Source organism: Copadichromis virginalis, linkage group LG1 (genome assembly GCF_057382275.1).
Source record: "Copadichromis virginalis isolate Kocher_CV1m ecotype Utaka linkage group LG1, C_Virginalis_male_GT1.1, whole genome shotgun sequence".
In the NCBI taxonomy this organism is placed as follows: domain Eukaryota; kingdom Metazoa; phylum Chordata; class Actinopteri; order Cichliformes; family Cichlidae; genus Copadichromis; species Copadichromis virginalis.
The window spans coordinates 28,658,740-28,782,265 of record NC_140618.1 but is presented as its reverse complement, the minus strand read 5'-3'; the positions used below and the strand labels follow the sequence as shown (position 1 = coordinate 28,782,265).

The 123,526-nt window shown below is 41.4% G+C and overlaps 7 protein-coding genes and 1 pseudogene across 9 annotated transcripts; 6 read left to right on the top strand and 2 right to left on the bottom strand.

Moving 5' to 3' along the window:
* Positions 1-9,819: 9,819 nt before the first annotated feature.
* Positions 9,820-29,914, top strand: tnfaip8l3 (tumor necrosis factor, alpha-induced protein 8-like 3). The gene is made up of 2 exons (XM_085458124.1): positions 9,820-10,162; positions 28,810-29,914. Exons 1-2 carry the CDS (start codon positions 10,117-10,119, stop codon positions 29,370-29,372), a joined length of 609 nt encoding a protein of 202 aa, XP_085314250.1. The 5' UTR covers positions 9,820-10,116; the 3' UTR covers positions 29,373-29,914.
* An 8,645-nt stretch (positions 29,915-38,559) lies between these two features.
* Positions 38,560-52,019, top strand: scg3 (secretogranin III). 2 transcript variants are annotated; one of them, XM_085458122.1, is made up of 12 exons: positions 38,560-38,996; positions 39,968-40,020; positions 40,157-40,199; positions 40,398-40,583; positions 41,726-41,868; positions 42,238-42,387; positions 42,469-42,682; positions 43,052-43,168; positions 46,193-46,276; positions 46,842-46,952; positions 48,902-48,991; positions 51,123-52,019. In XM_085458122.1, exons 1-12 carry the CDS (start codon positions 38,891-38,893, stop codon positions 51,239-51,241), a joined length of 1,416 nt encoding a protein of 471 aa, XP_085314248.1. In that variant the 5' UTR covers positions 38,560-38,890; the 3' UTR covers positions 51,242-52,019. The 2 variants fall into 2 exon arrangements, with proteins under 2 accessions (XP_085314248.1, XP_085314247.1); XM_085458121.1 differs by having other exon boundaries at positions 40,398-40,595.
* Positions 52,020-52,060: 41 nt separating this feature from the next.
* Positions 52,061-63,099, bottom strand: lysmd2 (LysM, putative peptidoglycan-binding, domain containing 2). The gene is made up of 3 exons (XM_085458123.1): positions 62,616-63,099; positions 59,791-60,140; positions 52,061-53,551 (listed from the first exon to the last, which is right to left on the bottom strand). The coding sequence occupies exons 1-3, from the start codon at positions 62,859-62,861 to the stop codon at positions 53,500-53,502; spliced, it is 648 nt and encodes a 215-aa protein (XP_085314249.1). The 5' UTR covers positions 62,862-63,099; the 3' UTR covers positions 52,061-53,499.
* A 12,186-nt stretch (positions 63,100-75,285) lies between these two features.
* Positions 75,286-94,155, bottom strand: tmod2 (tropomodulin 2). 2 transcript variants are annotated; one of them, XM_085458119.1, is made up of 10 exons: positions 94,135-94,155; positions 86,528-86,747; positions 85,291-85,447; positions 79,670-79,792; positions 79,245-79,319; positions 79,028-79,158; positions 78,844-78,951; positions 78,620-78,763; positions 78,337-78,481; positions 75,286-77,756 (listed from the first exon to the last, which is right to left on the bottom strand). In XM_085458119.1, exons 2-10 carry the CDS (start codon positions 86,651-86,653, stop codon positions 77,725-77,727), a joined length of 1,041 nt encoding a protein of 346 aa, XP_085314245.1. In that variant the 5' UTR covers positions 86,654-86,747; positions 94,135-94,155; the 3' UTR covers positions 75,286-77,724. The 2 variants fall into 2 exon arrangements, with proteins under 2 accessions (XP_085314245.1, XP_085314244.1); XM_085458118.1 differs by lacking the exon at positions 94,135-94,155 and adding an exon at positions 92,132-92,244.
* Positions 82,641-83,469, top strand: LOC146718963 (uncharacterized; annotated as a pseudogene).
* Positions 94,156-94,762: 607 nt separating the features above from the next.
* On the top strand, positions 94,763-104,390 carry leo1 (LEO1 homolog, Paf1/RNA polymerase II complex component). The gene is made up of 14 exons (XM_085458117.1): positions 94,763-94,858; positions 96,014-96,165; positions 96,473-96,753; positions 96,960-97,168; positions 97,436-97,537; positions 97,647-97,741; positions 97,905-98,053; positions 98,162-98,246; positions 98,338-98,432; positions 98,532-98,666; positions 101,197-101,332; positions 103,477-103,669; positions 103,803-103,900; positions 104,091-104,390. Exons 1-14 carry the CDS (start codon positions 94,801-94,803, stop codon positions 104,202-104,204), a joined length of 1,902 nt encoding a protein of 633 aa, XP_085314243.1. The 5' UTR covers positions 94,763-94,800; the 3' UTR covers positions 104,205-104,390.
* A 2,452-nt stretch (positions 104,391-106,842) lies between these two features.
* On the top strand, positions 106,843-116,787 carry LOC146718959 (uncharacterized). Its single transcript, XM_085458120.1, has 3 exons — positions 106,843-107,946; positions 109,897-110,841; positions 115,675-116,787. Exons 1-3 carry the CDS (start codon positions 106,987-106,989, stop codon positions 116,638-116,640), a joined length of 2,871 nt encoding a protein of 956 aa, XP_085314246.1. The 5' UTR covers positions 106,843-106,986; the 3' UTR covers positions 116,641-116,787.
* LOC146718960 (uncharacterized) lies at positions 112,666-113,902 on the top strand. Its single transcript, XM_085458116.1, has one exon. It carries the CDS (start codon positions 112,790-112,792, stop codon positions 113,753-113,755), a length of 966 nt encoding a protein of 321 aa, XP_085314242.1. The 5' UTR covers positions 112,666-112,789; the 3' UTR covers positions 113,756-113,902.
* Positions 116,788-123,526: the final 6,739 nt, after the last annotated feature.

The window sequence follows — 123,526 nt, the reverse complement described above, 5'->3', positions numbered from 1 at the left end:
TACTCTGTGTGTCGAAGGAAATGCAACGTGACTCTAAGTCATCAAAGTAAAATATCAAAAAACTGCAATAGCATGACCTTTGACATCTGCACCCATCATAGCAGTGGAGCAGCTCACGTAGGGTTACAGGAAAGTAAAAGTCAACAACCAAAGCAGATCTATGTTGCTATGGTTTTCTGGCTACTGTACTGGTCATGCTACAGTCACAGTAGGAAAAACAGTGGTTGGAGACGACGACACGCCCAAAACTAACAGCGTGCTCTGAACATGGGTTCTCGCTGCCTTTGAAATGTTACTTCAAAGGCGGGGACCCGGCCTGTCACCACTCACTGTAAGTTGCTGTCCTCAAAGCAACTGCAAAGAAACAGAGTCAGTCTGCTATAACTTTGCATTTGGATGGGGTCAGGCTGGCAACTATGTGCAATCTGTAATAAAATGGTGATTCACTGTGATAAATCAGGGAAAATCATAAATCTGTTTCCTTTGATCGCAAATCTATTGCTGCGTACATACAAAAACACTGATATTAAACAGAAATTTGCTTACATATAGAGTCCAGCTAGAACCTCGTAGATCTGAAAAAGATCAGAAATAGTGACGGTGTTGCTGCAGGACAGCAATTTTATACAGGAATATAAGCAGAATATGAGCAACCAACAGCTGAGTCAAGTTCTCTATTGCAGAGAGACACACTGTAGACATGTTACACTCATCAGCACACAGATTAACTATGATGTGTTGGCAATCTGTCTGCATTTATAAATTAGATGGCAATTATTTGCAAACCTTCGCCAAACTGTCTGAGAGTAACTGCAGTCAGAGCAGGATTGTTCCACCAGGCAGCTTGTGCAATCCCCTTGTAATAGAAAGTGGTCGTCCAGAGGCCGAACAACTACCACAACTACTTGCTATTGGTCACTGAATGTGAAAAAATTCAGTGCAAACACCAGGGAACCTCTGCTTTTTCCTAGTCACAAAGAGGTTACTCAAGTGTGCTGAGCCATAATGATTCATTCATAAGTTTTTGGTGGCTTTTATTAGCACTAGACACTGTAGTCTATCAAACCTTAGCAGCTCCTAAGGTACTTACTGTAGTATACCAATGGCATAGTCTAAAATCTCCTTTTAAATTCAATGAACCTGAAATCATGATGTCCCCCATCTTGTTGGCTTGCTTATAGTTGTTGCTATTCCAGCTACAGATGGGCTATGTCATGTTACTGACTGTGGAAGTATAATCTGAAAAAAGCACTAAGGGTGGAGCCAGTGAGTCCCCAAAACACTTTGGTTTGACAGGCCAGATGGGACAGAGATACAGAGATATATACTTCATGAATCTGTCTGTGAAGGTTCTCAGTCATCCAGGTCATTGTAGTCAAAGGAGCTTGCAAAGAAAAGCGTCTGGACTTCTTTAAGTAACTTGAAGACGTTTCACCTCTCATCCGAGAAGCTTCTTCAATTCTAAGGTCAAATGGTGGAGAGTCCCAGATATAAACCTAGTGAGAGTATCCCCCCACAGAGGGACAAAAGGACCCCCTGATGATCCTCTAATCGCCTGAGCCAAGGTGTGAAACTGGGTGTGGGTCCCAATCAGCCAGAGTTTCGGGTGAGTTCATTGTGAAACCTGGCCCCACCTTATCATGCGAATTCCGGAATTCTGGTGGTGAGCAAACTCTTAGCCGATGGTGCTCCTAGAGAGGAATTCAACTGAATAGATTACAGTTCCAAATGAATCATGCATCACTGAAGAGTCATCATCTCCAGACGTTGTCTATTCCAACACCAGACTTCTTAGCAATAACCAGAAATCTACAGCTAATAGCCAGAGATACTTGACTGTGAACCAAAGTGGCAGGCTGATCAAACAAACAAACCAACTCTGCCATCTCTTAAGCAACAGTAAGCCCTGGAAAAAAAAACCTAATGTGTACCATGAGTGTGGTTGCACGGTAACTATTAAGGCAATAATAGGAGAAAGTAATAAGAGAAATGTGGCCCCAAAGCAGATGCCTGTTATACCACGCATCTGCTATATCAGTTTGTGATGGCTGTGTGTGTGTGTGTGTGTGTGTGTGTGTGTGTGTCCGTATGAGAAATATTTTTCAAGAAGAATTGAAAAATACTTGTGGTTTCAGATTGTGTCAGCATTGTCTGCTTGAAGCACAAAGATGATCCACAGTAATGTGTTTTGAGATTTTACACTTTGTAACTTTTTTGTGATTTCATTTAGGATGAAATCAGAGCACTTAAATGAAAACATGCATATCGCAAATCCACCACACTGGACTGTATTACACTTGAGCTAGCTGTAATCTTATGTTCTTTCTCTTTAGGAAGTCCATGTTTCTTCATTTGTGGTTTTCATTTGTCACATGAGGTACATTTTCCATACCCATCCATTTATTTTAATTCTTCCATGACAGGTTTACAGAGGCAGACAGCCAGACAGCTTTAAAATAACTCTGACGCAACAGCCTAGCACCAACTTGAGACTGTCCTGCCTCGAGCTCTGATTGACCATCTGATTGATTACATATTATTTACTGCCAAGAAACGCACACACACACACACACACACACACACACACACATTATTTCTTGCTAAAATTTTCAAATGCCAGTGGCCATATTGTCTCTCCGTTTCAGTCCCCTGCTGGATTCGTGTTTCATTAAAAGAGAGCCATGGTTGCCATGGAAACATCTACCAGAAAGGGTAAACTGGCAATGTACTCGTGTCTCTACATTGTCAGAATTCTGTCAATATGAACGGTACCTCCTACAGTCAGTTATGACACTGTTTAACATGATGCTCGGAGTAATTTGCCCTCGTGAGTGTTTCTCAGCCTCGCTGGCACTGTGCTCATATGAGCAGTGTATTTCGGGCCTTTTGATAGTCACAGGAAAATTTGTGCAAAAGAGGATATGCAGCGCGACTCTCTTTGAAACAGGAGAGACTCTCTCTCGTCAGACTGGTCTGTCTGAAGAAGCCCAGACTGGGAGGCTTTCTGCCAGTAGAGGCACTGGATCAAAGGCAGACTCTCACTTCATGGCCTTTTCATGGAAGCCCATTTTGCAAAGTCAGCCCATTTGTTTCCCATTGAACATCAGAAGAGAGTGGTGGCACTCATCATTGAGGGAAGCTTTTCACCCTCTTCTTCTTCCTATTATTATTTTTGTATTCACCCCTCCCTTTCCTGCTTACTTTCTAAATAAGCCTGGAGATTTCAGAGTTAGCTCACTCGACAAAACCTAAAGCCCCAGTCAGAGGTAAAGGATATCACGACGCTGGTTATCATCTCTCTTTGTTAAATCTGGCTTCAGGCTCAGAAAAAGCTAATAGAAAAAGGGGAGTTTCACAGGTCATATGACTCTTCTCCTACACAAAATGATCCCCATGAGTGACGCTTACTTCAGAGATCTTATCAGATGATGATGATGATTAAAATTCAATATCTATATATAAGAACATAAGAAGTGCAACGCTGCAGAAAATCATTAATCTTGGTATTTATCACGCAGAGCAGTAAAACGATCATATTAATTCAAGTTAATGATTTAAAGCTGAATGCGTTCTCTGTTCTGCTGTTTATATGTCTCATTAAAAGTTACTGTCCCACAGCGTAAAGGAGACTTGGAAATATCTTCAGTTTGTTTGCAGAAAAAAGATCACAGTACACGTTCTGTGTTCTGGTGTAAAATATTTGAATCACCATTTATACATTTTTCTCATGACCACAGTGCATTTATGTGGCAATGCAAAACAGTTTGTGCTTCAGGCAGTGGTTTTTAGTAAGGTATGGCTAAACATTTACACATATGAATTTCCCCGGCAGACAATCTATAATGCACTTAAAGGAATTAATCAAAATGCGGTGATCCAGGCAATTTTGAGCGGAAACTCAAAACACAGCCTGCTCCAGAGTAGGTTATGTGTTCAGCAAGTTACCATGGTGATTTATCCAGGTAAAAAGAGAGACGGTTTTGTGATACAGGAAACTGACTTTAAAGGCTTTCACACACAAAGCACGATGCAAAAAAATGACATGAAATTCACATTTTTCCGGATGCAGACACTTAACGTATGTAAATACTTGACGTATTGCATTTTTGTGCAACATTCATCCCCAAAAAGAAAATTGTAAACAAAATTGTCGACACCAAGCCACGATAAGCTGGTGTTTCCAAACAAGAAGAAAGGGAGGAAACTGAGATTTCACGGTTTGATCCCACAGTTGAAGCTGTATCGCAACTGCTTTCATTCATATTTCAGGATGTCAGTGGGGCAGTTTGAGAGTTGCTAGCAGAGTTGGAAATGCATCTGAGGAGTCAGGAAAATAATTTCAGACCCAGAGCAGTGTCTAGCTCTGTGTCTGGGGTAAAGCAGTGTTATTTTACTATTTACTTTTTGAGCTACAGTGCACTTGTTGCCAAATACATTGGTCTGGTTGGTCAGATCTGTTTGGAACTGAAAAATTGAGCTTAGATTGAAAAAATATTTGTCTGGCAAATTATGCAGTCAGAGTGAATAGCTGAATTAAGAACAGGTGAGTCTGAAAAACATTTTAAAAGCATGAAATATTCACTAAGCCATTCATCTGGCTTTGTAGTACACCTCTGGTACCACTCATCTTTTATGAATCTCTGACCATGCACATAATAGAATTTGTGGTACACTGAAGAAGACAAGTTAAAATGCATAATCAACAACTAATGTCATAACATGTAACAATGCCTGATCAAAATTCACTACTGTAAGCTAGCTTGCTAACATTGGTATTGACCAGTGTTGGCACTGGTGCAAGAAAACTGGAAGGTTGATGATATGAGGGGGCATTTAGCTCATGTCACACTTGTGTTTTATAAAAAGAAATACTGTGATTGTCTTTAGACGACTGTTTTATTTCCCGTTTTCAGCTGTGGAAAAAAAGAGTAAGATTAAGTAGTGGGAGGAAGTCATATCAAAACAAGCCCTGATGCTTTAAGAGAGAGAAAGTGCTGTAGTTTCCACTGCATCATTACCAAAAAAAGAATAAGAAAATAAAATAGAAAAAAAGACTTCTTTTACAGTTAGGTACAGTAGGACATATGATTTTGTGTTTCCACCAAAATGCTCTAGATTCAGGGTACTAACACCACTTTCATGTTCAAGAGGGCCAGTTCAGTGACTTGGATTACCCGAGGCAGTACCTAGCATCTAGTTAGCAGCCTAGCTAGCACCCACAGGTCCCTAAACGTGGCCACAAACTTAACACAGCATAACTTTAAACTTTTAACCTATTTGAATTCTTCCTACCGGGCTGTGAACATGTTAGCTTGGTTGGGTTTAGCTGCACAACGGCAGAATACAGAAATTTCAAAAACATTTTCATTGCCAAGCTTAGCATTTTAGCATTTGTTGAATCTCTGACCATGCACCTAATAGAATTTGTGGTACACTGAAGAAGACAAGTTAAAATGCATAATCAACAACTAATGTTATAACATGTAACAATGCCTGATCAAAATTCACTACTGTAAGCTAGCTTGCTAACATTGGTGTTGACCAGTGTTGGCACTGGTGCAAGAAAACTGGAAGGTTGATGGTATGAGGGGGCATTTAGCTCATGTCACACTTGTGTTTTATAAAAAGAAATACTGTGACAGAGAGGTGTACATCCTTAGCATCACTGTGTCCATAAAACAAAGGTTGGCATAGCATGCAAAAAGCTAGCCAAAAAAAAGACTGAGCTAACCGGACACCAAGCAATGCACAGTCAAAAACATCCTATAATTCCGGTGTTTGTTATCTTAATCTGAATGTCTGCACATATCAGTTTCATACGGAGCCCCGCAGGGGACATGGGAGAAAAAAAATTAGGGAGGAAAAAAAAAAATTAAGATGGACTTTTGCGAGATCTCAGAAAACAAACTCGGGATCTCGCAAAACTTTTGCGAGATCTCGCAAAACAAACTCGGGATCTCGCAAAACTAACTCGGGATCTCGCAAAACTTTCTCGCGAAAGTTGAATTCCAACAATGGCGGCAGCTACTTAGTTGTAATATTACTCTTTCTGGGTCACAAAATACACTTTTAAGATATTTTGAGGCGTGAATGTAGTTGTGTAAACGTCAGATACCTGCTCGGTTTACAAGACATCACATATTTGCAAAAGTGCTCCGACGTTTTTGGAGATCTGACACCCACTAGCTCGAAGCTAACGGGAGGTCGAGACCTACTACAGCCGGGAGGAACACCGCTTTCCCGGCACATCGTGCCTCGACCTCCCGGTCGGCTTCGAGCTGGCGGCCTCCGAAGAATGCGGCTAAAACTTTTGCGAGATCTCGCAATACTTTTGCGAGATCCCGAGTTTGTTTTGCGAGATCTCGCAAAAGTCCGTCTTAATTTTTTTTTTCTCCCTAATTTTTTTTTTCTCCCATGTCCCCTGCGGGGCTCCGTAGTTTCGGATTTATAAAATGATTCAAATTTACATTTAACATTTACATTTAAAGCATATTTGAAATAGTTTAAAAGCAGCAAAATGGAATAAAAACTGCAGGCTAGAAAACATATTCTCTGATATTCATATTCTATCATCACAAAATTTTTAAAAAGTAGAATAAGCTTGAACTGCTTATTACAGCAGTGTGTTTTTATCAAAACCAAACTGTGTGATTTCATTTTAATTATAGTTGTAAGAGTATGTCAGCTGCCTGTTTGGACAGGAATGGATCCCCAAGGCCGACACATAGCACCAACGCTGCCGTTGCCATCAGCCCTCATTACACTAATAGTGTAAATACAGAAGAATTAAGTTGTATCGCCAAGATTTCAACAATAAAATCTGTATAACTGTAGGGTCTTTACCTTACAATATAAAGCGCCTTTTGCCATTATTGTTGTGATTTGGTGCTATATAAGTAAAACTGAATTAACAAAACCTTGCTTTAAATCTCAGAGCTTTACAGTACAGCTATTCTATTTGTTAAAACTTACCAAAATTACCTCTACTACTTTAAAAATTAGACACTTTTGCACAGTTATTACTAGAAATTTTGGATTAAGGTCTGCTTTTTTCCACACTCACAAGTCACAGGCTGGATAAACTTGCACTGTTTTGTTTCCTACAGGCAACTATAATTTTAGATATATGGATTACTTTGTTAGCTCTGTAAACAAAGTATCTTATTAGAAGGTCCAAAAGCCCATTTAGTTTGTTTTTCCTGAAAATAAATTTGAATACTAACTTAGTAATGACGTGCATTTAAAATCGTTGCTAGAGTGCATTATCTCATATCAGTGGTTCGTTTGTCCTGTCCAAAGAAACTCAGATGAATTTATAGTAGTGTATAGTTATAATACTAAAATACCTAATAACTAGATGGCCCCACATTACCAAGATCAAATGTGTGCCAAAGCTGATGAGGTATTCAACATTCCTGAAGCTTAACCAGTGCACACATGCAAAGTCCAGAGAGACAGACCTGTGCTCCAGACTGATCTTTAATTTTTATGTTTTGGTTTCTTGTAAAAGCCAGTTCACTCCTGTAAGCAAGCAATGATAGTGCAGACTCTCTGCTATGCTTTTCAGTCTCAGGGCATGAGAATTGTATGTTTCTATTCACGCTCACACAGCCTACACAGACACTCTCCATTTCACATCGGGTCAAAGGAGTACATAGCTTCAAAGTAGTTCAGCTTGTTGTTGTTACCGGCATTATGTTTTTTCACTGGAATATTGCACAAGAGAGTTGCAATTGCTCTCACACACACACACACAAATGCAAATGCACACAGGGTCAGAGATAATTGAGCCCTTGGCTTTGGAAAGACAGGCTTAATGCCATCTGGTGCCCAGAGTTCATGCTGAGAAACCGTGAGCTCCACACCTGGGAAACGCTAATGCCTGCAACTGTTGTCGGACCACCAACTGCACACCCACCTGCCTCCACACCAACCGCTTTAACTCATTTCACAAAAATTCATTCAAACACGAGGCCCACATTTTACACATTTAACATCAGTGGTCTGTCGGGTTTAGACACACTTTGTTATCACGTGTATCTCAGATGAGGATTGTCTTTAGACGACTGTTTTATTTCCCGTTTTCAGCTGTGGAAAAAAAGAGTAAGATTAAGTAGTGGGAGGAAGTCATATCAAAACAAGCCCTGATGCTTTAAGAGAGAGAAAGTGCTGTAGTTTCCACTGCATCATTACCAAAAAAAGAATAAGAAAATAAAATAGAAAAAAAGACTTCTTTTACAGTTAGGTACAGTAGGACATATGATTTTGTGTTTCCACCAAAATGCTCTAGATTCAGGGTACTAACACCACTTTCATGTTCAAGAGGGCCAGTTCAGTGACTTGGATTACCCGAGGCAGTACCTAGCATCTAGTTAGCAGCCTAGCTAGCACCCACAGGTCCCTAAACGTGGCCACAAACTTAACACAGCATAACTTTAAACGTTTAACCTATTTGAATGTTTCCTACCAGCCTGTGAACATGTTATCTCTGTGGTTAAGGTGGACATTGAAATATGGAAATCTACAGGGACTGACGTTTGGTGCCAACCTCCATTGGAAAAACGTCAATTTTCTGTACTTTGTGTTGGCATCCTATTTCAGCTCCACATGTTACAGAGCGGTGTACATCCTGGACAGGTTGCAGTCCATCACAGCAGTGACATTATATCACATGAGGACGGTGAGAGTGAACCAGTACAGAAACAAATCCACTGTCTTAAACACATTTCCAGAGATGATTTGTGGGACACCATGAAACCACAACAGTAGGCCTATGCCAAATTCCACTTTGTGGGTTGAAACTGCACAGAGTGCTGACATTTTACTTTTCTTTCAGTTTACTACAGGTTTGAAGCATCCACCAGCTTTGCAAGCGTACAGCGAATGCTACTTTATAAAGATGGTATAACTATAAACTATTTTCAAGAAAGTTTACTTAAGTTTCTCGATCGAGTTCTTGCCTTTCAGCCTTCCACCGTCTATCTGAAGACAATTATGTGATCTGCTCTTCAAGTGTTATATTGCTGGAATGTTCATGCATTTCAAAGCAGGGAGCACTCTTTAGTGTGTTGCTCAAGGACACACCACATTCAGAACTTCAGAATTAGAGATCAGGAAGTTAAGATGAAAAAAATAAAAAGACAAACAAGGGCAATATGAAAAGAAAGCTGTGAATCCAATTTCTGTCAGAGTGCTTTCAAAAATAACAAGAGCATTGGGGAAAAAAAAGCTCTCTGCAGCAAATTGAAAACCAAATAAATTACAGTAAGGAAAGGCGGCAAATAATATTATTCTTTTGATAATGATGGTGAAGTGATTGACACTGAAGTGTGAATCATTGTGGGATCCACAGAAAAATCAGCTTTCCTATTGCACAGAAATGATCCACAACTTTTCACGACTAATCAGTCATTACCTGGTCTGTGACAGTCACAAACCAAAGCCAGTTTAGTTTTGTTGTTGTTTTTTACAACAGCCAGTAACAAGAGGTCATGGGATTTTTACTGCTGGAGATGAATTTCAAGTCGCCGTGAATGAGTCTCTCCCATTGCTCTGCTAAAACACAGGCAGCACTCTTACCCAGAGACAGAGAGAGGGAGGGAGAGAGGAAGAGCGAAAGAGGAAGAGACGGCACTTACAGCATACAGAAAGAGGTAGAGAAAGAGTTTGAGTGGAGAGAGCGTGAAGAGGCTGAGTGTGACAGCACCGAATGAGAGAAGGAAGAGAAGGAGGAGGGACCGAGCGGCAGGGAAAGGGTGGGAGACGCTGAGAGGGGGACGGACTCAGCGAGTGAGGGGAGGGAGCACCAGAGGAGGGGAAAGTAGATGAGAGGGAGAAGTAAAGAGGGAAACTGAGGGAGTCAGGAGAAGAGAGGAGACTAAAAGGAAAGGAGCGCAAAAAAAGGAGGACAGATCAGCAAATAAGCCTAGTAGCATTCCTCTCACAGCTGCAGTGATCCAGGCTGGGAGGGGAACTTTAGCTCACTGGGAGAAATAATAAAAACCAACCAAGAATTTGTGTATATTTTCTCTGAGCTAAGAAACCAGAAGCTACTGTAAAAAAGGAAAGGGAGCAAGAAGAGAGCTTCTGCAGACTCCGAGTGTCCTGCAGGGAAAGATGGATTCAGATTCTGGAGAGCAGAGTGACGGAGACCTCTCTCCAGGTAAGGCCTCAAGACTCTTACAGGTCACCACAGCACTGGTTTCTGGCATGCCCTGCTAACTAGACTTTAAGCAGACCAATCCAGGAGGTCTACAAGCTCTTTCTTCCTTTGTGTTCCAGTAAATTTTCAGCATTTTCCAGCCTTTCTTTACTCTCAACTAAACACATTTAGTGCGTCTCAATCCTCTCTGAACCATTTCTCTCACGCGCTCAGTCTGTTTCTAGCGATCAACAGCTTGCCTGTAAATCTGAACCCTTCTTTAGTGCACCCAAATGTAAGAATCGAGTACAGTATTTAAAGCTTTCAAAGATGTGTGACAGGCAAGCAGCCGTGAGCTCGAATGCATGTACAGTGATGCTGGTGGCTGGCAGAGGCTCCCTGAGTGCGTGGAGGAAAGCCGGCTCAGTCACCACCAGGAACAGGCAAGCTCCGACACGTGCAGCCAGTTTGTTCATCAACACGTCCAGCTACAGAGCGAGCCGGAGAGACCACAGACTCCCCGGACGCTGAAATCAGCTCCTTTTCCTCATGAAGCTCGCTGCTGTTTGCTGGAAGTTAGAAGAAAAAAAAAAAGATTTATGGTGTCAAAGTACAGGGCAAAGATTTATTGCGCAGATGAGAGTTATACATTAAACACACAGGTAGAGGCACAAATGCTCCTTAAAGTGAACTCGCTTATTGGAGATTTCACAGCATCGCATGCACGTGGGCGACTGATTCTGTGGGAGAAAGGAGGGAGATGAAGCATCCTTGTGGAGATATGTTTGAGTTTAGACAGATTGAAATGTGTCTCCAGGAGGGGTTTCTTTGTTTCACAGCAGTGTCAGAATACAGGAACAGTCAAATAGCAGCGAATAAAAGTAAAACTCACGCTGATGCTTGAACTGACTTTATTGCTCTCCTATCGTGGTTTCCTAAAACTAATACTACTAGTAGATCTGCTTTAGGCGTTGGAGGGTTTTATCATTTAATGTTAGATAACGTTGATGGCGTGGGTGTTTGCAGTTTTATTTGAAGTCACAGAGCTCCGTGTGCCTTAATGATGCTCTGCTGAACTCTGGCCATCTGCCTGTCCATCTGGACCATTGTCTGTCTGTCCTCTCATCCATTTGCAAGTGGAGAGGAACCTCAGTGTGAGGGTTAGAGGACTTTATGCATATAATGAGAAAGTGATGACATATTCATATCATCTGCTGACTTCCATAAAAGTCTTTCATATGAAGCGATGCTTTGTGCGTCACAGTTAAGCCAAACCGTAAAGGAAGAGGCTTTATTTCTGTCACTTTGATGTGAAGTGGTCTACAGTGTTTTCCAGAGACTCCAGGTAAAGCATCCTTCAGCATAACATAACCAGGTCTTTGTTACGTCAGAGTAATAAAATCATATAGATTTATCGACCGGACACCAAAAAAACAAAACGTTGTTGCACATGTTGAATCTCCAGGGTGATGCGAGAGCTATATTTTTCCAAAGTCAAGAGAAAAGAAGAGCCTGACTCACACTCATAATGCATCGTGCTTTGTTGCTGTGCTGCAGTGCCTACTCTACCGTGGAAAAATCTGGTTTGGCTCACTTGATAAGGTCAGTGAAAGCTGAGATAACGTATTTGGGAAAACAGGAGTCTTTTGTAACTCTGTTGTACACAAACAAAACCCTTTTCCTTGGATATGTCGGTGAGGGATGTGTGATAAATCTACGCTTTACACATACACATGCATATTTTCAGCAGTGTAAATAGCGAGGTATTATGTTTCAGCTGGCCTTGACCTTTCAACCATCTCCTGTGCCCTTGGGCAGTTAATGGTTGAACTTTTTTTTTTCCAAGAGAGTGATGTTCTAAATTTCTGTGCTGCATTAATTTTACCTCAACGTGCCCTTTCCATGAGCAATTAGTGATAGTTTATTTTCTTCAGTGCCTCTCTGGGCTAACCCAAGAGAACTAGCCTGACATGACCTTGGCACAGGTCATGTCAGGATTGTGCATTCAAGTAATATCTGTGTGTGTTTCTAACATGCAAACTCATAAATAAAACCACATAAAGATAATATCATGACTGAACTATGAGTAGCTTTCTAGTAGTTTGAGCCATGGAAACACTGTTGGAAGGTGGCTGCTAGTAAACAGATAGACAGATAAGTTTGTTACTACCCCCAGGAGAGAGCTGTTTGGTCACCTATCTATAAATCAAACTCAAAATAGTGGCCTTGTGATCCCATGTGTTTTGTGTTTTATATTTATGCCAGGAACAAGAAAATAGTGTACAGGAAGGAGAAAGGTGAGGAAAGCCTGCTAGTTAATTTAGGCAGCAGGACTCACCGCAAACAGCACATGGTGAAGGTGTAGCTACCAGGGCTGTGTGTGCCTTTGCACACTGCTTACCCGAAAACGACGCTGCTGCTCCTGCTGCTTGGTGCCACCACAGTCACCGCTGCTGTCAGCATTTTAAAGAAACACCTCCACCTAGGCACCCACCTGTAGGTCCTTAGCTTTCCAAAGGCAGTAAAGCAGAAAACTACTCCAGCTGGAGGGGGGTGTAGCACACGCTACAATATGTAATTGACTGTGGCTGACTTAGATTTGGCTACGTCATTATATATCATCACTCTATGGAAGGTTAGCTGTGAAAAGGTGCTGTTTCTCTTTGTATTAGCTTCTTACACACAATATAATAGCATTCCTCAGCTTTCTTAATGATTCACTTTCCAATGTTGCACATTATCAGATGGGTTAGCCTAAGTTAGCAAAATTTAGAAAGCCTTAAATGATATTTGATATTTTACTTTTAAGTGAAAACATGCTTTATGCTTAATGCTTTTACCATTCTTCCCAGTGATGGCGCCTCACGTCTTGAGCCTGAATCCCATTTTGTCTCCTTAAAGACTCAGTTTTTCCACCCTGATAAACTTGTATGTTTTTTAACCCGTACGTAGGGCATCCCACCTCAGCTTTTAGGCTCTTTTTTGCCAACTACATCTATAAATCTATGATTTCTGTGGGCTTAAATAATAATCTGTCTCCATGCTTTCTTATGGGAAGCAAGAAGATTTATGCAGCACATTTTTTGCGTTTACTCATAACACACTCCATGTGATAATTTATGGAAATATTTTAAATAAATAGGCTTAAACTTTTTTTTTCATTAAAAAAGTAAAAGTTTCACACTATTTAAAGTGTCGCAAAAACATTCTCGAAGATTTTCAGGACGCTTACATGAAGCAAATTTAAATAAGTTCTGCTGAGGAAGATATTTTCTAACATGGGAGAGTTAGGACAGAGCTTCATTACAAAAACTAATATTGTGCTTCATTGTGTTTTTCTGGCTTTGCTACAGCGTTCTGCACACAGAGCACACAGAGCTGTGCTGCAACGACTCTGAAAAAAGGCCATAAAAAACCCAGCTCAAACAGAAAGGATCATATTTTCTTACCCATAATCATCCAGTCATGCACTGAGCATGCCTCTGACCATACCAATATCCACAAACTGATTCACCCAGTCATCCTGTCCCTCCTTTCTGTGGTGGAGCGGGGATGACCACACCTAATTATGAGTCAAAGCAAAGCTGACTGTCAGTACACCTGTTCTCCTGTGTATGTTGCACAATAGGTGCAAAATAGAGGCTAGAAATTTCACTAAACTGTAATGCTTCAGGGCTTTCAGACACTCCTGTTTTCCACTTTGAATTATTTTTTTATATATCACTATATTATATTAAATTACATTACTGTGGCATTATGTTTAGCTATTAACCACGTTCTGTTTTTGGATGATTTATCCTGGTGATGTGATTCTCTCTAACACCATAACTCCATCAGCCCTGTATAGATCTATTTCCAGACATTTGTGTTTACCTTCAAATTCACAGGAAAAGCAGACTTGTTGAAAAGGGGAGCTTTTTGGCTGTTGTAACAACAGCTGTGATATCCATAGGGGCGTGAGGGCCGTTTCTGTGCTTCTATTAAAAACACAAAACTGCAGATGTTGTCTGATGACACAACTGAAATGCGATATTGGGCCAGTAGATTATCCCCGCCATTCATTCACATGTTTGCGCATCAACAAACCTGCTTTATTTTTCCTGTTAACCGCCACTATTCCAAGCTTCTACAAACACTTGAGCTATCTCCGACACATCAGAGCAGACCAGATGCACTCGGCAATGAGAGAAAGGCTTCTGCCTCATGATTGCCATGTTGGCAGACTGGCCACATGCTTTGCACATGTGAGCCAGCCCTGGATACACTGCAACACTCCCAAAGATACGCACAGACATACTGAAAAAAAAGCCTGCGCTCTTCTCATATCCTTGGTCTCCCAGCACGTGCATCCCTAAACTCTGCATTTAATCTGGCCCACAGATGGAGAGTGCTCACTGCACTACACCCAGCCCTCTGTACACACGCGCATACACACAAACACCCACACTCAAGACACCAGGAGCTGGTTCTGGAAAATTGTAACACGAACTGAGAGAAAAAAAAACACAGGAGCGAAGCCGTAAGTGGAAAAGACGACTCAGGAGAAAATAGTTTTTCCTACAACTGAAGCAAAAGACAAAAAAAAAACCCTTTGGTCACTATCTGTGTGTGAGTGCACTTCCTCTGTATGCACATGCATGCATGCATGCACTGACACAATAATACCGTGGCATTTCACGGTGTTTGTAGGACATTTGGAAAGAGGATCGTCTCCCCACGGCTGAGCCATTACTGAAACACGGAGTCAGACCGCAGAGGCACTCTGACAGACATTCTGGTCAAAGGCCTCATAGACACACATTCATAAGGAGGAGATGGCTGCGGTTTCACAGGAGGGCCATTCGAAGCAAAGCAAACAGTCAGTAGTGGCGCCTGAAGTGAGAGACGATCTCTTTGGGGAGAGCAGTATGCATTAAATGAAGGCTGGACTGGTGTTTGAGAACCACTGAGCCTGTGCAGATGCCGCCTCTGTGAAGGAGCGTGTGTTGGTTTATTTTCTCACTCGCGTTGACCTAAAATCACAATCTCTGATAGAAAGTGTTCTTTACCTTTACTTTGTGGTTACAAGAGTTTTCTACATTAGTGCCAATAGAACATGATGTCTGGGATTTTCTGACAAAAAAACTAACAAAAAAACCCAAAACTTAACATGCAGATGGTAAAAAGCTAAATACACTTTTCCTCTCTCTCCCACTCCAAAAAAAAAAAAAAAAAAGATAGAAAACAATGTGGAGTGGGAGGCAATTACACACACAGCTTTTCACACTTAACTCTAGGAGAACTGAACAAACTGTGCTGATTATAGCATTATAGAGTTGTGGTAGGGAAAAGCACCCGCGTTCATCATATTTCATAACAGTTTAACAGTGTGTCATGTTGATCCTGCTTTCAGAAAACCTTTAAAAACTATTTCTAGTGAGATAGGAGACAGCCGCGCAGACAGAAGTAGCCCTGGCAGCTATGTTGTGGGCGTAGACATTTCACGAGCCTTAATGGTAGCTAAAACTTTACTCTGTGTTATCCCTGGAGGCTGGGATTCGAATTAACTCATGGAATGATTCGGTTTAGGCTCGTAATAAGGAGTCGAAAGAAAAATGCAGTCAATAAAAGTCAGTTAGAAACATACGAATGTGAGAAAGAGAGGGAGCGTTGTGAGTCTGCGTGAACCACAGTTATTTCCTGGTCATTAGTTAGTGGTGTGTTGGCAGCCAGGACGGCAGAGGCCCTTTGGCTTCACACTAATGCGCGTCGTGCGCAGAGAGGGAGGGCCCGCAAGGTCAAAGCTCAAAGCATATGCAGTTTCATCACTTCAATCAAAGCAGGAGCAATCTGAAAACTTGAAATCCTGATCTTAATATTCTTTTCTTGACTATTTATGACTCTGTAATAGTTTATTATTATTGATGCTTTATTTCATCTGTCCTCTGGCTGTCCTGTCAGTAGAATGTGTGTGAATATTAGATAGAAAGAGCATTAAAAAAAATCCCCCCTGCGAAGGGGTGTTAATGGGTCAATGAGACAAGTTGTGTAAAGTGCTTTGAGTGCTCAGATAGAGTAGAAAAGCGCTACATAAGAACCAGTCCATTTACAAATTGTCAGAGTCAGTGTTCACAGCATGTCGAGCTGGTCATGTTTGAATCTTGGGCTTGCATTCGTTAAAGGCCGCTAATTGAAGTGGACAGCATACGTCACAATTTTCCAAATTACAAACATCCCTGCGAGGTGACAAAATCAGTGAGGTCATCACATTTTACCAGCAAGTACAGGAAAAGCCTGTGAATAGAAGGATACTGGAGGCCTAGCAGAATTATGTAGTGTTTTTGTAATGAAGAGAGAATAACTGGGAAGGGGGGGGCCACTGTATAACGGCAGTGACAGACTGAGCTCCTCTGTGAGTGAATCGAAGCTTCTCAGTGCCTCATTTTTATTTTATTTTTTTTACGTGAACTTGAAGTGAGTGAACTAGTAAACAAACCAGGAGGCCAAAGTTCTGGGAAGGGGGGAATTTGGGTGGGCTGTCATGGTCTTGATGATTTTGCATGCGAGTATCTGTGTGTGCGCGCATCTTCTCGAGCACCCGTGTGTCCCTTTGTGAACGATGCCACGGCATGCTGAGACTTGGCCGAGGTCTATGAGAGGAGCGACTCACCCAGGGCCGGAAAACGCTTACTTCCTCGACACTGTAGATGCGCTGAGAAATGGAGAGAGGAGCAGATGAGAAAGACACAAGAGCTTCGTGTGTGTGTGTGTGTGTGTGTGTGTGTGTGTGTGTGTGTGTGTGTGTGTGTGTGTGTGTGTATGAGACAAAGACACTGCAGCCAGTTCTTAACACAGCTGTACATGGTAGAAGGTGGAAAAGAGAATGAGAGGGGGAGAGGTGTTGTTTCTTTTTTTTGTTTAGCTTTTTTTGGTGTTGTGCGCGGCTATGTCTGACGTTAAGGGATTTTGACAGGAGTTAGGCAGTCAAACTGTGGACATATGATCTCACCTCTTTTTCTTCAACACCCCCGCCTCCTCCATCCTTGCTTCCATCACTCCTCCACACTCCTTTATTTAAGTGACCTGACACATCTGCAGACGGTATAGATTGCTGCGACAGTCTATTTGTTTTGATTTTCTTCTTTCATCCGCAATAATTCAGAGCATTTCTCAAGCAAAGATAGTCAATTTTTCTCTCTTTTTTCGACCATCTTTACCTTAGACTGAAAGGCCTGAAAGGTGCATTCCTCTTTTTCTTGCCCTTTGATTCTGTAAAAGGCATAACTTCTTTATTTTAGACGGAAAATGGGAAACTGGGTAACAGAGAGGCTGAATACATCATACTCCCCTGTATTTTATTAGGCCTCAGCCCCACAGTCTATCATTATAGTTAACGCACAAGCCCGCACACACACATTTGTAGCCAGCTGTCGCTGTCAGATTATTCGGTGCACAGAAGCAAATTTGTCATTTCGTTGCGTAGAAATGTGGAGTCTTTTTCTCCATTCAGTCAACATCATCATAATGAGATTTGTCAGCTGGTGATGGTGGCTGAGTACTTTTCCACAGAGGTTACCAGAAAAGGGAAGTGGAGAGGGGAGACAGCCTGCAGTTCCCATACCCAGCTAGCCAGATACCCAGTTCACTGTCTGGTGCTTTACTGTAGTTAAACAATGGCACAAACATGGAAACCATAGCTGGTGGAGAAATTTGCTTTGCAGCAGAGGAAAGGTCAAATGGTTGCAATCTCACAGGACCCCGCAGTCCACGCTGGGTCCTAACAGGATGTCTTGGATGCCACTTCTGATCCTCAGCGGACCAGGAGCTCCTTTGGTCTTCATAACAAGGAGTGACTGTGATGAAAGCCAAGGGCAGAGTAGAAGGTGGGGGTCAAATAGCTGCTATCTCTCACCCTCCCTCTTTTGGGCCACCCATTTTTTTGGGGGGTTTTTTGTGACAGGACATCAAGCGGCGCATTAATCATCTTCTGCAAATGCTTCATTTCGCCCAATCTCTTTGGTTCAGCTCTACAGGGACGTGGCCATTAAAACTAAGAGACAGAGAGAGACAAAGAAAGAGATGAAGAATGGAGCATTAAATAAGGCTGCACGGCTGCCAAGGGCAATCTGTTCTTGTGTCCCTCGTGAATCAGAGAGCCCTCCTAAGTGCTTTTCCCTGGACCCTTCATCACAGTGGACATTTAAACCAGTCCCAGGATAAACACACTTATAGTCTCAAACTCTGTTGCAAGCCTCTTCATTACAGCTACATTAACATCAGTCCACCCCCCCCCCCCCTTCCACCCCCTTTTATTTAGAAATGGCCTTTAAAGCTTTTCCTGGTTGATATTCATCCATTATGCTGTGAGTAACGCTGAGTGAAACCATTTCTGAATAACGCACAGAGGACTCCTAACTTCAGAGGCCAATTAGCTTCTATTTTCCAGCTTCATTAAGAGCGTTTTTATGCCTCGTTTCTTTTTTTTTCATTCCACAATTTCCTTTGACTTAAAACTATTTGATTGCAAAGCCACCAAAGAAAAAGTCTGAGAATGGTTTATTTTTAAGCTCCTCAGAGCACAAAATAATTTGATAATGACCTCACCGATCTTATAGTTTCTGTATGCTCTGAAACAAACTATTGATCCAACCTGCTGTTCAGCCACACTGAAGGAAAAACGTGGTTTTTTTTCTTTTTCTGTAGCTGTACAACTGAATATACAAAATGCTTTGGAGCACACACACTAAAAATATAATAATCATGCACATATGCAGCGTGACGTCAGCTGATTTTTCTTTTCTAACATAAATATATCACAAAGCAGCTGTGATTCAGCGGTTTCTGATTATTGATTATTTTCCTGCAGCACTTGAAATGCGATAAAATGAGATTCCTATTTCATCTCCCCACCCTTCCACACATATATTATATATATATGTTAAGCCTGAGGCAGCAAGATCCCTTCCAATACAGAAGCCAACACAGATCAGTGATACCAGACATGATATTTATTAGGTCAGAATTAGCATGACAAACATTAGCTTGCATGGAGGTGGGTCGGCAAAGAGGCTTGCAGGGGCAGAAGCAACTGTGTGAGCAGGCTAAAGCCAGTTTTTATAAAGTGCACCCCACGTGTTATCTGTTGAGCCATCAGATGAGCTGTTATGAGTCGCTGTACGGGCATACCAGGCTGAGCTTGATTCCATGACCTGCCTCGGCTAATGCTAAATGCTCAGATACTGGCTCACACTCATACGCTGTTATCTGCACTGAGAATATATGCTGATCATCAAGTTGAGTCAAAATCAATCCATCAAAGGAAAGCACATAATAAGTGTGCTGTGGCATCAGACCATATATTTTTACTTTTGTTAATACAGGCTGACTGAATATGTACTTTTTCTTTACACTTAACTGAAAATGCTTATCAGAAATCACACACTGCAGGCTATATTTATTAATATTGCAGGCTCGGTGAAAACAGTCACAGGATCAGTTTGTTTGCTTTCTTAGTCAGTTCTCCAATTTGTGATGTTTCCATCACATGCACTGACCTTTATCTCACTAGTACTCGTGTGTAACCTTTGTGGTGATGCAGTCACTTTTGTGCCTCGTATTATCCATAGCATCCATAAAAAGCGGAGACAGGTAACATCTGCACAAAGCATTAACAAAGAGCAGCTTTTCATTTGTCTTGTTTGTCATATTTTTGCACAATGTTAGCAGTATTAAAAGCCTAAATCCGGACGTATTTTTTGCCATTACGCTCATTAAAGCGTGAGCTGTAACCTACAGCATACCCTTCGGTTTCAGCCACACACACTACATTTATACTTTAAGCTCCATAACCCTACTTTGCACAAATGAAAGTCATTAAAGTATTAAAGCTGAGTTATTTATTAACCATAAACTTCTGAATGCCACTCTACATCCTGAGCAGCTGTTAAAGGCACAGTGACTGACCTCTTTCAGCACCAGACTGCCCTTTGGAAACTGGCTCAGAGTCAGATTTTACATGTCATGAATAATGCACATCATTGTGCTTCACTCCACTGAATCGCACTGTTTTTCTCTCTGTGCAGAAATCATAGCTTTCTCAAGTTTTATCAGATGAGAAACAAACACATACATTGCAACAGACAGAGTGTGCAGGGGCGCTATGTTTGAGTCATCTTCTGAGGAGCGTTGTGGGAGTCCAAAAAACGCCTATGCAGAGACTTTTGCAGGTCCAGGGCGAGTGGAGGAGGAACATGAAATGACAAAAATTGGTTCCCATTCGACAACTCCTTCCTTATGTACAAAGGCATCGTGATGTGTCTTTATGCAGCCGTTATCTACACGGCAGTATATTAGTGCAACAGCGAGTCTGACAAACAGCAGCTCAACAAGTCAGAAGCCTCGAGACTGACAGTGGAAAATAAATATGTCCCTCCTCCAGCTCCTCTGTCGAGGTACCAGCTGGCACAGTCCACCGGCCTCTTGGGCTCGCTTAACATCAACCCTGTAGGCTATTAAAACCCCCTTTAAGATCACTGAATGACCCACTCCTTTGTTTTCCTAAAGCCTTGTAAATGCAGCCAGAGAGAGTCTCACTGCAAATCCTTATTGGGAACCAAAAGCAAACGAAAAGGCCAAGGCAAAAGAAGTGGAAGTCAAGCTGCCACCCTTGTTTACTTCTGCTGCGTGAGGAGCGTTCTCCCTGACATTTTCCTGGTATTGATACATCGTTGGTACCTTTTTTGTGCTCCGAAATGGCATCGCTGATGGATGGCAGACTTTATTACCGAAGGCTTTCCCCAGATATTTTACAGCAGAAAGAAATGATGTAACTTTTTCCAGTGAAATTCATTTTATTTATGTGCATTTGTCACATAAATAGAAAATAGAAACCATATACAGCTACTATATGTCATATATGTGAATCATCATATATAGCACAGTAATGTGCAATTGGTCTTATAATGTGTCCAGGGAGCATATGAGTCGTTTAGATGTGGTAGCTAGGAATGTGTGTGTCAGTCTCTTTCCATCTAGCTGTAAAGCTATCATCACCCCAGTTAATTAGTGGTCAAAGTTGGTCTGCACATATACATCTTTTAGTTGTTACATTCCATTCCATTTTTATTTGTTGGCATTCAGAGTGCAGTCTATCAAATTTGGGCTTTTTTCCCCTTCTCAGTATTTTATATATGCTACGTAAACCCATTCTGTAGACAGTTTTTGTGATATTGGTCATAAAAAAATGCATCCACATTTTCATTCATCACATGTATCTTACTCCTGAAATCCAGACACCTTCCTATATCCTTTCTCAGATATTGGTTGATCCGATTGCGTTTGGCACCATATGCCACTGATATTGCTTTGCTATTTGATTAACTTTGAATCTCACTGAACAGGCTTGGTCTTTCCTGCAGGCACATATTTGAAGAGGAAAGTTTGAACACTTAGATTCTGCACAGTAACTCAGTTTCTCTGTGATTCTCATCATCCTTAAAAGGAGGCATCTAAATCCATAAAATACATCATCGTGTCATCCGTGCAAGGGCTAATTCTATGATCCCTGTTCCTTACAGCTACTCCCCTCAGCTCCCCGTCCTGGCAGATAGCTTGGGCCAGTGGTTTGATATAAATAGGACTAACAAAACATTCCCATCTCCTTCCTGTTTGTAACACATATCTCTGATAAGGAGCCACTTACCTTTACCTTTGCAATATGATCCTGATACATTGCTTTGATGCAACATTATATATTCAGTAAAACCAGATGTTTTATATAAAAAGAATCTCAATTAATTCTGACACTGGTCAGTAGCTGTCTTATAAAAAAAAAGTCATATAAAGTAAAATTTGACTTTGTGCAACTCCTGCAGAAGTCCATTTTTATATAACACATGAGGCAAAAGGGTATTTACACTGTACTTCTGTTCTCCTATAAAGAAAATACCTGAAAAGGAAAAATGTCTGGAAAATTATTGCACTTGCAGAGTGCCAAGAATGTCCTGGAAACCACTCATTTCAAAGAGGCATACAATACATAGCTGCTGGTGAATAGAAAATTGGTTGCAGATGGAAAGTCACCGTATACCAGGAGGTTTTTGGTGATGCTGTAAACAGGCAACAAGGAAGCTTTGCAGAGCTAAACTGTGTTTTTGTTTGCTTTGGACCTTTTTTGCATCTCAGAGCTAGGTTGTGTGTCAGTAGTATTTACTGTTTGCAACAGGTGCTATACACACATTTATATAGTGCTTTTCCAGTGTTATTTACATATATATATACACACACACACACACACACACACACACACACACACACACACACACACACACACACATACAGGACTTTATTCTATGTTATCTAATTGAAATTCATCTATTTCTCTGAATGTTTTTCATTCCTATTCTTTTGCTTTTTTGTTGTCACATGTTCATCATATGCTGATATCCATCTTCACTGGAAATAATTTGTATGCTCACCTGTGTCTGTTGCATAAACACTAAGTCATGTGCTGTTAGTGTATCAGTGGCTAGCTGGCTTTAAAAAAAAAAAAAAAAAAAACCTGCACCTGTGCTGAGAATGTGACCTGGTTTGTTGTCGTTAGTAACCCCGCACGGGGATGCGCTTATCAAGTATTATGTTTCCTTGTGTGAGCGGGTCTGTGCGCCTGTATCACTCACGTTGTGGGTACATTAATGTCACGTTATAGAGCCCTGCCTGCCTTTTAAGCACAAAAAGCAAGTACTCCGTGCATCAGTTATCGCAGTTTAGACCAAAGACGAAGTTAATGTTGGGGTTAGAAAAATAGTTTAGTAAGGCTAAGACCCCAAGGAAATGATTTTAGGTCATTATAATGTTTTTGGAAGAGGAAATAGAATTATTGTGTGTGTGTGAGTGTGCATGTAGTCACCTGACAGGATCAAGATCCTGAGTATTCAGAAACGCTGAATGTTTCAGACTAATAACACTCTAATGGCTGCACCAAATGACTCATAGCTCTCTGAAAACAGTCCAGACAATATAAAAAAAAGCAAAACTACTAAGACAGCTCCACTTAGGAAGCCTTTATTTGGAACAACCTCTTTCCCTTTAGGTCAGTTACATCTTCGATTATGTCTGTAAACAGGAAGTATTTCTTCAGATTGTCATGAAGCTTTTTTTCCTGGTCAAAGGACAGACACAAAATATACACGTACTGTATCCAGACTCACACAGAGCCGCCTCATATTTGTGTGTTCCACACTTCCGGATGTAAAGTGCCTCCAGTGTTGACTCGGTAAAGGCCAGCCAGCTATTGTCAGTCTTAGTTGCTGGCTCTGCTAATGGCTCATTCTTCTGATTAGTCTGGAACAAGACCAACACAAGCCTTTTCCATCCCCACCGCCTCACAGCTGGGTGTGCTACAGAAAATGTCCAGAGTAGCAAATCTTGCATCCAGTGTTGAGCTTTAGCACGTTACACAAATAGAAGCAGCTCACTTTTCATCCAAAGAAAACATATATTTTCTTGGATTGTCAGCATTCAATGAGCAGTGATTCCCTTTAAAGTGGGACAGTTTAAAGAATGCAACAGCTGAAACAAAGTTGACTGCACATTTTTATAAGAATGCACTGTTTGGTATTAACCATCCTTTCACTATTGCTGACTCATTCCTAGTCTGTATAATGTCTGCTTATTATATCCTCACGCTGGAGCAGCATCTCAATCCATCACTCCAGCCTCCTTCATTTAAAAAGCTTCAGGGTCAGTATGGAGAGAAGGACTAACTCATGCTCATTATATATGGACATATCTGTTCACTAGAGCCAGTGGCTCCATAGTGTGGTGGTTTAAACATGTGCTTAACAAGCAAAAGATTGCCCACTTGGTCCTGAGAGGATACACAGATCCCTTAGGGGTTGCACCAGGAAGGCGATCTGTCATAAAAATCTGCAGAATTAAATATTACAGCGCTACCTGCTGCAGTCACCTCTTCCTCGGACTGCCCGAAAGCAGCTAGCTGTTTGCAAGAGCCATGACATTTGCCCTTTTCAGGTTGTGAAACATAAGGCTACAGCTTCACTTCACACAGGGACCGTTAAACTGACAAATAAATATTTTTCCATCTCGGTTGCTTGATGTAAGTGTCTCTGGCTGCAATCAAAATAATTTCGTCCAGATGGATCTTTTTTTTTTTTTTCACTCCAACACCTTGAGCAGGGCAGGTTTGGCCGGTCTCCATGATCCACAGTGGATGTATATTCTGATGCAGTGCAGCTGAAACTGTTGACTCAGGCCTCGGAAAACACCAGGCGGAACAAAGAGAGACTGTCTAGTCAACAGCCGTGGCCAGAGAGCAGCAAGCACCTTACTAATCCTGATGTTAAAAGTAAACTTCACCAGCTCCCAAAACATGCTTATGTAACCTCTCTGATGGGCTTCTGCGACTGGCCCCGCGTTAGCGGTTTAGCTCCGCTCCCTGTTTGTGTTCAGCAGCAAATTCAGAGCAACCGCTTTGCTTAGTAAAAACTTTTACAGCAGAGAGTGATGCAAAGGAAATAATGAGCAGGTAGGAGAAGAAGTGCCAGTGCTGGAGAAAGTTAGCATGCAGTTTTTTTTCTGGCCATGTCTCCTCTGACAGCTTGCACTATTCCTTAACTTATTCTGACACTGTGGTTCATGCATGTCACTCAGCACAGCCTCTGGGTGACAGGCTGTACGTGTGTGTGTGTGTGTGTGTGTGTGTGTGTGTGTGTGTGTGAGAAAGAGAGAGAGAGAGAAGGAAAGCTTGGACTTCTCACTGTCTTCTTGTTCACTCCCATAATGATCCACCCTCACTTACTCTCTATGTGCTAAAATCTCCAGTCAGTATCTGAACCACCCACCTCCTTTACCAGCACTCTGACTCACACCTCAAGCGGCCTCATGTCCAGTCTTCTCAGTAATTTCCCCCCGCCCCTTCCACCACACTCCTTCATTTTTGCTTACATTCTTCATCACTGCGGGATGCGCAACCAGACTTGAGACAGGAGTCAAGGCGAGTGAGTCGATAGCCACCTGCTGTTGCTCAAAAAAGAGGCTCCAGCCTGCGTGTTGAGGAGTGGCAGGAGAATAATTAGTCTGCTTTTAGCTCTGCAGAGAAAAAAAAGAAAAGAAAAAAGAAAGTGAGAAAGTGTCCAGTCAATTCCAGCTCAATAAATCTTTTGGCATAATCACAGCAGATGTTTTTTTTTATTTTTGTTTGCATCTTTTTTTTAATTTAATTTAGAAATGGAGTCACTCGCACATACTGGTGGGATCCAAATCCAAGTCGCCCGCACCGCCATCGGTCTGACAAGGCTGGCTTTATGGAGCAAGCTGTCACCTTTATCAGTGTGCCAGGGTTTCAGAAATCTATCCAGTTGGGTTTCTGAATATCAGAGGCTCGCTGGAACAAAGAGCTGCTTCAGAGGAACAGGAAATGACTGTGACTAAGAGAGTCTGTTGATGAGAGGCACAGACACAGATCTGCCTAATCACAACCAGTCATATGTATATTATGGTGTGACTATTCAAATATCATGGAAACTATCGTGCAGCTGCTCAAATGTTTGTGTCCATGATACTCAGTTATTTCCTAGGTGGTTTCTTGGAAGTCTTTTAAGTGGGTTGTTTATGAAGTTGTTGGAGTTCTATTGTCGCTTGTCTGTGGCCTCTATGGTAAAGAGAGGGTAGATGGCCATCTTTAATAAATGGAAAATGTAGCAGCCCTTTTTTTTTGACAAGCAAATGTTTAGGAATTTTGCTCTGTACACACAGTGTGGTCCCACCACAAGCAAGGAAAACGACATACAGTACATTTATCAGTAGGAAAAGCTGTGAAACTTGTGAAAGCACAGTGAAAAGTCAAAAAATTAATGTCCTGCTTTACAGGCCCATCCAACTGGTCTGATTGGAGTCCTCGCCTCTTCTGGCCCCCAGGCCTTATGTTTGACACCCCTGCTTTAACACCCATAAAGCAAAGCAGCTGTGATTTTTATGATAAGTGATTTTTTTAGGCTTTACTCTCACCACACTCCTCTTTAGTTATTGTTTCAATATTGTAGTCCATCTTAGGTTAAAAGCTTAGGTAAACCTGCTGTTAGCTGTGCAGCACCAAACAGCAGGCAAACATACTGGAAAGCAACGTGGAGCATTTAGCTGCTAACAAGCCATGTGTTTCCCCGAGCAAATGGTAGGAAGCAAACGGCAATATTAAATTTGCTAAATTGCCAGAAACCAATCTTGACGTTGTCCCACAAACAACTGTTAGTTTACCAGCACCTCCATACTGTCAGGTTTATGTGGGGATAATTCATCAAAGCTATGTTCACAGCTTATTTATGCCACGCCAAACTGGACAAAAAAAGAAAAGAAAATCGGGACATATCAATCCATCATGAAATATTGCACGCTTCCAAAATCTGAAAGAGTAGGATATATGCCATGCGACTCACTTCCTCGGAGACCACAAGTGAAACGAGTGTTTTCATAGTAATTACAGTCAGGATGACACACTTATCCCTGTTCCCAGTAAAAATCTGCCTTCGTGCTGAACTGAACTCATAGAAATACCAGAAATATTGACACCTCGTGATTTAAATAGCACTGGGAACTTCTGTGTCCTCATGCTCACCCACCACACGTTTGTCAAATGCACAATAGGTCTCGCCCCCGCTCTTCTGAGGCTCTACAAAGAAGAGGTGAAAAGAGACATCAGATTTTTTTTTTTTAATGCGATGGGGGAAAGGACTGTAGACAAAGACATCTGCTGTTAAATGTCATGGTGGGCTAATTATATATACATGAAATGTCATTTAGCTGCAGACCAACACAGGAAATGTCACTTCTGTACATTCACATGAAATGCCACTGATTAGGTTTTCCCAATTGTTGCCCACCCCACCCCCACTTCCCCCAAATTCAAACACCTCCTTTGTATTGAAATAACAAACAACCGGATGATGTGACAATGCTGTGAATTCTAAACAGTCACATACAGGAGCTGTGTGCTTAAATAAAATTATAATGACAACTAAGCAGGTGTTCCTCTTCGAATATGGGCTCATCTGTTGCTCTGCGCTAAGCCCACTGGGCAATGGCACACTCATCCTCACTTTTTTTACCCTCTCTCTCCCACTCTGGACGTAGATGTGGAGGAGGGAGCGGTTGACAACGTGCCCAGGGAACAGGGGGTGGGGTGGGGGGTAGTGAAGCCTCTTTGCTTGGCTTTAATCATAATAGGAGTTATCTGGTGTGTAATTTGAAGCTGGGTGGCACCTAAATAAAACCCCTTTCCATCCTCCCACTCCTCACATTCACACACAGACACGTGTTTGGCTGCTCGCATTGCTTCATGAGGACACAAGGAGCCTTTGATGTTCGCTCTGAGATAAACTGTGGCTGCAACAGGACGCAGACTAACAAATGTGATCAATCTGGACTTGTAAAAGGAAAGTGTGTGAAAAGGAATCTTATCTATCTTCAGCTGTTTGAAGTTTTCCAGGGAAGACAGTCATTCCTCCCATAGCCAGCTCGCTAAACCACTGCCAGCTCCAGGAAAGCCACCGCCCTGCTGCAGAATGTAGATGCATCTCAATTTATCCCTCGTTCACTTCTTCAGACTGTCGTCTGTACCTTTTTTTTTGCCCATGACACAAAATACAATCTTGTTTATAAAAAAAAAACAGAGTCGTATATCTGAATAGACTGATTTATTCGACTTGACCTTTCATCCCAAGAGGAACTTTCAGCATTGCCATGTCATCATATCTACTCACATAAAACTGTTACCAGTTTTCTTGTAACAAAAAAAGGAAAAATAAAACCTACGAAATTTCTGCAGTGTCATGTCATGAAACGAGCAACTTGCAAAAGCCCGCTCGTCCAGATGGATTTCAGCTGTTATGTACATGTAAACATGTAAGAGTGTGTAAACAATGACTAATGTGTGCATCATTTATTTATTTTATTTCTCTTTCATCTCCCACCTTCCCACCTGGTCATGGCAGATGACCGCCCCTCCCTTAGCCTAGTTCTCCTGGAGGTTTCTTCCTGTCAAAAGGGAGTTTTTCCTTCCCACTGTCGCACACTGCATCTTCATAAGAGGTCTTTTGATTTTCAGAATATTGATGTTGATGTGTTAAGGAATAAACATATATTCTTAGTGCTTATTTGCTGATTATATTGTTTTATGTATTTTAATAAGAGAGGGCCAACTTTGAGTGTAAACTAGGCTGACAGGAAACTGCATTTGCAGAGCATATGAGGTACAGACAGAAAGTGAAACTAAGCAGAGTGTTCGAAACTTAGAGTGTGTGACGTGCTACAGAAGTATATAAACAACCATGCGGCTATTGCTGCTTTCAGACCTGAGCTTGTGTGTTCGTGTAAAATAAAGATAATTTTTTGAGTTAGACCACTTTGAGCCTTGAGTTTTTCTTGGCCGCCAAAAGAATACAAAGAACTGAATTTAATAGCTGTTATCCTATATTCTAAAGAGCTTTGAGTCGACTCTTGTTGTGATTTTGCGCAACAAATATTTCTCACCTCTGAAAGGTGCAGCACACATTAAAGTTTTTAACTCATTTGTAAACCTTCTTATTTTGGATTGGTCATCACGAAGTGCAATATATGCTGCAGATTAAACTCACATGTCTTTTCTTTTCTTCTCCTTTTCGTTTCTCTTCCTTCAGGGCAGGAGAGCTTCAACTCCCGTTCCCTGGCTCTGCAGGCCCAGAAGAAGATCCTGAGTAAGATGGCCACCATGGTGGTGGCTAACATGCTGACGGATGATACCAGCAGTGAGATCTTGGACGAGCTCTACAAGGCGAGTCGGGAGTTCACCAAGAGCAAGAAGGAGGCCCACAAGATCATCAAGGACGTCATCAAGATTGCTCTGAAGATTGGCATCTTATACCGTAACCACCAGTTCAGCCCAGATGAGCTGGACACAGTGGAGCGCTTCAAGAAGAAGATGAACCAGGCAGCCATGACGGCGGTGTCGTTCTACGAGGTGGAGTACACCTTTGACCGGAATATTCTGTCAGAGCTTCTGCTAGAGTGCAGGGACCTGCTTCACGCCTTGGTCGAGCAGCACCTGACCGCACGTTCACATGCCCGCATCGATCACGTTTTCAACCATTTTGCCCACGGGGAGTTCCTGGCCGAGCTGTACGGAGACGGAGAGGAGTACAGACTCTCTCTGAGGAAGATCTGCAATGGCATCAACAAACTGCTGGACGAAGGAACGCTTTAACCTCTTGCACTTGACCCCTTTCACCTCAAGCTCTTTCTCCCTTTGCTCCTTTGTATGTCCTTTTCACTTGACTGCCACATCCTCTTATTGCTCTCGTCTTCCTGTTTCTTCCGCATCGATTTCCACGGAGGTTGTTGTAACATCCTGCTGTTATGATTCAATGAGGGATTTTTTTTTTGGACTGTCTTTACACTCAGTGGAATCCTTTCTGCACGCTAAGACAGCCTGTTTCACATTGTATGCATTTTACATCCTCTTTGTGTGCAAAAGTGTACTGTACCAATGGCCAAAAAAAAACTTGCAGTAGGTATATTTGGATATGGAAGATAATCAGTTGTAGTAATCAGTCTTTCTATGTGTGGTTGCATGTGTGCGTGTATGAGAGGATGGCTGCGTGTGCTTGTATGGGATCCGCTTGAATAACGTTGTGTAGTGTTTGTACATAAGACCAATAATGACCTGGTATGTATTATGTATCTGTGTCAATCTTCTCAACAAGGGTGTAACACGTGTTCTTTATTAAAGATTTCTTTAAATCATTATTTTGCATTTTTTCCTGACAACAAAAGCTCCACATGGGCTGGGAAAGCTTTTAGGAAACAAGAGTTTGTTCCTTCGTGTTGGCAGTCATAACGCTAATTTTCTCCCGTGACTCATGTTGTAGTCAACTGAAAAAGGAAAACAATGATTTGCTTAATTGCTAACCAGTTACTCTCTTTTAAACTAGAATAGGTCTTTTAAGGGGAAGTATATGGGGGGACTTTCTTGTCCATTTGACCCAGATGCATGCCAGACATAAATCTGCACATGTTTTGAAATGTCCAGAGAATTCAGTGATTTGTTATTTCTGGTTCATTAGATGCCCTCTGCCTCTGTTCTGCTCCCCAGGCCAGGAAAACATATTACTGGTGGTTTGGTGTGACTCCAGCAGCGTAACTCTGGCAGCCAGTAGAGAAGAAGTCCAGTTTTATGTCTGTGTTCTCTTACAGAAAACACAGAACAAGAAGACCACCCACCCAATGTTCACCCGTTTGCACTCACTCTCAGTCAGATCCAGACGTCGAAATACTCATGCAGCTATTGTTACTGGATACTTAATTTCATGTCATTCACCATAAACTTCCATTACATCTATAAATCTTTGTTCTTCTAATTCCCGACCATTGCACAAAACCTCCAGCTGTTTCCAGATTCTTAAATCAAACAGTCTGGATATGAGACCGGGAAAAAAAAGTGGACGCATAATTTATAATGTTGACTAGTTTGAATTAAAGAACTGCTACAGGAAAAAAAAGACCGCACACACGTACGCGCACGTGCGCCTCTCCTCTACTTTTTTGTGGATTTCCTTCCATTGGCCATAGAGGCCGATTTATAATAATCAGTCATCTCATGTAACTCTCTGTTACTGATTTTCGTTTTAATTCTCAAAATATCTAACTTGTCCTTTAACCTAATTCAAACTTTATCTTAAACTTTATGTAGATCCTGTGGTCAAGACGGACCCGGCTGTAACTGGGTCAGTCTTGACTTTCGACTGACTTTCGGCCTCTTGTGTGGGTCAAGCTTTAAAACATTGAATCTGACATTTCCCAGAATGCCACCAAAATGGTCTTTTCTTTGAACCCGAACCGCCTCCAATGAATTCATATAAACATCTAGGAAAAATGAAGTTTGTAATGCAGTCCCCAAACCCAGGGCAAAAAAAAAAAACCCTTGTAAAGTCATTTCTCAGACTTTGATAAAAACCTTCCAGAACCACAGACATACTACTAACTGCCTCAGAAGAGCACTTGTGTTAAATTATCTAATATGCAGAAGAACAGTAAATGTAAGCAAAACCTCAAAACTAATGAGATATTCTCTCGTTAGAAGGTTAGAAGTTCAAGAAGGACACACATACACAAAACAGAGGAGAAAACACAGAAAGCTCGGTGATGTAAAACGCCCTGCGGCTTAATGAACTTCCTGAGCGCCGTCTTCAAAGGATCAGAGGGTGAAGAAGTCAGCAGCATTATATCTTGTCAGCTGGTTATAAAGAGACCCCACAGCTGATAATTCCACTGGAAATTCACATTTTCGATCTCCACTGAAAAACATATGACCCTTCAAAATGTTTATGAGGAACACATACAGCACATGCAGTGACATTTCACCCACAATTACCTTCCATTAGCAGAGATTGCTTCAGGTTTTCGGTGCCTTTTTCTGTCCGCTCTTGTCGGTCCTCCCCAGCACTCCTGTGGATGGAAGGAAAGCGTAGACCTCTAGTGGTGAAATAACTTCTTACACATGTTAGTACTTTTGCTAAATGCGAGGGCTGCCAGTTACAAAAAGCAGTGCAGCTAATCATCTGTCAAAGCTTTTACTCAAATGGGACAAAGAAATCCCTATTTACACATGTCACAGATGGGAAAGGGAATTAAAAAATTATATTTGAGACATGCAACCAGTTGTTTGTCCCACATAACCACAGGGGGGGGTTCTCTTAAAAATAAAAAAAAGAAAGAAAGAAAGGAAGAAAGAAAGAAAAGATAAATGAAGTGTTTCCCTGACAGTCTGTCTGAAGGAGGCTGTAAATAGATGACATATCAAAAGCAGTGCCTCCGTGGATTGGATTGAGCTGAACTGACTTTGAAGTCTCAACAGTTTCCCCCTGAGTCTTACATGAGCAGAGACTTCATGTCTTTCCATCTATTTTGTTCTCCAGAGAATGCCTCTGTTCAGGCCCTCACAAAAGAGAGTCAGATGGCATTTGCAAACAGAGGAAAAAGACAAATAAATACCAGGTCAGCTTGCTCCTCAGAACCTCTTCTCCCCAAACACAGGCTCAAACAACGATGTCAGATCCGGCCTCTAGGCACAAACGTGCAACGCCAACTACTGGCTTTCTTAGAAATGCATTAATAAACAGCGCGTTGAACGTACTCAAGAGGAATCTTTGATTCAAACCACAGACGGTTTAAAGGATGAATATTGCATGGGCTAAGGCCTTTTGAGGCCCTGATAAACTGCGTCACGTGATTTTACTTCTGTCAGAGTAGTTGGCTCAAGGATGCATTAGCAGCTAAACATTTGTGCCTGTAGTCCCAAGGCGAGGAGACGAAATTCTCAGAAAACTCTTTGAATTACGATGTTTTCTGAGAATTTCCCCACAGTGTTGAGAAATATAACAGTTATTTAAAACACATAGCTCATAACAACAAAAGGTGGGAAAACTATCAGGAGCAGAGAAGAGAACTAATAAGACCTTCACTCTTATAATGGTTTTGATGAATTTCTGCAGAGAGGCTCTCACATCTCCCTCACCCAGTGCAATAACACTGCAACGCTAAAAATGGAAGCGATCGCAGCAGTAAGATATTTGGCAATCGGAAAAATATCCTGTGGACTTTCTCATGAGCGGAGTGATTACACAACCAAATACATACCCTTTAACAGTCTCACATTGTCACGCACTTCACTCTACTTCCGCTGGAAGTGCACGCCTTGCACGCTTATAAAAAGAGGTATGTCATGCACCCAGGTCAGAGATGTGATATTTGTTTTTGTTTTGGGTCATTTTTACTTTGAACCTGTGTCTATTATTTCATGTTCTGTTTGGTTTTCAGTGTGTTTATTGTTTTCCATTTGATTTTCATGTTCCTTACTATCTTGAGACGTCAGTTCTTTATTTCAGTTCCTGTTTGTTTCCGTTAGTTTTCTGGTTGGTGTTTGTTTTTTCCTGACCTTCTGTCCATGTCTTTCTGTGTCAAGGTTATGTATGTTAGGGTCTTGCCTCTAGTAGGAGCTTTGCTAGTTTTGCTAGTTTTAACTTTCTCTGCCTTGCTGTCCTTGTGATTAGTTTAAGCTGTTTCTTGTTAATCAGGGGTTTCCAGTTTTCTTACCTTTGTCACTATGTGTGTTAACCTCCCCCTAGTGTGTTCTCTGTTTCTCTTGAAGTGTTTGAATTTATTGTTTGTGTTGTTGTTTTGGACTTTGGAATATTAACTAATAAAAAGTCAGCCTATCAGTGAGTCTTGCACTTGACTCCTGCAACTTGCTACACCCTGTGACGGTGAATTCAGCAAACTTCCTCAGCGTAGCTGGTGTGACTTGAATGCAGAACTATTTTCCACATTGATATCAAAGTACTACGTTTTTGAAGTATAGGACAAGACAGTAGGAGTGCCATGTGCTTTGAAGGACCACCGCACAAGATTAATGCTCCATCAGCCAGTCACAAATGTTAGGGAGAAATCCTCAGTTGTGTTCTTCAGCATAATTGGATGTTTCAGCCTTTTGGCCCATTACATGCTGATCAGACCTTGGTTTGTATCCCTGAAATCTCAGGATCCTGCTGGGGTCTTTACTCCTCATCCACATCAGTGATCTACAGCACCCACCAGACACCAGAGATTTCCCCAGTTAGTTGTGCCTCCAGGTAAACCTGCCATGAGGGAGGCTCATGTTGGAGGCAGTGAGGATGTCTCTAAGTGTAGCTGGGGTTGAACACAAGGGGCATGCGAAGCTACCAACATTACAACTGCACAGTAAAAAAAATGTAATCATAATCAATAGCATGTAAATAGATAACTGTGTTGGTAACCCCGAGCTTTCCTTTTTTAACCAAACAGCTGAAAGAATGAATGTGTCACAGGAGTTTCAGAGCCTTTCTAGTTCAACGTTTCTCTGAGAATCACTTGTAAGTGAGGACTTCTTACTAGATTTATATTTAGGCTGTTTAAAAAACTCCCCGTGATTTTCCTCAGAATGTTTGTGAGCCGTGGTGGACTCGATCCACAGGACCCAAGAAGAAAGACACCCCAACTCTGTCACATTAGCGTTCATACATTTTAACCATTGTTTGTGGGTCCAAGATGTTGAGTGCAGTCCTGAATTGGGGGTAGCCCACATTGGAACTCACCTTAAACTTCTTTGCTATTTTAAATATTTATTAGACAGCAATATTTGGATCATAAAGTTATACTCCAAATTTAAAAACAAGGAAAATATTTCATTTTTAAACACTGACTTAAAAAATTGCATGATTTTAGGACTTTGCTACAGGTAATTCAGCAGAGGTTAGTTACTGGTTAGTTGAGATTAGTCACTGATCACAGTTTATAAGACCTGTAAGGCTTTCAGTGAATGACAAAACCATACTTTATATTGTGAAAAGCTCATTTCAGGTTCATATGTTTCATAGCTCTGTTTAGCATGAATGGCAAAAAATAACATGAGTTGTGTTTTATTCAACAAACACACAATGGCAGCATATTCACTATACATCACTGAAGTAATGCAGTAAAAAGCTTTTGTATATACTTTTTATAATCATATGCGTTGTTCAAAACCTGAATCAGAATAAATGGTAAATGTCCTGTATTTAAGTCCATAGGGACTTTTTACTTAGTCCCTATGGACCCCAAAGCGCTTTACACTACATTCAGTCATCCACCCATTCACACACACATTCACACACTGGTGATGGCAGCTACATTGTAGCCACAGCTGCCCTGGGGCGCACTGAAAGAGGATGCTTACAGCTGCTCCAAGAACATAAGATAGCAGAGAGTAATAAAATGTTCAACTATACTTGCATTGAGTCATCTTTACCAGTTGTACTGCAATTGTACATTTGGAGCTGAGTCAAGTACAGTTTCATTTTTTCCTTCTCTTCTTGGAATAATACGTCAGAAATATGGACGTAGATATTTTTCCTACTAAATATTTTCCATAAATGGTTGAAAATATTTTGCATCACAAAATAAAATTTCTAATAAAAGTATTCAATCACTTTCTGTTTTGTCACAAAATCCCAATCAGTTTTTTTCCCACATACAATTCACTTGTGCTTGTTGTATTTAAGCTTCTCCAACACAATTTGCATATTTTCACAGGTTTCTTTTAATTGGACAGAATGACCAGCTGGCACAGACTGACACTGTAATTTAAGGCTGGCTTTTGACCTGTCAGCCTCCACTCATCTGCATCATGCTCACAACTCACCGACCACAAAAGAACCTCAGCTATAGACAGAGACATCGTCCATTTCAAATAATGGAATTAGATCTTTCTAACGATGCCTCTAAAAACAAACTTCAAAGTCTTCATTACTAGATCGATGGAGACAAAAGATCTTCAGATCTTCGGGTCTCAGAGCTGATGGCAAGTTAGTAGAATTGGCAGTCATCAATGTGATTCTGGTGTCTCACTACCAAAATAAGCAGAGTATACCTTCTTTTTTTTTTTTTTAATAAAATCTGTCACTGTCCCTGTTTTTTGTGAAGCATCCACAAATACAGCAGAAAACATCTGGATCATGTGTACAATTGTCTTTTGTTCAAAAACGTGCAAAATGAATAGTATTTCTGAATCAGTAACGAGTGCTGGGTTTCAGAATAGTTATGGGTTATGGGATTAAGGACGGTGGGTGTAATTAGAGCTACCACACACAAGGTGTCACTAGTGTACTACTTTTTTTGTCCATGCCAATTAACAGATAAAAAGAGAAAAGGTTTGTTGGGGTAAATCAAATATGGGGGATTGTAGAAAAAATTCACAAAGAAATAGCTGTTGTTACTTTCTTTTGCAGTTATGAGCAACATAAAGTGATTGTTGTACATCCTCAATCTCTTCTTTTCATTGCTTAGATGATTAAATCATATCATATTGACTGGGGGGGGGGGGGGGGGGGTCTGTTAGAGTGTAGCATACTGTATAATCTGGTGTTGGCAGCGCTCCTGTTCAGAGACTGCTGAGGCAGCCAGAGGACAGGAAGTGCAGTCGTCCCACAGCAGGTGGCAAACATCCTATTTTGTACCGCAATGAGCACCGTGATGTAGCAGGGTCAGTGCTACAGCTTTAAAGCATCTGCGCTGTGATGAATAAAAGTGATAAGGAAAACTAATAAGATGCCCTCAAATAGAAGACAGAGAACTAGAACTCACATTAAACTGCGATACAGTATAACAGCTGTGCTGCACAGGTTAACGGAGCACATCTTTGTTAGTCTCTGTAACTCTGTTTTTTCACCCAGCCCATACAATTCTATTCAGAAGTCTTGAGACACTCCTCAGTTTTTCATTATTTGCTTTTGTCAAGTGGTTAATATAGCAATAGTTCTGTGGGCTTTCTAAAGGTCGTTCAAAGTTCTTCTTTTCTACATTGGTTGCTTTGTTACTCATTTTCAGTCTGGTCCTTGTACCTGATCATTTTTAGTTTGGTTCCTTGGACTATTGGCTGAAAACTTGGCATTTCTCAATATAGTGTGCAGTGTGTCCTTGAACATTTTCAGTAAATTGGACAAGTGGAGGACAGAAGAGGAAGCAGCACACCGACATTTACAGTAAACAGTACCTGAAAGTCATGTCTTTAAGAGGAAAAGAAAGACCTGAAAAATACCTTCATTTGATTCATCTACTATTTGCTGAAGCCTTGTCACAAATGATCTCTGTGGAAGGACAACAGGGAACAGATTCTTTTTTAACAATGATCCCAAACAAAGTGTCAATGCAGTAAAAGCATATCTTGATAAAAACACACAGTCACGAATTGGCCTCCCCAGAGCTCAGACCTCAACATACAGTGTGGGATCATCCTGACAGATAACAGAACAAAAGGTACACACATCCAAAGAAGAGCTTTGAATGTCCTTCAAGTAGCCTGGAGAACAATTCCTGAAGACTGCTTGAAGACATGGCAAATAAACTTGTCTAAGAGAGTTCACAGTGTGTTGAAGAAAAAAGGTGGTCAAATGCTGACTTTTAAGCTTTTTTGAAGACTTGTACAAACTCTCAAATGCTGTAGTTCAATGTATGATTACATGTTTTAATAAACTATGACACATATTACCTATTTTCCAAGAAAATTATAAAAACATATGTCTTTGCACAGTACAGTGCATACTGTTTACTGTTAAAAATTATTCCTCTCAGTTTAAGCCTAAGAAAATTAAATATTTTGTGAACACAAACTAGATATTATGTTTACCTTTTGATAATGTTGGCAATAAATGAACACCTGCTTTTCCCAACAAACCAGTATGTGAGAGGGAAAAAAAAGAATATTGACCTATACCACATCATGTTGTATTTTTTTATATATATAATTCAACGAAAAGCAAACAATTTTAACAAGAGACAAACACATAAACCAGTAGCACCAAGTATTAACAAGGAAGAGATCTCATAGGTTCCCTCCTAATTTCCTGTGAGGGGAGAAAGGCAGCTGTTTGCCAACCTAAAGAATAATATTGAAGCTTGTCAAACCAACAAACATGAATGATGTGACATGAAGAAGAATTGTCCAATTATTGACCGGGATGCACTTTAAGCTAAAGCCGGAGGATTAGCAGTGACAGGCCACATCATCCAGCTCATATGCTCCTAATGACTGTCTGGTTGCATCCACAGCCCGCTGCTTTCACACTGTGACATGTGAAATATGAGTGCGCTGCAGACCGACAGCTTTCAGGATGGCATCTGATTTTTGGATGAACCATTTGAACTATTAAGTGCAAAACGAATGAAGTTTATCTCCTGCACTCATTTTTTTTCGCAAGAACTTTAGAATCCAAGTATTTCATTTTGTTATACCACTTCAAACCACCTGCTGGTTCCTTCATGAAACAAGCCTAAATCTAATTAGCGGCCAAAGGACAGCGGTCATAAAACGAGCCTGATGTGCGTGTGCACCCTTTGTTTATGTGCTCAAATGCTGTTTTAATAGCGGTTGCTATTGACAAGAAGATCTACAACCATGACGCAGGTTGTGGATGACGCACGGAGTGGGCGGGGTCACCCCCCACTGCTCATGTGCTGCAAAAAAATCATACTCAGCTTTACGGCTTTGCTTCGTCTTCTCTTCAGTTTTATGTGTTATCAATTAATTATCTGATCCTACATAAATATTCTTTACTTTCAGCGCAGTCTCGCGTGTTTTAGATGATTTTTTCCCCACTAAAAGTGGTTGATGATCATAAACGCATCAAATATCCACACAGCAGAATCTTAACATGTTCTCACGTTTTGCAGCAGTGTGTGTGAAACTATCGCCCTTGCTTCCACGCATTATTAATGGAGAACTTATAAGATATGTAGGTGGACTTCACGTGCACATCAACACTTTTTACAGTGTTTAACTCCTCTTCCTCCCTCCCTCTCTCTCTCCCCCTCCTCCTCCTAAGTAAAGGCAGAAGGGGGCAGGTCTTGTTGTAGTGGGCTCTTTTACTGCCGTAGCAGGTGATGCTGTAGCTCACACGGGGCTTGGAGAGCCTCCCTGCTTATCTGGTTATAATTACAGAGACCGTGACCTGTTTTCAGCACCGCGGCTCGTCAACAGCTCCAGTGGAGAGACTTGACCAGCCCCAACCCCGCCCGGTACGTCAGGCAGAAGCGGGTTCCTCAGGGCGGCAGTTTCAGCACCATCGGCCGGCCGAAGCGCAGCGGAGCTGTCCACACATTCAGCACTTTTGTTGGGGAGGAGGAAACCGGACAGCAGGGACACCGAGGAGAAATAGACAAGTTATTATCACCATGGCGTCAAAACACGTTGGCCTTTTCGTCCTTTTCCAGCTTCTTGCCCTGAATGTAGTGAGCCAGACATCTGCCTTCCCCACACCTACACCAGCCTCAGCGGACGGTGAGTTGAAACCAATCGTGGAATTCTCTTCTCAGTCTGCGGGCTGGTGGAGCAGTGATTGCTTAGGGGATTTTATAAAATGCCACAAAGTAGTCCACAATGGAAGTCTTTATTTAAGCACATGGTTGTTGAAATGTTAAAAAAAAAATCCAAAAAAAATCCTACTAAGTTGATATTTCTGTGGGTTTTATACGTTTTAGAGCTCCAGGTTAAATTTAGTTTTAAATCTGTTGATTCATAAATCATAACAGCACAATAATGAGTATATAAATAAATAAAAAGCGGACTCCCTAAAGTTAAGGTCCAGCTCGGCAGTGCCTGACCGGTGGTGTTTCTAAAGGCGCCTGGCTCGAGGCCGCTTGTGGTCTATTTTCGCTGCATTTTAATCTTTTGTTTGATAATCCGATTAAGCTGTGCTTGTGCGGTGGCGAGTTAGGAGAGCAGGGACGCATGAAGGCTACGCATTTATTCAATAAAGTTAGTTTTTTTTAAATGAGACATGTTTAACTATCTTACTGGTTGTACAGTTGTTAGTTATCTATTGGTTTGTATTTTATTTTTTTTCGTGTTGACCCCTGCACTGGGTGACTTTTCACTGTTCTGGGGAGACCTTTAAAAGGTCAAGAAGCCTTTTGTAACACAGTGACCTGTCCTTTGTTTTTCACCTTTTTTTTCTCTTGTTACAGTTTTTTGGCTCTGAGATTAGCCTCATCGACAGCCAGGCTGCTTATTTGTAATATAGGACAAAGGGAGTATAACAAAATCTATGTGGGATTATAATTTAAGAATAGGATGAGCATCACTATAATATTAAATATATCTATTTTCTATACTGTTCATTTGAGCCTCCTGTACAAGTATTTCACAGCATTGATTTTATATTTACATTTCAAATCTGGCTCTGTTTGTCAGTAATAAAGTCTGGACAATCCAGCTGTTTAGTAACTGCATGCATTTTTTTCCTGGCACAGATAAAACTGTGTACAATAGACAGCTGACAGAAGAAAGACCTCTGCAAGAGCAGGTAAGCTCCTTTCTCCTCCAATATCCGGACAAATGAGCTTTATGGCCACTTGGCAAATAACCGGGGTATTAACCCGGCAAACATTATTAATCAGAGCTTATATCCTGAGTGGAAATTATTTTTTGAATTTCCTCAGATCGCAGAGGCGGACAGCGTGAAGGCTGCAGTACAGTCAGCTGGTAAGGGGAAACCTTATTGCCAATCAATTAATGCCTTTATTTCCGCCTGCCGAGTGGAATCATGTTGCAGCACTTCCAGTAAAACAGAATTCATCCGTACTGAGAAGAAAAACTGCTGCAGCCACAGTAATGTAAGATGAGTTCATCTTTAGCGCTCACTTTTCTTTACCCCCCTTTTTTGTTTCCTCTGCCCGACAGAGTCAGAGCAGAACCACGATGACTTCACCATGCTCAAGTCGCTGGCTGAAGGCCCGAAATCAAAGGAGACCACCGAGGTGCCTGCCAAGAAGAAGGACGATCAGTACATTCCTGACGAGTCAGATTCCACCAAGAGCCGACGTCTCGCTGAGGACTATGACTCCACCAAGAACGGGATGGACTACGGCAAGTACCAGGGTACACGCTGTCATGATTTCATGCACTGTAACTTTGGCCCCTTTGCTACAGGCAGGCTTCACGCTGCGTGCTTCTGTCCTTTCGCTGGCAGGACACCGGGCAGGCGTTTTAAGGAAGAGCAGGCAGGATAAACACATGAGTGTGTGATGGGGATGAGCAGAGACAAGAGTCAGAGAGAGAACATGTGAATGCATGATTATCCTCTCCCTGACTGCGTTTGTGAACGCTGATGTTCAGCTACAGTGCTGGCTTCTTCTTTAATCTCTTCACAGGAAGCTGTGTGAACACATAGCCTGGCATGGTTGAATATTAGTGCAGTATCTCATCTCTGTCCCATGTAAATAATGCCTGTCACTGCTCTGGCTTTGACTTAAGACGTGAAATGCATTCATCCCCAGTTGCTGTCATTGCTCTTTTAATATTTGTAAATTTAGCCAAAACACATTTCTCAACATTTATATTTGGGGTTTTTTTTGTTTTTTGTTTTTTTGTCTCACTGGACTTTATCAGATGTGCACACGTTTGGCTGCATGTAATTTTATCATCAGCATATGAGCTGTCTCTGAGGTGAGGTGACTCTGACACAAACCACTGAGCGCCGTCCTTTATTGATTTGTGCATAAAGTCCAACAATGACAAGTGGCTATATTTGGCAAGTGTGGTCTAGATTTCATTTCTCATTTTGCAGCGTGAAGCAAAAATAGGTTCCTGGTGTTTGAAGGCTAAATGCATCAGCGATGATTCAGTCAGGCCAGTGCAGGCACAAGCATCCTGTCGATGCTTATTTTTATTGTCTTTGGACTTTGAGAAGCAGCAGAGGATGTTATGTAAGAGAACAAGCTGTAAAAATTGCACATTTCGTGCTCAGTAATAGAGGCAGAGATATGGTGAATGTGAGGAGAGGGAAAACAACTTTTTACTAGCAAATCTAATAAAAGAGAGACTTGTTTCCGGGTCCAGGTTTGACATTTTATTGTGAAAATGAAAAAAGAAAAACAGAAAAGTTGAATCAAAGTAAAGAAGTGAAGAAAGAAAAGGATCTTTAGTCGATGTAGTGCACACATTAAAGCAGCTAAAAAAGTGTCTCGAGAAAGCTACCAAACGATAACACGAGTGTCCTCTCCTTTCAGACGACCCAGAAAGCTTCCGCCAAATCGACGGCACCCCGCTGACGGCTGATGCCATTGTTCAGAAGATTGCGAATAAGATCTACGAGGAAGACGACAGGGGAGTGTTCGACAGGATCGTCTCCAAACTGCTCAAACTGGGGCTGGTAAGTTGTAAGCTTCCATCATTCAGTTCAGCACAGCACGCCGCATGGCATTTTCTCAGCGGGAGCCCTCTCTCTCTCTCCCTCTCTGTGCGCTCGCTGCTTCCTCATGGGTTAAGATTTAGAGACGTGTGAATTGTTCTGTGTTTGCACCATTTTGGCTGTGAATTGCTTTTTTTTTTGTTTGTTTGTTTGCTTTTTGCCAGTCAATAAAAACTTTTTCAGTCCTCCCTGAGACGGAGAGCTCAGTGATAGTGATCAATACGTGATATATGGAGTTTTATCACCAGTCCACCAGTATCCATCTTACAGTCCATTTCTTACCGCACACAATCATTCTCAGCCTGCCTCTTTCACTTTGCTGTCTTATAGATCACTGAAAATCAGGCAGATACTCTGGAGTACAAGGTGGCAGAGGCTCTCCAGGATCTCATCACCAAAAACGCCAAAAACAACGAGATTGAGGACGTTGACCAAGAAGCTAGAGGTGCTCAGGATGATGAGGATTCTGACACAAATGCGGTAAAACCTCCAAAAAAATGGTGAATGTAATGATAATAAGAATAAGGATGACAACAATAACAAAAAACAACACCCTTTCAGGACACATGGGAGCCACCCAGGAGGCGCTACGAGGAGGATGAGGATGAGGAGGATGATGAGATTGAAGACGAGGTGGACAGAGATGCGGAAGAAGATGGGGACAACGTCTGGGACAGGGATGCTGATGACGGCAATGAGGTGAGCCCTGAAGATGGGCTCCAGGACCTGCAGTACTTCCCAAACTTCTACCGTCTGCTTAAAAGTCTCAACTCAGGTACAAAAACAAATATGTCCACAAAGTCTCTGTGATGCGTTAGACCACACCCAAAAATATCTTTGTTACACTCAATTCCACCCCAAGATAGCAGTTCTTCAGATCGAGAACAGGGTTAGATTGTTAATCTTGGTGATGTTGTTTTAAGAGATCGAGGTGCAGCTTGTTTTGTTCACCATTTTTCCCTTTACAGATCTAGGAAGTGCAGATCAAATACACACACACACACACACACACAAAACTAATTATTTATAATCCAATCATTATAACCCCTAGAGTCAAACACCATGTGGTCACATAAAGGCCACGGTAGGCAGTTACCATTATTAGACACCGGTTTGCGATTTGTCTTCTGCTCTGCTGTTGCAGAACAAGACACCCAGGAAAGAGAGACGCTGATCACGATCATGAAGACTCTGATTGACTTTGTCAAAATGATGGTGAAGTACGGCACCATCACGCCAGAGGAGGGAGTGTCCTATCTGGGTAAGACATAACGTAATGCTAATGTTGTGTAACGGTTGGAGATTCTCAGCGATTTAATGGGAGGCAAAGGATTGTATAATAGATGGCAGAAGTCCTTGAAGATCCTGCTCTATTTGTGGTAAATAATATTATGTACATGCAGGACATCGTCATAATTCAGTAATGTTGATCTTGACAGATCATTTTTCATCTTGGTAATGGTAATGACAAAGTAGCACAAAGTCAATTTATTGGCTTTTTCCAGCTGCAATTCAAGGTCTTAATGTGGTTGGCATGTTGAGTGCTATAAAAAGTCCCATGGGGCTTCTAATGTGAGCTTGGACAACATCATTATTTGATCAGATCAGCAGCGCAGCACAGACACAGTGATGTTTTACTTTTTCTTCTTTCTTCTCTGTTTTCCTTCTGTTGGATTCAATCAGAGCTCTAATGCAGTTTTAACATTTGTCACGCTGATTGCAAGCTCATGTTTGCATCTCTGCAGTGGCACCTCTGGATCACAGCTATCAGGTCGACTTTTAAAAACAATTCATTGACTTAAGCTTTGTTTAAAGAGCCCTATGGTTTCCATTTCTATTCCTTTTTTTAATCATTTTTCCCAGTTTTTACTGGAAAGAGTTTCACTAAAGAGTTACTGCGTTATTTTATCAGCACACAAACAAACAGCAGAAACAAACTGTGCATTTGGCATTAACAGGTCATGGAAACTAACATGTTTTACCTAATAACTGTTGATCTGTTTGCCTTAAAATCATAATACAATTTTTTGTGTCTGTTAAAACTGTTGGATAAGAGTTGATTTCTAATTTTGACCATAATTTTGATGAAGATCTTCAAAAGCTATTGAGTGGATTTTAGTTTTTTGAAGCCTTTTTTTGTTGCAGTCACTTGAAATCATCGATAAAGCTGCCAAATCTAGATTACTGACCACCAATGTTTGAACTTGTTTTGCTTACATGTGTAGCTAACATGCGGATAAAAGCTGTAGGTTTCCACCCATCCGTTGCATTAACCAGCTGGATGTACATGCGCACATTTCTCTGTCTCCGAGTTACCTGAGCTTTCCCCCTGTGCTCTGTTTGCGTTCAGTCAAGCTAATGTTCGCTATCAGCTGACGCAGTGGAGCGTAAAGCCTGCAGAGACAGATTAGTGTCAAGGGCACCCTGTAAAATCAGACTGCTTGCTTTCTTTTTTTTAATGGACGTCCATCACATCACTGGCCAGTGGAAAAGTCAGGCACGTTTAAGGGACAGCTGTCATCTCTGTTTGACATTCAGTCATAGAAAGAGACAACGGAAATAAAATCTTCTTTCATGCATACTTAGGACCGAGTTCGACTTTAACATCAGGTTCTATTCTTCAAGCTTCTAGAATTCTAACATATGTCTTTTTGTTGCTTGTTCTCTCAAAGCTTAAAGATATTTAAAACACAGTCCTTAGATCCTTAGGTCTGGGAGGGCTAACCTGCCGTATGTCGGTTATAAAAAGATGAATCAATTCTCCTTTGAGTGACCCCTGACAGCAGCTGGCCAGTGTTGTTTCTTACACAGAGGAAATGACCACTGCTGATGTCACTTACAAAAGCAAACAGCCATATACCACGAGAGCGGATGTGAGTTTCCTAGGCAACCCCTCTGGCTTTATAGCATAGGTTGCAATAAGATAATGGAAAAACAATACGTAAATGCCCCCCTCCCCCCCATGCCCATCTGCCTGTGGCGCTCCAGTGAGTCACACAGGTACACGAGTGAATACACACAGCTGTCAATCTGCCAGCGGATGATGCAGGACTTGAGCTAGAAAGTAAGACGTGGGGGAGAGAGTGGGCGAGTAAGAAATGTTGTGTGCGTGTGCGTGCGAGCACAGAGGAGAGAGTAAAATAATGGGCTTCCACTGTGGCACAGGTGGGAGGAGGTGGAGTGAATACACAGAAAGTGCAGAGCAGAGTGAGATGGTTGAATAATAAAAAAGAAAAATGGAGGAAGGAGGCCGGAGCGAGCAAAGATGAAAGAGGAAATTGCAAAGCTCTACGATGTTCGGTGACAGCAAACAAACTGAACCTTTCTGTTTGTCTTACATCTTTATCGTCCTTCTGTCCTAATATCCACCATCAAAAACTCTTTTGCTCCTCCGCTCTCATATGTGGTCATATTTTATTCACCAAACTCTACCAATCCATAATTTTATTTTATTTTATTCCAGTATATATGACCTCTTTCAGACAGTGAGGTGCACTTTGGGAGTTTGAGTAAACATTTATTAACCAAAATAATACAACTCTGTGGGGAACTTAATTACGCTATGAGGGAACCATATCTGCAGACTTGTAATTATATCAGCTGTGTCTTCATAGAAAATAATCTTCACAGAATACATAAAAAAACACTTAAGAGTCCTTCTACCTGCTCATAAATGCACTGTAGGGATTAAATGCGTAAATAAATCTTTTAAATGCTAAATGAGGGGACTGTGAGGTACATCTGAGAACATCTGCTTCCTTTATTTTTGAACATGAGGTTCACCCCTTTGTTAATCCAGATAGGACTGGATGTCTCATTAAGCTGCATTACCTGGTTGTCTCATTCCATGTTTTCTAACACCTAAGTGAGACCATCATGACCATATATGCATACCTGGTCTATCCCCCCCAAATAAATGCAGCCATTTTTTTTTAGTCTTTGTGAGTGATTAAAAGAGAGAATAAATAGATTTAGCTCACTGTTACCTGCTTTGTACATAAATGATTTCTGTGAGGGCTCTTCTCATACTGCATGCATAAATAAATCTGTGGAAATAATAGTGGAAAACACAAGATTATGTTTATCCCTTTGTTGTACTCCTGAGACTTCTTTTCAGTAATTAGATGACACTCGATTTAAATGATAATCAGGCTCTGAGTCACACAGGAACAGTGCGGGTCACTCAAGTACTTAAGAGGCTTTCATTCACTGTGGAGCAGCAGCGTGACGCTGATGAAATCTAATATGAAATCTAAATTGTTTGTTGTGTTTCATACACCTGCAGAGAACCTGGACGCTATGATAGCCATGCAGACCAAGAACAAGCGGGGCAAACCTCTCCTGCCACCTGAGTTTACTGGACCAAACGGTAAACAGCTGCACAGACTATCCTCCAGACATGCCAGACATTAATGAAACTATCATTAACATATATTATTAACACATTAATAGTTTCAGTTCAGTTATTTTACTTTTTTTCCATCAGGAATGCCCTTCTGCTTAAGCTAACCGGCTAAAGGCAGGAATGCACTTCTGGCCATTAGCCAGTTAGCTTAGCTTAACACTAAAAACTGTCTACACTAGAAGATTAAATCCACCTAGCAACACCCCAAAGCTCACCAGTGAGAACACTGCATCATGCTTAACATTTTCTAAATGTGGACCTGAAAACAGTAATTTAGATGGTTACATGCTACTTCTTGTGTGCTATTGAGCAACGTCACTCATCTAGACATACAGCCTGCAGGACAATCCACCATTAAAATGTATTAATGTTTTACAATATCAAATCAGATTTTTTTAAAGACTAAACAAAGTATACAATGTAAGTAATTTAACTAAACAATGAAGTTGTTCACCTGTAGCTTTAAGCATCGCTGTCAGCAACAGACCAGGATTTTTTTAAGGATTCCTGTCCTGTTTCTTTGCTGTAGGGAAAAACCTGGATGAGGATGACAACACCAAAGCTGAAGCTGCCAAGATGCAGAAGGAATATGAGAACCTGAAAGATTCGACCAAGGAAGAGCAGCCATCAGCTGAGACCAGTCAGTCCACTACCTAATCATCTTTTTTTCTGTGATTTAAAAAGAAAAATCTAAAATAATTTGATGCTATCTAACAGTTTTGCCCTCGCAAAGCAATAAGCTACGCTCCTGTAATTCTTTTCTTGCATTATTTTTTTAGGGTTTGTTTAGTGCCAAACATCTCAAATAAATACATGAGTCACAAATATTGCAAATCCCACAAGATTAGCTCTTTGAAGCAAATCATCCTTTCCTACCTGACTATTAGGCTGACTACAATTTCAGACATTTTGTTTTTCAGCAGAGCTGCCACTGAAATATACAGCGCTGTGTATTCGAGTCCCTGAACTAGGCCAGTCCAATAGCACTCAAAGGAAAGCTTGTCACAGCTGCCATTATTCTGTGTCCCTGTCTGCTGTGCTGTACCCACTCATCAATCTAATCCACGCATGTACGCACACACAAACAGGAGTGCATAAAGAGGAAAAACAAATGAATCACAGAGCAGGATTACCACCATGACATTTCAGCAGGAAATGAAGGAAATATGAAGTGCTGCCTACTAAACTCTGGTTTATCTGCATGTTAAAAGGCTGAGTTGCATAATATGATATTTACGGAACAAATTGGGTTAAAATCCAAATTTGATGTGTGATTCATCAAATCATTGCAAGTTTGCTGAAATATATAACTGTAACTGAGCTTTCTGTGTCAGAAAGTGAAACTATACATGTCTTTGATTGCAAGCGGTGAATGTTACAGGGAATAAAACATGATCATTATCTCGATTCAAACCAACACTTGAGGCCTGCTTTCAACACTCGCTAAGGTCTGGGTTTTGACTCCAAGGGGAAAGATTACAACTGTCATTCAGTCCCGGGTTACGTGACTCTGGAATAGCCATTTATCAGGCCCAGCTCTGATAAGCTCTGAAAGAACACATCACACTTGGGTGGACATGCTAATTTCAGAACCCTTTTCCAGTGCAGTGCAGTAATGGATGTTGAAGTTTCTGCAGCTGTTTGTCACATTGACCCAAAGATCAACCAGTTGAGTTTAGAAAAGAAGGAAAAGTAACCACTGCATCATTGTCACTAGTGCGGCTTTATACTATTTCCAAAACTTGTTTTCCTGCTGGTTTGTTCATGATGAATGAGGAAAACAATGGTTGTGTCACACACACCTTTGATTTGTTTGCTTATCCTTCCTGTCTTTAGAATAGTAAAAACCATCACTTCAAAACAAATTAGCAATACTGGGGTTAGTAATCTAACCAAGCCCACACCTAAACCTGTGTGAAAAGGGGCTGACTTGTCTTATGATGACAGAGTATAGCAAATGATACTTAAAGGTCCAACAACCAGGTTGTTCAGCTTTTTCATTCTGAGATTTCCTCTGGTCTTCCTGTCCTGATTTGTTTTCCTAACTTCTTTAGCGACTTTCTCCGATAACTAGATGAAAACACACTCACTGGTGTGGGACACGGTGCTGTAGATTTTGCGGGGAAGTGCATCTGAATAACCCAAGTTATACAGCGCAAGAGGAGGCGTTCAGGGTGTGTGTGGGCATGAAAGAGAAGAAGCTTTATTTAGTAAGAACCAGTAAACTGTCAAAAGGATTTTGATTTTGGGGGGGAAACAGGCACCATTTCTACCATTTTTTTAAAGTGGGCATCTGATTTCAACAGCAGTGCTTTATTGTGCTGCCAAGTTATTAAAGGAAAAATCTTGTGTTGTCAAAATCTGTGTTTCCATGGCTTCTGAAAGAAAAAAGTAAAAATAAACAAAGTGCGCTTTTTGCTTTTGAAGAGTTTTGAGCTATAAATAATTGACATGCCAAAGACAGCACAGACTGATTCTTTGGTGAAAACAAAGCTTACCTGAGCTGAAATTTTTTGCATTTTATAATATCTCAACGAGCCGGTTCGTCGCCTGCCTTTCTCTTCATTTTCCCCTTTCCTCTAACTCCAGATCGGCCTGGCAAATCCGAGACTTATCTGGAGGCCATCAGGAAGAACATCGAGTGGCTGAAGAAACACAACAAAGAAGAGGGCAAAGATGGTGAGACGTGTCCTCACGTTCGACGATAGATGAGAAAAACTGGATACAGACCTCGTTCTCGTGTGTCTGCTTTTTGTGCAAAAGACACAAACATTTCCACGCTGAGTCCTGAACGGCTTTGCTGAGCACTACGAGCCAGAACTAGAAGCTGTCCTCTCCTTACTGAACAGCTGTAGATCACAGGTCTGAGGCGACGCGGCAAAGAAGAGGAAAAATTGAAGCCTCTTTTGTTCGCCTTGATTTGCATTTTCAAAGAGAGTGGGATACTAACATAGACGCTCCACTCCAGACCTCATGAATATGGATAACTGTAAATGAGTTGTCCTAATTGCTGTGATACAGCTGGCTTGTTCAGAGACAAAGGTCAGTTCATTTATTCCCTCCTACCTGTTCCTCATCATTGATGGCATCTTTGAAGAAGAAATATATTTAATGATACTTACCCTGCTCCACAACACTAAAATATCAGGCATCAGCATCTGTCTCGGGATTTTTGTGTAATGTTTGTATATTTTCAAATGTATTTCTTTCCCGGAACAATCGGTTTCCATAAAGAAAGTCTGCAGATCTGTGGAAACTGTGGAAGTTTCACACACTACGGTGCACTCGTCTAACAATAGGAACCTGCTGTTGGGCTCTCCACAGAGTAAAATCGATGCCCAGTGGTGCTTAATTAAGCAGAGCAGAATGAAATGTTAATGAGTTCTCACTATTGAGGCCATCCACCCAATGGCGATCATCTCAGTAGGAAATCCCAGACAAAAACAGCGAAAAAAGAAAAAAAGTAAACAGTTCCAGCTAAGTGAGATTTATATCTGTTGTGCTGGCAGGCTTGATCTAATCTGAGCTGATCAATAGTGAACCAGACAAACACAGGAATTAAAGAAAAGAAAAAACAAAGTGTGACCCAGATTCTCGTGTGGATCTTAAACACGGAAGGGAAAGAGAAGAAAAGCAAGAGACTGACAGTGAGCTTAAAGCACTGAATAGCAGAGAGGAGCAAAGCAGCAGGGAAGTTTTGTCTGGAACTCATCTCTGACCTTGCTCTATATAGGACACCTCATTAGCATTCAAGTGCGTGGAGGAGTTGTCTGGGACAACAGAGGGCCTCCCTGCCTGCCTGTCAGTGATCTGGACAGGGGACAGACTGATACTGGTGTAAGAAAGGACAAGTTCAGGCTGAACACACAGAGGGTCAAAATGTGCCCGAGAATCACCCAATTTTCCCATACCGAGACACTCAGTAACTAAAACGACACACCGCCAGGCCCTATTTATCTAGCACAGCTTGTACCACTTTAAAACGCTCTCTAAAGTTCTCGTCTTCCTCGTCCTCTCTTCTTTCAGAGTGTTAGACAAAAAAACACCCTCATAGAAACAGAGAGTGTAAGATGGGCCATTTATTGTGCTCACTGCCAGAAGTACCCATTACAACAATCTCAGCAGACTCTGTGTGTGTTTACGCCTACGCACCACAGAGATTAGCCAGAAGAGCAGATGGACGTAGAGGCCGCATCCTGGTTTGGGCTCTTGGCTCCTCAGTGCCAAGATTGAGAGAAGTAGTGCTGTCTCTAATTACATCCTGCTAATCCTTCACGCACATCATGTCCGTCAAATCAACTGTATCTTCGAGCAGTTTAATAATTTGCTTCTGTTAGAAATGTTGTTAGGAAGATGCTCGGGAGTGACTGTGGGACTTGTTGGCTGTCCTCTAGCCTCCTGCAGCCACTTTACTCAGAGTCTGTTAGCACAGAGAGGGGTGCTGGTGTTGCGGCAGCTGTTTGCCTGCACTCATTTGTTACCATGATGGATAATACAGAGTTACGCTGTGTTCAACTCTAAATATAGCCACAGCCATATGGTGCCGTTTCAAATGACAATTAGTTGTCTAGAGCATGGTGGAAAACAATGTCACAAAGTCTTTTAGTTAGCAGTTATTTAACTGGCAAGTGTGTTTCGCTCTGAGATCTTTTGACCTCATTTCATTTCGTGCATTTCGGCCTAAGACAAAAATGACCTTAATCCTCCTTGAACCCTGTTTGGGTGTGCCATCTTAAAAAGACAGCACTTCTAGAATGTCTAATCTTTCCTTTAACCTCACGATCTTCTCCTGTTTTCCTCATCTTTCCAGATTATGACCTGTCCAAGCTGAAGGATTTCATGGACCAGCAGGTTGATTCATACATCGAGAAGGGCATCATCGCCAAAGACGAAGGAGACACCATCAAGAGGATCTACAGCAGTCTGTAACACTATTGTCCATCCTGTAACCAGCCCGGCCTAAAAAACACACACACACCAGGGCTCAATCTGATACGAATAATGCTCAAAAAAGCCCAGATTACAACTTATTATTACCGAAGGCATGGTAACGTATAAATGTTGTATTCAAACCTACCTGCTTAGGGGAACTCCCGGAGATTCCTATATGTATTACGAAATGGGAATTCATAATACTGTCAACACAATAAAAAAAAAAAAAAATTTAATTATTCCTTCCAGCTACTGAACTGATTATATTTGCACGCCAAGATCAGAGTAATAATCACTAGAGCGAAGAGGAAAGTCACACTTGTCAGATTTTAGTGCTAGCTTTTACTCCAACATGACTCCAATGGGACATGACTGTTTTGGGTATAATGCCGTAGTTTTGTCATAACTGTTTTCCATACAATTTTACAGCAAAACATGCATATATCAAGTTATTCTCATTGTATTTAACCTGTGTTAGCCTACATTTATTTTTCCCCCTCCAGTGTATGTGTAAGCTCCTAATGTACTCTCGCTTTTTACTTTACCAAAAATATATTTGTTGTGTATGTCAGTGCCCTATGTACGCCTGTTCTGTTGTAATCCCTCCAGAGCCCAATAGGGGGCGGTGTCTGACTCAATCAGTTCTCTCTGCATGTCTTTTGAGTTCAACATTTCTATCTCTGTAGAGGAAAAACAGATGAAGTATTTTTAAATGTAAATATTTGTGATTTTTTCCTAAAGTTGTAAAAGCAATTAAAACATTGCCTTTTCTTTACTCGACTGTGCTCGACTGTGATGAAGAAGCAGCACTCTTGATCTTAATATTTGCTTAAATATGCATTTATTCTGTCCAAATAAAACCCAATAGAACTTAAAAGCACAATAAAACAGTTGATACAGACAGTTCTCCACACATAAATAATGCAATCACACTCACAAAACAAAATAATAATAAGAGCGGTCCCATTTGTTCTCAAACAGGGCAAATGGAACTGCGTTCAAAGGCTTGAGTCCATCCGCCGCCTCCGTGTGGGGTGAGCTCGAACCGAGTAAACACTGATGAGGAAGGCCTGAATATACTTTCCGACGATCCTATTCTAGGAGGAGATTTAGAACATCAGAAGTCTAACAAGCTAATCCTTCTGGCATTGCTTAGCGCCCTGTGTGTGTGTGTGTGTGTGTGTGTGTGTGTGTGTGTGTGTGTGTGTGTGTGTGTGTGTGTGTGTGTGTGAGTGAGATTGTATCTGAACATATGCAGCAGGTAGGTTCTGTACAGCAGCTTTGCAAGCATATCATATGTGGACGGGCACGTGTGCTCAGATGCTCCTCCAGATGAGATGTGAGCGACTTGGTGAAACTACAAAAAAAAAAAAATAATAAAAATACCCTCAAACCTACTTCCAGGAGATGTGCCATGTAAAATGGAAATTTAAAAAAATACACATACATATATTTAAACCCCAGATTTATCTAGACGTATCATGAACACAGCATGACGAATTTGAAAACATTGTTTTAACAAGAATAAATTATCGTTTATGAATTGGATGCCAAAATGCTGAGTCAGGCGCACGTCTCTCACTACCGTGTTATATCACCTCCTTTTCTTAACGGAACAGTCTGGAGCGTCTGTTGGGAGATTTGGTTTTTGTAATGTGTCACGAGCTTTCAGTGGGTGTTTAGCACCCAGACTCTCCAGAGCCACGCTGCTGGAATATGTGCAAAAAAGTGGTCTGGCCTTGTCTTGCTTAGACCTCCCTGCATGGCGGCAGATCTACAGGAAGCTTGTTTCTGTCACAGTTTCTCAGATGCCTACCTTGAAATTTTGAAATGATTTTGAAATGATGACTTGTGGATTGAAAAACTTTTTTCCTCTGGCAAAAAAAAGCTTCCATAGATATGAGCGTCTTCGCTTCTGGTAGTAGCGAGTCTAAATTAACTATAGGTAGGAGTGGGAACGGTTGCCCTGTGATAAAGTGGCAACATATCCAGGATGTGTGTTGCCTTTTGACCTATGACCACCAGGACAGGCTAAGTTAATATTTACATTTCACACAGCACAGCAGCAGTCTTGGAAATGGGCTTGTAATGTACATCATAAGAACTGCATTTCAATAAATAAAAAGGCAGAAATGACACTTGCTGAACGCGGTTCAGTAAACATGAAAAGGTAAAAAGAAAAAAGCAACGAGGCTGCGGTAGTGTTTGTGTGCGTGGGCAAGCGTGTCCGAGACTTTGGGTAAACAGATTGCTCTTTAGATCTCCTGGTATGATGTCGTGGGGGCCGCGTAATTCTCCTCGCTGCTCCTGCAAACAAGAGGAAATTTAAAAAAACATGTTACAGCCTTAACCTCAATTCGATTACAGACACATACTCTCTTTTACGCCTCACTCCTCTTCAGTGTAGGTAAGGATGTGAATATTGGACGAGGCTGACCAAGTCGCTGCCTCGTTCTCAATCACAGCTCAGAGCTCACATGTTCAGAAAAAGTGGGCCGATCAGTATAAAACATCAATGTCCTGAGATCCATCACAAGTGTTAACATTCGCTTTTACGACTACTGCAGCAACAGTGAAGCTGCTGAGAGTTTATTTAACTAGAGGCTGAAATATGAGAGGATGAACATCAAAAAAGGATGCAAAAAAGGTTTTATACCACAACTTTGAGGGTAAAAAGCGAAATGACCGCTAATGCGATGTGGCGGATTTCCTTCGACTTAGGATAAAATCAATCTTTTAAACCACAAATAACTTACTCTCAGTGTAGTTTGGCTTTCAATAACCCTCACAGAAACCTAACTGGTTCACCAGATTCCAGTTATGTTGTTATGTAGTTCAAATGTGTGGCGGCCATTAGATTACAGATTTCCTGAAAATATACATATAAACACACAAAGTTCTTAACAGATATATCACACCTCCATCTAATGTAAGCTTTATCCCACAGCTGTCCTACATTAAGAGTATCGGTAATTAAAAAAAACAAACATTTGTTTTTATTGACATTGTTTATGTTTCTGTAATGGTTATTCCACCAGTATGCACCAATCAAATGTATGTACTTTTAATTCAAACCTCTGGAGCTATTGAGACCGTTCTAACATGAGCTGCCTAGTTTTGAAAATTTCAGCGAGGGTGTCTGTAATCTCTTGAATGTTACTAACCTTACCGAATAGCACCTGCAGTTGAAAATACACTGAAGAGGTGAATACTTTCACTAAAACATGCAAACATAATTTTACAGATTAATCTGTGCTGTATTCCTAACTTGTTGTAATATAATAGCCACGGGTGCACAAATGATAGAAGGTCTTCAGAAGGGAGAACTGGGTCATTGGTTTAGCTCAAGGGGGCTTGTGGTTCATTTCATCCCAGGCATTAAAGTCAAGCAGGCACGCTGCTCGTGTTTGCCCTAGCACTCTGTATAAACAAGGGAGTGCGCCTTTGTTTGCCTAAACACACTATAAGGCAGCCTTTTATGTGACTGAAGTCAGAAGCGGGACTAAACACAGAGCACAGATTTGACAAAGCCAGCAGGCGAACTCTGAAAGAGAAATTAAAAGCTGATGCATTTTGTAACACCAAACCACAGATTTAGAGTTAAAAGCACAGATCTGTGCTTAAAAATAGATTCATAGGAAATGCATGAGCTGAATAGAGTGTGTAATAATGAAATGAGAGACACAATTTTGCACTGTAATGTATGTAGGCAGTAAAGGTGGATATATATATATTAGGGGTGCAACGATATTCGTATCGATATTGAACCGTTCGATACAGTGCTTTCGGTTCGGTACGCATATGTATCAAACAATACAACATTTGTAATTTATTTTATCAACTTTCCTTCTGACGATGCTGTCTGTGTTGAGCGCTCAGTGAATCTGCGTTCGACTACTCCGCCTAGGCTGCACTGTCGAGCGCAGATCCACTGAGCGCTCAACACAGACAGCATCGTCAGAAGGAAGAGCGCAGGGCAAGCTAGCGAGACAGAAGTTAAGCTCTCCTTGCAACATGGACCTCCCCCACCCTCATTCAGATCTGGCGTTTGGAATTATTTTGGTTTTCATGTGACGTATGACCCTGAAGGTAAGCGAGTCATGGACTAAAGTAAAACAGTATGTTGGATGTGCCATGCAATGCTCAATTACATGGGTGGGAACTAGTGTGTTAGCGCAGTTAGCTCGTTAACGTGTTGGCCGTCTAGCCCCATGCACGGAGCGATCCGCGGTAGCTCGTTAACGGAGATTTGCCGTGTTGTGGCGTTAAGGTCATTTCAACGAGATTAACCTGAAAGCACTAGTGGGAACACAACGAATATGACTGCACATTTACGCCGACATCATCCTAGTGCAAAGACCAAAACAACAAGCATGCTACTAACTTTAGCCGAGTCATTTAGACAGCTGTTAGCACATGATTCTCCTTATGTGTTTAATATGCTGCTGAGAATATAGCCCAGAAGAAGCGGATAGTATAGCTTTTATTTTGGAAAGAGCCATTTCTCTGTAATAAACTCTCTTTTCCAAAGATGAGTGATTCCTCAATCAGAGGAATATCGCTAGCCCGACGTCCTGGAGCTAGCGATTTTTCCAGTCGGGCTACCAAAATCTATCTCTTCCCTGCCCGTCGGGCTATTGTAGGAAGGAAAAATATATGTCAATGCTTTTGCATTCTTTCAGAAATGTAGCTGGGTAATTATGTCATTGGCATCGGTGAGCCACTGTCAATATGTGACATATTGAAATCGCGTTTGAATTTGCGCTTGTTTTTTTGCTTTCACTTTGCAATCGTGCGAACTGTGTATAGAGAGCGACAGCACTGATCTGTGAGTGATGATAATTTGTGCACCAATTCCTCTGACATCGTCTTATTAATCGTTAGCTTACTATGCAAACATGACAAGTGAAATCTCCCGCAGCAAGCTTAAACATATGAGAGGTTGATCGCGCAGAGAATCGCTGAGCTTATGTGAGTGTGTGTGTAAAAGCAGCAGGATTTATATTTTAGTTCTGCTGAGCCAAATAAGACAGGTCAGGGTGAAGAAGTGACAGCCAAAGAAAAGCTTACCACAAAACGGAGAAGTTATGACAAATGAGACTATAAGGCAAAAAGAAAGTGCAGCTTTATGGTTTCATGGACAAAAGAATTTCTGTGGCTGCAATATGACGAGCTAAATAACCAGGGCTGCACATAAGTGGTCCGCAGGTGCGCATTCGCTGTCAAAATAAAAAACACGCACAAGGGTTAGGGTTAAATTTAAAAACTGTACTTTTGAGTTAAAATATATATTAATAATTTTAATAAATGACAAATTAAAAAGGCATGAACATTTTTTTTGTATCGAAAAAATATCGAACCGTGACACCAAAGTATCGAACCGAACCGTGAATTTTGTGTATCGTTGCACCCCTAATATATATATATATATATATATATATATATATATATATATAAAAACACCCAGCACGCCCCTACGGGCGGTTTATCCTTCAAGCTCGGGTCCTCTACCAGAGGCCTGGGAGCTTGAGGGTCCTGCGCAGTATCTTAGCTGTTCCCAGGACTGCGCTCTTCTGGACAGGGATCTCCGATGTTGTTCCCGGGATCTGCTGGAGCCACTCGCCTATCTTGGGAGTCACCGCACCTAGTGCTCCGATTACCACGGGGACCACCGTTACCTTCACCCTCCACATCCTCTCGAGCTCTTCTCTGAGCCCTTGGTATTTCTCCAGCTTCTCGTGTTCCTTCTTCCTGATATTGCTGTCATTCGGAACCGCTACATCGATCACTACGGCCGTCTTCTTCTGTTTGTCTACCACCACTATGTCCGGTTGGTTAGCCACCACCATTTTGTCCGTCTGTATCTGGAAGTCCCACAGGATCTTAGCTCGGTCATTCTCCACCACCCTTGGGGGCATCTCCCATTTTGACCTCGGGACTTCCAGGTTATACTCGGCACAGATGTTCCTGTACACTATGCCGGCCACTTGGTTATGGCGTTCCATGTATGCCTTGCCTGCTAGCATCTTGCACCCTGCTGTTATGTGCTGGATTGTCTCTGGGGCATCTTTACACAGCCTGCACCTGGGGTCTTGCCTGGTGTGATAGACCCCAGCCTCTATGGATCTTGTGCTCAGAGCTTGTTCTTGTGCTGCCATGATTGGTGCCTCTGTGCTGTCTTTCAGTCCAGCTTTGTCCAGCCACTGGTAGGATTTCTGGATATCAGCCACCTCCTCTATCTGCCGGTGGTACATACCGTGCAGGGCTCTGTCCTTCCATGATGGTTCCTCGTCTCCCTCCTCTTTCTTGGGTTTCTGCTGCCTGAGGTATTCACTGAGCACTCGGTCAGTTGGGGCCATCTTCCCAATGTATTCTTGGATGTTCGTTGTCTCATCCTGGACTGTGGTGCTGACACTCACCAGTCCCCGGCCCCCTTCCTTCCGCTTAGCGTACAGCCTCAGGGTGCTGGACTTGGGGTGAAACCCTCCATGCATGGTAAGGAGCTTTCTTGTCTTTATGTCAGTGGCTTCTATCTCCTCCTTTGGCCAGCCTATTACCCCAGCAGGGTACCTGATCACGGGCAGGGCGTACGTGTTGATGGCCCGGATCTTGTTCTTACCATTCAGCTGACTCCTCAGGACTTGCCTGACCCTCTGCAGGTACTTGGTGGTTGCAGCTTTTCTAGCGGCCTCTTCATGGTTCCCATTCGCCTGCGGGATCCCCAGGTACTTGTAACTGTCCTCTATGTCTGCAATGTTGCCTTCTGGTAGTTCAATCCCCTCAGTTCTGACTACCTTCCCTCTCTTTGTTACCATCCTACTACACTTCTCCAGTCCGAACGACATTCCAATGTCATTGCTGTATAGCCTGGTAGTGTGGATCAGTGAATCGATGTCTCGTTCACTCTTGGCATACAGCTTGATGTCATCCATGTACAGGAGGTGGCTGACAACTGCTCCGTTCCGTAGCCAGTATCCGTAGCCAGTCTTGTTAATGATCTCACTGAGGGGGCTCAGGCCTATGCAGAACAGCAGTGGGGACAGAGCATCTCCTTGGTAGATCCCGCACTTGATGGTGACTTGTGCTATGGGCTTGGAGTTGGCCTCTAGTGTTGTACGCCACATCCCCATTGAGTTCCTGATGAAGGCTCTTAGGGTCCCATTGATCTTGTACAATTCTAGGCATTCCAGTATCCAGCTGTGGGGCATTGAGTCATAGGCCTTCTTGTAATCAATCCAGGCAGTGCACAGGTTGGTCAGTCTGGTCTTGCAGTCTCGGCTGATTGTTCTGTCTACCAGTAGCTGGTGTTTTGCGCCTCTGGTATTCTTGCCAATTCCTTTCTGTGTCCCGCTCACAACCACGATTACCGACACTAACAAGCTGATATACACACATATATATACATATATATATATATATATATATATATATATATATATATATATATATATTTATTTATTATAGGAAGAGAACGCAGGAATGGTTATTTTTTCAAATGTAGTATCTACTTTGAGCTGTTCCCTTATTCACGAGGGGCTCAGTACATCGGGCAGATGCACACATTTAATTTGACAGATTTTGCTTTTTTCTTTTACACCGGATGCCCTTCATGACACAACTGCACCCCAAAGGACACATATCTCCTCCAGGGATCGAACTGGAGGATCTTTTGCTTGTTGGGCGAATGTGTGAACCAAATATTGAAGTTAAATACTAGATAGCGGGAGCAATATGACTCACAGCGTGACTCAGTCCTCCAAAGTGATAGTACCAACAAAGCCCGTTTCTCTATGAACGCTGTACGCCAGGCACTTACTGCTGCTTCACTACTGAGCAGACGCGACCGGCTTCTCTGCCTCAGCACGCAGAGGTAGGACGTGCGAGGGCAAGTCAGATCTCACACTAAATACCTGACTAGTACTGCAGAACGGCAAAAACCTGTACTCCTAGCTTCGATCTTCTCTCTGTGAGAACATTTTAAAAGGGCTTATTCATGCTGACTGGGATTTCTGACGAGCTCCCGCTGAGCTCAAAGAGAAGATGAGAGCGGTTCACTTCAGACGACGCTGCACTGTAAGCCGTTTCCGCAAATTCACTGCAGCCCTGAACTTTTCTGGACTGCGCCCATGTGAGAAAAGAGCAGGAAGCTGTCTGGAAAATTAAAAGCAAGTGTGCGAGCCCCTGCAGTGACATCTGTGTGGGGACACGTGAGAAGGTGAAACATTGGTCAATCGAGGTCAAAACACGCAAACATTATGCGGTTTTCTGTCTACTACGCTTGAAAAAAAATGACTTGGCATTTATGTCGTGTCATTGGTTGATACCAAACCAAGACACAGTATCAGTTTTTGCATCTGACCATGAGGCAAAGGTCAATCAGAACAAAGTCTGATTGGATGCAATGCTTAGAAGAAAGCACCAGTGTGAGAAGCAGCGGCCCAGAGGAAAAAACCTGAAATGAGCAATGGTGCTCACAAAAATAGTATGAAAGTGGTTACTTATCAGCACACATAAAAGAGTTTGCTGGCTGTTGTTTAACACCTCACCTCACTTCTTCTTCTTCTTTCAGTCTGCGCGCAGCCTGCTTTGACTGTTTAATTTGCAAGTCCAGTCTGTGTAAGAAGTCTTTGGCTGACAGCTCCTCTGGCTGAGGCTGAGCAGGTCTGGAGTGCTCACGGGGCGGGGAAGGGGGCGGCGAGGGTCCCTCGATGTCCTGCGTGATAATACAAGGTGCGTCTGCCTCCTGGCAAGCCGTGTCACCATCCCCATCAGGAGACTCGAGAGACAGTCCATTAAATATGGAGCGCTTCTCTGACACCACGGGGATGTTGAGGCTGTTCCTCAGGAAGATGCAGTCATTGCTGAACAGCTTATTGGCTCTCTTGATCTGCTCCATCTGGAAGATGACAGCAAAAAAAAAAAAAAGAAAGAAAGAAAGAAAGAAAGAAAGAAAGAAAGAAAAAGAAATGTTAAAACTCTATTTAATCAATTCTGATGAAATTCTCACTACACACTTATTTTGATGGCACCCCTGCCTCTCATCTGAAAAGAAAATCATCTTATATCTGCGTATCTATATTTGATAGCAGTATTTTAAATACAATCACTGACCACATGGTTAGTTATACCTTGCTGGTACCGGTTTGAATCGCCTTTTGCCTTCAGGACTGACTTAATTCTTCATGGCACTGAAAACATTCCTCAGAGATTTTGCTCCATATTGACTTTAAAGCGTAGCATCATACAGTTGCCGTGGATTTATCGGCTGTACGTCAATAATGAGAATGCCCTGTTCCACCCCGTCAATATGATGCTCCGCTAGATTTAGATCTTGTGACTGTGGAGGCCATTTGAGTACAGGAAACTCACTGTCACGCTCAAGAAACCAATTTGAGATGACTTGAGCTTTGTGATCCTGCATAAAGCAGCGACAATACTCAGGTAGATGTGACATTCAATCTGATGTACCGTCCACAACCACTGGAGACAAGAGGGACATAACCTTTTGTGTTGTTTATGATCAATTCTGACCCTATCCACACATCTCAGCAGAAATCCAGACTATCTAAACTACAGCCAGGCTCTACCGCCTGGCTGTAGTTTAGATAGGCGGTAAAGCAGGTCATCTACTGATTGGAAGGTTGGTGGTTCGATTCCTGGCTTCCCCTAGTCTGCATGCCAAATATCCTTGGGTAAGATATTAACCCCAAATTGCTCTCCGATGCATCCATCGGAGTATGAGTGTGTGTGGATGTTACTTAGAAAGCACTTAGAAAAAATGTGCTTGTGCAAATGGGTGTGAATGCACAAGTTGTGCAAAGCACTTTGAGTGCTCAGAAGAGTAGAAAAAGCGCTATATAAGAACCAGTCCATTTACCATTGTTTGAAATCTTCTTTCATCCTATTTTGATGACCCTGTGGAAACTGTAGGCTTTGTTTCTTGTTCTTAGTTGACAGGAGTGGACCCCAATGTGGTCTTCTTCTGCTGCTGTAGGCCATCTGCTTCAAGATTCAACATGATGTGCACTCAAGATGCTCTTCTGCTTCTTCTTGAATGTAACAAGCAGTTATTTGAGTTAATGTTTCCTTCCTATCAGCTCGAAGACGTCAGGCCATTCTCCTCTGATCTCTAGCAGCAACGAGGCATTTTCTCCCTGAGGATTGACTCTCGCTCTCTGTTTCTTATTCTTCATTCTCTGTAAACCCCAGAGTTGTGTGGGAAAATCCCAGTAGATCAACGGTTTCTGAAATACTCACAGCTGCCCATCCTGAACCAGCAACCATGAAATGTTCAAAGTAACTTCTATCATTCTTCTTCCCCTTTCTGATGCTCAGCAAGTCATCGTGACCATGTCTATATGTCGCAATGCACAGAGTTGCTGCCATGCGAGTGGCTAATTACACACTTGCTATAACCAGCAGCTGATGTATCAAATGAAGTGGCTGATGAGTGTATATGGTATTTATTTATTTTACACAAAAGCCCAGTCTTTAAACTTAAATATATTAGTAATATATTAGAGGAACACTTTCACTCCCTGAAGTCACAGCAGTCTGAACATCAGTCAGTTCTGTCAGCAGCCCTTCAAACAAAGTAAAACTTGTGTTTTACATTTGGGAACCAGTGAAGTGACTGGCAGGGTATTTTTCGGCTGTTTCAGAGGTCATTTCGGGTAAAAATGAACAAGAAACAGGAAGTGGTTAACTCACAGCAGGTAAATATCCTGCATGTGTGCGTGTATTGTTTTTTTTTTGTTTTGTTTTTTTATTAAGAGAATATAGCATTGCATGTGAAGCAGATTACTTATTCTAACCCTGGATAGGAATCATGCAGAGTCACTTCACAAACTGGACTTTTTGAGGAAACTTGAGATGTCGACACTCAGGTAGAGCCCATTTTTGACCAAGTGATCATCCTCACAGCAAGCTTGTCAAACTTTTGCTCTCACCCATCTGAACTCAGAGTGGAAACTCTGAACCCTCGAAGCAAATATTTCACGCCTCTTTCAAATTGGAATAATTTAGCTGCATTTGGGGGGTCCTCAGTACTGCCTGACGTTTACATTAGGAGTAAAAGCGAAAGTAAAATATGGAAGTGAGCTTTCTGTTCTCTCAAGGTGAACGGAAATAGTCCCCAGGTGTTCAGTCACAATGCAGAGAGTTTACGGACAACTTTCTGGGCTCGGATTTCTTAGTGCGTGACTTTTAGTAGAATCAGAGAGTGGAAAGTAAGAGAAAATGCCTTCCCTTGTGTCCGTTTCAGTGTTTGCTCCTCTTATCTGTCAGTGTGGTGTGTTTAATGCAATCTCTAGTTCCGTCAAGGTAAACATCAACGCATACACTGCTATCTATGGCCGAGAAGCGACCTTACCGTGACACCGTATTTGAGAGCAATCCCTTGCAGAGTATCGCTGTCTGTAACCCGATGCTCTATGTATTTCTCCCCCAGGGAGGCCGTGACGCTGGCTGTGCTGCCGTACGAGCGGATCTTGGTCCGGGCCAGACTCTGGGACAGTTCACTCTCTGACTCGGAACCGGACCTGGACCGAGGGAAGATGGGCTGGGCAAATCGTCCTCCTCCATCCCGCATCGGCAGGACGGGCGAGAACTCCGCCATCTTCTCTTGAATAAATAAACAGCCCGTTAGCCTCTGTTTGTTTTAACGCTCCAGCTCCGTCGCTTCAGTGAACTAAATCGCTGATTTAGGCGGCGGAGAGAGTCCCATCCCGGGTCATATGGAGCATGCAACCCCGGGGAAAACAGGCATGTTTAGGGGGGCACTACCACACAGCCCTCTTTTGTCATTGATCCGCTACATTGACGTATGAACGTACAGAACGCGTGCAGGGGGAGACTATAACACAATTTCCGGTTACTGCACTTTCAAAATAAGTGAAGCAGAACCGATTTAGGGCACGGGCTTTATCTGTTCGCTGTTGGTGTGAAAAATTACAAGCAATGACTGAAATATTTCTAAATAATAAGCTCACAAATAGGAGGAAATTAATTGACCAAAGTATCTTGTAATACAATGAGATAAAATTTAGATGTCCTATTTCGCCTGAAAGTGCTAATGTTTTCGTGGTCCTTCATTTCCTGTCCACAGACGTTATGTGAGAATTCCACTGGCAAAAAAGAGGAAGTTAGTAGTAGGCTATAATTTCCGTGGGATTTTTAAAAACATTACTGTAGACCTTTGGGCTTTTTTTTTTTTGTATGTGTGTGTGTGTGTGTGTGTGTGTGTGTGTGTGTGTGTTGGGGGGGGGGGGGTTCTTCTTTGTTTTTCTACATTACAAATTATACTATAAGAAATAAAGGACTTTATAATAGTTTTTTTTTAAAAAAAAACAACAACAGATAATGTGTGTGAATCCACTTGTTGCATTGTTTCAGAGTAAAAACCAGCAAATTTTATTGTGAATAGTGAAAAAAAGGAGCTTATCTGTTTTTAAACTGAGTACTAACAAGAAGATATCCACCACATTGGTTTTTGTTTTCTAACTTGGTAAATGGGCAGACAGTGGGGTGATGTCTTTGCCATTAAAAATTAGGTCTTTGTCATTATTCGTAGTAGTGGTATTACTATTATTAAATGTAGACATGTTTGTCAATTTCACCACTAAAATGAGGCCAAAAGCAAAGAGCAGTGCTTTTATCTCATCTTTTAGCTTCGTCTTGTAGAGGCCCAGGATAAGAATCTAGGTTTTGGCCTTCTGGGGGGATGGTGCATTTTTTTCCATTGCTGAAACTATGTGGGTATGTGCTGTTTGCACTTCTGTTTGTCAGCAAGAGTGTGCAAGAACTACTAGTGCAAATTTCATGGAACTTGTCTGGAGGTAATGCATGAGGAAAGAGGAAAAACGAATTACATTACATTACAAATCACTTTCTGAAAACTGGAAAAATACAGCACTGGCTTTGGTGAACGATGTGCTTTTAGTTAAAAAATATCAGCACAGACTGAGTTTTGATTGGTGGCATCAGTCATGCCCTGTACTAGAAAAAAAGACTGCACTAACTCACTTTTCTCATGTGTGTGTTTTGCATCAGGAGCAATGTTATTATAGTCAACTCAAAAACAGGCGTGGAGAGAAAAAACATTTGAATTAAAAGAAATACACTTGAACAATAAAACAAAATGGACTATAACTGAAACAGCACTTTACAAAACTAACTAACTAAATGAAGCAGAACATGTCTTTAGTTCTGGTCTCTAATCAGGTCATATTGCTCAAACCTGTCAACACATCCAGCACTAAGACTGAGATGTGCACATGACTGTGAATCATGCGCCTTCACAAACCTATTCTGAGCTTCTTTTTCTATACATATATGTCCCAAATTATATTAAAACATTAGAACTATAATATTACAGCTAATTAAAACTTAAGCGAAAGAGTGAACCATCATGGAAAAAATCATGGAAAATCCAAACAATAATAAAGCTGATGTGCTGAACACCAATGAGGACTGGAACAATACTTTACACTGGGTGGGAACATTTGGCAGGTTTGTGTGACTACCAACCGCTGCATGTGACATCTGAGGAGGCTTCTGTGGGAGGGACATGGTCAACAGTCATATGACCGACCATCAATGATAGCAGCATATTTTCCATCATCGCTAGACAGCACGCGGTACAAAAGCATTCGAGGGATTTTCCCAGGCTTGGAAATAATCGGGTCTGCCAACAGAGGAGCTGGCTGGGTGTAGACAGAAATAAAACATTGCCATACTCCCTGCTATTCTGTTGATCTATGTTTTTGGAGACATGGAATGTAAATATGCCTATAAAGCACTCAGCTTCTGTTGTTTAAATGTGCTACAGGCTATAAATAAAAAGAATTTGGCAAACAGCACAAAAACACTCCGATATTTTTCATAGTGCTTTTTAATATTTGAAGTATTTTTTTTTCATTTCAGTAATAATAATAATAAATGTAACACAATTCAGTGTCAATTGCGCTACATACTGAACTTAAAGGATTTAAACAAAGGATCGATCCTGTACCAATACCAGCGTTGGTATCAATTAGTCATTTCTGGTGTTTGTACAACCACAGTGAGAGCTTGGCTGGCAGACTGGTCAGACAGGTATTATATCATGTTATAACAGGCTTAATGTCAAAATGTGGGTAAACAATTGTGTTGCTAGGCAACATGGTGTGCTGCAGTAGTAGTTTTTACATTCATTTCCATCAGGTCAAAAAGACGTCCGTGGTGATTCAAAGGATAAATGGGCATAATTATTATAAATTTTTATCTCACACGGCCAAAGATTCAGTGTTGGATGAATGAGGCCATAGGAAAAGTCATGAAATATGAGAATTTAGTCTAACAGAGTTACACTACAACCACCAAGGGGGTCAAATTAACCCAAAATGACCCCTTTGGTGGTTCTAGTGCAAGAACAGAATCTGACCCAAATGCTTTAGAGATGGGCGCATTTACATTCTAGATCTTCATAAAAACCCAGTTTTAATACACATGAAAAGCTGAAAGGTGTGTTTTTCTGTTTTATCTAATTACTGTGGAAAGTAAAAATCACAGGGATTTAGTGGTCATTAAAAATGTGTTCAGAATTTGCAAATTGATGATGATTCATTTCATAAGTCATGACACACTGCTGTCCCCTACATGCGCTACCTTTATATAAAAAAGTATCAGTATTGGTATTGGTATCAGCAATACAGGTACTGATTTAATTGGTATAAAAATATGCAATATTGCAATCGGGATGACTCCTGGGTGAGGCCAGGGGCCCCAGTCAGTGCTGCATGCAAGTAAAATATGTCAGTAGAAAGAGAATTAAACAGCCCAATAATGTGAAAGCCAATCTGTGGATGAACAGAAGTCTTCTCATTGTGCATTCATTCGCTGGAAGCCGGATGGAAAGTTTCACTGCATTCTGTCCCTGCAGTCTGTGCACGCCGTGTGGCTCATGGTTATTAAGAATCCAAAGATGCAGTGAAATCTGTTGTTTGTCCTTTATCCAGTTTCCATTTTGGTTAGTTAGTTTTCACTTATTAGTTGATACATGAGTGCCAAAATGTAACTTTCGGGAACGGTTCTAGCTACATTTTGGTTTAAATGCAGATGCTATAGCCTATGTTGCATTTCTATCAGGCCCGTCTTCTATGGAACAACTTTCCAGTTTGCATTCAAGAGACAGATGCCCTCTTTAGTCTTAAGATTAAGCTTAAAACTTTCCTTTTTGATGACGCTTATGGTTAGGGCTGGATCACGTGACCCTAAACCCTCCCTTAGTCCTGCTGCAATAGGCTACTTGGGGCTTCCCATTATGCACTTAGTGTCTGTTCTTTTCTTACTTCTTTTCACTCTCCATGTGTTTATACACTACTCTTTATTTAATCATTAGTTATCATTAATCTCTGGCTCTCGACCACAGTCCTGTCTTTCTGTCTTTAGACTGCCATTTGGCTCATTGAATCTTTTCCCTTCATGACAGTATAAATATTTTCTTCTACTGCACTTTCCATGAAGTACTGCATGTATTGTCTAGACTACTGTCTGTCACACAAAATGCCCTAATAAAGTTTTACTGTTCTTTCCACTGTTTGTTGGAAGTGGAAAGCATGGATGGTGTAAACATTATTAGCATATTAAGTAATTTCAAGCTGTTGCTGTGTATATGTTATCTAACACAAAGGGTGCAGGTGCTAATCTGGGATGCACAGGATGTACCTCTGTAAAACCTAATTCACTGAGGAACAACAAGTGGATCGACGATCTCCCGATGATTAATTTATTCAATTAGCTTCTCTTGGTTAGAGACGATGCTGAGGTAATCTCACGGGCTGACATTTTCTAATGGAAATCATGTCATTAAACTTGGAGTACAAAGAGAGAGTGGGAAGTAGGAGCTCGGGGCATTCATTATTCATGTTGCTGTCGTTATGAGATCACACTTTTTTTTATTAAACGGCTCGTTGTTCAGGTCATATTTGCGCCACATCTTTCTCTGAGCACAAGCATATAGGAGGGAGAGACGTTTTTATTGTTTTTAATGGTTGTTTTGTTGCGGAAGTGAAAGCATCACAATTAAAATATAACCCACCTTTTAATCTAAATTGAGCTCTCGGGATTTACTGAGAGGTAAAAATAGCAATAGCAGATTGACATTGCCTGGCCTGCAGCAAGAATCGGATTGCATCACTTGCTTTTTTGGGGGGGGGGCGGACAAAGCAAACAAAGGCGACTAGAAAAAGAGGATGACAACCAATAGCAGTGGGTCATCTGTCACATCTGTAACCATGACAACAATGTCTGTAGCCGCCTTACAGTCTGAACCTTTCACAGCAACGTTACTCCTAAAGCGGTTTACCTGCAAGGAGGTTGGTGCCCCCACTACTTCCAGCACGTGGGTTCTAGTTTTAAGGTGGTGCGAGGGGCTGAAGTCAGTTTTACGTGTTAACTCATTAAGCCTCACTGCTGTCTCGCGTTCACCATCAAATGAAACGTTCCACAAAATACTGAGAACACGCTCCGCTTGAGACCCCTACAGGAGCACTTTGGATGATACCCAAAGAAGTGCATTTACTCTGACCCCTACTGGACCATTTTAAATATTGCACCAACGCCAAGTGCCATATATTTTCAACCACCAGGGGGTGTAAGTTAGTCACAAGAAAAGCCTACGACTTTTTGAAACCAAAAAGGGCGTCTGTGACCTCTGAACCCCTGCATATACACCTCTAATTCACTCTGCATTTCTTAGTAGAGTCTTTTCGTAATGAGATCTGTTTGGCTTGGTTTGATTTGATAATAAACAGGTTGTTTGGGAGGGTTTGGTGCCCCAAAAATCTCTAACAGACAGAGTGAAAGACAGTTTCAGAACCACAGTTCAAGTAAAAATGATATAGCACTCACACTGAGAAACACAAATAGCCAGGAGGGTGTGTTCCTACATACAGTGTCTGCACCATAGCCCTCTCAAACCTTTATTACAAACGACCCACTGGTTTATGGCACTGCTTATGATTAGTTTTCCACCCTGAACAGGAATTGCACTGGCAGTCTCCCTCGGCAGATTGTTCCTCACATTATGAGGATGACATAACTTCTATTTTTAACACGAAAGAGAAGGAATCTAAAAGTACACTGTTGCTGTGGCTGCAAAGCTGACATTTATGACAGGATGCACTTTTTATTTTTCATTAGAGCTATTTTTACATAAGTGTTAGTAGAGATGTAAAAACATTCTCTCCAACATCTCTTACATAACCTGATCTGTCTGCTCCACCTGGAGATAAGACAAGATATGGTTTGTTTCTTGTCAAACACGTACTCGCACATGTTACTTATTTCGTCTCACTTAGTTCACAGACTCTTAGTTATTACATAATCATGTCAGGTGGGTCAGGTATGAGCCCGTGTTGAAGGACAACATCAAAGCCCTCTTTGTTCTAGTTACATACAGTATCAATGCTTAACTTGCAATTAAGATTAAGAGGGCCTTTTAACCTGTTAGGAACTGAATATGGTGTACTCTAAAATAAACATAGTGGTAGGTAGCACTTTATTCAGTGTACCTATCTACAATAAGTTTGAAGTTTGTGAATGCAGTACAAGTGCCTTTCCTGTTCTCTCCTCTCCTTTGTAATCTGCAGGCCTTTGTTTAATGACTGCATAAGGTCAGAATGGATAAGGACTTCTGGGAGCTTTGTTCTGGGCTCGCAGGGCTAATTACAGTTCTCATTCTGGTGGAAAATCAAATTGACAACTGCAGGTGAACACACCTGTTTAAAGAGCAAACAACAGAGTGTGTTTGTGAAAGATGAGGAAGTCTGAGGTACAAAATATAAGCATGAAGTGAACACCACTCGTAATGTGCTATAATAGAGTGACATCCTTCAGTGTCCTGTGGAGAAGGTACGTGTACAGGCCTATCTTGAGTTTTCCAGTAAAAGAGAGGCTTGGGGAAAAGTGCTGTGGTCAGATTAAACCAAAATCAAGCTCTTCAGCATCAACTCCACCTGCCATGTTTGCAGGAAGAGTTAAGTATGACCAAAAGGGCATGGAGGTGGAAACAATATGCTTTGGGTCTGTTTTTCTGCTAAGCTTACGGAACAACTTCAGTAAAAATCTCCCTTTAAATCTTCGATGAGAACTTCCTTCCCTCAGCCAGAACACTGAAGATGGGTTATGAATGGGTCTTCCAGAATGACAATGAGCCAAAACATACCGCCAGTGCAAAACACGAGTGGCTAAAAAAGAAATGTGTTTTTATTTCTGTCTCCCTCAATTAAAATGAAACTATCATAAAAATCAAAGACTATTCATTTCTTTGAGTCAGCAAACTTACAAATTCAGGAGGAGGTCTAATAATTATTTCTCCCACTCTATATTTATATTCATTATAAGCTGCAAACTTTGCTTTATCAGGCTTTGTTAACCAATAATGAGTGTGACATGGAGTGATGCATACTGGAGTCAGATTTTGAACCAAGCTTGAGGTGACAGGTAACATCTGCTTTGGGGTTTTATGTTCATGGCTTGCCAGAAACTAATCCCTGTATTTTCTTGAAACTAAACAAAGGCGTTTTTTAAAGGCAGTACTCTCTGAACAGCCTGTGATAAAGACAGAGAACAGAAGCTGAGTTTTAGATGCTGTTTTTTCCACGTGCGGGGGCAGCACTTATTAATAGTTTTGGTCTGAGGGAAGATTTTTACTGTACTTACATAAGAGCACAACTGTACAGTTTACTTTCAGATTCAGATTCTGAGTTTGAAATAAAGCCTTCTGCTTTCAAACTAGACATGCCGTAAACCAGCTTATTCCCTCTATCCTCACATAGTGGAAACACTTAAGTCATCCCCCCCCCGGCCACACTGGCAGTGCAGTTTTTTTCTGACAGCAGCTCACCGCAACACTCTGGCACAGGAAACTCAGAGAGGGATGGAGTCATGTACTAGCAGATTACATCATCTTTTGGGCATGTGCAAACAGTCTTAAAACTGGATCTTATTAAAGGGCGTATACCTCCACACCACCCAGAGTTCCTCCAAAACCAAAAGGCCCATCTGTCAGTCATTAAAAATACTCTTTGAACTTGAGATTTTGGCATGTCAGTTTTTAATCTGTGATTTAGTAGCAACACAGAGAGTTATGCAGTTTAGTAAATGTGGTATCCTTTTTTTGTGGTGATGGTGGGGGTGTGTGTGTGTGGGGGGGGGGGGGGGGCTCTGTGATGTCAGGATATATTTTGGTTGATCTGCCAGAGTTTAAATTACTGACTTAAGTAATTTAGTTTGATGGCACATCTCAAAAATAGTTGCATGGGCTGCCCTGAAGACACTGGGCCAACCAGAGATGACTTGCTGACTTTGGTAATCCAATGACCTTTTCTCTGGTGCCATAATCAGGTCAATTTTCATGGTGCTGTACTTACAGACCACCGCATTTCACAAAAATTGGGTGGACTAAGATTCACTTGGACTCACTTGGTTAACAACAACAACAAAAAAAGATATCCAAAAGGTAGAGGTGACATCATAATGTTTTGAAATACACACACACACAATGTGGAGATTTAGTCTTATTTTGGAGGGCAATATCTTGGCTTCCAGTAACACTGTGAATAAACTTGGAGTTGTTATTAACCAAGATATGCCCTTCAATGCACATATTAAACAAATTTGTAGACCTGTCTTCATTCATTTGCACAATATCACTAAAATTAGAAACATCCGGTTACAGAGTGACGCTGAAAAACTAGTTGATGCATTTAGTACAAACCGGATTCCAAAAAAGTTGGGACACCAAACAAATTGTGAATAAAAACTGAATGCAATGATGTGGAGATGGCAAATGTCAATATTTTATTCAGAATAGAACGTAGATGACAGATCAAAAGTTCAATCCGAGAAAATGTATCATTTCAAGGGGAAAATATGTTGATTCAAAATTTCACGGTGTCAACAAATCCCAAAAAAGTTGGGACAAGTAGCAATAAGAGGCTGGAAAAAGTAAATTTGAGCATAATGAAGAGCTGGAAGACCAATTAACACTAATTAGGTTAATTGGCAACATGATTGGTTATAAAAAGAGCTTCTCAGAGTGGCAGTGTCTCTCAGAAGCCATGATGGGTAGAGGATCAACAATTCCCACAATGTTGCGCAGAAAGATAGTGGAGCAATATCAGAAAGGTGTTACCCAGCGAAAAATTGCAAAGACTTTGCAGTTATCATCATCAACTGTGCATAACATCATCCAAAGATTCAGAGAATCTGGGGCAATCTCTGTGCGTAAGGGTCAAGGGCGTAAACCCATACTGGATGCCCGTGATCTCCGGGCCCTTAAACGACACTGCACCACAAACAGGAATGCTACTGTAAAGGAAATCACAGAATGGGCTCAGGAATACTTCCAGAAACCATTGTCAGTGAACACAATCCACCGTGCCATCCGCCGTTGCCAGCTGAAACTCTACAGTGCAAAGAAGAAGCCATTTCTAAGCAAGATCCACAAGCTCAGGCGTTTTCACTGGGCCAGGGATCATTTAAAACGGAGTGTGGCAAAATGGAAGACTGTTCTGTGGTCAGACGAGTCACGATTCAAAGTTCTTTTTGGAAATGTGGGACGCCACGTCATCTGGACCAAAGAGGACAAGGACAACCCAAGTTGTTATCAACGCTCAGTTCAGAAGCCTGCATCTCTGATGGTATGGGGTTGCATGAGTGCGTGTGGCATGGGCAGCTTGCATGTCTGGAAAGGCACCATCAATGCAGGAAAATATATTCAGGTTCTAGAGCAACATATGCTCCCATCCAGACGTCATCTCTTTCAGGGAAGACCCTGCATTTTTCAACAAGACAATGCCAGACCACATTCTGCATCAATCACAACATCATGGCTGCGTAGGAGAAGGATCCGGGTACTGAAATGGCCAGTCTGCAGTCCAGATCTTTCACCTATAGAGAACATATGGCTTATCATAAAGAGGAAGGTGCGACAAAGAAGGCCCAAGACGATTGAACAGTTAGAGGCCTGTATTAGATAAGAATGGGAGAGCGTTCCTATTTCTAAACTTGAGAAACTGGTGTCCTCGGTCCCCAGACGTCTGTTGAGTGTTGTAAGAAGAAGGGGAGATGCCACACAGTGGTGAAAATGGCCTTGTCCCAACTTTTTTGGGATTTGTTGACACCATGAAATTTTGAATCACCATATTTTTCCCTTAAAATTATAACTTTTCTCAGTTTAAACATTTGTTCCGTGATTTATGTTCTATTCTGAATAAAGTATTGACATTTGCCATTTCCACATCATTGCATTCAGTTTTTATTCACAATTTGTTTGGTGTCCCAACTTTTTTGGAATCCGGTTTGTACTTCTAGGCTGGACTACTGTAATTTTAAAACCAGACAGAAGGCTTTTTATTAAAAGTTAAAATAATTAATTGTTGTCTGAAAATAATATTGACATGAAGGCTATATGCATTTCCAGGAGCTGGAGCCGGTAACTTCTTTTTCTCTTTAATCTTGAAAAGTGCATGACACACTGGAAGAGAGAAAAGACCATTGGTGAAAATATCAATTCTGGGGATCTGGAACATGAAAAGTAGAATATCTAAACAAATGTAACCAGCTAACCTCAAACACCGGTCATACTTTCCGTATCTCCGGTGTTTTTCACCACTGGTTTGTACACACATACATAAACATCCACTTCAAATTTGCCTACAGGATGATGCTGTGATACATTATTTTGAGACATACGATTCTAATCTGATGTTACAGTCTTAGCAAATTTACAGCAAATGAAATGAAGAACAAATTCCAAGTTTTTTATTTTATTTTATGGAATTTTGTTTTGACGGTTTGCACTGTTTCTTAACTTAAAATGTCCTGTTGTAATTGGAGTGCCAAACTACAACAACACTTCCCTCATGGTGCTTTATATTGTCAGGTCAAGACAATAATGCACAAAAACTCCAAACCCTATGAGCAAGCACTTTGGCAACAGTGGGAAGGAAAAACTCCCTTTAAAAAGAGGGAAACCTCTGGCAGAACCAGGCTCCGGGACGGGGTGGCGATCTGCAGCGGCCAGTTGGTGATTAGGGAAGGAAGATGGTTTTAAAATTAAATTTAGGAATTAAATTTTCTTCCTCCAGGACTTTTTTGTCCTCCTCCAGATTCTCTCTCTGTGTTTTCTCATTCCACAGAGTTTCTTTCAAAGAAGCCTCATGTTTCTGAAGCTTTGCGAGCTCAGCAGACAGACTGTCCTTCTCCTGTTTCAGGATCAGGATTTCGCTGTCCCTCTGCTGAAGCTGCTCTTTAAGGCGGTTCATCTCAAGGTCAAAGTTTCTGGTCTTTTCCTGATCTGAACAAGTCTGTTCCTCTTCACGTGACACTGAGTTGTCAGTGAGTTCTCCAGCTTGGATCTCACACTGGTCCAGCTTAGTGCGCATCAGTGAAATTTGGGCCATAAGCTGTTTGATTTGCTGTCTGGCTGTCTATACATCCTCTTTTAAAAGTTGATTTTCAGACACAGCGGTTAGGAATGCTTTCCTTACCTGAATAAGGTCGTCCAGTGTACTCTTAGGCAGAGTGCACACAAATTGTGGTTTCTCGTGTTTCTGAAGCTGTGCAAGCTCGGCAGACAGACTGTCCTTCTTCTGTTTCAGGATCAGGATTTTGCTGTCCCTCTGCTGAAGCTGCTCTTTCAGGCAGTTCCTTCCTTCCTTACTCACTATACACCACTACGTAGTTATCATTCATATCTGACTCTCTTCCACAGTTTACACTATAATCTTTCATTTAATATAGTGCAACAAGGTAATTTTCTTTTTTAATATTCATTTTATTTGAAAGATTACTTAACAGGGACTGTACACATTAATAAGCTATAATTTACATATTATCCAATGTTTTCCTTTTATGATGCAGTCCCAATTTGATATTTTAAAGTCCCAAAATATAGATCTGTAATGACAAAACTCTGAACATTTATAAACATTTGGAACAATAATATAAAGGAAATACTATAGATACTGACTATTGACAGAAAGTAAACATGAGGTAGTTTTGCTATAGAAGATGGTAAACAAAATAAACGAGAGATATTAACCTCCTAACACCAGAGCACTGATTTTGTATTCATTAATTCTGCTAAATCTTCAGCATCTGATAATACTTTATTTTTTTCAAGAAAGTGATTAGTGCATTTTTACTACATGTCATAAAGATTTAGACATAAAGGGTAATGAGACTGAAATTGACTAGTCCTTTTACTAAGAGAAATTTAATATCACAGGATTGCATACCTGATCAAATTCCGATGACTAAGGTGAAATATAATCTCTATCTCCAAGTTGGTTGTTCTACACAAGGTTAGTTAACCTCCACCTTTGAGTTACCTCTTTTTTTTTAAACAAATCTTCAGCGCTTGACAGAGAAACGGACTCTGAAATCTGTCAGATAAAATAAAGTCCAATTTAAATCATCTAAATGTTGTGAAATTCTTTCTGTCTAAGCTCTTTTTTCTTCAAATTTTTTATAAAATAAAATTTGACATAAAACTTGCACTTTCCTCCCGGTCATTGCAGCGGAATACTACTTAGGCTGTCGTGCTTCTGTTACCACTAGATGGTGCAAAAAAGCACATATTAATGAGGACACTAATGAGACATTAATAATATATATATATATTTATTTTTTTTGTGTGTGGTACTGCATCTTCCACCATCACTGGACCTGTTTGCTTCTTTCTCTCTTGTCTCTATGTCACTGTGTACCTTCCCCATGTGAGCCTCTCATTTTTGTTTTACTTTACTTCTCTCCCCTTTGGGTTTAATTAAATAGCTTAAAACACATGCTAACCATTACTCTAATTTAGGTGATTTTTGTAAGATTGAGCGAGCCTGTGGAAGCACAGTATAAACAAGATGGCTGGAAGTCTGACCAAATGCAGACAGAAAATACAAGGCATCTAATATTCCAGCTTTCCTGAAATGTTGTGCAAAAGTTTTGTAATTTATGCTGAGGAAAAAACAACAACAAAAAACCCCAGAACAGACAAATTATGTAAAAACATTTATTATTGAAGTTGTTTTATATTCAGCAGTGCGTTTTACCAGTCTTGTGGTTTTCTTATAATACAGAATCCTTGCATTAACACCTGGGTTTTGATTTAAGGTACAAAAAAAAAAAAATCTCAGCAGTGACTTTTGTAGGTTCACGTGGTGCACATATAACATTATGTGTACGTGCACACTTTGAATTTGAGATGGCATTTTTTATCATTTATATAGCTTTTATGAATCAGAGTATTATTAACAAGCTGAAGCAAGGAAGCAGTTTTCTCCTTTAGCAGAGTGTCCACCAGGAAGAGAAAAAACAGTAATGGAAAAAAGAAGCAGATATGCTCGTGGAAAAAGTGCATGGATATAAAAACAGTACAGCTCTTGTGAGGAATGTGAGGCTGATGAAAACATTTTTGGTCAACAGAAACATGATGTTCACAGGTGATGACTTCATGCCAGGATATTGTTCCTATTACACATAAACAGTATATACAAGTTTCAAGTAACTCCTGAATTAGTCCTGTTATACCCATCTCGAGCTAAAGAAAGTCTACTTGATGCGCACACAGCGTGGTGTCATCTAATATTTCATAAGTGACCTCTTACTGCTGAGAGTGTGGAAGTTTGAGTGGAAAGTTAAAAGTGAGATGTAGTTCAAAGAAACATTTCACGAACAGTCGCAACCTGAGAAGTCAAAGTAGAAAGTTTTGTGCAAACCTTTTGCTAAACCTTCCTCGCACCTCATTGGACTGCTCGAAGAAGATGCCGCTGTGAACATCACACATTTAAAAAAAAAAAAAAAGTAAAACCATTGTACGCCATGATGTAAATCTCTCTGTCACAAAGCCAAACCTGAGCCAGTAACCATTATGTCTACTATCGATACTTTAAGCACTGCATGTGTTAGTCTTTGGCATGGTTAAGCATCAGTGAAACCAAGTATGTTAAGCAGACATCTGTAGGAGCAGGTCAAGGCCTTAATAGCCATGACTGGCAATAATATCACGGTCCATTTACAGCACAACTGCAGCTTTGCTTACTCCAAAATATCAAAACAGTTAGAACTTCCTGTCAAGAAAATAAAGTGATCACAAAAACTAGCAACAGAAACTGAACCGTATCAAAACAAGATCATAGAATAAAACAGTAAAGCAATATCGCACTGATAAAGTATACATTTTATACGAGGGGCGAGCCAACAGCTACTGCAGGGTGTTTCAAATCAAACCATAGACTGTACATGTAGATGGACACAGTGAAGAAAGAACCCTAAACGTGAATCCTTTTTAATGACCAGCAGGGGGCAACCCCTCCGTTTTCGAAAACATCTGATTATATAGAAGCCTATGAGGAAAATGACCTTACTGCCTACGGGAGCTGAAGTTTGTGGCCTCAATGGCTATGTTAACATCCTATTTAATAAAACACAATTTTTAATTTAGTAAATTTGCATCAAAAATGAATATAAAATAAGGATACAACTTAAGGTGGACCCTCCTTGTGACTAGCCAGTTTTCAGGTTTTAAAAAATATGAGACTGCATAAAACAATAGGTAATGTTGCAGTGGCTATATCCATCTTTGATATACAGTCTGAGTGGGGCTGACAGTACAGTACCAGCACTGGCTAAGAGACCTGGTGCACTTTTTGCACGCCTTGTTAGCCACTCCAACTCAGCAGTACTTCTGGCTTTACAAGGCAGCTCTAATAAACAACACCTGCTCATGTAAACTGTTGCCAAGCGCGCTGCACAACACTGCACAACAGCCCTTGTTTTCACAATGCTAACATTCAGCTGTATAGTCAGGCATTCAGGTCAGCAGTCTGGTATTTATCTCCAAGCAATAACCACTGTGTCTCTAGCAGATTAGGCAAGCCTTGAATGACATCACTTCTTGAAGCTAAAGTCATCACTAAACTTCAGAGCTCTCTGTATCGCTCTGATGAGTGCTTAATCAATACAGGAATTCCACAAGACGCTTCAGCCTCAATAGCAAGCTATCAGGACACAAAGGTCACCATTAGTTACTGTCTTTATAGAGCTGTTATTGATGTTGTTGGTACTTGTTGGTAGCTCACATAATTGTAGAATTGTAAAAACGGGAAACAAAGCAAGTAAACAGTGGGGAAAGAATGTAAAGGCTCAAAAAAAGGGGGAGCAGCTGAAATGAATGACTAAAAACTAAGATTTACAGCTTCAATAACAACATAATAATAATAAACATATAAGTATGAACATGTGTACGGAGAGGGCAATTCCAGTTATTTCCCTTCTTCTCAGATGTATGTTCAGGTTTAGCATGCCTTGCCCCGCAGTTTGGCACAAGACTAAAGTTTCCACACAGTGAGATGAGAAAGACCAGGGCATTGGCTGAAATTATTCCACACAATGAGATGAAAAACAGGATTGGCTGGGAGACTGGTGTCGTGGCGTCCCTACACATCCCCTTCCACTCGCCTCCTGCGAACTGGAGAGGAAAAGCACAATAAAACGAGAGGTGAAAGACTTAAAGAACACACGAATAAAACCAACTGTAAACATGCTACACAATCTTAACCCTACGCAGGCTTGTTAGTTCATCATGAAGACGCTGAGTGAGTCATCATGAGCTGTGTGGTTAAAATGTACACCTATTTATACAGTGTGTGTCAGCATGTGCAGAAAACAAGAAGTGAGATGTCGTCACTCTCAAAGCTGCATATCACGCAGTGTCAATGTTCACACGGTTAATATGGTGAACGCTCCATTCAAATACTGTGAAACTAATCTCCGTTATCACTGATGCACTGACACACGTGGGAGCCACACCCATGCATCACACCTGTGCTACCACGACTCTGTCTGGAGGAGGAGCTAAAAGAGAGAGCAGAGGTCGTCACTGCGGAGTGAGATATTGAACAGATGTTTCAACTATGTCATCACACTCCCATAAAACAGATGACTAGAGGAAGGCGGGGGAGGGGGGGGGGGAGCGGAAACGGCTCGCCCGACTTTTGCGAGTTTAAACAAATCTCAGAGTGTCGAGTCTGTGCGTGCTGCGTTCATACCCAGGTCGTTGTTCTTGGTGATAGCTGCGGCAGCTCTGGATCGGGGCCCTTGCTGGGTGAAGTGGTAGCCAAATTTCACTATGCTCTTGTTCTCTTCCAACATTTTAGCAATCTCCATTTCTACGGTAGTACCCAGCTGTTGTCTCTACAGTACGCACAAATAGATACAGTTCATTAGAGAAAAAAATACAACAGCTTGTTCAGCTAAACCAAAATTACAGGTGTGAAATTTCCCCTTCCTCCTTTTCCATTACTGGAACTTCTGAGCTAATTGTTACTGTACCTGGTTGTCTATTTTGATCTCTGTGAGCATGTCATTGTCTCGCAATGCATCAACCAAAGCCTGCACTCCTGCCCCGGTGATGAAGTTGGACTCCAAATTCAAACTTCGCAATGTTTTGTTTTCCCGCAGCATGTCGCTGAACGCCTGGGAGGAAGAAGGCAAAGATGTGAGTGTGAAGTTCTCAGGTGTCTGCAAAAGCCACGAGAAGCATATCAACCACTCACCACAGCGACTGGGTCGTTACTCCGCGTGGCTGCCAGGCTGAACTTCTTGACGTGCGTGTTCTTCTCCATGGATTTGGCGAAGTCCTTCAGCGTGGGAATCGGAATGTTCTGGAAAAGCAGACAAAGACACTGCCATTGGTCCGGGGACTGACCAGCATATACATACACGCACGTTTCTACATACCTTAATGTTGTTAAGGTTGACCTCTGTTAAGGTGCTGTCATTGCTTTTCACCCTCTGCAGAGTGTCTTCTACGTTAGTGGGATTGGGAGGCTCATCGAACACTGGGTTCATCTTCTCCCCTTTTACCACATCTAAGACACAAACGCAAGTGTAGGTCAGCAGATTTTTCTCTTCCGAATAGTTGAGTTAACTGGGATAAATTACGTTTAATACTCACTGTTGTAACCCTCTTTACTTCCTGTTCCATCATATGTCTGACTACTGGTAACCAGTGTGTGAACACCCAGGATCGCTGCGAACGAAAGCAGACGGTATTTTCAGTGACTGAGGCTAAGACCACAGACCAGAACATACATGGATACATGTATGCATGCATGTTCTCCAGTGTGGACAAAAGTAACCAATTCTAAATGGCATAGCAGGCCACTGGTGTGATTTTGCTCAATGCCCTTTTTATTCCCCCCATCAAGACACACAGTAAAGGAGTGAAAAGAGCTTGTGTTTTATTGTCCCAGCACAGACTGAGCCCAGAGAAAGTTCCCACCACTACAATACAGCCTTGTCTTCAATCACACCCACTTAAACACTTGTGTTTTTGAAGCCTTTCCACAAAGACTCTCTGAAGTATTTTCTCATTCTTACCTGCGAGATCACACAGCTCCGTATCCGTGGCACTGGAGAGCGCTTCCTCCAATTCTGGATCAAGGGTCGTGACCTCCTCCTTACGTGTTTCTATTGGCTTTTGCTTAGGAACAAACACTTTACCTGTGGGCAAACAAAGAGAACACTTCAGTCAAATTTCAAAGGAGTCGAGTAAAAACAGATACTTTTCTATTTAAAAACAAAACAAACACATAACTGTTAATAAACTCCCTTAGACCTACTTACTTTTTACTTTAACATCAAGTTTTGGGACCATGGATGATGTATCACAGTCTCATTTTAGGCCATTTCTACACAATTCCTTGCAGCATATTAAGCTTCATTTAAGAGCAACTACGGTAGTTACACTGACACTGACTGTCACTAAAGGATTTTAAATTGCGAATTACTTTTTAAACTGGTTACATTTCTTACAAGAGGTTAAGTGTGCACAAGACTCGCTCAACTTGGACCGCATTGACAGTTACAGTATTGCCATGGTAACCCATCAGAGGGAAGAAACGGAAAGCACAAAGGAAGTCATGGAACAATGACTTGAGTCTAATCTAAACTGCACTGCTGGGGCAACCAAACACTTGCACTGGGCAGAGAGACCATCCAGTGGGTGCCATTTGTTGCCTCTCCATTTGCCCGTCTTCTTAAACAAAAACACCCCGGGAACAGCCCTTCATTTCCCCCCCTCCCCCTCCTAAATCAGTCAAGCTGCTCAAATTGCTCAAACCGGTCCCTAGTGGGGTGCACTGGCACTTCCTGAAAGCCAACAAACATTAAATACAGTCATCAGGCAGCATCCTGTGCCAGTCCCTCTGGAGCGAAATTCAACTCGCCAGAAACAAGGAAAAACCAGGGCCATAGAACGACGGATTTAAAACTGGATTTAAAAACTCAAAAGGCATTCACATGGACTGTACATAAAAGATGACGATAGTAATGTATACGTGCCTCAAAAAAAAAAAGAAGGAAGAAGAAATAAAATCTTTGGCTCAAATCGATTCTCATTCAAAAAGCTTCTCCCATGAAATACTAGATTCTAGCAGTAACTTATCTAATAGGTGTCAAAGGGAGGCATGTTTCTCCAATCAGGTTTCAATTGTAACTTAAAGCAGAAGGCACCGTCTTCGTGCACTAATCTGTTTTTGCATTGTTAAAAAATCTCAACATCTACAAATGAGCAGTTTATCACTATCACCGTTTACAAATGAAAACTTTATTTACTAACTCAAAGTTAACATCACAGATACAGCAGGTAAGGTTAGGTCAACTGAAGCTGCAAACCATCGCCGGCATTTACAGCAAACCGCAGGCTTTTGTTATCTCTTCCAAATGATTCTGATCATGTGGCTTTGCTCACCACATAACCAGGTAACAGTAACCAACACGGAGAGGTAATTACAGAACATGAGCAAAAACAGTACAAAACATGTATACCTACTAATAAATATAGGAAATCTTTGGACGTCTGTCCATCTGTTTTCAGCTATTCAATTCGCTCTTGTTATTTGGGTGCGTAAGGCTAACCCAGGTTACACATTGTACTAGTGTGTATTCAACCAGAATAATTAAACTAACTGAACTATTATCATGAGCAGTGAATTTGTAGTAATAGGCTTAGTTGACTTGCAGTATCACATCAGTATAGCTTTGTTACATGGACGCTTAAAGCCATATGCTTCAACTCTGAAAGCAATTCATGAGAAAAACTGAGCACTGTGAGCATGTGGAACACATCTGCTGTGTGTTTGTATTTTCCTTGGTGCAACAGTAACGCCCTCCACTGTAACCTAAGCAAACAAAATGCTTATCAGGCTTCTATCGATCACACATCTTCGCCGCTCCACAGTGTAGCGCTTTACACTTTCGCCTAACAACTGAATAGTCCATGCTTCACTCCCAGGAGGTGGCACAAATAACTTTGGAGTTGCGTCAGGAAGGGCATCCGGTGTAAAAATCTGCCAAATCAAAAGTGCGGAGCTCTACACTGTTACAAAAGCCAACCCTCTAAACCAAATAACCAGTTGTCTAAACACATTTACTAAATCTAGCCATCATTTACCAATATCATAAACACATGTCACATGAAGACACAATTCACAGAACACAATCCTCCGTTGTCATAAATCTAAACACATCTTTCCTTGCTAAAACACAAGCTGCAAAAGAACTCTGCTCATATTCTCAAATGAAAGCTCATGTGATGCAACATGCTTGCCACAGTCAGCAATATTTGAACACAATGACCTGGCGTCATTCATTACACACAACGACTCAAAATTGAAGACACCTGTTGCTAATGCTGTGACCACATGTATAAAAGCAAGTTCAGAGTGCACAGTATGCTGAAGATTCCAAACAAACACAACGGATGAAGGCAGAGTCAGGGGAAGAGGAATTCGATGCAGAGGAGGGAGAAGAGCTGGCCCTGGAAGAAGAGGAGCAGGCCAACAAGGAAGAGGAGTTCAAATGAGAGGAGGAAGAGGAGCAGGCCAACGAGGAAGAGGAGTTCAAATGAGAGGAGGCAGAGGAGCAGGACAACGAGGAAGAGGAGGAGGCCAACATGAGAGAGGAGAAGGTCCAGGGGGGAGAGCAAGACAACCTCGCGCCATCATTACGGACGAGATGCGAGCAACAGTCATTGACCATGTCATTGTCCATGGCATGACAATGGCTGAAGCAGGACTAAGAGTCCGTCCACACCTGAGTAGGTTCACCGTGGCCACCATTATCAGGGCATTCAGACAACACAATAGGTATTGAACTCTATTGCTTTCTCTGTCACAATACAGTTTTACAAACCTGTGAAAGTAGTCTATTGGTTTCAAATCAGTTGTGACTGTATTGTAACACATGTCAATTGACAACACATGTTTCTTTCTGTAGAGTTGAAAGAATGCCACATAGAGGTGGGAGGGTTGCTATATTTACAGCGGCACAAGAAACCCTCATTGTGGATATGGTTCGTGGGAACAACCTCATCAGACTCTGGGAGATCAGAGACAAAGTCATTGCCGATAATGTCAACTTTGAGAGCACTGACGATGTCAGCTTGGCCACAATAGACCAAGTTCTCCGGCACCAAAAGACACAGATGAAACAGGTCTATAGGGTTCCCTTTGAGCGCAACTCTGCGCGACACAAAGACCTACGTTACGAGTATGTGCAAGTAAGTTTACATCCATGTTCACAGTACAGTTAGTGGACATACTGTGTTGCTCAGTGGCCTACATTACTTCTGCACAATACTGTGCTACCTGATTGACTGTTGTTCTGAACACCTGTGCACTTTCACATTTTCACAGAGGATAATACAGTTGGACACGATGGCCAGACCTCATGATTACCTCTTCCTGGATGAGGCTGGCTACAACCTGTAGAAACGAAGGCAAAGAGGCCGTAACATCATTGGCCAAAGAGCCATCACCGAGAGGGGGGGGGGGGGGGGGGGGGGGGGGGGGGGGGTAATATTACCCTTTGTGCAGCCATGGGTCGGAGGGGCTTGTCCACCGGCATGCTGTCCTTGGGTCTTACAACACCCAACGTCTCTTCACCTTCCTAGAGGAGCTAAAGGACATCCTCCTGGACCACCACCAACACCATCCTAGGCCCGCACATCACATTGATGTGATCATTTGGGACAATGTCCGCTTCTACAGAACAAACCAAATCAGAGAGTGGTTCACCACCAACAGTGACCACTTTTTAAACGTCTGTCTGCCACCCTACTCCCCTTTCCTGAACCCTATAGAGGAGTTCTTCTCATCGTGGAGATGGAAGGTTTATGACAGACAACCATACACAAGAGACAACCTCCTAAGGGCAATGGAGCTGGCCTGTGTTGACATCCCAGCGGAGGCCTTCCAAAGATGGATTTGCCATTCCAGGGCGTTTTTCCCGCGGTGCCTGGCAAGAGACAATATAGCCTGCGATGTGGATGAGGTGATGTGGCCCGATGCAGCTCAGCGACATGATGCCGCACAGTGATTGTGGTGTGAATAATGTAAATTAAAAAAAACTTCACACCCTGATCATGTTTTCAAGAGTACTGTTGTGTGCAATAGATTCTGTTTTTGCATTGAGTTGTGTTACAGTAGTGTACGTACATGCAGGATTTCCTATAGATTTATACTCTTCATATGAAACACAAATCTAAATGCCTAATCCTCTGCAGAGATCTACGACGATCCGTTACTGTATAGTTTCTAAAAATATGCATTGGCAGTTATGAAACAAAGAACCTTCTCACAAATTGAGCATTGTGTTTTTAATTGTTTTGCTGTAGTGTGTAATGATGTGTATAGTGTTTACATTTTTGAAAGCTTCAAGCTGCTCTTTTGTTGTGAAAGTTTGAGTTTTGCAGTGGGAAGGTGTGGTTGTGTTTATGTAGCTTTAGAAAAGGGTGTTGTGTTTAGACATTGGGGAACATGGTGGAAACATTTGTGAAATGTCTTTTAGCATTTGAGAAAAACTGTAATAAGGGAGCAGCTAAAAGTAGCTTCATCGATCATACATCATCTGCTCGTTATCTACAGATAACACATCTTAGACAGAGGAATAAACAACAGAAAAGATGGATAATGGAGAAGCGACAAAAACAACTACAACAAATTCAGCTGCGAGAGGGTTAAAAATGGTTACCATGGAGTCACACTGAGTGTTTTTCTCAGAAATTATGTGAAGTTTGAAACTAGAGACATAAACACTCATGACCACATTAGTTATCAGCAGGGGGTGAGTCTAACAGTGAAAAGAGAATCAGCTGCATTCCACAAAACCACAGTGATGTGAGTTTTCCATGTTGTCACTGCAAACACACACACACGCACACACTAATTTCCTAAGAGGCCATGGTAAGGTCAGTGGAACACATCAGTCCATGTTTCCTCTCTGGTGAGGGAGTAGCTTTCAGATTCCTATCTGTGGAGATCCCGACAAAAGGAACTGCTTCATCTCATAAAAACTTTCCTACTTTTCCCACTGAGGTTTCTACTCTACTCACTCGTCTGCATTTCTGGCTTTTTGCCACATAAAGAATTTCACCTTTTGTTTCCTCTAAGAGGTGGATAAGAGTGTCACAAGTATGTCACAAAACCCATCAGAACAAGTTTCACACGGAAAGATTAGGATATATCAGTCTGACATTAAACCCATACGGTTTGGCAGACAATCATACTACTATGCTGTGAGTTCAAGCACAGTACATACTATATAGAGTATAATATATACTATACTCTATGTAGTATACTTCAGGCCAACATGGTTCAAAAATATGTTTCAGGCTTGCATATAAATAAACATATCTATTAAAAGCATCAATTAAAACATAGTTTCAAAATGTAAAATCCTTCCTCCCTTCTTTAGTATTAGCACACCCTCCCAACACTGCTCTATGCTGAGCAGACATGCTTATATGTAAGTGCAAGCATGTCTTAATAATATCTGCAAACACAGGTGAAGAGTAATTACTGCTAGGTCTGCAGGTGCACCCTGAATCTCCATCCCCCGAGTAATACAGCACTAACATGTAATAGCACCTTGTTGCCGGTGTTATTGGTGATTAGTTGGTCGCGCTGTCGAGAAAAAAGCAAAAAAAAAAAACAACCCACCTTTTTTCTCTCCAGTGAAAGGCACTATATCGTCTCTGTCCTTATACTCCATGGCTTCCTTCTCCAGGTATTTGAGCAGACGTTCTCTGTCGAACGGTCCACTAGCTGTCTTAGACGTCTGGTCTTTTTGACGTAAACCCGCTGGGAGAAGAGCATTCTGGGAACAAGACATGGAGCCACATTAGAGCTTAAGACCTCAGTGCACTTATGCACCGTAATGAAGCCGCAGCACAACTCCTTGACCAGACTTTCATCAAATCCATTTAAGCAGGCTTTAAAAGCCTTTTCCACACATTGAAAAAGTTGCACAATCCAAGCTAAACAATATTTGGCACCATTTGTTAGAAAAAAGAACAAAAAACATTTCTGCTAGTGTATCCTCTGCATCTTCCGGCCTCTGTGTTAGTTGCCAGAAGCAGGAGTTTGACAGTCACATGAGAAATTAAAACATGAAATACAAGCTGCTCAAAAAGGAAGTAAAAGAATACTTTAAAACCAGTTGAACTTGATTAATCCAAAAATGCAGCTTGTGAATATTTAGTTGTGGGTGAATAAAAAATAAAAAATAAAAACTTGGCAGAGAGCAAACAAGGCCGTGTGTTAATCTATACACACAGCAACAAACAAAATTCAGTGCTTTGTTTTGCATCCACACCAAATGAGATTTCATCTCTTCACCGACATGAGACCCAGAAATGATTATTTTCCCATTGCTGCTGACTGTTTCCTGTGGGCCCCGTGTGGTCGCCATGTAGACCGATTTGCCTCACTGAATGGAAATTAAAGAAAACGTCCAGGGGCTTGGAGGGGATTTCATTACGCTGTACAGCTCTTCTCACAAAGACTTGGCAGCCTGAGCCGCTGCAGCTTTAAATTATTTTCCAAACCATAGAGACTGGAGTGGGAAGTGACTGTCAGAGCACACGAGAAAAAAACCCACCATTACATGTGAATTAGTGAGGTTAAAGGCATTCCAGGGGGGAAATTTCCCAACCATTAACCTGTCACAACCAGGTCTACTTTGCGCCATTTGGCACTACAACCACAACAAGAGACGTAAAGTTGGAAAAACGATTAGTCATTTAACAAATCTAATGACCCACTTGTGTCTCCATAGTGTTTTTTTTATTTTATTTTGAGATAAGCCAATAAATCCCTTTCAATAAATCCTTTCTCTAAATGAACTTCCTCCCACTGAGGAGCCCTGGAGCTCCTCCAACCTGCATCGAGCCCTGACCTCAGGGTCCATCTCCTCGAGGGCCGTCTCCAGCTGTTTGAGCTCCTCTGCCGACAGTTTGTTGAGGATTTCATCTTCATCGAGATCCTTGTATTTATCCAGATCCTTCTTGTAGGACAACGCCATGGTACCAGCTATAGCTTGCTAAGCAACACCGAACACCAGACCGCAGCCACACTGCTCTTCTCGGGATTACTGCTCCAAACCAGGAAGACACTACCTGAAAACAAGCACACACACACACACACACAAATAAATTAGTGATGAGCGCTGGATGGTGCATACATTTCATTTTATTATGCTGACTCACAAAAAGACAATTTTATTTGCATGTCGTTAACTGAGATAAAGATGGTTCACAGCAATAAGATAAACAAACACTTGATCACAGCTGGGCTGGATAATAAGGCCTTGGGATGATGTAATGATGGGTGAACACACACCCAACACACACAGAGCTGGAACAAAGAACTTTCTCAGGCTTGGACAAAACATCTGACCAATCCCATAAGGATCAACTACAGCTCTTTGCAAATGAAAATTTTGAGAAAGTTTATAAAACACTATCAAGACAGAAGAAGAAATAAAGGAAGCTTTTTCTAAATAAAAATGAGGAAATGCATGTGTCTCTTTGTCTTTTGGGACTGAAAGGCTGAGCATAACATTGCAGTTAAGTTTAAATAAAGCTCAGATAAGCGAAGGAGTTAGTGACTGAGTGTGTGTCCTTTCAAATAAAATCAAGAGGCAGTTTCCTCTCCCACGCCACAGTCCGAACACAGAGCGACCTCGTGATTTTCCAAACTCCCTGCAGGACTCCACAGATGCTACTTCTCCAAATAATTGGTGTACACTTTTGGAAACACACTTAAACTTGTATTCTTTTAAAACAACTGATTTTTGTCACAGTGAAAAGAAAAAACAGTTGTGCCCCTCTTCTGCAAGAAAAGCAACTGTGCATGTAAGTGTATATTTAGAACAGACATTCTTTCGTGGCTGCTCCAGTAGTGTAAAAGCAAATAAACCAAGGAACCTCATTGCAGTTGTTACCTATAGATTAGTGCCACATCCATTATTACATTCTGACCGGATTCTCAAGTTTGTAATAAGAATTTATGACTGTCACTTTCCAAAAATATTACAGCAAACTCCTGGTAACCAGAAAAATGTTTGCAGTTGTACTAACCAACAGTCATCCTGATGTTGAATGCGCAACACACTCAACTGTACATGTCGCCCAGTGGAAGGCAACCTGCCTCCAGACAATCGCAGTCTGACTCAGACTGTAATCACTATCAGGCTGGTGAAGGTTTGCAAATAATTGCTCATGCAACCAATCGGAGTCAATCTGTGCCAGTGATACGACTCGTCTCTGATGCTTCTCTTTGCAATCGAAGACTCGACTCTCTGGTTGCTAGCTGTTTGCACTCTGATTCTTTTCTTAAATAAACATAAGGCTGCTGAGTTCCTTTGTGATTTTACAATTAAATTGCCACTCTGCAGTAACAATGTCACTACTTGTGGAGGAATTTCTGCTTTCGAAGTTCTGGCTGGACTCTGAATGTCAGGACCAAATGTAAATTTTAATTACCAGCTAGCTGGCATTTAATTGCAGACTGACAACAGACTGTCTCCATCTTATTGCTATTATTATTGCCATCTTGATGCACCAAAGTCAGCCTGGGGACAGCTGACTGTGAGTGGTCTCAGACTGGGTCCCCCTTCTTCAAAGTAACAATTTCAAAGGTAACACAGGATGTTTTCCAACCTCTGTTTTCCCTTGTGTAACTGAGCACTACAGAAAAAGAACAAGTGCGTGCACATTCAAAGAAATGATTTAGTTGCCACAAAAAAAAAAAAAAAAAAAAAAAAAAAAAATTGTAATAAACATTGTGATTCAAATGTTGCTGCTTTTGTATGTTTTAAGGATCAAACTAACACTTGGAGCCAAATCATTTACAGACACTACCACGTCTTTTGTTTTATAACAATTTAGCCAAAAGTCAAGCCTGCCAGAAATATTCATTTCATTTGTTTAACATAACAGATTTTGTTTTGTTTGAGAAAATTAAAAAAATCTTCATTGAAATATTTTAAAATCTTTCATCTCCTCGTCACACTATTGATGAAGATTTAGTCAATGCAATGTGCTCCCCGTTGCTGTCTGGCTAGTTTCTCCAATCAAGGGAATTCCCGAGGAGTCCAACAAGGCCGGTGTCTCTCACACCATTCAGTTCATTGTCTCAACAATCCAGGCTCTGTCCTCATCTAATTATCCCCCCCATCTCCTCCATTACTGTGCTACGGCTACACACATTTATTTCTGAAATGACTGCAATAGTCATTGCACGGGCATTCACAAGTGTGAGTTCCAGCAGATGAAGCTCAAATGTCTTCAATGATGACTGGAAAATCTAAGCTCACAAATGTAATAATCTACACTTACACTGTTATCTTGTTCAATTCTATGCTAATCAATCCTATCACTGCTAACAGTAAGGTGGTGAAGTCGTCATGCAAGTTTATAAATTTCATTTTTACAAATTAAACACCTACGGAAGAAAATCCAAGAAACTGCATGAGAGGAAAACAGTACTTTTGTTGAACACAGTCTACCTTTTAGATTTTATGTCACAGGACAGGAAAAAAAAAAATCCCATGCATCCAAATCATATGAAAATCACACTGCATGCTCCAAATACAACAGTCGCCTGGCCTGCGATCATGGAATGGCACTAGGATACGTTTCTCGTGACATCATCACAAGCTTTAGCTCATTCTGGAGGAGGAGGGTTATTGTGCATTTTTATGATCAACACCGAGTGTGGGGGAAACAGGCATTTCTGTGGCTGGGAGTATAACCTGATTTTATGGCTTTGCAGATGTCTTTCCTTTTACTTGTTCTGGAATCCTAACACTATTTATCCAGCTTTCTCTCACTTTCCACTTCACTGACAGATTATTGAACACATTAGAAAAAAGACAGACAGAAAAGAAATGGAGCACGGAGACAGAGATAATGATAACAATAGGTTAGCTCAGGCCGAGCTGGAGACACTGGAAGGATCCATTAGTCCAATCTGACTGATTCCTTTCTCCTTCACCTCCTCGTCTGCTAATCCTTCAAGAGAACAACAGATGGCTCAAGGCCAACAACACTGCAAACCTGCCTGCATGCTACACTCGCCTGTCCACTCAGGCTACACACAGACCCATATAAATATAACAAGCGCTTTGGGTGCCTTGAAAAGCGCTATATAAATCCAATCCATTATTATTATTATTAATGTAAATTCACCTGGAGGTCTCCCCCCCTGCAGGAGACATCTGCAAAGTTAAACTAAAGTTTTATTCTTGAGAATCTGTATCACTTCAACCAAAGTTTCATGGGAACTACTCTGTGCTCCAATTTTACAGCAAGAGTAGTGGCCCCATTCTTCAGGATATTATTAAGTAAGACAAATGGAGAGAGTGCAATGTAAAATATCTGGTTCTACCTTTAGCATTATCTCAGTTTCAGGCCAAATGTGGGGCACTATCCTCTTTCCAAAAGTGACAGCGTCTGATATCTAATTGCGTACCTGCTGTGATACGTTATTAGACACCACCCCAGATATGCCTAGAGTAAATGCTATAACCTGATGGGAGCTACAAGAAAACATTAAGTTCATCTCAGTCAAGCGTAATTCTTGCCACAATGGGTTTGATCTCAGCAGGCAGAAGCTGCACAAATAGTAATTTGCAGCCTAAAGATGAACAGGAAGCACTGACTGGTATTGCATTATTACAGAACACCACCCTAACTGCAGCACAAAAAGACTATAGTTAGAATGACCCAGCTATGCTACTCATGGGAGACAACTCTGTACTTCCACCTCCCACCTACTCTCCTCCAGTTTTACGCTCTGCTGTTCCTCTCTCCACCCTGCTGTTACTCACTTTGTGTGTGTGTGTGTGTGTGTGTGTGTGTGTGTGTGTGTGTGTGTGTGTGTGTGTGTGTGTTCAGTCTCTCCAGGTGCCTGAAAGTGTTTGAAATGATAGAAAACAGATGGAACAGAGAGAAAACAGAGAGGCTTGATCACACTGATACTGAAATATTACTATGCATATTAAAGTGAAAACAGTCATTGATATAAGAGTCAGGAAAAGGAGAAAAGTGTTTGAAATATGATACTGCCAGGGTAATAGTTTCATTTTTATTTAATAGCTAAAAAGCTAAGTCATAAAAACAAAACTTTGCACTCACACAATGTTTCCTAACAGCTCCTTTACAAAGTGGACAAGGGTGAGACAGGAAGTGGGGTGGTACTCTAACAACCATACACGATTTGTGTATTCCCTCTGACCTGCCCGCACACTCCAGACACACCACATTATTATATAATGAGAACGGATTCAAGGAGTGGCCTAGCCTTCAGCTCACGGGGGGCTAGGGTATGAATACAGGCTCAAGAAAACTCATCACTTCTTTGTAAAAACTAAAGCCACCATTCACTACCATGGCTCAGAGCCAGGTTTCACCCTTCAGTGAAAGGTATGCGGGGTAAACAAAACCTATTTGAGAAGCCAGTTTATCTGCAATACTGCAGTGGTGGCAGTTCAAGAAAAAAAAAAAGAAAAAAAAGAAAAGTCAATTCAGCAACCACCACAACATTATTATTTGGCTACAAAGCATGACTCTCAGATCCAGGAAGGAGGCCTCCTGCCCTGGGGCTTAAAGGCAAAAAACCACAAGTACCCAAGCTGACGTCTTGGGCCACACCCTTCATTCACCACTGAGTCCTGCTTGGTGAAACTACCATTGTGAACACACCAATAAACCCTCACGCTAAATCTTGAGCAAAGAATGTGTCAGAATACTTGCGACACAGGTAAAATGACTTTGCACTTTGATGACAAGAAGTACAAAGTCTTCCCTTAACCTCTAACAATGGTGTGAGCCATCCCACCAAAGGTATGTCCTTTAAAAAACACAAAAACAAACAACTCTTGTCTCGGTCAAATAGAGAAACACAGGCACTATTCATACCGCGTTTCTAATTATTTGTCTGGCTAGCAGGGATGGGCAGCTCACATTATATTGGACCTACATTCTGCATAGCATTAGCAATAATCATACATACAGAAGAGAGAAGACCCGGGTTAATCTGCAGTTACACCACATACCACACAGCACTACTAACATAATAAATATCAAATATGCTACTTTTGGTGAAAACTTAGCTGGTCTCATCTTCTGGAGACACCGCGGGCTACGGAATGGCGTTAGCTAACCCGTTCTTGACATGTTTATGATTACCACGCTGACAGCAGCCATAATGATTGTAATTATCACCGCCTAGCAAAATCCGCCACACTTCAGTTCAAGCCAGAACAAGCGGTTCATGGGGCACTTGCTCTGCTAACTTAGCTGCACGTATCGGACGGACACTACCATGGGAAACAGTCCGATGAAATGTAGAAGCTAACGCGCTAACCTTTGCAGTTCACTCAAGTTGCTAGCCGTTTAGCAGCCACAGTGAACATACTACAAATGACAGCAGGCAAAGCTATACAGTTGTTCGTGATGAGTGATTTCCAACCTCAAACAGTCGTCTATTTCCTTACCTGAGGCTGATGGGACCTAGCTAGGGAATGTCCAAATAGCACCAGTCTTCCCAATGCGATGTCTTCTGTGCTTGACTCCTCACTCAGGGTAAGGGCGGTAACACAGGAAAAGGGAACCGAACAGTATATGAGTAACGTCTGGTTGGACGAATAGGATGGTAGTATCCCAAGCCTCAACCAATGGCACTAATAAACCCGCCCTTTCTCCTACAAGAGACCAATCATATGAAATATGGAGGAGGCAAACTGAAATAAAATAATAAATAGAGTAAAATAAAATAAACAAAGTAACATAAAATTTCTCTATTTAAACAAAAATATATTTAAAAATGAAATAAAAAAGAGGTATTATTTTGACCAAATTTGGACAAGAATTGAAATGCACTGAGACGCTGAGATAAGCTTTGGATGATTGCCACTGCTGCTCATCATGATAATTAAATATGACGTCTTTACATTAAATGAGTAAACTCCACCATGTGTTGCAGACTTTAAGGGCATGTTCATTTAAGATGAAATTCTACTAGGCTGCATTTAGAATCATATTAGTATATTATACTTACTATTCTATATTTTATCATTTATTGTCACTGTTCCACTAATATTAGATTTTGGTGCAAATCAAACTCTCTCTCTTTTTTTTATGCAAACACAAGCATTTGCACAAAGCTTACACTGTGTACCAGGGCTGGACTGGGACAAAAAATCGGGCATTTTGACTAGAGACCGGCCCACCAGAAAAGCCATAAAGCCTTTGAATGAAAAGTGTGGTGCTGTGGCTCCAGCAAACATCAGCTGATACTAGAAAGTAATATTAAATAAATTCACAATAACAACAGCTTATCAAGCTTAAACGTGCTGCTGTTGTACAGCGGACACCCGCTGTTTTCCTCTGTCTTGCGCAAAGTGAGCGATAAACAAACAAGGGAGACGGGACTTGCGACAGAAAAGCCAATCAGCTTATCATTGATCAGTTTCATGATTGAAGTAACAACAGGAGAGGGAGGGGGAGAGGGTGAGAGAAGAAGAGATAGCTGTGCAAAGATACAGAATAACTCCAACTTTGTCTTTGTCTGATTGTCTGGGCGTCATAGCGGAGGCAAGTGATGTCCAGATAAACTACATCTAAGGACCCAAAGGAAGGAGGCAGCAGCAGGTCTCTCTCTTAAGCATGTATTTTCACTGAATGGTCTTTTCGGTCTGCCAGTGTGTCATGCACTTTTCATGATTAAAGACCTTAGCAAAGAAAAAAAAAGTTGCCGGCTCCAGCTCCTTCGTATCAATATTATTTTTCAGACAGTTTCCCCACGGCTCCACCAATCAGCTCATCTGGATCTGGAGTTTACCTGCATACATCCCATTCACTCTGTCAGTTTTTTCACACTTACTGCTGTTGAGGAAAAACTACACTAAAAGCCATACCTTGCTCAATTGTTTGTACCTTCTTGGCTCACATAAAACTGTACACGCAGTTTTATAAGATGCCTTGTCCGTAACACAAAAACTTCAGCAAAAGATGAGGGTGCTGAGACATGCCTCGGTTCCCTATTTGCTAAAGCTGTTAAGATAAACAGCTCAAGAATTTGAGCTGCACTGAGGCGCAGAGAGGAACATGGCTTTTAATGCAATCAGTTTTTCTTCATTCATCAACACATGCCTGAGAGAGGGTTAACTGGTGTCAGAGCACTTGGCTGTCGTTATGATTTGCTCCAGTGGTGTCAGACATGAGCGCCTTCCTCTAAAAAACAAAACAATGCAGGGTGGAGCAGGTTTCACATGGATTTTTGCACAGATGTTATCTGAGAGGAAAATAAGCCTCACTGCTTTAGCATCTGGTAATAAACAAAGGTTAATAAAGGCTTACAGATGCTGTCAGGTGGCTCCCAGCACTGACACTGACACAATTCAACCAGTATAGCCAGAAAAAAAACGAAAGACAAACCAGCTGGTAAAATGCACATTCAAACTTAAGCCATAACTAAACACCACTGTAATATTCCTACCAGTGTTTTTGATGCATTCATGAATTCATCAGTCGTTATAGCTCTCCACAGCATCACAACGCCTGCTGTTATAAAGTGAACAATAGCGTCCAGTGTCACACAGCTGCTATTCCCACACACAAAGCCACATTATATGTGTGCCATTGCAGAATTTATTACAGGCAAAGGAAAGTATCTAAAAAGGCTACAGAACAAAGAAAGGAGACCATAAAACACTCCGAATAGCCAGGTTTAAATTTAACCAGACTTTGCTATCTATGTACACGTTTAAAATAAATTACACCCTTTCCTTCTGTTATATCAGAAGGAAATCACTGCCTACTTATATATATATATATATATATATATATATATATATATATATATATATATATATATATATATATATATATATATATATATATATATATATATATATATAGGGAGAGAGGGGGGGGAGAGGGGAGAGACATAACGATGTTTTCATAAAAGTATATATAAACGCGGCACTCATCTAAAGTATATATAAACGAATATTCTTTGGTTAGAAGCTAAACAGGTGTTGTGTCTCCCCCTGGCGGTTGACTAGATTTATTACATCACTTAAGCTCAGCTTGACCCGGATCCAAAATCCTTAAACCCAGTGATTATATCCTGTAGGTCACGTTTTACTACAGTTTGGAAGAAATGGCGGACATGGATGAATTGTTCGGGAGCGATGGGGACAGCGACAACGACCAGCGAGGTAATGTTGCCCGAAACTCGTGGCTTATATTGTTTAATCATCAGTTTGTGCATTTAGATGAGTGCCGCGTTGTGCGCAGCTGCGTAGCAGAGGGGAGCTTTAACGCGAGAGTGAGGTGTGGAACGTTTCGCGGATGTTCGTTATATCGAGGCAGGCGTTAATAATGTTAATGTGTTTTAAACGTTGGCTTTAATGGAAACCATCGTGGAGTTCTTTTATCCTTCACCTAGTTTCACTTTTCTTTTTCTTTCTTATTTTCTTTTTCCTTTTAAAAAAAAATCGGTTTTCAGTGTTTGGATTCACGTGATGTGTCTGAGACGGAGGGCCATGGCTTAAGTTGTTTTGTTGCTGTGGTGCAGGATGTGATCAGCGCTCATGTTTTTTTTTTTAGCAGCACGACTGCAAATATACATTTTAAGACCTTAAAAAAACTTAATTCCCTTATGTCAAAATTAGAATTGTCTTCACGCACAAACTGGTGCAGCACCTAAGTTCACCTACATAATCTTTAATTTCCACAGACTTGCTACTAAAATGATTTTTACAGAAAGAAGAACAGTACGAGAAAACCGTATGACACTGTGTATTTCAGTACTCACTGTTGATACAGCCGTACATAAATAATATTGTGATTGCATCAGATAATCCCATACAAACAATTGTCAGATATAACAGTATTTGTTCAAAAAAGGTCTAAATATAATAATATGGGTATTATTCAGAGACATAAATATATTATGTCTGTATGAGACAAAGTGTGGAAAACCATCAAAGCACTTTGTTGTGTTGATGCTGAAATCTTCTAAAAAGTCTACAAAAAGGAGCTAACTGATATCATCTTTGCTTCTTTTTGTCCAAAAGTAGTTGATAATTGGAAGCTTTTTCTGGCATCACTCGTTTTTTCCATAGAAATACTGTGATTTTGTACCCCAAAGAGACTTAAGGTGGTTATAAATAAATAAATATTATTTCTTTTAAACAGGATTGCCCCCAGCCCTGCTTTGTTTGAACAAAACACTGGTATATGGAGAGTATGAGGATTTAAATAAGCTGAGCTTCACCTTTTTAGTCACACATTTGTAATGTGAGAGGAGTGAGTAACATCTGTTTGGCACTACAAACTAGAATAAATCGGACTGCTTTATCTCTTTGCAGAGTCTGGCTCCGGCTCTGGTTCAGAGTCGGAGCAGGAGAGGCCTCGTTCTGTCAGCAACGCTTCAGGCAGCGGCAGTGACAGCGAGAGGGAGCGGGATGATGATGATGACGAGTACGAAGGCCAGGAGGCCGGCAAGCCCAGCATGAATAAGGTGCATTTTGCAGACATCGTTCAGACAGCCGCCTAATCAGTCGTTCAGCTGTGAATTTAGCCACTGAAAATACTGCTTCAACTTCCACAGTGACCTCAGAGAATTGTATTCCTTTTGTAATGTTAATCTTGCATTGACTTGAGTTAATAAACTTTCAACCTACCTCAAACCATCTAGTATGTTTATCCCACAATGAAGGTGTCCTGTGTCTGCAGTAGAAGGACTGAGGCGTGCGTGTGTGTGTGTCTGTGTGACGATACAGTCATGAGCTGCATCTAAACGTACTCATGTGTCTTCTCCGTAACAGGAGCTGTTTGGAGACGACAGTGAGGATGAACAACACAGCGGAAGCGACAACCAGTCTGAGCGCTCGGGGAACCAGTCAGATGCCAGCATGCGCTCAGACCGCGGGGACAACGATCACTCCGACGCAGAGCAGCACAGCGGCTCGGACCGTGACCATCGAGATGAGGATGAAGACGAGGAGGATGGGGGTCACCGGTCGGACGGAGGAAGCCCGGCTGGCAGCGGGATGTCTGGCGGTGGGAGCCCTCGTTCTGACAGGGGCAGCGTTCGCTCAGACAGAAGGTACGACGTCTCACACAGGCTGCAGCTCACCGTTGTTTAACTGAGGTCGTTGATGGCACGGAGATCGGGATGCTAAAATATATCTTTTCCAGTTTGAGAAACGCAATCAGGTCTTTGATCTGTCATAAGGAAGTGGATGGGGGATTAAGTGACTTCCAGAGGAATAAAAATCAGAATATATGTTTACCGTGTTTGTTCTTATTCAGTATGCACAGCGATCCTGGGACTCCGCAGTCGGGCCCGGGCACACCGCACAGTGACGGCGAAGCTTCAGGGAGGGAGAACCAATCGGAAGATGAGAAGTGGGGCGGAGAAGCTAAGAGCGACCAGTCGGAGGACGAGGAGGAGAAACGCCACTACTCTGACGAAGAGGGAGAAAATTCTGATGATGAGGGACCGAGGAACAGGAAATCAGGTACAACCCCCAGGATCTGCCGCTGAGCCAGCCTCCAGGGTTAATCTTTTTACACAGTAAATTTCATGGATTGGGGCCATATGTGAACATTTTATCCCGAGCTTAAAACTCAGAGGTTAATATGAGATTAATTTTTCACACAGACTCTTTGCACGAGGCGATGAACTGTTTTCCTTTACTGTAAGATGTGCGTGGGTGTCCCGTGCCTCCACTATAAACGTGACATGTGGAAAATGATACATAAAATTTCTTGGTTTTGTTTTTCAGAGTCTGCAAAAGGAAGTGACAGCGAAGATGATTTCATAGGACGGAAACCCAAAGCGAAAGCCGCCTCCGATTCCGATTCAGACAGCGATGCTGAAACAAAACGTAAGCCCTAACCTTACTGGGTCAACGTAGCAGCAACGATTTGTCTTTTGTTTCTGCTGCTGAATTTGATATTTTTATGGTACTGAAAGTTATCCGTACTCTTCCGCAGCAAAGAAGGCCGCAGCAGATGACCTGTTCGGAGAAGCGGACGACATCTCTTCAGACAGCGATGCAGAGAAGCCCCCGACCCCGGGCCAGCCCCTGGTATGTGTCTGTTCTCTCACCCTCTGTTCTTCTCTGCACTCATCACACTTTTAAACGAGATCCAAAATCCCCTTTTTCTCTAAGCCTCTCTGAGCTGATCCCTATTGTCATGGGTCACTGGATTATACAGTGTTTGTTCACTTGTTCGTGTGTGTGTGTCTAGGATGCAGAGGATGGTATGGAGGGGGAGCAGGCAGAAGAGGAGCCTGCGCCTGAAACTCGTATTGAAGTAGAGATCCCAAAAGTCAGCACTGACTTGGGATCCGACCTTTATTTTGTCAAGTTGCCCAATTTCCTGTCTGTGGAGCCCAGGTCAGAGCATGTGCAGTGTGGATAGATGGAAAAATTATTTTCACTTGATGATAAGATAATTAGATGTTCTTTGACGCTGTCTTTTCTTTTTCTTTTTTTCCCTTTTAGGCCGTTTGATCCTCAGTACTATGAGGATGAATTTGAGGATGAAGAAATGCTGGATGAAGAGGGGCGGACCAGGCTCAAACTGAAGGTCTGTGTAGATTGGAAATGACGGATGACAGATTTTATTTATTTAGATTTTTTTCCTACGTCACCTGATGTTCATCATCTTCTCCCCACAGGTGGAGAACACAATCCGGTGGAGAGCGAAGAGAGACGAGGAGGGAAATGAAACCCGAGAGAGCAATGCGCGCATTGTCAAATGGTCCGACGGCAGGTGTGTGTTACGTCAGGCTGGATGCCGCGGGGTGCGACACTGCGATCAGGACATAACTCTGTACTTGGCACGCTTTTCAGTCTCCCATTCTTTCCACAGCATGTCCCTCCACCTGGGGAACGAAGTGTTCGATGTTTACAAAGCTCCACTCCAAGGAGACCACAATCACCTTTTCATCCGACAGGGCACCGGGCTGCAGGGACAGGCCGTGTTCAAAACCAAACTCACTTTCAGGTAATGCACTAACATGCCAGTGTGGCTTTGGTAACAGGCTGCTGTTTCCTTTTAGGCACAGACTGAGAGTTGCGAGGGAGACTCCTCCTCCGTCTGGCTCCCTGACAGTAGAATATGTTCTCAACAAACTCCGGGCTACCTCTGCAAACAACAACAACAGCAGCCACAATGGCACCCTTCATTCAGGCTCCATTTAGAAATGTACTGAATGCTTTAAGTCCCCGGATCACCTTGTGCAAGCTGCACAGGTTTCTCCCAGTAAGAACTGTTTAAGCTTCTTAGCGCCCCCCCCCATCCACCTGAATGTTCTGTCTTTCACCCCACATGGGTCTATGAGGGCAAACCTGCCTCAGTGTGCAACAGGCCTCCGTGTTCCCAAACAGAACATTATTACAGTTTGTTCCCTTGGAGCATTAACATTTGAGTTTTGATTAGGATTAGAACTGCTCAGCGTGCAGATGGTTACAATGCTTTTATTTTCCTTTTAAAAGCACCTTTAACTCTTTTAAAGCCAGAAAATTCACATTTAAAAAAAAAAAAAAAATGTGAGCACCTAAAGAACATACTGTATGACAAGACTTCTTCATTCACGAGGTCATTTGATACGACAGTGAACTTAAGGTTACAGATAAATACATTTTCTTAAATAAGCCAAACAGACACATGACTCTGTCATTCACAGCTTCGAGTGGTCTCAGCATCGTGAGTGATTTGTGTTAAATTTAATGCATTTTTAATAAATGCATAGATTATATTTGTGGTGATATTTTCATAAGTCATCATTAAATGAGGGAGCTGAGGCCAGCAGTTAATGTTTGTATTGTAAGAACATTGTTGGGGATCTAATAACGTGAGACACTCGACAACAACAGATGTCTTTGGTGAAGTCAAACGAACACAGTGTGTTCTTTTAATCAAGCAGACATAATTGATGAATTTGTTACGTCATACCTGGCTTAGAATTGGGGGCTTTTTAATGCGCCAGCATTGTTTACATCCATGTACGCCTACTTAATGAGACCACATTTACACTCAACAGCCAGTTTGCTAGGTACATCTTGCTAGTACTGGATTAGACCTCTTTTTGCCATCAGAGCTACTTTAATTCTTTGTGGCAGAGATTCAACAAGGTGCTGGAAACATTCCTCTGAGATTTTGGTCTGTATTGACCTGACAGCTTGAGATGAGTTGAGCTTTGTGACATGGTGTGTTATGCTGCTGGAAGGAGCCATTAAAAGATGGGTACCCTATAGTGTTAAGGGACTGGGCACGGTCAGCAGCAGTAGTAAATAGGCTTTGGTGTTGTGATGCACAGTTGGTACTCTATGGGGTACACGTGCGCCCAACCCCTTTACACCACCACCAGTAGCGCCTTGAACTTTTGATATAAGGCCAGATGGATCCATGCTTTCATGAATTTAATGCCAAATTCTGAACCTGCCATCTGAATGTCACAGGAGAAATCTGGACTCATCAGATCAGGCAGTGTTTTTGTCTTCTGTTGCTCAATTTTGGTGAACCCAGGTGAATTGTAGCCTCTGGTTTCTATTCTTAGCTCACAGGAGCGGCACCCAGCGTGGTCTTTTGCTGCTGTAGCTGCTGCTTACAGGTTTTTATGTGATATTCGTTCAAAGATGCTCTTCTGCATATTTTCTCTTTTTATAAACTTTCCCAGTAAACTCTGGAGATGGTTATGTGGGAAATATCCAGCAGATCAACACTTTGTGAAATAGTCAGGCAGCCCGTGTGGCACCAACAACCATATCACATTCAGAGTTCCCCTCAGATCACCTTTCTTACTCATTCTGATGCTCAGATTGAACTTCAGTAGGTCATCTTGACCATGCTCTGAGTTGCTGCCACGTGATTGGCTGATCATATATTTCTATTAGGGAACAGTCAAACAGGTGTACATAAGAAAATGGCACATTTTGTTTTATTTTTTATTGTGTTTTATTTAATCCACACCTGCTCTCAGTGCTTGTTGCTGTGTAGCCGTGAATCATTGTGAACAGAGATTCCACAGCAGCAGAGTGGGAGTCTCTTTCTTATTAGCAAGACATCACAAAATAACATCAGAGGTTCTCAGTGCAACTTTTAATCTCTATGTGGAGCTCATGGAAATGTGTGAAAGCACAGGGCAACATAAAGACCAGCATGTACCTAATGCTGCATGACCTAATAAAGATGACAGTTAGCTATAAATTAGCTTGTGCTTTAGTTTCCTTCTGCATTACTGGCAGGGATATGCTTAACATGCCCTGTGTGCAATGTGTTTGCCCAAGATAAAAATAAAGCGTGCGATATTAAAAACTCCACAAGGTAGATTTAATGAGTGTGGGCTAAAACAGGTTTGGCAGTCGATACTGTGTTTTTCTTTCTGCCTGTTTGCAACACAGAGGTGTGATCTATGTGTTAAAGAAGAAAAGGGAAAAAATGTGTGAAAACCTCCCACTCTTAAGAGATTCACTTTTATGAAGACGTACTGGGGAAATGTTATTATTCAGGTTGTTTTTTTCTGCACTTCCAGACCCCACTCCACAGACAGCGCCACCCACAGGAAGATGACCCTGTCTCTGGCTGACCGCTGCTCAAAGACACAGAAGATCAGAATCCTTCCCATGGCTGGACGAGATCCCGAGTCCCATCGCAATGAAATGATCAAGGTAGCACGAGCCGTCCGGTGTGGGAATTCTTTTGTTACCACAGAGACCGGAAGAGTGAGATGAGGTCAGCTGTTGACAGGCACCATGGCTGCTTACATAATAATATAACCTGACATGCTTGCATAATGTGGTCACGCAGTGGCGAGTGAAATGGAAACTGAGTCAACCAGTCTAGAGTTCTGGTGATGCGTTTACTGTCGGCTCGAGAAAGACTGCAGATTACATTGTTCTTCACTGTGCAGCATTAGCTTAAAATGGCTTTTAAAACATATAAACATTTGTCTCTTTGTATTTTAAACACTCGTGTCCTGCATGATGACGTCTAATGTGCGTCAGTGGGGATTGTGCGAGTTTGAATAATTAACAATAGACGCCCAAATACTAGACATCAATTACGCTTCCCCCATTGTTTGTAGTCAGTACTCCCAGTTGGTGGTTCTTAAGTTATCATAATTACAGTTCAACAGCAACAAGGGTCCGTGCCTTTATACAAGTGTATGCCAGTCTCACATTTCCACAGAATGTGGATTTCAGGTGTAATTTCAGTACACTTCATAGGTCCTTCCCTCTGTTGTGCCTCAAACAGCCCAAACAGGCTGTTTCAGTACCAGCAGCTGAAATCAGACATCTGTTAGATGTGGTAGGAGCAGCTAAAATGTAGTAGATGTGGAAAAGGGTGGTAATTGGCGACAGAAATCCTTAAGCTTGCACTAAAGTACAAAAAACACACCAGTAGCCCACAGCACAGTCTTTGTTTATAGGTTTTAAATGTCTTTTAAGTTTCCACAGTTTCTAATCGCTTCTGCAGTGTCATAATTCTGACACTGATCTAGCCTTTGGGCAGACAGTCAAAGCTAATCATAATGGGAGCTTCAGTAGCTGCGCAATGTGTAGATTTCTAGAGCAATGGTGGGCAGAGGGGGCCACAGGTTGTCGTGTACCCACATTAACTGCCCACTCCTGCTCTAAAGCCCATGGGGTGTTGAAGCTGTGGCTCTGGAGATCCATGCAGGAAAAATGGATAAGGAATGCTTTGCTTTACCACCAACACTGCTGGCTTTAGTCAAAATCAAATTGAAACTTTATTTTATTTGCTTTCACTTTATTTTTATTTTTTTTAAGATATTAGACTGTTATATTTTTTATTTACTATCAAAGTAGCCTCCTTTTGATTGGATTCAGGTAGGACTCAAAGTAAACAGCATTGCTTTTAGTTACCCAAGTCAAGCTTCTGTTTCAAAGTATGCTGAAACAAGCTAATGGATTTTTTTTTTTCCCCTCTCTTCACAATTGTTTCATTGTTGGTAATAAAAATAAGAACATGATAAATGAATTTGATTAGATTAGAAAACACAGTATTATTGTAATGAAAATGCAAAGTTAAAGCACAAAATACTAATGATCATGAAGAGTAGTCACATGTGGTAAAAGATTTGAAGTATTTAGATATATTAGTAATACTGATGGGCTAAGTTATACACAGTAGACACTTTATTCTGTGAAAGCTGGGAAATTCTTTTGCCACCGCAAACATATGGCAGGTAGCTTAAATAAGTAGGAACATCAAGACTTAAATATGCTTTTTGAGGGTTCAAGAATTGCTTAAAAACGGCTCTTTTGATAGTAAGGTTTGCTATAGACATATTGTAGATGCCTAATAATGTTCAGACTGAGTAAGCGTGTGTTCCTGTTTAAAGTTAAAGGTTATTGAAGCACATTTTTGACTAACTGGCACTAGCTGATTGTCAAACTTAAAATGGGCAGGAGGGCAAATGTTTTAGAAAGTAATTACCCTTTCTCTCGTTTGTCCTTACTCTGCCTGCAGTTGTCCTTTTATTATAGGACAGCTAATTCTGTTTATTCCAGTGAGGAATTGTCATGTTATAGGAATAACAGAACAACAAGCAGGGTAAATGTACTTTAGAGCAAAAACGAATAATAGGCTCATTTCTTATTGTTTTTTTCCAACAAGGCCAGCTTATTGCTTTAAAGGGAAATTAATTAGACTTTTCCCACACCTAACATAAAAAGCGACCTTTTTTCTCAGTGTGTTTGGGGAAAAACAATTAACAACTAAGCAGCTAGAAATTAAATGCCTTGAAATGATTTTTGTATAAATTCGCCACTCGGGTCTGTCTTGGCAGAAAGAGGAGGAGCGGCTGCGAGCCTCCATCCGCAGGGAGTCCCAGCAGAGGAGGATAAGGGAGAAGCAGCATCAGAGAGGCCTGAGCAGTAGCTACCTGGAGCCCGATCGCTATGACGACGAGGAAGAGGGCGAGGAGGCGATCAGCCTTGCAGCCATCAAGAGCAAGTATAAGGGTGGAAGTGGCCTGAGAGGTGAGGATGACTGCGTTTCACATTGACTGCTGTCGTTTTGTTTCTATAATTTTTTTTTCCTCGTATGTTGAGACGTGTTTGGGAGTTACAGAGGCCTGATGCACACGCTCTTCTCTTTCTGCCTCACGTACAGAGGAGCGAGCCAGGATCTACTCATCAGACAGTGATGAAGGTTCTGATGACGATAAAGCCCAGAGGCTGATGAAGGCTAAGAAGTTGGACAGTGACGAGGTAGGTGCAGTGATGTGGTTGACAGACAGGGGGCGGTGTGAGGCTGGACACCGTGTAGAAAAAAAGCCAACTTTTCTCATTATCCTTTGTAACTAAGAAGGACAGCAAAAGCTAGACTCTTCAGAGCAGGAAAGCTTTTCTGCACTCACTGTTGAAGTGTAACTGAACGCTGTATGTACTCCTGTCACAGGAGGGCGAGGGATCAGGCAAGAGAAAGGCAGAAGATGACGAGGAAACGGGCACCAAAAAGGCAAAGAAGTATGTCATCAGCGACGAAGAAGACGAGGAAGACGACGACGAATAATTCATCTTCCCTTATCATTCCACTGTATTATCAGTGCTCAGCCCGCATGGCATATAAACAGCCATATTTTTTGTATATTTTCTTATGACCTGTTTGTGGGTGGCTGTGTCTGTGTGTTTGCTTGTTTATGTTGTGTACAGAAGAGGTGAGAAATAAAACAAAAAACGGTGGTTTTATGTAACCAAAGCTTCTCGAGGCCTCTTCATCTTTTTAACACCATGAATCATATATATATGAATCACGCTGTTGCGATGTTATGAAACAAACTGTTACGTTTCGAGGGGAGGCTGTTAATGGCATAATTGCTGTGGGCTGCCGAAAGATTAAGTTAATGGCATAGAAGCAGCATCTGCCATTTCTGTTCCTCTCCCTCATGTACACACATAATTGACCAGTGTTTTCAGTGCGCTGGTTTAGAGGTGGTGGGGTTTTTTGGTTTTGTTTTGGGTTTTTTGCAGTTCGTGTGAATGTTTCAGGAAAGAACCGGGGAGTGTAGTGTTGTCAGAGGAGGAGACGATGCCAAAACCCACCTGATAGAAGACACAAGAGATTAGAGGATTTGGGGTTTGAGACAAAGGAGCTGTAGTTCTGTGGGAGAAGATCCCCCCCCCCCCCCCCTCAATAACCTGCCTGCAGAGGAAGGAGTAGGAATATCTACTTCTTCCTGTACAAGCAGCTGTAGGAAGTCCCAAGCTTTCACTGGCACCCCCTCTGATATTCTAACCCATGCCATTGCTACACCTCTGCTAAACATCCAGCCCTTATAGGGCCTGCTAATAGATACCCTTTTAAATTGTCAACCATAGATCGGTGCCATTATTATTGCCAAATCGTCACAGTTTCAACTGTCAGGACACCAAGGGTTTTAGAAGATGTGAAACCTCACAGGAACCCTGCAGACTTGAATTACATAGTCATATAAACAAAGAAAACATTTTAAATCTCATATTAAAGTGAGATATGACAGCCTGCCTGCAGCTAAATGCTGTAAAAGAAACACTAATTAGTGTTACTATTAGCAAGCTAACCTGGCTTATTATTCTCCAAACTGCATAAACAACCTGTTTGCTTCACTGAGCAATGTGCAGGTTGAGACCAACACAGGCAGCTGCAGCCACTATAACAGTGAAGCATCACTTCAGTTGATTCATGACAGAACCTCTTGAAACATTTACGGCATTTTAGGGTTTTTTTTCTTACATAATTATTTGGCAAATTATATATTTGCCAATGTACTACTAGAGCCTATCTATGATAACCAAGCTTGTTAACTTATTATATAAGTTTTTGTATAAATAAATAAATAAATAAAATTTTATTTATATAGCACCTTTCAAGACAGAATCACAAAGTGCTGCACATAAGATTACAAGTCATAAAAAGATTTAAGGTTCACACTCCCTTGCTTCCTACCAGAGTCCTCAAAGACACAAAAGACTCTTCCTGTGGAGTTGTCTGCTTCCCCCAACTTCCTTACTAGACCCCCAGCATTTGTCTTACTGTATGAGTGTGAGACATGTTAAAATCCAGTGGCACCAAGGTATCATACAATAAAATAATGTGATTAATGCATAAGTAAAAGAAATTCCTATACATGCCCCTTCCTGATTTCTTATGTTTTAACATGTTTGTTACACTTACATGTTTCCAATTTCAAATGTTAACACAGATGATCAGAGTAAATACAGATTGTAGTTTTTTAAATGATGATTTCGTTTAGTTTGGGGAAACAGCTCTCCAACTTTACCTCATGTAGAAAAAGTCATTTCCTTCTAAACCTAATAAGTGGTTTTGTCATCTAGCAAGAACTGCAGTCAAGCATTTGCAATAACTAATAAAAAAAAAAGCACTTGGGACAATTGTGTTGGTGACAGCTTTTGTTATAATATCAATAATATTTCTATGAATATGGGATACTGTTACATGTTTGCATAGACTTTTGTGAAATATGGAGACACTCCTGGCATTATATGAACAAAGTGAGACTCATTTTTTAGGGTTGGTGGAGATGAGTGTGAAGATCCAAACAATCCCTGTCAGTGATGGAGAAGCTTTGATGAAAATATTTGGTAAAAAGTTCACCAGCATGAAGGAAATGAAGTTTCAAACTTTCCTTAGGAGGAGCCCAGCACGCCTGCTTAAAGAATAGTAAGTGTGGCGATGTGGATGCTTGCAGCGACTGCTGTATAGAGGCCATCCTGCTACACATGAAACACATCAGAGTCATAATTGTTATTTTAGTCACGTGTTTGTTTATTATCCTTATTGTTTTATCTGGGACTGTTTGCAGACATCTCAGAGAGAGGAGACACCAGCATCTGAACAGAGACTCAAACCAGCAACCTGCAGCTCCCTGCTTGGCTGCTCCAGTTTTCTCCTCACTCATGTTGCCCACCAGTGATTTCTAGCTGCCCACCCAGACAGCAGGCTAGAATATGCGCTGAGCCTCAGCACCCAATACTTGGACATGTTTTCTTTATTAAACAATGAACCAGACCCCAAAAAGTAAACAGCTGTTATTGCTAGGCAACGGGAGCAGCATTTGGAGATGCAGCACCTGACATTCCTGATCATGTGGGCGGAGCATGCATGAAATGGAATGTTTAGTAGAACTGTGCAACACAAGCACTTAGTTACAGCATTGTTCATTGTATCCAGACACAGCTAGAGACACATCTACAGCAGCATCTCTGTGCAGGACAAACGACAGTTGACGAAGAAACATCGAAAACTTCACTTCACTCCTCTACAATACGTTGGTTCCTTTGTTTAAAAGGCCAAAATGAATCAAGGGAGATCGAGAAGAGGATCGGCGAGTGCTTCATCTCACAATACAGTACAGCTGATTCATTTTAAATTTCAAATGATACAGGCTGAAAATGTCAAATTAAAAGAAGAGGCAGAAAAATCAAGAGGAGAAGCTAAAAATTCAAAGTTTGAAACTGAAGTAGCATTGCAGGAATTACTGCATGTGGGTCTCAAAGTTAAAGGAGAGAAGATGAGAAAACAACAGGCAGAAAACGAGAATGAAAACATGAAGAAAGAACTGTTGGAAGCTCAAAAAGCATTGGAGGAAGAGAAAAGCACAGCACAAGAAGCCAAAAATAAATATCAAACTGCAAAGAAGGAGGCAGGAAATGTGATGCAGGAATTACAGGAGGTGCAGGAAGCTTTTGAAGAGGAAAAAAGCAAAATGCAGTTGGCAACACAAGAAGCTGCAAATGTAATGGCTGAAGCTGAAAAACTAAGAAAGGAATTACTGCACATGAAGCAACAACTTCAAGAGGAGAAAAAATGTAAACACGAGACAGAAAATGAGATTGAAAATATGAAGAAAGAATTGTTGGAAGCTCAAAAAGTGTTGGAGGAAGAGAAAATTAAAATACAGGAAGCAAAGAAAGAAATGGAAGATACAAAGAGTTACACTCAAAACATGAAGGAGGAACTGATGAAAGTGCAAGAAGAACTTGCAGAAGAGAAAATTGAGGTGAAGGCATTCAAGAAAGAAACGACCGGCTCTGTGGTGACCAAGAAAGACTGCAAAGACGCACTTAAAGAAATACAAAAGCACAAAAAGGAAGCTAAAGAGCTCCTCAAACACAAAGTGAAGCTGGCCAAACAGCAGCTGAAAGAAACATTTAAAGATGCCGAGGAGCAGCTCAACAAAACCTTAAAAGAACTGAAGGCAAAAGAAAAGAAAGCCGAGGACAGGAGGGGATTCTGGAGCAGACTGCTGAGAAAGAACTGACCCAGCAGCATCTTCCTCCTTCCCCCTCTCTCAACCTTTCTTTCACAAAAATCCCCCCAAACTTTACTTGGGACGTTTGTTTGTTTTTTAAAAACTCTATTCTGAATACATGTACTGACATACAAAAATAAAATTGCCATAACTTGACCTCATGTTGCCTGCTTCTTTTCTTGTGTGTCTGTGGATGTAAAACAGTAACACACTTTCTGCTCTGTGTGTTTTTAATTGCAAATAAATGCAATATGTTTTCATTTTAAAATGCAGTGCAAAAAACTTCTGCTCTAAATCTTTTTTTTTTTTTAGCAAAAAGCTTTTTTTTTTGCCTGTTGTGGAAGTTTTCCATTTAAATAAAGCTGCAGACGAGCGGTGAGCGGTAGCTAACATTCTTTAATCCAAACACACATAGAACAGACAACCAAGCTTGATGAAGTCCCTGCATGACCGCGGGACAGACGGTCAGCAGAGTCTCCCTGAGCCTAGCATTGCTCTCAGTTAAGTACCTTCTCCAGGAACTAAAGGCAGTACACAGCTGTTTCACATCTTAAGGTTCACACTCCCTTGCTACCTACCAGAGTCCTCAAAGACACAAAAGACTCTTCCTGTGGAGTTGTCTGCTTCCCCCAACTTCCCTACTAGACCCCCAGCATTTGTCTTACTGTATGAGTGTGAGACATGTTAAAATCCAGTGGCACCAAGGTATCATACAATAAAATAATGTGATTAATGCATAAGTAAAAGAAATTCCTATACATGCCCCTTCCTGATTTCTTATGTTTTAACATGTTTGTTACACTTACATGTTTCCAATTTCAAATGTTAACACAGATGATCAGAGTAAATACAGATTGTAGTTTTTTAAATGATGATTTCGTTTAGTTTGGGGAAACAGCTCTCCAACTTTACCTCATGTAGAAAAAGTCATTTCCTTCTAAACCTAATAAGTGGTTTTGTCATCTAGCAAGAACTGCAGTCAAGCATTTGCAATAACTAATAAAAAAAAAAGCACTTGGGACAATTGTGTTGGTGACAGCTTTTGTTATAATATCAATAATATTTCTATGAATATGGGATACTGTTACATGTTTGCATAGACTTTTGTGAAATATGGAGACACTCCTGGCATTATATGAACAAAGTGAGACTCATTTTTTAGGGTTGGTGGAGATGAGTGTGAAGATCCAAACAATCCCTGTCAGTGATGGAGAAGCTTTGATGAAAATATTTGGTAAAAAGTTCACCAGCATGAAGGAAATGAAGTTTCAAACTTTCCTTAGGAGGACCCCAGCACGCCTGCTTAAAGAATAGTAAGTGTGGCGATGTGGATGCTTGCAGCGACTGCTGTATAGAGGCCATCCTGCTACACATGAAACACATCAGAGTCATAATTGTTATTTTAGTCACGTGTTTGTTTATTATCCTTATTGTTTTATCTGGGACAGTTTGCAGACATCTCAGAGAGAGGAGACACCAGCATCTGAACAGAGACTCAAACCAGCAACCTGCAGCTCCCTGCTTGGCTGCTCCAGTTTTCTCCTCACTCATGTTGCCCACCAGTGATTTCTAGCTGCCCACCCACACAGCAGGCTAGAATATGCGCTGAGCCTCAGCACCCAATACTTGGACATGTTTTCTTTATTAAACAATGAACCAGACCCCAAAAAGTAAACAGCTGTTATTGCTAGGCAATGGGAGCAGCATTTGGAGATGCAGCACCTGACATTCCTGATCATGTGGGCGGAGCATGCATGAAATGGAATGTTTAGTAGAACTGTGCAACACAAGCACTTAGTTACAGCATTGTTCATTGTATCCAGACACAGCTAGAGACACATCTACAGCAGCATCTCTGTGCAGGACAAACGACAGTTGACGAAGAAACATCGAAAACTTCACTTCACTCCTCTACAAAACGTTGGTTCCTTTGTTTAAAAGGCCAAAATGAATCAAGGGAGATCGAGAAGAGGATCGGCGAGTGCTTCATCTCACAATACAGTACAGCTGATTCATTTTAAATTTCAAATGATACAGGCTGAAAATGTCAAATTAAAAGAAGAGGCAGAAAAATCAAGAGGAGAAGCTAAAAATTCAAAGTTTGAAACTGAAGTAGTATTGCAGGAATTACTGGATGTGGGTCTCAAACTTAAAGGAGAGAAGATGAGAAAACAACAGGCAGAAAACGAGAATGAAAACATGAAGAAAGAACTGTTGGAAGCTCAAAAAGCATTGGAGGAAGAGAAAAGCACAGCACAAGAAGCCAAAAATAAATATCAAACTGCAAAGAAGGAGGCAGGAAATGTGATGCAGGAATTACAGGAGGTGCAGGAAGCTTTTGAAGAGGAAAAAAGCAAAATGCAGTTGGCAACACAAGAAGCTGCAAATGTAATGGCTGAAGCTGAAAAACTAAGAAAGGAATTACTGCACATGAAGCAACAACTTCAAGAGGAGAAAAAATGTAAACACGAGACAGAAAATGAGATTGAAAATATGAAGAAAGAATTGTTGGAAGCTCAAAAAGTGTTGGAGGAAGAGAAAATTAAAATACAGGAAGCAAAGAAAGAAATGGAAGATACAAAGAGTTACACTCAAAACATGAAGAAGGAACTGATGAAAGTGCAAGAAGAACTTGCAGAAGAGAAAATTGAGGTGAAGGCATTCAAGAAAGAAATGACTGGCTCTGTGGTGACCAAGAAAGACTGCAAAGACGCACTTAAAGAAATACGAAAGCACAAAAAGGAAGCTAAAGAGCTCCTCAAACACAAAGGGAAACTGGCCAAACAGCAGCTGAAAGAAACATTTAAAGATGCCGAGGAGCAGCTCAACAAAACCTTAAAAGAGCTGAAGGCAAAAGAAAAGCAAGCCGAGGACAGGAGGGGATTCTGGAGCAGACTGCTGAGAAAGAACTGACCCAGCAGCATCTTCCTCCTTCCCCCTCTCTCAACCTTTCTTTCACAAAAATCCCCCCAAACTTTACTTGGGACGTTTGTTTGTTTTTTAAAAACTCTATTCTGAATACATGTACTGACATACAAAAATAAAATTGCCATAACTTGACCTCATGTTGCCTGCTTCTTTTCTTGTGTGTCTGTGGATGTAAAACAGTAACACACTTTCTGCTCTGTGTGTTTTTAATTGCAAATAAATGCAATATGTTTTCATTTTAAAATGCAGTGCAAAAAACTTCTGCTCTAAATCTTTTTTTTTTTTTAGCAAAAAGCTTTTTTTTTTGCCTGTTGTGGAAGTTTTCCATTTAAATAAAGCTGCAGACGAGCGGTGAGCGGTAGCTAACATTCTTTAATCCAAACACACATAGAACAGACAACCAAGCTTGATGAAGTCCCTGCATGACCGCGGGACAGACGGTCAGCAGAGTCTCCCTGAGCCTAGCATGGCTCTCAGTTAAGTACCTTCTCCAGGAACTAAAGGCAGTACACAGCTGTTTCACACCTTAAGGTTCACACTCCCTTGCTACCTACCAGAGTCCTCAAAGACACAAAAGACTCTTCCTGTGGAGTTGTCTGCTTCCCCCAACTTCCTTACTAGACCCCCAGCATTTGTCTTACTGTATGAGTGTGAGACATGTTAAAATCCAGTGGCACCAAGGTATCATACAATAAAATAATGTGATTAATACATAAGTAAAAGAAATTCCTATACATGCCCCTTCCTGATTTCTTATGTTTTAACATGTTTGTTACACTTACATGTTTCCAATTTCAAATGTTAACACAGATGATCAGAGTAAATACAGATTGTAGTTTTTTAAATGATGATTTCGTTTAGTTTGGGGAAACAGCTCTCCAACTTTACCTCATGTAGAAAAAGTCATTTCCTTCTAAACCTAATAAGTGGTTTTGTCATCTAGCAAGAACTGCAGTCAAGCATTTGCAATAACTAATAAAAAAGCACTTGACAATTGTGTTGGTGACAGCTTTTGTTATAATATCAATAATATTTCTATGAATATGGGATACTGTTACATGTTTGCATAGACTTTTGCGAAATATGGAGACACTCCTGGCATTATATGAACAAAGTGAGACTCATTTTTTAGGGTTGGTGGAGATGAGTGTGAAGATCCAAACAATCCCTGTCAGTGATGGAGAAGCTTTGATGAAAATATTTGGTAAAAAGTTCACCAGCATGAAGGAAATGAAGTTTCAAACTTTCCTTAGGAGGACCCCAGCACGCCTGCTTAAAGAAAAGTAAGTGTGGCGATGTGGATGCTTGCAGCGACTGCTGTATAGAGGCCATCCTGCTACACATGAAACACATCAGAGTCATAATTGTTATTTTAGTCACGTGTTTGTTTATTATCCTTATTGTTTTATCTGGGACAGTTTGCAGACATCTCAGAGAGAGGAGACACCAGCATCTGAACAGAGACTCAAACCAGCAACCTGCAGCTCCCTGCTTGGCTGCTCCAGTTTTCTCCTCACTCATGTTGCCCACCAGTGATTTCTAGCTGCCCACCCAGACAGCAGGCTAGAATATGCGCTGAGCCTCAGCACCCAGTACTTGGACATGTTTTCTTTATTAAACAATGAACCAGACCCCAAAAAGTAAACAGCTGTTATTGCTAGGCAACGGGAGCAGCATTTGAAGATGCAGCACCTGACATTCCTGATCATGTGGGCGGAGCATGCATGAAATGGAATGTTTAGTAGAACTGTGCAACACAAGCACTTAGTTACAGCATTGTTCATTGTATCCAGACACAGCTAGAGACACATCTACAGCAGCATCTTTGTGCAGGACAAACGACAGTTGACGAAGAAAACATCAAAAACTTCACTTCACTCCTCTACAATACGTTGGTTCCTTTGTTTAAAAGGCCAAAATGAATCAAGGGAGATCGAGAAGAGGATCGGCGAGTGCTTCATCTCACAATACAGTACAGCTGATTCATTTTAAATTTCAAATGATACAGGCTGAAAATGTCAAATTAAAAGAAGAGGCAGAAAAATCAAGAGGAGAAGCTAAAAATTCAAAGTTTGAAACTGAAGTAGTATTGCAGGAATTACTGCATGTGGGTCTCAAAGTTAAAGGTGAGAAAATGGGAAAACAACAGGCAGAAAACAAGAATGAAAACATGAAGAAAGAACTGTTGCAAGCTCAAAAAGCATTGGAGGAAGAGAAAAGCACAGCACAAGAAGCCAAAAATAAATATCAAACTGCAAAGAAGGAGGCAGGAAATGTGATGCAGGAATTACAGGAGGTGCAGGAAGCTTTTGGAGAGGAAAAAAGCAAAATGCAGTTGGCAACACAAGAAGCTGCAAATGTAATGGCTGAAGCTGAAAAACTAAGAAAGGAATTACTGCATGTGAAGCAACAACTTGAAGAGGAGAAAAAATGTAAACACGAGACAGAAAATGAGATTGAAAATATGAAGAAAGAATTGTTGGAAGCTCAAAAAGTGTTGGAGGAAGAGAAAATTAAAATACAGGAAGCAAAGAAAGAAATGGAAGATACAAAGAGTTACACTCAAAACATGAAGGAGGAACTGATGAAAGTGCAAGAAGAACTTGCAGAAGAGAAAATTGAGGTGAAGGCATTCAAGAAAGAAACGACCGGCTCTGTGGTGACCAAGAAAGACTGCAAAGACGCACTTAAAGAAATACGAAAGCACAAAAAGGAAGCTAAAGAGCTCCTCAAACACAAAGTGAAGCTGGCCAAACAGCAGCTGAAAGAAAAATTTAAAGATGCCGAGGAGCAGCTCAACAAAACCTTAAAAGAGCTGAAGGCAAAAGAAAAGCAAGCCGAGGACAGGAAGGGATTCTGGAGCAGACTGCTGAGAAAGAACTGACCCAGCAGCATCTTCCTCCTTCCCCCTCTCTCAACCTTTCTTTCACAAAAATCCCCCCAAACTTTACTTGGGACGTTTGTTTGTTTTTTAAAAACTCTAATCTAAATACATGTACTGAAATACAAAAATAAAATTGCCATAACTTGACCTCATGTTGCCTGCTTCTTTTCTTGTGTGTCTGTGGATGTAAAACAGTAACACACTTTCTGCTCTGTGTGTTTTTAATTGCAAATAAATGCAATATGTTTTCATTTTAAAATGCAGTGCAAAAAACTTCTGCTCTAAATCTTTTTTTTAGCAAAAAGCTTTTTTTTTTTGCCTGTTGTGGAAGTTTTCCATTTAAATAAAGCTGCAGACGAGCGGTGAGCGGTAGCTAACATTCTTTAATCCAAACACACATAGAACAGACAACCAAGCTTGATGAAGTCCCTGCATGACCGCGGGACAGACGGTCAGCAGAGTCTCCCTGAGCCTAGCATTGCTCTCAGTTAAGTACCTTCTCCAGGAACTAAAGGCAGTACACAGCTGTTTCACATCTTAAGGTTCACACTCCCTTGCTACCTACCAGAGTCCTCAAAGACACAAAAGACTCTTCCTGTAGAGTTGTCTGCTTCCCCCAACTTCCTTACTAGACCCCCAGCATTTGTCTTACTGTATGAGTGTGAGACATGTTAAAATCCAGTGGCACCAAGGTATCATACAATAAAATAATGTGATTAATGCATAAGTAAAAGAAATTCCTATACATGCCCCTTCCTGATTTCTTATGTTTTAACATGTTTGTTACACTTACATGTTTCCAATTTCAAATGTTAACACAGATGATCAGAGTAAATACAGATTGTAGTTTTTCAAATGATGATTTCATTTAGTTTGGGGAAACAGCTCTCCAACTTTACCTCATGTAGAAAAAGTCATTTCCTTCTAAACCTAATAAGTGGTTTTGTCATCTAGCAAGAACTGCAATCAAGCATTTGCAATAACTAATAAAAAAGCACTTGACAATTGTGTTGGTGACAGCTTTTGTTATAATATCAATAATATTTCTATGAATATGGGATACTGTTACATGTTTGCATAGACTTTTGTGGAATATGGAGACACTCCTGGCATTATATGAACAAAGTGAGACTCATTTTTTAGGGTTGGTGGAGATGAGTGTGAAGATCCAAACAATCCCTGTCAGTGATGGAGAAGCTTTGATGAAAATATTTGGTAAAAAGTTCACCAGCATGAAGGAAATGAAGTTTCAAACTTTCCTTAGGAGGACCCCAGCACGCCTGCTTAAAGAATAGTAAGTGTGGCGATGTGGATGCTTGCAGTGACTGCTGTATAGAGGCCATCCTGCTACACATGAAACACATCAGAGTCATAATTGTTATTTTAGTCACGTGTTTGTTTATTATCCTTATTGTTTTATCTGGGACAGTTTGCAGACATCTCAGAGAGAGGAGACACCAGCATCTGAACAGAGACTCAAACCAGCAACCTGCAGCTCCCTGCTTGGCTGCTCCAGTTTTCTCCTCACTCATGTTGCCCACCAGTGATTTCTAGCTGCCCACCCACACAGCAGGCTAGAATATGCGCTGAGCCTCAGCACCCAATACTTGGACATGTTTTCTTTATTAAACAATGAACCAGACCCCAAAAAGTAAACAGCTGTTATTGCTAGGCAACGGGAGCAGCATTTGGTGATGCAGCACCTGACATTCCTGACCATGTGGGCGGAGCATGCATGAAATGGAATGTTTAGTAGAACTGTGCAACACAAGCACTTAGTTACAGCATTGTTCATTGTATCCAGACACAGCTAGAGACACATCTACAGCAGCATCTCTGTGCAGGACAAACGACAGTTGACGAAGAAACATCGAAAACTTCACTTCACTCCTCTACAATACGTTGGTTCCTTTGTTTAAAAGGCCAAAATGAATCAAGGGAGATCGAGAAGAGGATCGGCGAGTGCTTCATCTCACAATACAGTACAGCTGATTCATTTTAAATTTCAAATGATACAGGCTGAAAATGTCAAATTAAAAGAAGAGGCAGAAAAATCAAGAGGAGAAGCTAAAAATTCAAAGTTTGAAACTGAAGTAGTATTGCAGGAATTACTGGATGTGGGTCTCAAACTTAAAGGTGAGAAGATGAGAAAACAACAGGCAGAAAACGAGAATGAAAACATGAAGAAAGAACTGTTGGAAGCTCAAAAAGCATTGGAGGAAGAGAAAAGCACAGCACAAGAAGCCAAAAATAAATATCAAACTGCAAAGAAGGAGGCAGGAAATGTGATGCAGGAATTACAGGAGGTGCAGGAAGCTTTTGAAGAGGAAAAAAGGAAAATGCAGTTGGCAACACAAGAAGCTGCAAATGTAATGGCTGAAGCTGAAAAACTAAGAAAGGAATTACTGCATGTGAAGCAACAACTTGAAGAGGAGAAAAAATGTAAACACGAGACAGAAAATGAGATTGAAAATATGAAGAAAGAATTGTTGGAAGCTCAAAAAGTGTTGGAGGAAGAGAAAATTAAAATACAGGAAGCAAAGAAAGAAATGGAAGATACAAAGAGTTACAATCAAAACATGAAGGAGGAACTGATGAAAGTGCAAGAGGAACTTGCAGAAGGGAAAATTGAGTTGAAGGTATTCAAGAAAGAAACGACGGTGACCAAGAAAGGCTGCAAAGATGAACTTAAAGAAATACAAAAGCACAAAAAGGAAGCTAAAGAGCTCCTCAAACACAAAGTGAAGCTGGCCAAACAGCAGCTGAAAGAAACATTTAAAGATGCCGAGGAGCAGCTCAACAAAACCTTAAAAGAGCTGAAGGCAAAAGAAAAGCAAGCCGAGGACAGGAGGGGATTCTGGAGCAGACTGCTGAGAAAGAACTGACCCAGCAGCATCTTCCTCCTTCCCCCTCTCTCAACCTTTCTTTCACAAAAATCCCCCCAAACTTTACTTGGGACGTTTGTTTGTTTTTTAAAAACTCTAATCTAAATACATGTACTGAAATACAAAAATAAAATTGCCATAACTTGACCTCATGTTGCCTGCTTCTTTTCTTGTGTGTCTGTGGATGTAAAACAGTAACACACTTTCTGCTCTGTGTGTTTTTAATTGCAAATAAATGCAATATGTTTTCATTTTAAAATGCAGTGCAAAAAACTTCTGCTTTAAATCTTTTTTTTTTTTTTAGCAAAAAGCTTTTTTTTTTTGCCTGTTGTGGAAGTTTTCCATTTAAATAAAGCTGCAGACGAGCGGTGAGCGATAGCTAACATTCTTTAATCAAAACACACAAAGAACAGACAACCAAGCTTGATGAAGTCCCTGCATGACCGCGGGACAGACGGTCAGCAGAGTCTCCCTGAGCCTAGCATGGCTCTCAGTTAAAAAGAGAAAATAAAACGGGCATAAAATTAACCAAAAGCAGTTTTAAAAAGGTAAGTTTTGAGTTGTTTTTTAAAAACAGCTACTGAGTCCACAGTTCTTAATACTTGGAGTTCCAGAGTCTCGGGGCCACAGTGGCAAAAGCTCTATCACCCTTAGTCCTCCTCTTAGTATTTTTTATAGCAAGTAAGCCCTGATCAGATGACCTCAGAGACCTGCTAGAGACACAGAGCTGTAGCAGATCAAAGATGTAGGCAGGTGCCAGTCCGTGCACAGCTCTGTAGGTCAAGACCAGGATCTTAAAATCAACTCTAAATTTAACAGGAAGCCATTGTAACTGAGATAATAACGGTGTCACATGTGACTACTTGGAGGATTTTGTCAAAAGTCTAGCTGCAGCGTTTTGCACAACCTGCAGACGATCCAGAGAACCTTTGCTTAGACACATAAACAACGAGTTACAATAGTCCAAGCGTGACGAAATAAAAGCATGTATAGCAATCTCAAGTTCAGAGCGAGATAAAACCGGGCTTAGCCTAGCCACATTTCTTAAATGATAAAAACAAGACCGAACCAGAGATTTCACATGCCCATCCAATGTGAGACTCGAGTCAAAGGTGACACCTAAATTCCTGATAGAGGATTTAACATAAAGTGAGAGAGGACCAAGGGCTTTCACTATCTGCGATAGAAACCCATCAGGGGCGCATAAGAGGACTTCGGTTTTCCCCTCGTTGAGTTGGAGGAAATTTGCAGCCATCCAACGTTTGATCAAATCTAAGCAATCATTCAGACGCTGAAGCTTAGATAAATCCTCGGACATAAAAGAAACGTACAACTGAATATCATCAGCATAACAATGATAAGAAATGTCCTCAAAAGAGCCCATCATATGCTTCTATAAATAAAAGGGAAGCATTGCTTTTGCAAAAACTGTATCCTCAAAAAAACTTGTAATATCAAACAAATGAAGTCAACACCAAGTGACAATGAGCTGGCACTGATCGTTCTAATCATGAATAGGAAGAAACAGGTTCTGGGTTAATCAAATTCTCATAAGCAGTCAGCAGCAGGAAGAATTTTATGGTTTGATCCAGCAGTTGAAGCTGTACCTTCATACATATTTAAGGATGTCAGTGGGGTAGTTTGAGCTCCATAACTGTACCTTGTTGTGGACTAGACACTGCTGTGTGAGTCTGCAGTGCCCCTTGGTTTCTGAGTCAGATCCACCCCTCACTCATCACATCTGGTTTCAAAATATCAAGATGGTGACAGCGAAAAGGGTCAACTCAACTCTAAAGACCCTTATACGTTAGCACCTGGTACCAAGTTCTCTTTCAGAACCTTCTCTGCCGGGATTCCGACCGATTCAAAAAGACGTCAGCAGACTGCATACCAACGATTGGCTGGTCAGAGGGGTCACTTGATGAGTCATGAGAGCATCTCCTTCACGAAAATCGCAACCCGGCAAAGAGGGAAATGGCTACAAAAGACAACGCTGTGGTCCTCGAGTCTAACTACAAGCCACAGATGGAGCAGCAGGTATATCGTCTCCTCGACGTCCACCTTTGTTGTGGCATTCATGTAGCATACTATTACGTCACAGGATGCCTTTTCGCATTGCTATAATGACCATTAGCTGGTACTCGATTCTCATGGAATATGAGTCAAGGTGAATCGTGCCACTTCGAGCCGCCTCAGGCCGAGCCGAGTAGGTACTAATGGAAAAAAGGCTTAAATGCATCTTTTATGTACAGTCTATGATTAGTGTGTCTCTAAGCACCAAGTATCGTACCTGGACAAAATGAATGCGATGTACCCAGTGAGATATTTCATTCTACAAGAAGACTGGTGCTTCAACAATAAAACATAACTGTATTAGTAGTATATTGCTGCAGTTACAGTTATATGTAAAATTGAATTAACTAAAATAAAAATTAGCGATACCTGTAGCAATACCTGTGGATTTATCTAAATCTTGCCCCTAACATATGTCCTTCTTATAGTAATACTGTAATAATAAAAAAAAGACTATAACTAACAAACTAAAACTAAAACAAAACTACAAAAATGGTAAATGGCCTGTATTTATATAGCGCTTTACTAGTCCCTAAGGACCCCAAAGCGCTTTACATATCCAGTCATCCACCCATTCACACACTGGTGATGGTAAGCTACATTGTAGCCACAGCCACCCTGGGGCGCACTGACAGAGGCGAGGCTGCCGGACACTGGCGCCACCGGGCCCTCTGACCACCACCAGTAGGCAACGGGTGAAGTGTCTTGCCCAAGGACACAACGACCGAGACTGTCCAAGCCGGGGCTCGAACCGGCAACCTTCCGATTACAAGGCGAACTCCCAACTCTTGAGCCACGATCACCCAAACACCCAAAAAATCCAAACTGTAATCTAAATTAAACTAAACTGAATTAAAAACAAAACGTCAGTCGCTTTCAATTTGTGGTGGTGGTCATTACAGGTTACGCTGCAGGCTTCCCACCCTCATCGTTAAGTACATTTGTGACACTCTCATACACTCACTCATACTCGCTCTCTCTTTCTCTTACACACACTATAAGAAGATTGTTGATTTATGTATCTGTGCTTTTTCTTTTTGTGTGTGTGTTCCAGGTGCTGTATGTTTGTTTGGGAGTTTCCTTTGTCTCTTACAGGTGCACCAGTTGGTGATACATTGTACATTGGTATTTGTTTTTATCCCCCCATTTCTATCCCCCCACCACCACTTCTTTTTGTCTCTTGCCTGTCTTGCCTTAGACATTGCCATACTATTCCACATATGATGCAATATCTGAAATGACACAAAAACAAATGAATAAACGAACAGATGAAAGATGAACAAGAAAAGCCTATAGAGACTCTCCATAGCTGTTCTAGCAAAGGCATAATGTGTTCAGCACCACGATGCAGCATTTGCAATCAGAATTGTGATCTGAAAGATTGATGCTGCCAGACAAGACAGACAAAACAAAACAAAACCAAAAGTCAATATTAAATAAAAAAATAGAAACTGTTTTGGAAAATACAAAACTAATTCTGGTGCCAATTGTCAGCCAGTAGCATTAGTGGGATCACCAGTATGAAAATATTAATCATAGGCTTACAATCTTTTCAAATTCATCAACTTGATAAGTTTTAAAACATTTTTCCTGTATACTCAAATACGTCACTCTGTCAGATATGCTGATTTGGTATAGTCTAATAGGTTTTATTTCAAAATGCACTTCTTTTTAGGCTTCTACTATCAATCTATTTTTAAAAAATCTTCATTAAAAATATACCTTCAAGATGAACTTCATGTGCTGCTATTGGCTAATTCATTGGGTAATTCAAGTCCTGAAGCTTTACCAGGACCTTTACTAGGAAAAAGGTTCAGTCCAGTCCAGTTGGTACGTCAGTCCTCCAGCTGTTAGAAAACAAATGAGGCTGACTGAGGTAATGTGACTTGATCCCTTCTGAGCTACACAGTAAGAGGAGAATGTAGGGAACAACAATCCTGGTAACTGATTCAACTTCATCAGCCAGAATGACGCAGAGTGTCGCACACACAAGCACACAAACTGGGTTCCCAGAGATAGATAACAGCCCTGGAAAGTGACCTCTTGCCCAGCTCCATCCAGACAGAACTGGCTGTAGCCAACAAGCCTATACAAAACTGGTAAAACACGAAGTGATTAAGTAAGAGTTGCATAAACTGGGTGCATTCTCTCTCTTGACAACGGCCCCTCTGTGCTGCACACACATACTTTTGATGTATCCGGAGACTACTGTCATTACAAGAGAACATATCAAAGACCTCTTGAATACTGTTCACATGGTACAGGCTTATGTGCGAGAGGGGGACGGCAGTGTTTAAAGAGCTATGGATATTTTTATGCACCTAAACCACTCATTGCTGTGGGCGACAGCAATGAGTGATGGAAGAGCGTTAGCGTTTTCCATTTCATTTACTCAGAAGAGGCCTGTGAGCGCGCAGATGTTTGTACATACGTGTTTTTGCACACAACAATGGCGTGCAGAAACAGTAGCCTTTAGTATACCACATACTAGTCTATGCATGGTACTGCCATGCATGTTTAATGCTGCTTCATGCAAATGTTGTGTGTCTTTGTTGCCTTTAAGGAGAAGATGTCGCCAGTCGTGGTGCGCTGCGTTATCTCAGACTGCAGTAGGTTATGTAAACCCAATTTCACACAGTAAGGAGTGGGGGAGTGAGAGAGGCACTGCTACACAGTCAGCACTGACTGAATAGGGGTGAGGCAGAGAGGAGAGGACTGCAGCATTTTACCCTCTTTTTTCTTGTTTTCTTCTCTCTCTTTTTCTGTATCACCTCTGATGTTTCTTATAGCAATCTGCCTGCTGCTCAGCCTGTACCTGGAATCTGTAACATCACATATTCTGTGCTTGTGGCAGACCAGCGCAGAGAGGGTAAAGACTTGCAACTGCACAGCAAAACACAAGTCACCTTGGAGGTTGTAATTTGGGGCTAAATTGTGCACCGTTCTGCCAACTAGGACCAAGAGAAGGCAGTGGCTAGGTCAGTATTATGCTAGGTGCTGCTCTAAGTAAACAATGACGTGTTTCCATGTGTCTGAATCAGAGACAGTATAAAACGGGTGAAGCTTCTGGGTCTGAAAAGTGAAGCCACTGTGCAAGTGCCTTAAACCTGCACTCTATCTGTAGGCTGCTGAGTAACCATAGCTGTGGGTACAAACAGACCTCCAGTCCGTGGGAGAATGATATTTCCTGATGGGTTTATGGGCTTACAGGCTCTGTTTTTAAAATCTTGGTCGTACTGTTTCAAAATGGGGGCTGATCTGTGATTGGCAATTCTTCAACCTTGTCAAATCCAGCTATTTGCAACCAAGACAGTGATAGTGGGAGCATTGATCTCAAGGCTCGAGAGCAGGACTTCTGAAACCATTGGATGACATTACTGTTAATACTGTCTGTGGTCTGATAACACTGATTTCCAAGGGGAGCCTTCAGTGTGGCCCATACAAAGAGCCACACAGAAGGCTCTGTGTATGGGTGCAGCAGGTCAGACAGGTACTGAAGAGAAGAAGGATCTCGCAAGTAATGCGTGACTTAAACGAGAGCCAGTGGAGATTTATGAGGGTGGGGGTGATATGTTCTCAGAGCTAGTGGGTGTTAGAAGCCTGGTGGCTGAGTTCTGTCCTGGGCTTTGGTGGAAATCCAAAACACGACCCCATTGTAATGATCCATCCAGGTGGAGACAAAGGCATGGATAAGGGTCTCTGCTGCAGAGTCAGTGAGTGATGGACAAAGTTGAGAGATGTTCATTAGGTGGAAAAAAAGCTAGTAGAGATTTGATCTGACCAATGGAGAGCATATACATGGTGTAGAGAAGAGTTCCAAGTGAAAAACCTTGAGCATACTGAGTTAATAGGAGCAAAGGTGGACCAAGCGCCTCCCATGGTGGCAAAGTGTATTCTGAAAAGAGCGTACAGTAACAGTGAGGCCAAGATAGTTGGCTTAATAACAGAAAGAAGGAGATTGTGAACACAAGCAGGATACAAGACGATTAGCATGCCTCATCTTGTGGCATGCTCATAAGGATACAAGACACATCGTGGCTCTGGGACATCCCCGGGGTGAGACCAGGACATGTTAGTGAGATTATGTTTCTCAGCTGGCTTGGGTATGCCTAAATGTTCCCTTGGATGAGCTGGAGGAGGTGGCTGGGGAGAGAGAGGTGTGAGCTCTGTAAAGCAGCGGTCCCCAACCCCCGGGCCACGGACCGGTACCGGTCCATAAGTCATCTGGTACCGGGCCGCGAGAGTTGATGCTCGTGTGTGAAATGTATTGTTTTCAGGGTTTTTATCGGGTTTCAGCGTTATTTTGTTATCGTTAACTCAGTTTTCCTGGGTCTTTTCACGTATGTTATGAATAAATCTTCTTTTTTTCGGTACCGGTACTAGTTTTATTTTGTTGTATTTATCCGCGACACCTTACAGGCCGGGCCGTGAAAATATTGTCGGGCATAAATCGGTCCGTGGCGCAAAAAAGGTTGGGGACCGCACTTTGTAACAGATACATTTTACTTTTTTACTTTTGTGTGTAGGTTGCTGGACCCCTGACCTAAACCTGGATAAGCAAAAGAAAATAGATGGATGGACAGACGGATGGATGGACTCTAGGCCCCTTAGTACCAACTCAGCATCATGTAAATGTTGGACCCAACCTTATTATTGTTATCCAGCTATTTATGTCCACAGGGTACCCATCTTGTGACGACTGCTTCCGGTGGGATAACGCACTATGTCACAAACTTAAATAATCTCAAACTGGTTTCATCACAGGAAGTTCCTTGACACCAAACGGCTTCCATAGTGACTGCACAGATTAGTA

What these genes read in the sequence shown, in the direction of transcription:
- scg3 (XM_085458121.1), top strand. Translation starts at nt 38,891, where the DNA reads ATGGCGTCAAAACACGTTGGCCTTTTCGTCCTTTTCCAGCTTCTTGCC. An exon ending in TGAGTTTACTGGACCAAACG is followed by an intron (nt 46,277 to 46,841) that starts GTAAACAGCTGC and finishes TCTTTGCTGTAG; the next exon opens with GGAAAAACCTGGATGAGGAT. An exon ending in GCAGCCATCAGCTGAGACCA is followed by an intron (nt 46,953 to 48,901) that starts GTCAGTCCACTA and finishes CTCTAACTCCAG; the next exon opens with ATCGGCCTGGCAAATCCGAG.
- tnfaip8l3 (XM_085458124.1), top strand. Translation starts at nt 10,117, where the DNA reads ATGGATTCAGATTCTGGAGAGCAGAGTGACGGAGACCTCTCTCCAG. An exon ending in TGACGGAGACCTCTCTCCAG is followed by an intron (nt 10,163 to 28,809) that starts GTAAGGCCTCAA and finishes CTCTTCCTTCAG; the next exon opens with GGCAGGAGAGCTTCAACTCC.
- tmod2 (XM_085458119.1), bottom strand. Translation starts at nt 86,653, where the DNA reads ATGGCGTTGTCCTACAAGAAGGATCTGGATAAATACAAGGATCTCGAT. An exon ending in GGAGCTGTGTGATCTCGCAG is followed by an intron (nt 79,320 to 79,669) that starts GTAAGAATGAGA and finishes TTTCGTTCGCAG; the next exon opens with CGATCCTGGGTGTTCACACA. An exon ending in AGATCAAAATAGACAACCAG is followed by an intron (nt 78,482 to 78,619) that starts GTACAGTAACAA and finishes TGCGTACTGTAG; the next exon opens with AGACAACAGCTGGGTACTAC.
- lysmd2 (XM_085458123.1), bottom strand. Translation starts at nt 62,861, where the DNA reads ATGGCGGAGTTCTCGCCCGTCCTGCCGATGCGGGATGGAGGAGGACGA. An exon ending in CTCTCAAATACGGTGTCACG is followed by an intron (nt 60,141 to 62,615) that starts GTAAGGTCGCTT and finishes GTCATCTTCCAG; the next exon opens with ATGGAGCAGATCAAGAGAGC. An exon ending in AAAGAAGAAGAAGAAGTGAG is followed by an intron (nt 53,552 to 59,790) that starts GTGAGGTGTTAA and finishes TCTTGTTTGCAG; the next exon opens with GAGCAGCGAGGAGAATTACG.
- LOC146718959 (XM_085458120.1), top strand. Translation starts at nt 106,987, where the DNA reads ATGAATCAAGGGAGATCGAGAAGAGGATCGGCGAGTGCTTCATCTCAC. An exon ending in GGAGCAGACTGCTGAGAAAG is followed by an intron (nt 107,947 to 109,896) that starts AACTGACCCAGC and finishes GCCAAAATGAAT; the next exon opens with CAAGGGAGATCGAGAAGAGG. An exon ending in GGGGATTCTGGAGCAGACTG is followed by an intron (nt 110,842 to 115,674) that starts CTGAGAAAGAAC and finishes TCCTTTGTTTAA; the next exon opens with AAGGCCAAAATGAATCAAGG.
- LOC146718960 (XM_085458116.1), top strand. Translation starts at nt 112,790, where the DNA reads ATGAATCAAGGGAGATCGAGAAGAGGATCGGCGAGTGCTTCATCTCAC.
- leo1 (XM_085458117.1), top strand. Translation starts at nt 94,801, where the DNA reads ATGGCGGACATGGATGAATTGTTCGGGAGCGATGGGGACAGCGACAAC. An exon ending in AGCGTTCGCTCAGACAGAAG is followed by an intron (nt 96,754 to 96,959) that starts GTACGACGTCTC and finishes GTTCTTATTCAG; the next exon opens with TATGCACAGCGATCCTGGGA. An exon ending in CGACCCCGGGCCAGCCCCTG is followed by an intron (nt 97,742 to 97,904) that starts GTATGTGTCTGT and finishes GTGTGTGTCTAG; the next exon opens with GATGCAGAGGATGGTATGGA.